The sequence below is a fragment of the Lagenorhynchus albirostris genome, chromosome 1 (genome assembly GCF_949774975.1).
Source record: "Lagenorhynchus albirostris chromosome 1, mLagAlb1.1, whole genome shotgun sequence".
NCBI classification, from domain to species: domain Eukaryota; kingdom Metazoa; phylum Chordata; class Mammalia; order Artiodactyla; family Delphinidae; genus Lagenorhynchus; species Lagenorhynchus albirostris.
This window is the reverse complement of record NC_083095.1, coordinates 114,217,959-114,350,730: the sequence shown is the minus strand read 5'-3', so window position 1 is coordinate 114,350,730 and position 132,772 is coordinate 114,217,959. Positions and strand designations below refer to the sequence as shown.

The 132,772-nt window shown below is 37.6% G+C and overlaps 2 protein-coding genes across 4 annotated transcripts; both read left to right on the top strand.

Annotated features, from left to right (window-relative positions):
- Nucleotides 1-19,948: 19,948 nt before the first annotated feature.
- On the top strand, nt 19,949-40,221 carry PYGO1 (pygopus family PHD finger 1). 2 transcript variants are annotated; one of them, XM_060150412.1, is made up of 4 exons: nt 20,008-20,132; nt 20,413-20,503; nt 36,411-36,496; nt 37,545-40,221. In XM_060150412.1, exons 2-4 carry the CDS (start codon nt 20,476-20,478, stop codon nt 38,667-38,669), a joined length of 1,239 nt encoding a protein of 412 aa, XP_060006395.1. In that variant the 5' UTR covers nt 20,008-20,132; nt 20,413-20,475; the 3' UTR covers nt 38,670-40,221. The 2 variants fall into 2 exon arrangements, with proteins under 2 accessions (XP_060006387.1, XP_060006395.1); XM_060150404.1 differs by lacking the exon at nt 20,413-20,503 and having other exon boundaries at nt 19,949-20,132.
- Nucleotides 40,222-53,771: 13,550 nt separating this feature from the next.
- DNAAF4 (dynein axonemal assembly factor 4) lies at nt 53,772-128,285 on the top strand. Of its 2 annotated transcripts, XM_060150338.1 has the most exons (10): nt 53,772-53,864; nt 54,401-54,572; nt 54,968-55,115; nt 62,436-62,569; nt 93,083-93,314; nt 111,181-111,326; nt 112,624-112,733; nt 124,681-124,834; nt 126,251-126,356; nt 127,909-128,285. In XM_060150338.1, the coding sequence occupies exons 2-10, from the start codon at nt 54,450-54,452 to the stop codon at nt 128,016-128,018; spliced, it is 1,263 nt and encodes a 420-aa protein (XP_060006321.1). In that variant the 5' UTR covers nt 53,772-53,864; nt 54,401-54,449; the 3' UTR covers nt 128,019-128,285. The 2 variants fall into 2 exon arrangements, with proteins under 2 accessions (XP_060006321.1, XP_060006329.1); XM_060150346.1 differs by lacking the exons at nt 53,772-53,864; nt 126,251-126,356 and having other exon boundaries at nt 54,119-54,572; nt 127,909-127,992.
- Nucleotides 128,286-132,772: the final 4,487 nt, after the last annotated feature.

The window sequence follows — 132,772 nt, the reverse complement described above, 5'->3', positions numbered from 1 at the left end:
AGTGTGAGATGTCAACAGAAATATCAGCAGGCTTTTCCACTGCAGAGCATTCTGGCAACCCCTGAATCAGTCTGTGCTGTCTTCCTTCTGCCTAAAGTATTAGGTGGTTAACTCTGAAGGCTTGAGGCAGTCCCTTAATAATAGGGATGTTCTCATCTCTGGGGAGCAACGGGATATAACAGGGAAAAGAATCATATCACTGTTTTAAGTGGCTGTTCCTTGCTCTTTAAAGTTGTCCATAAATTGAAATATTTTAATTGCATCAAGGGAACAAAAATCTTTTTCATGAAATCTGGAGTTTTATATTTTGATTAGCCTAAAAGTAAGGACACAGCTTTATCCACTAAGTGGCTTTAAAAAATCAGTTTTGGCACCCCAGGGAAATTAGATCCTCAGTGAAATGCTTTTCATTTGCTTTTGTTTCAAACAAGCGCAGTGCCAACGCTGGGAACAATGACAGTGATTTGCATTGGTGTGTCTTGGCTTCATTAAGGACATATGCCAGAAACTTGCTCATGTTGACAACTCAGGGTCATTGTTCAAGTCGATGAAGACACCTTTGGAAACAATTGAGTGTCACAAAAAAAGATGATTTGAAAGGTTTTTTTTTAAACGCTAGAATATCCAGATGTGGTTCCATCTCAGCAGTGGCTGTAGTGATTCACACATACTCTTCTGTTTCATTGAATATAAATGTTTAATACTGAATGTAAAAAAAGAAAAAAGTGCCAATACATCGAAAGAGGCATGATTTAAGACTAAACATGTATTTTGTAGACTTTGTTCCTGACAATTTGGCACATGGGTCTCTGGTAAAATTGCTTTGGTTTAATAGTCATAATTTCTGTGGGCTGTGAGCACAGAGCACAGGGTTCTGGAGATCACCACACACAACCAGTTGTCTAATTGTAAATTTTATTGATGTTTAGAAGAACACATACCTAGAATTCTGTGTGAAGTTGATTTATGCTCAGGACATAAGATCACAGGCTAATGCAATGTGTATGTTTGCAGGCTTTAATCTCCTCAGGCGGTTTCCCTTGGTAAGCCTTTGAAGGTGTTTAAGATTAACATGACAGCCTTGCATTTTTACCAGGCAGATACTGTATTATTTTCTTATTGCTGCTGAAATGAGTTACCACGAAGTTGGCCTTGAAGCAACACAAATTTATTATCTTACAGTTCTGTAGGTCAGAAGTCTGACACAGGTCTCAATGGGATAAAATCAAGGTTTGTTTCCTTATCTTTTCTGGATTTTAGAAACTGTAGACCCCACCCCCTATTCTCTCTGACCCCACTTGCATTATCATATCTCTTTTTCTGACCCCAACGGGGAAACATTCTCCAGTGTTAAGGACTCACGTGATTAGTTGGGGCCCATCTGGATGATCCAGGGTACTCTCCCCATCTGAAAATTCTTAACTTAATCACCTCTGCAAAGTCCCTTTAGCCCTATATGGTAACATATTCAGAGTCCAGGGATTTGGGCGTGGACTTCTGTAGATGGCCGTTCTCTTACATACAACAGATATATTATTTCTGTAGAATTCTGATCTCCATAAAATGTCTATAGCATTACAGAGATTGGAAGTGTGAAGCCATGTGCCCTTTAGTGATCTTCAGAATGTCAAAGTATGAAAACCTTGGCTTATCGCCTATTGAATGTTTACATTAAACTTTCTCTCTAAATCACTTGCAAAAACAGTTCGGCTTTAAACTTTTTGAATATGTGCTTTGTAAGTTAACATCTCAGCTCTGTGTGTTTAACAGAAAGTTTCCTAATATTTGACTCTAACTTTATGGAATTTCATCAGATATTTTTGAAAACTGTTCATATTATAGTTGAGCTTTCTCCTTTTCTCTTAAGTGATTACGTCGGTGGGGTAGGGTTGGGGGAAAGACCTCAAACGTAGGAACTCAGATTAGATGAGCAGGACCATGCTCAAGTTCATTCTTCATTTTCTTTTAAAAGCATTTTGCAACATTCACCCTTTCTGACTTTTAAATTGGGTTTATTTCTTCAGCTTCACCAGCCACTGTTTGGTTTTCAGTTTGATAGCCTCTTGATTTTCCATCAGCCTTAGCAAGAACCTCCACTTATACTTAGCAGCATGTACAACTCCTAGGAAATTTTGTCTTTGTTTTCTTTGATTTCAATTGTCCCTTTTCCTAGAAAGCTTCAGATCCCACAGCTCTAGTTTGTTCTGATTCCTGGATCATGTCAAGTCAAGCCTTCTTTCAGATTTGAAGGATAATTTATAATTATACCCTAAGTTTCAGCATTTCTTCAATGAATGAAACAAAGCTATCTCCATCGTGGGGTAGAGACCGTGATGATATTCTGAGTAAGGTTAAGAGTGCTGGTCATTTTTCAGCCACTTCTGACTCTACTCCTTAGGAAGGGATAAGGCCATTTACTGAGCGTATGCGATGTGCCAAGCACATCTTCATCCCTGCACACTGCTACATTCTGCAAGGCAAGTATTATTCCCATTTTAGAGATCAGGAAACAGGTTTAAAATGTCTAACTTGCCAAAGATCACAGCTAGTAAGTGGCTTAGCCAAGATACAAACCCAAGTTGGTCCAACTTCAGGGTTTATAGGATTTCTACTATGATAACATCATCTCAGCTAAGACATGATATTTAATTACCTAGGCTCATACTGCCTTCCACTGTGTCAACACAACCTGTCCACACAGTCATAGCCAGTCAACAGAGAGAAGTCTGTCTTAGTTACGTTCATTTATTCAAGGAGGAATTTAGGAGGCTGGGCTATAACTCACTCTTTGTCATCTCGTAAACTCCCTTCTTTCCTCGTTTAAAACCTTCTATTTCTCTTAGCCGAAACTGTGTCTGAAAGCTGATGCTTGTGCCTGGAGTTGCAGTAAACAAGGTAGGCATGGTTTCTGTAGTCCTTATCTGTTCAAGCATTTCCTTATTAGACTAGGTGTTCAGAATTTAATTTTATCTTTCGTAATTTTTCTGTAGTCCCCATATCTAAATAGAAATTTATTAACTAGAAAAAGCCAGGTGTGTAAGCAGTCATTCTTTCTTGCTAGATCTGAAGAGCATATTTGTTATTTGAATTCAACCTAATTAATTTAGGAGAGAGCAAAGTTGAGGAGAATCATATAGTAGGACAAGTATAAGGTTAGTCTTTGGCACACCTAAATTCTAGTTTTTGACCATTTTGCGAATTGTTTGGTAGGAAAGTTCTTAACCTATTTTTGTTCCTTTTCTTAACATGAAGTAAGGATACTTTGTTGTGCAGAATGAAGCAGTAGTACTTTGAAAACTTAAAAGTGTAGATAATTATAATCAAAAAGTCATTTCTATAAGGCTGTGAAACATATCTTAACAGATTTTTTTGTTTTACAGGGCAGCCTTTCCAATTACAATTTTGCCTGTGCTAAAATGAAAAATGTTTGCTTTCCTGTATACGCACCAAAAAAACAGAAGAAAGTGGTGGATAAAAGATGTAGACTGGGATTTAAACACTCATCTTTAATGTAGGTAAATCTGTAAGATGAATAGGGGAATTTACAGTGCTTTTGAGAGTACTAAACATGAAATCATCTTACCCTAATTTAAATCTTTCATTTTTTGATATCTTGGCTTTTAAAGATCTCTCTCTTAAGGAGAGAGTCAAATATCCCCAGAGGGGTAGATGGGTAAGACAGAAGTGCATTTTTAGGATTCTTCTCTAACAGATCTACTTTTTCAAGATTATGGAGCATTTCTAAATTTATTTAAACTATTTGGAATAAATTTTAGGGTAACACCTACTGGCACCTAATTCTAGTTTACTCAAGTCAACCTTTAAGGCTATTGACAAGAAATATACGATTATCATCTTTTTTTAGAGAAAGGAAATACTTTACCTAACTTTTTCTTGAACCAGCCAATATCACTCTTAGTATAATCCATGAGATTCTGAACACCTTTCTTGATTTACTCAGGTTTATATCTTGTAAGTAGTTCATGGTATGTAGACACAGTCCTAACGTACAAACTTCATCTTTAAAAATGTATGTTACAGAAGTTTCTTTTTCTACAGAACTGTCTTTTAAAATAACAAAAATACTTAAAATTTTTACCTAAAACATTTTTCTCCCTATTACCACATTCTTCATTCTGTTTGCAAATGAAAATGATTACCGATGATTAGCAACATGAGCCTGTTACAGAAATTTGCAAAGCCTGAATACACACACATTGCCTTAGCCTATCAGTAGACTGGAGGACATATATTAAGTAAGTTTGTCTGTCTGTTGCTGTTGTTGGACAAAATTTTATGTCTGTGTATGTGCGATTTTTTTTTTCTATTTTCTTTGAAGATGTGAATTAAATGAAAGTGTGGGAGCCAGTTACATTGTTTCATATTATGGGTGTTCTGGATCCTTTCACTCTGTATACAATTTTCTTGTAAGGGCAGCATTTGCAGACTAGCTAATGGACTCTAGAGCTGAGCTATTTTAATTTTATACTTGACTCAGGGGATCAGCTCTGTGAACTCCATTGCATGAAGAAAGCAAATGTTTACCTTGATTTTGAATGTACCTTTTTAATGTCTTCTTAAAACATATTTTGCTTAATAATGTGGGTTTGTTTTCCTTTTCTAGCATCATAGTAAGCATTGCCTAGTACTTTCCCCCTCCCCAGGATAGTTTATGTACTATCCTACAGGTCATGCCAAAAATGAATAAAAGTTTAAATGCCAAAATGTTTATAAAACTGCTGTCTAAATACTGATTGATTGCACAGTTTAAATAAAAGTTTTCCTTAGTTAAAAAAAGAAATAAAAATGTTTTCTTTTACTCTTCACTTTTGGGTGATAGAAAATGAAAACTTTGAGTTTATAGAATGATGGCTTTCATATCCTGGGATGGGATGATCATAGAGTCTACTCCAAGCAGTAGGAATAGAGCCTATTTAACGCATCTAAGAATTGTTTTCATCTGGCATTTACTGAATAGCAACAAGGAAATAACAATTTTCCCATTCCAGTAGATGATTGCTCACCTCAGGAACTAAATAGCCTAAAAGCTATGGGTCATCCAGAAAGACACATTTCTAATTCAGGTTAAATTTTTGGTTTTTTAATATTATAAAAAATGGTTAAGAAATATTGAAAACACTTCCACTTAAAAAATCTAGAAATAGCAGGTAAAATATGACCCAAACAAGCTTTGTAAGATAGCTGAATTCTTATTTTTTAAAAACTCCCAATTTGGGAGGGAAACTGAAAAACAGAACAGGAACTTCTTGAAAGGATATTGTGCTGACTGTGGAGGACATGAAAGAAAGAATTGAAACATTAGAGAACAATAAACTATATATTTAAAAAAAAGAACAAGTACATTAAAAAAAAGAAATGAATGGAATTCCCAGAAATTAAAAAAAAAGTCACTGAATTTTTGAAAATCTGTTAAATAGCATATCAAATACACTGAAAGAATATTCTAATACTGGAAGGTAGATGTGAGGAAATTATCCAGGATGCAGCACAATAGATAAACAGAAAATATAAAAGAGATAAACAGAAGATTCAACATACATCTGACAGTCATTCTAAAATGAAGGGGAATGAAGGCTACACAATTTTCAAAAATAATATGACTAATTTATGAAATCCTCAGATTCAGGAAGTATAAACCTCAGTCTAAAAATATAAAAATAAATCCAGGGCTTCCCTGGTGGCGCAGAGGTTGAGAGTCCGCCTGCCGATGCAGCAGACATGGGTTCATGCCCTGGTCTGAGACGATCCCACATGCCGCGGAGCGGCTGAGCCCGTGAGCCATGGCCGCTGAGCCTGTGCGTCCGAAGCCTCTGCTCCGCAACGGGAGAGGCCACAGCAGTGAGAGGCCCACGTACCGCAAAAAAAAAAAAAAAAAAAAAAAACAGAAGAAATCCAAACCAAGATGTCTTAGTGAACTTCAGAACATCAAGGCCAAAGATAAGAACTTAAAGGCAGTTATGGGGAAAAAATGATAAATAGATTGCACTAAGAAGATTTCTCAATAAAAGAAGCAAGAAGATGGTGGGATAATATCTTCAAAACATCACAAAGAAAAATAACTGCAGTGTGGAGTTCTGTAACCAGATAAATTATAATTTAAATGTTAAGGTTAAGTAAACACAATTCTAGATACAGGTATGAGTGAATTTACCACACACACACTCTTGCTAAATAAACAATAAGGATATACTTTAGGAAGAAGGAAATATAATACACAAGGAAGATATTAGAAGAAGCAACAATGAGCGGGAAATACAAATCAAAAAGACAGTGAGATACCACTCCATATCCACTAGGATGACTATAATCAAAAAGACAGATCATAAGTGTTGACAAGAATGTGGAGAAATTAGAACCCTCATAGATTGCTGGTGGGAATGTAAAATGCTGTAGCCACTGTGGAAAATAGTTTAGCAGTTCCTCAAAAAGTAACATAGTGTTACCATTTGACCCAGCAATCTCATTCCTTAGATATATACCCAAGAGAAATAAAACATGTTCATATAAAAACTTGTACAGGCATATTTATAGCAGCATTATTTATAATAGCCCTAAAGTGGAAACAACCCAAATATCCACCAACTGATGATTGGATAAATGGAATGTGGTATATTAACTTAATGGAATGTTATTCAGCAATATAAAGGAATTAAGTACTGATATATGCTACAACAAGGGTGAATTTTTTTTTAATGCTAAGTGAATGTAAGCAGTCAAAAACCCCAACATACTGTATAATTCTATTTGTATGAAATGTTCAGAACAGGCAAATCTATAGAGACAGAAAGTAGATCAGTGGTTGCATAGGACTGGAAGGTTGTAGTGAATGGGAAATGACCACTGGTGGATATGAGATTTCTTTTGGAGAGATGAAAATGTTCTGAAATTGATTGTGATAATGGTTGGACAATTCTGTGGATATACTAAAAAAAAGAGCCTGTGCTCTGCAACGGGAGAGGCCACAACAGTGAGAGGCCCACGTACCGCAAAAAAAAAAAAAAAAAAAAAAATCCATGATGAGCAAAGAGAGAAATGTGGGTAAATCAACAATGACTATATAAAACAAAAATACTACTAACTAGTTTTATATTAAAACAAGGTAAAACTAAAATACTAGACAACAATGAGCCATAAAACTAGAAGAAAAATGAGCAGAGCCAAAGTATTCTATCATTCATTTTAAAAATAACTATGTTAAAATTTAAGATTAAGTGTTAAAATAATGGAAATAGAATGTATCATTTCTAAGTCTGCTAATTTAGGTGGAAAAGGAAATGAAGAATACACGATCAGTTTAAGAGAAGGCAGTGAAGCAGATGGGAAAAAAGCAAAAGATAATGCTGAGAAAAAGAACAGAGTAATATGGTAGGAAAAATACAATTATACCTGTAGTTACAAAAAAAAAAGTAAACTACTCCTACTTTAAAAATTGGATAAAAAAAAATCTTCCTATATGTTGTTGCCGCTTAAAACTTAATGACCCCAGTCTCCCAGGGCAATAGAAATAAAAGCAAAAATAAACAAATGGAACCTAATTAAACTTAAAAGCTTTTGCACAGCAAAGAAGACCATAAACAAAACGAAAAGACAACCTATGGACTGGGAGAAAATATTTGCAAATGATAACAACCTGTTAAGGCTTAATTTCCAAAATATACAAACAGCTCAGCATTACTCGAAAGACGTATACAAATGGCTAACAAGCACATGAAAAGATGCTCAACATCCTTAGTCATTGGAGAAATGCAAATCAAACCACCATGAAATACCACTTCACATCTACTAGGATGGCTATAATAAAAACAACAAAATTGTAAAGGAAAATAAATATTGGCAAGGATGTGGAGAAACTGGAACCTCACACATTGCCAGTCGGAATACAAAATGGTGCAGCCATTGTGGAAAACAGTTTGGATTCCTCAAAAAGCTAAATGTAGAATTACCATATGGGCCAACATTCCACTTCTAGGTACATAGCCAAAAACATGAAAACAAAGACTGAAACAGATACTTGTACACCAGTGTTATTTGCAGCTTTATTCACAATAACCTAAAGTTAGAAACAACCCATGTGTCCATCAACAGATGAATGGGTAAACAAAATGTAGTGTGTCCATAAAATGGAATATTATTCAGCCATAAAAAAGAAATGAAGTTCTGATACATATTACAACATTGATGAACCTTGAAAGCATTACTGCTCCCCCATGAGCTAGTTTAGTAGGTAGAACTGCAAAAGAAGAAACAAAACTATCATTACATGCATATGGTGTGATTGTCTGCATAGGAAATCCAAGAAAAATCTATAGACAAACTATTGGTCCAAACAGAAGATTTAAGCAAGCTTGTTGGGTATAGGATCAAAATACAAAGTACAATAGAGTTCCTATTTATTGGTAACAAACGCCTACAATGTGTAATTTTTTTTTTTTTTTTTTTTTGCGGTACGTGGGCCTCTCACCGCTGCGGCCTCTCCCGTTGTGGAGCACAGGCTCTGGACGCGCAGGCCCAGCGGCCACGGCCCACGGGCCCAGCCGCTCCGCGGCACGTGGGATCCTCCCGGACCGGGACACGAACCCGCGCCCCCTGCATCGGCAGGCGGACTCCCAACCGCTGCGCCACCAGGGAAGCCCTACAATGTGTAATTTTAAAGAAAGGTATAATTTACCAAATCAACAATAACTAACGATTAAAAATATATCATACCAAACGTGTAAGACTTTTACAGAGAAAATTATAAAGCTCTATTGAAGGACATATTTGAAGAACTATTTAAAGAAGGAGAGAGCCCATGTTTATGGATAGGAACATTCACTATCTTGAAAATGTCAAAACCCCCAAATCTATGTATTTAAGGCAATTCAAATGAAAATCCTAATAGGATTTCTCACAGAAATTTCCATATGAAAAAGATAATTTTGGATGCCTACCTAATCTAAATGAACAAAACACAAATAAATGAACAAAACATTAAAGACCTGATTGCAAAAAGCCCAGTAGAATTCTATATAGCACTTACTACTATTCTAAGCACTTTATGTACATTAACTCATTTAATCTTCACAACAACCCCATAAAGTAGATGCTATTATTGTACCTATTTTGCAGATGAGGGCACTGAGGCACAGACAGGTCAAGGAACTTTCCCAAGATTATACAACTAATAAATGTAGAAGCAGGATTTGAAGTCAGGCAGCCTGGATCCAGGTGTCTGAGTACTTAACCAGTATACGTACTGATTCTCTTTTACATGTATTTACACATATATTCAGATCAATATAAACTAAAGAAAATTGATAATTAGGAAAATAGCCTTTTGTTCTATTAGATCCTCCCTGACTTCCTCCAATCCTCACCATTCTCTTTCTCACCCTTCTTCACTTCCAGTTCCCTCCAGCTCAGCCTTATAAGAGCTATCTACTAATCTCTGTGTAAGGTATAAACCAATTGTAAAGCCTTTAGAGCTAGGTAATATACATTTTAATAGATAACTCTTTAAAACCAGAGCAATTTTACAATCCAAAAGCATGGTGAAGAGACATCAAAATAATAGTGGAGCAACAAGTGGTGGTGAGGTTGACATTTGAGGGAAAGAGAGCCTGACTAAAATTCATTCAAATGAATGACCGTGTACTCTCAAACTGTGCATGTATACATGAGTGCACATGCTTATAATGTGTATGCATTGTTAATATAATTTTGAATTTAGAAATGAAAGCTGTGCTTCCACATTTTGCTTATTTTGTAACAAAAGCTATAATAAAAATGGGAACTGTGGGAACCAGGGTTCTCATTTTAGGAAGAGAAGGATACAAGAAGGGAAACAGTAAAGGCAAAGAAGAACCATGTGAAATTGGTTTGGAATTATAGGTATTCATATGTATTGATATGAATTCATGGTTTAATATATTTAGATGCACCATATGAAACTGCATTTTTCCCCAAAAAAGAGTCTAGAAGCAGTGACAGTTTAGTGGCAAAGAGCACACCAAGCACTCAGAGTTTGTTTTCTAAATACCATTTCCCACTAGAAGGAATGAGGGCTCCTTGTGGGAAATTGCGTATCCTAGGGCTGGAGCAGAGACGGTATTCGATCCTGGAACACCTTGTTGCATCAGAAAGTAAGTAATAGCTCAAGAAATTATGGGGTATGTTCAAAAGTTACAGGAGTCACCCAAAGGGGCTCCTACTAGCCAAATCTGGAACAAATTGAGTATTAAGATGAATAATGAATTACTATTATAACCCTTTGAATAAATATTCTGATAGGAAAGAAGAAAGAAAGGAGGTGAGGGAAGGAGGGAAAAAAGGAGAAAGGCAAGCTCTTTCTTACACTAGAATGCCAAGTAAGAAATGTAGCGGAATGGCAGAGTTAGAAATGACCATTTTGCAGCTATGATAGTAATAACTGATTCAGATAGGAATCACCAACTAATGCAAAAACTAGTAGATGAAAGTTTAATGAGGAAAGGGATATTTATATAGTCTCAAATTATTTTCCCAGAGAGTACTCACTAACTTTACAGTGATGATATCTTTATAGTATAGAAATCTATTGGACACCATTTTAACCAAGTGATCAAAGTTAACATCACCAATAATAAAACAAATTGATATCATGTGCCTCCTGGTGTGATACACTGAGTAGGACACAGACTCACTTATCCATTATTCCTGCCAGGAATGCAATAATCAGTCTAATCCTGAAAAAAAAAATCAGACAAGTCCAAACTGAGCATCATTACACAAAAACAACTGTCCTGTACTCTAAAAACATCAACATCATGAAAGACAAGGGAAGACTGAGGAACTATTCCACACTGAGGAAGACCAAAAGGACATGATAGTTATATGCAATCTGGATCTTTGATCAGAGGGAAAAACTGATATAAAGGATATTATTGGGAATATTGGTGAAATTTAAATATGGACAGTAGGACTTCCCTAGTGGTGCAGGGTTAAGAAATTGCCTGCCAATGCCAGGGACACTGGTTCAAGCCCTGGTCTGGGAAGATTCCACATGCCGTGGAGCAACTAAGCCCGTGCACCACAACTACTGAGCCTGCACTCTAGAGCCTGCGAGCCACAACTACTGAAGCCCGTACTTAGAGCCCGTGCTCCGCAGCAAGAGAAGCCACCGCAGTGAGAAGCCCATGCACTGCAACATAGAAGCCCACATGCAGCAACAAAGATCTAATGCAGCCAAAAATAATAAATGAATAAAGTTAAATAAATATGGATGGTATGTTAGATAATAGTATTTTATCAGTGATAAATTTCCTTAATTTGATCATAATTTTCTGATTATGTAAGAGACTACCTCATTATTAGGGAATATATTCTGAAGTATGGGGTAGAGGGATATGATGGTTCAGAAGATGATTCAGAAAGTAATAATAGCAACAATAATAATGTGTGAGGGTAGAGATAGAAAAAAGAAAGAAAGCAAATAAGCAAGTGAGGCAAAATGTTACTTTATTTGGGTAAAGGATATATATGAGAGTTCTTTTTATTATTCTTGTACCTCTTCTGTAATTTTGAAAATAATTTAAAATTTAAAGATTTCAGAAGTGAATGTTCTGATATATTCATACAATGGAATATTATTCAGCTATAAAAAGAATTGAAACACTGATACATATACAGGATGATGGACCTTGAAAACATTATGGAAAGTGAAAGAAGCCAGTCACAAAAGGCCATATATTGTATGATTACATTTACATGAAATGTCCAGAGTAGGTAAATTCATAGAGACAGAGAGTAGATTAGGGGACTTCCCTGATGGTCCAGTGGTTAAGAATCTGCCTTCCAGGGCTTCCCTGGTGGTGCAGTGGTTAAGAATCCGCCTGCCAATGCAAGGGACATGGGTTTGAGCCCTGGTCTGGGAAGATCCCACATGCCGTAGAGCAGTTAAGCCCGTGCGCCACAACTACTGAGCCTGCGCTCTAGAGCCCGTGAGCCACAACTACTGAAGCCCACGGGCCTAGAACCCATGCTCACAACAAGAGAAGCCACCGCAATGAGAAGCCCGCACACCACGAGGAAGACCCAACGCAGCCAAAAATAAATAAATAAATTTATAAGAAAAGAAAGAATCCGCCTTCCAATGCAGGGGACGCGGGTTCGATCCCTGGTTGGGGAACTAAGATCCCATGTGCCGCGGGGCAACTAAGCCTGTGTGCCACAGCTACAGAGCCAGAGTGCTCTGGAGCCCACACACCACAACTAGAGAGAAGCCTGTGCACCGCAACCAAGAGTCAAAGCACCGCCACGAAAGATCCTGCATGCCTCAACTAAGACCTGATGCAGCCAAAAATAAATAAATATTAAAAAAAAATTACTAGTGGCCAGGGGCTAAGAGGGGTCAGGTGGGTGGAGGGGTGCAATAGGGACCAGCACAAGGTTTCTTTTTGGGGTGATGAAAATGGTCAGATTTAGATAGTGGTGATGGCTGCACAACTCTGTGAATATGCTAATACATACTAAAAAGTGAATATACGATACACCGAATTGCACGTATTTAAGTGGTGAGTTTTATATATAAATTATATCTTCTTTAGAAATTCTGGTTACAAAAAAATGGGGGGACTCAAATGTTACTGTGCAAAATTGTCATTATCTTGCCTCCCCTTTTCCAATCTTTCCCTCCCAACACACATACAAACTAAAAAGGCTTAAAATTGGCACATTTTCTGTCTTTTAAAAGAGATTTCATAAAATTGTTTTATATTTACAGTTTGTTGTTTTAACACCCAGATTTGTCATGTTTCTTAGGTAGTCCTGCCTTGCTGTGTTTCATTCAGAAATAAGCACATATCTTGCTCATTCCCACATGCTCTTAAAAAATTTCTCAAGCACCCACAGTGTTGCAGTCTGCCTATATTGGCAGTATTTATATCCTGAAAAAAAAAATCTGCCTCTTTTCCCATTGCTGTAAGAAACAGAGCAAAACAAGGCAAAACTCCCACATTACTTTGCCATATTGGTTTATCAGCTGTCACATAAGAAGTATGTGACTCACTATGTCTTTAGAGTCGAAGATCAAACACAGGTGCCCCACTGGAGGCACCTCACTTAACCATGTTTTAACCACGCTGCCCCAGGAAAGATTGAAGACCTTCCTTGATGATTATGTTAAACTCAAGTCTTGTGCTTATTTGCAAAGGGTATGTCAAGTTCATATGACAAACAATAATCATGATGAAGAGCTACATAGACACTTGTCCCCTTTCTTGTCTTGCAAGCCTCCTTAATATTTTGTAAGAATTACAAATGCTCTATCAATCATTTCCTTTGTTATTTTTCAATAACAATTATCAAGTAGGAATACTTCGAAATATGTCTTAGTCTGAAATAATATACTTCAGAATGTATTAGTCTAAACTTCGTATGACTGAAATTTTTTTCGGCTGTAAGAATCTATTACTTAGTTGACCACCTTGAACATGAGTAGTTAATATATCTTTTTTCCCCCCAGCTTTAGAGTAGTTACTATATCTTAAATAATCGATAGACAAAATTATAGAATGTTAAGACTTTGACACTGAATTCTTAGCAAGTATATAATTCACTCATTCATTCCAAAAAATGTTTATTGAGCACCTAATATGTGCCAGCAAAAATCAACACAACGCTTGCTCTCATGAATTTTAAAGTCTGGAGGTAAAGACAAAATGTAATCAGATAGTCACAGAAATTAATATGTAGTTTCAAACTGAGAGAAGTGATGAAGCAAACAACATGAAAAAAGAGAATCTGACGTAGACTAGAGAGAGCCTTCCCTGATGAGAGAAATACTTGAGTTGAGAATGAAAGATTAGAGTTTGAGTTAATTAGAGTAAGAGTAGGGAAAAGAGCATTCCTGCAAGAGGAAACAGCATTTGCAAAACCCTTGTGGCAGGCGAATGTTGGAGGAAACATTTTTTCCCATTTATTAAAGTCTTTATTGCATTTGTTACAATATTGCTTCTGTTTTATGTTTTGGTTTTTTGGCCACGAGGAATGTGGGATCTTAGCTCCGACCAGGGATCAAACCCACACCCCTTGCATTGGAAGGCGAAGTCTTAACCACTGGTCCGCCAGGGAAGTCCCTGGAGGAAACTTTTAAAAGGCCCGTGAGCATAAAGAGCAAGGGCAGTGGCACAGGATGAGGTTGGAGAAATCAGTGGAAATCATTGTATAAGCCTTATAGTCTGTGTTTAGGAAAAAAAAAATTTAGCCTTAATTATAATAGTGGGAAGCCATTGAGGAGTTTTATGTAAAGTGATGACAGGATGAGATTTGTGTTTTAAAAAGAGCACTCTACATTCTGGAAAATAGTTTGGCATTTCCTTCAAACTAAAAATGGACTTACCATATAACCCAGCAATTGCATTCTTGGGCATTTTTCCCAGAAAAAAAATGAAGAGTTACTTTCACACAGCAACTTGTACATGAATGTTCATAATGGCTTTATTCATAATAGCCAAAAAGTAGAAACTACCCATGTAGTACTTCAGCGGGTGAATGGTTTAACAAACTGTGGTACATCCATACCATGAAACACTACTAAGTAGTTAAAAAGGAGCAAAATATTGACACACACCATAACTTGGATGAAATTCAAGGAAATTATATTACATGAAAAAAATCTCAAAGGGATATATACTGCGTGATTTCATTTGTGTAACCTTCATGAAATAACATAATTATAAAAATGCAGAATAGATTAGTGGCAGCCACTGATAGGTTAGGGATAGGGGATGGGTGGATGTAAAGAGATGACACCAGGGAGTCTTGTTATCAAGGAGTCTTGTGCTGATAGTAAAGTATCTTGATTGTGGTGGTGGTTATACGAGGCTATACCTGTGATAAAATTGCATAGCCTTAAACACACACACACATATACACAAACCCATGCATATATAACTGGTAAAATCTGAATAAGTTCTATGGATTGTACCAATGTCAATTTCTTTAAAATTTAAATTTTTGCTTTTTAATATTGTACTACAGTTGTATATGATGTTAACATTGCTGGAGGATGAGGGAAGAATGCACAGGACTCCCTGTTAAACTATATCTCAAAATAAAAATTAAAAAACAAAGAGCATTCTAGCTACAGAGCAGGAAATGGATTGAATAGAAGTTAAGGCTGATATGGAGGAAACTACTGAGTGATTATTATATTAGTCTAGGAAAAAGACAAATGATCATGGCTAGACTTGGGTGGTGGCAGGAGAGAGAGAGAGAGAAGAATGGACACATCTGAGAAATATTTAGGAGGTAAAAATTGTGGAATCTGGTGATGGATGGGATATAAGAGGCTAGAGAGAATGAGCTCAAGGGTATTTTGAAGTGTAACTTTGCCCCATATTTCATAGCCTAGAAAATAAATATACATTTAGGGCAAGACAGCAAAAAATTGGAAGTCATCATCTCACGACAGAGCATATTCCACAACCAAAGGTGCTGTTGCTATGAGGTCACTTGGGGAGCTTTGCTAGCCTAAAGTACACAGTATTATTGTGTCAAAACTCAGTTTATTGTCTCTCAACCCCAATTTACCCTTCATTGCCTGTTCTCCATAAATGAAGCTGAACACTTTAACTATTTTTCCTTTGCCAACTAGCATGATGTTATACTTTCTCAGCAGAGGGTGCTGGAGAGAGATTACAGGAGGAAGGGGCTTTTCTTCCTGTCCCAGTTGCTCCTTTGTAGACTCCTTTCAGCATGCATGCCTCCTCCAGCGTCTGGCTGCTGCAGCACTGGCAACTTATCCAGTGCCAGGATCCCGTAATACAGGCAGCACCCAGGAACCAGCAGCTTCCACGGGGACTCCCCTCAGTGCACGGCTGCACTCTCTCCAATAAGTTCAGGATCTTAGCCTGGAGAGGGAGGGGCCTCTTCTCTGGGGGCTCTATCGCAGTTTTAAGGGTAGTAGCTCCTCCTTATATCTGCTTTTCTCATTCTCTTTACTCCTTACTATCCAATCCCTCCCTACTTCAACCTCCTGCTGTACTTAGGAATTCTTTGATTAAACTTACCCTGTTCAAATTACTGTATGACTTTTGTGTTTTGATTGAATGCTGACTCAAACAATCCCCCAAAGAGTGCTGTTTTGATTCCCTCAACATTGAGCTTTTAATAGCCCATCTATATTTGTCAACGAAGGGCTCCTGGATGTGGCTAACCAATGTATAGAGGTTGCTAAACTGACCATGGTTTCAATTATATCATGAAAGCATTCAAACCAATGTTGCAAATTTTCCAAATATCTAGAATTGGGTTTTACTTTTATTCAACTTGAAACAAATCTATGATTTTAAGTTTGAAAATAGAGTTTATAGCAATATTTTTTTTTCTGAAAAAACGTTTGCATGTTAATCTAAACCAATTTATATTAGCATCTTTATGTTTAAAAGCTCCACTATGCTACCTTGCACAATATAAACAGGTAAAATTTGAGATGTAAAATATTAAAAGCAAAGACTATAAAATACTTCAAAATATAAGCAAACAAGGTTGAGTAGACTCCAGGCCAAGGATGGTGATGATAGAAATGAGTATTTCTTTCTGCAGCATGTGAAAATGTTGATCTTTTCTCCCTTTTCTTGATTGCCCTAACACTCCTGGTTTTTGTTTTTGTTTTGTTTTGTTTTTTTCATTCCTTCTCATTTTCCTTTACAAGCTCCTCTATTTCAGTCCACCCTTTAAAATGTCAGTGTTTCCCTGGATTCTGTTCTTGGCTCTCATTTCTCATTGGTGTTGGGTGAGTTTATCCAGACTTAGGTAATGTCTCCTTTATTTGTATCTGCAGCCTAGGCCTGCCTCCTGAGCTCCAAAGTCCTTTACATGATCCAGTTTCTAGTCTGGGGTCAGCAGATGACAGCCTATGGGTCAAATTCAACACAGTTTTTGTAAATGAAGTCTCGTTGTAACGCAGCCACACCCACTTGTTCACATAAGGTTCTTTCCTACTATAATGGCAGAGTTAAGTAGTTGTGACAAAGAATGCATGGCCTACCAAATCCATATTTATTATCTAGCCCTCCACAGAAAAAGTTTACTGACCCCTGCTCTAGACTAAGCTGTGCATTCTACTGTGGTTTAGGCATGACTGAGCATGTACTTCTTTTTTCTTTTTTTTTTGGCTGTGTTGGGTCTTTGTTGCTGCGCGCGGGCTTTCTCTAGTTGCGGCGAGTGAGGACTACTCTTTGTTGTGGTGTGTGGGCTTCTCGTTGCGGTGGCTTCTCTTGTTGCAGAGCACGGGCTCTAGGTGCACGGGCTTCAGTAGTTGTGTCAGGCAGGCTCAGTAGTTGTGGCACACGGGCTTATTGCTCTGCAGCATGTGGGATCTTCCCCGACCAGGGATCGAACCCGTGTCCCCTGCATTGGCAGGTGGATTCTTAACCACTGCACCACCAGGGAAGTCCGAGCATGTACTTTTAAGTAGAGGGGTAGGCCCTTTACTTGCATCTCTCCGTATGAGAGAACCATACTCATAACTGGAACTCATATCCAAGACCCACGGATAAAGAGTACAACAGCAAAGTGAAGGGATATTTTTGTTAGGAATTGTCATACTGGGAACATAACGCACGATGCTCTTTGCTGTAGAATCACCTAGAGAGCATTTAAAGACAGGTTGCTAGACCTTATTCCCAGAGATTCTGATTCAGTACAACCGGGGAGGGCCTTGGGAATCTGAAATTTTAGAATGCTTTCCAGGTAATGCTGATATGTAGCAAATAGTCAGGATTTGGAAGTCCAAATGATCTAAAAATCCATGGCCAAGTAAGATGGTCTTTTTATTCTTGATGAATCATTAAAAAGAGGCCAATTCATTTCTCTTCAATTTATATATTATTTATGAGTCTCTAGCTTTAGGGAATACAATAAAGAATTCAAAATCTCTTAGCAATGATTTTTCTCAACGACTTTTCTTGCACTAAGGATCATGTAATAAAACTCTATGCTTCCATACTGCCTGATATTTTCAAAGTGGTTTCACATCTTCTCTCAGTGACCCTGTGAGGTAAAGTGAGGATCCAATACTTAGCATTCGCTTGAGTTTATCACACTTACCAAAACCCTGTCAATCCGTTGACCAAGGGCCACTTCCAGTTCTGTTATTCATGCATTCATTCAACAACAAAATTTTTTTTGAACACTTGCCAGTCATTGTTAGGTACAAAGAATTGTGGACTGGATAAAATTCCTGCCCGCATGGAGCTTACATTCTAGTTGTGGGACGGGGAGTGGGGGGAGCTCTCCTTATACCTGCCTTCTGTAAAAATTTCCCTAACCTGTCCTAGTCTGAATCTTCAAATTAGGAATTTCCCCCCAAACTTATTAAATGAGAAAGGATAACACTTGTCCCATGGTCACACCATATCTTGTCATTTAAAGCTGATTCCTCTGCTGTGGTGCTTGTCTGTCATGTAGCCCTTAAGGCTGTAACACTGGCTTCATGTTTACATCTGTTCTGACATTATATGTGCAAGTGAATGAGTTCTATGGGTCTTGTCTCTGAAAGGAAGAGACTCCTATTTGTAGTTAGTTCTAAGCCCTCATATGATTAATGAGTGCTTCTCAGTGATTCTGGATCAAAATAATCAGTCTCACCTGATTGAAGATTAGAGTCTGCACCTACAGATTCTCTTTAGTAGGATAACTGGAAACCTAACAAACAGGGAGAACAGTTTCGTGAAAGTAAGCCAAAGAATGTCAGAGATAGTAGAGACCTCAGGGATGTAGCCCCACTGCCTTTTCAAGATCTGAAATCTGAGACTCAGAGAGGTTACCTAAGTTGCCTCAGGTCACACAGCCTAAACGATGGATGTGGAATCAGTAACCAAATACAATCTACAATCACATGGGGCGGGGAGATCCTTCTCCTAAAATTTAACGTCTACATCAGGTCCCGGCGCCTCACCGCTTCCACCCATCCCCCTTTCTTGTATTAATTACGCATCGCTCTTTTTTGAAGAATCGGGTCGTTAAAACTTGCAGTTGGGGCATTCCACAAACAGGTGTCCAGATCACTGACACATAGTCGGGGAATCTGGGTCTCCACCTGCCCGCCTGCCCGCCGAGAACTCTCCAGCTCCCGCGTACAAAGTTTGCTCGGCTCATACATTCCTCTTTCAGATCCCTGGCCGCGAGGCCAAGATGCCTGCTGCGGCCTCCGAAGAAGTTCGGAGATGCAGTTTCCTCGCAGAAGCCGGGCCGGGGTGCGTCGGCCGCCGAGCTGAGCGTCCTCTGGCTCGGTGGCGGCGGGGGAGCGCCGGGCGCCTGTAGGCGTGGGGCTGGGCGGGGCGGCCCCTCGGCGCGCGCTGCCCGCCCCGGCTCCCAGGGCCGCGGGCCCGCTAGCCCCGCGTGGAGCGAGAGGCGCGCGCGGGCCGTGGGGGCTGGGCCGAGGCGGAGCGCGAGGCGGCGGCGGCGGCAGGAGGCGCCGCGGGACGAGGCAGCGGCCCCCGCCCCCCAAAGTCCGTCCCCGCGCGGGGCTGGGGAGCTCGGGGCGGGGAAGCCGCGGGGCCGCGCCACGTCCCTCGCCCGCCCCAGAGCGGGTTTTGCAGGCGGCTCTAAGCTGGGGGCTTTTGTGTCTGCGACTCGGGAGCGGCGAGAGCGCAGACCTCATCCTCAGAGGGCGCTGTGAGTGCGCCGCCAGGGCCGGGCCGCCCGCCTCCCGCCTCCCCTGTCAGCGGCTCCTGAGGCGGCGGTGGTGGCGGCGGCGGCGAAGAAGAAGGAGTGGGAGGAGGCGGCGGCGGCGGCGGCGGCGGCGCACTCGTCCTCCGCACACGCCGGCCCCGGGCGGGGGGCCGCCCCCAGGCCGCTCTCCCGCCGCCGCCGCTGAGCCCGGGTGGCCCCAGCACGCCGCCCGGCCGCCCCGAGGCCTCGTCCTCCTCCCAAACTTTGCAAAGTCGGCCCGCGTCCCCACCGCCCTCGGCCGCGCCTCACCTCGGAGGCTCGCCTCGCAGCCGCAGCGGCCCCGCGAGGAGGAGGAGGAGCCGCCGCCGCAGCATCAAAGAGACCGAATTCCCGCGGCCTGGGGGGGAGTCATGCTTTGCGGTCTGTAATGTCAGCAGAACAGGAGAAGGATCCCATTTCGCTGAAGAGAGTTCGAGGTAACCGAGAAGGGCGCCGGGTTGAGGGGAGCGGGGGGAGCGGGGCGCGCGGGGGCCGTGTGCCCGCCGGCCGGGAGGCAACGGGGCTCTGTCCGGGCCTAACTCCGCGCAGCCCGCGTCCCGCCTGCGCCCCGTGGCCCGGGCTGCGGTCGGAGGCGCGCGGCCGCCGCGTCCCCTGTGCCGAGCCCTGGCCGCCCCGACTTTGTGTTAGGAGGCAGTTGAAGCCGCACTCAGCATCCCTTCATACCCCGCTCCTCGCCCACCTTACCTCGTTGGCCAGACACAGCACAATAGGCAGCTCAGAGGGTGAGAAAGAAACACCCCCTGGCAGAGACCACGAACGATGCCCTCCACCCCCCCCACCCAAAAAAGTAAGTTGGACCGCACTGGAGTTGACGCTCTTGCAGAAGGTGTGCCGGGCCTTCGTGTCTCTCCCAGCCCCCCTTCCCATTCTCCAAAAGGCAACAAACATACAGCTTTATTTTCCTTAGGCTTAAGAGGAGAACCTATATTCATTCAAAAGGCTTTTCTCTATTGGCTTATGGATAAGAATCAAATCGCCCCAAATCAGTTTTATACACGGCTGGCTTGCTTCTTCTTTGCACACTAGTTAGGAATTTTCCTGCTGCCTTACTATCTAAGAAGTATCAGAGGGAACGATGTGCCAGACAAAAGATAACGCATGTAAGTTCACAGACACCAAGTGCCGTCTGGGAATTTGGGGAGTATCCTCCAGCTCTTATTTCCAGCTTTCAATAGGGTTCAGGCCGAAAGTCACAAAGTTGAAGTAATACTGTTTGTTCAGTAAGCAAATATTTATTGAACATCTACTGTGTGCCTGGCACTGTTTTTGGCACTGGGATACCGCGGTGAACAAAGCAAAAAGACCATCTGCACCCAGGAGGAAGGCACACTCTTGTAGGGTAAACAAATGATGAACAAATAAAAGGTATAGGATGTCAAATGGTAAGTGGTATGGAGAAAATCAAAGCAGGGAGAGTGGTTAGAAAATATGTATGGAGGTGGAGAGGTAGCAATTATGTATAAGAGGGCTCAGCTGGAAGATGATGTTTGCGCAAAGACCCAAAGGAAGTGACAGAGCAGAGCCATATGGATATGTGTGGGAATAGAAGTACTGGCAAAAGGAACAGCAAGTGCAAAGGCCCTGGGTCTGGAATTTGCCTAGTGTGTTCAAGCAACTGCAAAGAAGCTATTGTGAGTGAGCAAAGGGAGAGTAGTGTGAACTGAGCTGAAGTATGGGTTGAATGTGTATTGGCCTTGTGAGCCATTTAAAAGATTTGGGCTTGTACTCTGAGATAGCGCCTGGATGATTTTGTGCAGAAGAGTGAGTGATCTGCCTTATGTTTTTTTTTTTTGTTTTTTTTTTGCGGTACGCTGGCCTCTCACTGCTGTGGCCTCTCCCGTTGCGGAGCACAGGCTCCGGACGCGCAGGCTCAGCGGCCATGGCTCACGGGCCCAGCCGCTCCGTGGCATGTGGGATCTTCCCAGACCGGGGCACGAACCCGTGTCCCCTGCATCGGCAGGCAGACTCTCAACCACTGCGCCACTGGGGAAGCCCTGCCTTATGTTTTTAACTGGCTGTTCTGCGGAGAATAGACTGTAGAGAACAAGGGCTAAAGCAGGGAGGCTAGTTAGGAAGTTATTGAAATAATCCTTTCATCCAAACAAGATAAAGTGCTTTATAAATCAGTAAGTAGTAAGGTAAATTTCCAATTGACTTAAGTGATGTAGAGATCAAGGACCACAGCCATTCATCTATGTTTTTGTTCCTTGTGACTAGAGATTAAACCTATAAAACTGGCTTGTGACACAGTGACAATGTGATAACCAAATAACATCACTTGAGTATTTAGTTAGAGATTGATTTTCTTAGCCATTTAAGCAAAAACATAATTTAGAGCAGAATATTGTTTTTACAGGCTTAATAGCACAATCTTTCATTTGGTGAAGGTTTTCTATTTCAACTTTCTTTTCTCTTTGTTGTTATGAATTGCCAAAGCCTTTAAGGAATAGACCTTTCTGAGATAGTTATTTCTTTGATATGTTTGCCATGTTATTTTGCCTACTATTAAAAATTACTTTGGGGTTGAAGGAAAAGAAAGCTTTATCAAGTTTATACCTTTGAACTCAATTATCAGTCTTAATCAAATGTAATTTTAAATAAAATTGATGGGTATTTTATTGTGCATAAAGACTACAGATCTGTCTTTGTTTTATTACAACTGCTGGTTTTAAGTTTGATGCCCTAGTTGTTGGAAGTTGACTTAGGTGTCAGCTCAAGAATATTCTGAGAGTCAAGTACCAAAATAAAAGACAAAGCACTTTTTAAAATAAAAAGGCAATATGAAGAGGGGTTTTTATGATGTCATTTTGTACTAATTAGAACATTAATTTTTAAAACATTTTAAAATTATTTTATAATCCATAAAAGGTACCAGATTATCTACATGAGCTCTTCCGAAGCACAATTCTGCTGAACTTCACTGCCCTGGAGCTTCTAGTTATAATTTATATCATCAGACTGCACGTAGAATGTGGTGTTTGCAGAGCATAATCTCTTGAACAGTGCTTCTCAAACTGTTTCTTATCCAATGATATATATATAATCAGACTTTTTAATGGTTATGTATTTATTTCATGGGTATTATCAAAAATATAAGTTATCAAACCTTTTGCTTAGGATAAGACTAAGATATAGATAAATAGACATATCTTTCTCTATATATAGAGAAAGACCTATATATTTTTTTAAATTTTAAATTTAAAGGAATTACTAGAAAATAATATTATAGACATAACTCAGATATGGCAAAATTATGGCAATGTGAATGACTAAGGACTTCGTAGACCAAAAGCATCGTAATCCCCTAGGATGCTTATTCAAAATGTAGCTTCCTGGACACACAGAATCAGAATTTCTGAGAGATTTCTCTGCATCTTTAACAAGCTCCCCTGGTGTTCCTTATGTACACTGAAGTTTGAGAACTGCTGCTGGTAGACCTAGATTGTGAAGGTAAGTGGACCAGAGGAAGCTGATCGGTGGTTTTCCAAACTTGTCGTGATAGTTTATTTATTTTAATTTTACTTTTTAAAATATTTATTTATTTGGTTGTGCTGGGTCTTAGTTGCGGCAGGCAGGCTCCTAAGTTGTGGCTCGCCAGCTCCTCAGCTGTGGCATGCGAACTCTTAGTTGCGGCATGCATGTGGGATCTAGTTCCCTGACCAGGGATCGAACCCGAGCCTCCTGCATTGGGAGCCTGGAGTCTTACCACTGCACCACCAGGGAAGTCCCTGTCCTGATATTTTAATATTAGATTCACAATTGCTATTTAATGGCAAAGTATCTTACTCCTGTTTCCTACCAGTTCTTACCACTCCCCAAACCCTCAGCCCTGGGTTGTAAGACACATCCATGAGGATAGGTGCAATATCTTGATTATCCTTCTGTTTCTTTCCTAATTGCCTTGCTCACAGTAAATACCAAATGAACGAATGAGTGAATACATGAAGGAACTGATTTGTATCGTTATGCTGCTTTCGGATTGTCTGTAGCCCCTCCCACCACTTTTACTTGCCCTTTTTCCTTATTTTAACCAACACTCCCATTATCCAGTATTTTTAGAACTCTTAGGTGTTGATCTGATGACGCTATTCATTCGTTTATTCAACAAATATTTGTTGGGCAGTTATAGTGCCAGACAGTGAGAATACATTGATTAAGAAGACATAATACCTGTCTTCAAGAACTTTTAGTGTAGTCTGGGATACTGACAAATAAGTAATCAATTACAAACAGCATGATAAATGCTGTGATAATCTACAGGAAATAAAGGAACGTATATAACCTATCTTTAAGGGAGTCAAGGAAGGCCTCCTGGAGGAGAGTTCTACGAAGTGGTGGGTGTTCCTTTGTTTTAAATGTTGTAGAAAGAGCAGCAAGGAGGATGAGGGATGAGAAAAAGGTCTAGGAAGTTAGTGGTGATTTTGAGAAGGCATTTTTGGGAGAAAACTACATTTCAAAGTAGTGAATATTAAGTGGTGACGATATAATTTAAAAGAAGCTTGGTGATAGAAGGAAAGACATAGCCAATAACTTGGAAAGAGAGTCAAGAGGAAGTTTGTATGGGTTCTCTTTATTTTTTCTCCCTTGAAAAATGACAGACATATTAGTAGACAAACAAAAGAACCTGATTTAGAAGGAGAGGGGAGAAACTGAAAAAGCAACAGAAAGAGAGGATAATTCATTAATAGAGCATTCAGTACGTGTTTTTTAATATCTGCCATGTGCTAGGTATTCGCTGTTGTGGAAGCTGGGCATTAGACAGACAAGACTCCTCATAAATCAGGTTTCTGCATATGAGAGAAGGAATAGCAACAAGGATGCAAATGAAGAGTTAGTCTTGGGGAAAAAAAAGAGAAAATGAAGGAAGAAAAACAAATTTAGAGATGAAGAAGGAAGCTGAAGCATTCATTTCAGATGAAATGCTTTTTTTTTAAAACATACATGCCACATTTATTGTTTCAAATACAGTTATGTCTGATTTATTACTGATTTTGCCTGAAGAAGTTAAGACAGCAGACTTAATGACTCATATCAGAACTATGGTGAACACTATATAGTATCAAGATAACTCCATCTAGACTATGAACAAATGATAGTTCTTTAGTAAAAGTAGAAATTTCTCTAGTCATGAGGCAAAAGTGATTAAGTAGCTATCTGCTTTTAAAAGACTGTGCACCCTCAGATGAAACACTTTTAACCAGAGTTAGAAATGACATTGGAGAGGTAAGCATGTATTTTAGAATGGCATAGTAACACAAAAATGTCACAGAAGTGCTAAAAGTAGACTGTACTAAAAAATATAGACCATCTTGATCAGAGAAGTGTATGGAAGATTTGGATTAAGATTGAAGAGGAAGCATGATTTACAGTCACAGAATTGAGGGGAAGAACTGATGAGAGAAAGTCTGCAGGAAAGGATTGGGGGTTTTTGTTGTTTTGTTTTTTAATTGGCATATGTAAGGGCTAGGCAGAGTGTCAGGGAAACGAGTTTGGTTTTCAACACATTGAATGAATATCCCCCTGGGATGTTGCAGTGTATGCAACAGATACACGTGGTTTGGACTGAGGCCGGTGGTCTGAGCCAGAAATAGAGATCTGGAAGTTATCAGTAAACATGTGAATACTAATTGATGCCTTGGGAATAGATGAGCTCACCCAAGAGAGTGAAGAGTGAGAAGAGAAAAGCATTGAGAAACGCAACTTTAGGAACACTAACATTTAGGAGATAAAAGGGGAAAGAGGACCCTGAAAAACAGAATGCGAAGGAGTAGCCAGAGAGGTAGAGGAGAAAACTGTAAGAGAATGGTGTCAGATATATAACAGGAAGAATAAATTTATGAGGGGGAGATAAATGGATTTTGTTGTTAAGAAGTAGAATGAAAGGTGTCTATCTGTGAGACCTCCAGCATGTTCTTTCTCCCATATTCCCTGACCTGATGAAGATCATTTATCTAGTGATCCAAACCCATGCCCCACTGCAACTCAGCACTGTCCCAGAGTCCTAGATTATCTGTCTCCTTAGTATGTTTTGAACCCATCATCTCCTCAGTCTTTCCACAACCACTTCTTTAGTTCAGGTTTTGATTATCTCTTTGCTTATTATAATAACCCTATCACTGGTTTCAGTGGCCTCCCGTTTTGTCTTTCTTAACCCATTTTGCACATTGTTACTTACTGCTGGTGGTAAGTAACTACCATCTATTGAGTACTTACCAAGCAGTTTGCTAAGTAATTTAAATGGATCATCTTGCTTAATCCTCTCAATAACCCTATAAGCTGGCTGATATCATCATTCTAGGTTTATAATTGAGGAATTGATATTCAGAGAGGTTAAGTAATATGTGGTTAAGTAACATATTCAAGTTTACCCAGCTAGTAAGTGGCAAAGCTAGAACTTAAATTCTAGGGCCCCAAATCTTAGCCGGTATGTTCCATTGCTATAATGCTTCCCAAACACAATTTAGTCATGTTATTCTTTTTTGTAAAATTCTTCATTGGTTCCCCATTGCATTTAGGATAAAAATCCAACCTTCTTATATTAGCCCAATTCAACCTTCTTATATTTTTATTTGGCCCAGGCCTACCACTTAGTCCTCCATCCTTCCTATTCCATGAAATGCTTACCCTTGTCTCCCATGCTCCAGTTCTGAAATAGTCACATTTCCTCTCTAGATGTTGTCATGATCTCTCATGTCTTTAAATTTTTCTTTGCACGTTCTGTTCCTTCTGCTAGGCATGCCCTCTTTTTTCCCGACTTTGGTAAGATACTCATCCTCAAAGCTTCAGCTCCACCAATACCGCCCATTATTCGAGGTATTGACATTATTGTGTAGAGTCAGCTTCACACTTGGATGCCATCCACCCACCCTTCTAAGCTTTACCTTTGTGAGCAGCCTTAAACCTCAGGTACCTCAGGAATGCAAAGATCATTAGTTTGGGGCGAACAGCTGGCACAAGAACCACAAATATATGAAACTTTAAATCACTGATGTTGAGGGCTTTCTGAATTTAATATTTATTACATACCCAGATTGATCTAGGTTTGGGGCATCACATAGCAGACACTTTCTGCCTTGCATTCTAAAAGGAAATAATGTCTTTTTCACTTCAATCGTATAAGACCATTTTGCCAAATGCTTAATGGAATTCATACAATACTATATTCACTTTTTTTTTTTTTTTTTTTTTTTTTTGCGGTACGCGGGCCTCTCACTGCTATGGCCTCTCCCGCCGCGGAGCACAGGCTCTGGACGCGCAGGCCCAGCGGCCATGGCTCACGGGCCCAGCCGCTCCGCGGCATGTGGGATCTTTCCGGACCGGGGCACGAACCCACGTCCCCTTCGTCGGCAGGCGGACTCTCAACCACTGCGCCACCAGGGAAGCCCTATATTCACATATTAATTCACAATATTTCCATTCCATGGTAGAGACCAGTATTACAGAAGTATGTGTTTCAGGTGAAGATAAAGCTGTTAGCTAAGATGTTCACATCCATAGTAAATGGTAGAGTAAACTGACATTATATCCCAGACTTCTCTGCTGTTGTGAAAAACCGATACTTGAGTGTCCACTGATTGTGCTGACACTGCTGGCTATTAGATATTCTGATAGGATGATAAATACTATAGAAGCTGAAATGAAGTGCACTAGTGGTATAGTTTAGTCTAAAGGAAAGCAAAATGCAAACTAATAATTGAGTACCCATTGTGTGCCAGGCAATGTGTTAGGCACTGTCTTAGTCCGTTTGGGCTGCTGTAACAATACCATAGACTGGGTGGCTTGTAAACAACAAACATTTTATTTCTTACAATTCTGGAGGCTAGAAAGTCCAAGATCAAGGTGCCAGCAGATTTGGTGTCTGATGAAGACCCACTTCGTGGTTCATAGACAACAATCCTTCTCACTCTGTCCTAACGTGCGGAAGGGGCTAGGGAACTCTCCCAGGTCTGTTATATAAGGGCACTAAATCTCCCAGATCTGTTTTATAAGGGCAGAGCCCGCATGACCTAATCTCCTATCAAAGGCCCCATCTCCTAATACCATCATAATGAGGATTAGGATTTCAACATACGAATTTTGGGGGAAAACAAACCTGGGTTGAGTCATTTAATGAGCCTAGAATACATCCTTATACCACATACACATATTAAAATAAACACTTATTTGGAATAATGATGAAGAAAGTCTCTTTAAAGGAAAATGTTGATTATAAACTATTTTAAAATAATGTAGTCACATTACTTATGAGAACAGTCACTGTCACAAACCAAACCATTATTGTGAGTAAAGTGAGTTTAACAAAGGAAAAATTTAAATATATTAAAGGCACACTGCTATCTAGTGTACAGAATAATGCCTTCACTCCCTTTTAAGGACATGGGGCCAAAATAGATTGAGTCTTTAATAGGAAGAATAAAGAAGTTGTAACTAGACCTAAAAAAAATGCATAAAAGGCCTAAAGTAAATAATCCGCTCTTTACAAAATAAAAAGTACTTACAAATAAAAGAATGATTTTATACTTACAAACAGATTTCATATGAAAAGATCATTGATTTGTAGCGTCTTTAGATGGGGAAGAAATTGTATCATTTAGTAGGTTGGACTCTCCTCTAAGACTACAAGTAGAGAAACAACTTAAGCTTCCAGCTCTAAATAAAGGTTAAAGGGTGAAAGGAGAGGTAAAAGTATTTTTGTGCTTAATTGAGATTGATTGGCATGATGAAAAGTGATAATATATAGATAAAATTCCTTAACTTAAGATGAGAGAGGTTTCTTTTTCTATTGTTGGTATCACCCTTTCCCACTTCTCTTCCGCCTTGTGCATTCGGAGGGCTCTGGGAAGGTAGGAGTGAAGAGATGAGTTGAAGAAATTCAATTATTAACAGAAGGATCAGAGTAGCCACCGTTACGACAAGATTTGGAAGTTCCCGTTTTCTTGGTTCTGTGCTCCACAACTCTCAACTTCTGGCTGAATGTTCATGGTTTACCTTGCAGAGTCAGCTGCAGCAGATATGTAGAGCAGATAGAGAGACGCTTTGGTACCAAAAGTTATTAAGGTAACCTAAATAACTAGCTTTATGACCACTACTTTCCCCTCCCCTTGCACTTCGTTTTTAAAGAGTAATAATTACAGAAATTCTTGGTAGCTTATATTCTGATTAGCCCCAATGACCATGAATCTGATCTAACATTACTTATTAACATCATGGAGATGACAGAACCACCAGTATTACATATAGCAGTGGGAGGGACCTAGGTAAGGCCAAGAGTCAGAGCCATTGGAAATGTTACATAGTTAACTTTTTAGATGAACAATAAGTGAGGCAACTGAGACCAGTGGGAACTTGAAGATTGTTTTATGGAGGGAAATATTAGACTCTTAAATAAAAAACTAATACTATAAAACTCAATTTTCAAAAAAGAATTTTAGGTGGTTTTGCTTACAGATTACTTGAAAATAATGGATTTATTTAACTGATTCCAAATGTCAGAGTTTTGCCTTACAGTAAATACAGGAATTATCATTAAAGTTTTAGAAAATGAACAGAGATGGTAGATACTAACCATTAAGAGTACGTTTTGTCCATCTTTAACTTACAGCATTTTAATAGTAAAATTATAATTATTCAGTAGTCTTAATAATGCTGTGAATGGTAATTTATATATTCTAGATTAGAGACTAATTTGTTAATAACTTTTTATTTTTTAAGAATTACCTTTTTCTGTTGATACTTTTGTTATAATGAAATACCCATAAAAAATGTTAGGAAGGACAGGACTTTGACGTTTGGACCTTTTGTTTATTTATATAGCCACTTTATTATTTGACCTCAAGCCCATTACTAATTCTTTTCCACAGAATTTCTAGGTATTCAGATTCAAGAACAACACATTTCTCTGTTCAGTATGTTAGTATATACTGTTATGGAAAACTGCATACAAATTGTTAATATGAACTCATTAGTTCAGTGTATATAGGCTACTGAAAGTTATACATTCGTTAAGTAGTTTAGCCATTCCTGAACCATATGATTTTGAATGAATGACCTTGAGGAGTGCACTGGATCTCTCTCTTAGTTCTTTACTTACCATCTATTCAAATGGGATTACCACGTCAAATTAAAATTAAAAGATAGGAGTCCCTTTATCATTTTTTTATTAAAGATTTTTTAATGGTCATAACTATAATTTAATGAATGTTTATATTTTTCCCTGTTTATAGTTTTTTTTAAAAATTAAAGTTTAGTTTATTTACAATATTATATTAGTTTCAGGTGTACAACATAGTGATTCAGTGTTTTTTATTGATTATATTAAGATAGGAGTTCCTTTAGTTTGAACCAGAAGTTTCCATTTTTGCCTTTTGTGGGCCACTGAGGAAGACAGTATATGTATAAGATCTTAGGGAGGCAAACTACTATATTAGAAGCAGATAAACCTAGTTTTATCCAAGCAACAAAACAAAAATAAATAATTCGAACTTCATCAAAATTAAAAACTTACGTGTTTTACATCTGATGATTCTAGTATCCTTAATATATACATAAAGAATTCTTAAAATTCAACAGAAAAGACAAACACTCTAACTAAAAAACAGGCAGAGAACTTGAATAGGCATTTCTTCAAAGAAGATAAAGAAATGGTCAATAAATACATGTAAAGATGCTCAACATCATTAGTAATTTTGGAAATGCAAATTAAAAGCACAAGGAGATACCACTTCATACTCAACTAGAGTCACTATATTAAAAAAAAACCTATAAATCTTAGGGAGAATGTGAAGAAATTAGAACTGTCAGACTTTAGAGGTGGGAACATAAAATGGTGCAGCCACTGTGGAAAACAGTTGGGCAGTTCCTCAAAATGTTAATCATAGGGATACTATGTGACCCAGCAATTCCACTCCTAGGTGTATACCCAAGAGAATTGAAAACATACATTCATTTAAAAACATGTGCGTAAATGCATTATTCATAGTCCCTCCAAAATAGAAACAACCCAAATGTTCACCAGCTGATGACTGGATAAACATAATGTGGAATATTGTTCAGCCATAAAAAAGAATGAAATACTAATATATAAAATTACATGGTTGAACGTCAGAAATGTTATGCTAGGTGAAAGAAGCCAAACTCAAAGCCACACATTAGGTGCTTCCCTGGTGGCACAGTGGTTGAGAGTCCGCCTGCCGATTCAGGGGACACGGGTTCGTGCCCTGGTCTAGGAAGATCCCACATGTCCGGGAAGATCCCACATGCTGCGGAGCGGCTGGGCCCGTGAGCCATGGCCACTGAGCCTGCGGGTCCGGAGCCTGTGCTCCTTAACGGGAGAGACCACAACAGTGAGAGGCCCGCGTACCGCAAAAAAAAAAAAAAAAAAAAAAAGCCACACATTATATGGCTAACAGGTATGGGGTTTCTTTTTGGGGTGCTGATAATGTTCTGGAATTAAATAGTGGTGATGGTTACATAGCCTGGTGAATATGCCCAAAACCCACTGAATTGTACACCTAAAAGCAAAAGAAAAACAAATACTAGTTTTAGATTTCAGAGCTGCTTTTTTACCAGGGGTATGATCCGTACCTTTACAATTCCATTTCTTTTTCTTTCTTTTTTTAAAATGGGGATGATTTTCCTCATAGGTTTGTTATGAAGATTAAGTGAAAGAACATAGATACAGATATAAACTTCTAAGATGGTAGAACAAAGCTACCGTACAGATTCTCTTCTAAATTTCAAGTGAAATGAACCAAAACAGTTTTAAAAAACAGCAAAAATGTCAGCGATAGCAGCAAACAAGGGAAGTGGCATTGCCCGGTAACATAAATCTGGATCAGGGTGAAATCTGGATCACTGTTTTAGGCTTCTAAAACAATCCCTGCCCCTTGGAAGCTGCTGGTGATTTACAAAATTTTAAGAATTACTAATAACCTCAAGTCTGGAGAAAAGCAAATTAAATGAGTAGTCTTATCTTCTCACTCCTTTGAGTAAGAAAAAAAATGAGTGAAACGGGAAGTTTTTGTTGTTGTTTTTAAAGGACTCTCTGACAGAAAAGAAGCCTTCAGAGATACAAATTGAATCAGAGGACTCAAGGGAATCCTCCCATGTGAATGGGTTACTGCACCTCCCTACTAGGTAGATGTGCATTTAACAAAATCTTAGAATTAAGAGCCTGGATGTTTCAAGGAAGCACAACAGGTTAATCTTACTAACATAGGCAAGCATTATAAAGAGAATATTAGCATATCCAGTCACATAAATATAACATTCATATAAAAATTAGTAAGTTGGGTTTACTAACATAGGAATGTCAGGCTGGGTTCAACATTAAAATAAGGTAAAGGGGACTTCCCTGGTGGCACAGTCGTTAGGAATCCACCTGCCAATGCAAGGGATATGGGTTCGAGCCCTAGTCCAGGAAGATCCCACACGTCGCGGAGCAACTAGGACTGAGTGCCACAATTACTGAAGCCTGCATGCTCTAGGGCCCACGAACTACAACTACTGAGTCCACGTGCCACAACTACTGAAGCCCGTGTGCCTACAGCTGGTGCTCCACGAGAGAAGCCACTGCAATGAGAAGCCCACGCACCACAACAGAGTAGCCCCCACTCGCCACAACTAGAGAAGACCCAACACAGCCAAAAATAAATAAATAAATTTATAAATAAATTTATAAAAATAAATAATGTAAAGGAAAAACATCATATGATTATCTCAATAGATGCAAGCCATCTAAGCCAGGCAAACAATCTTAGATAAGAATAAAAGGGAGTCAAAGTTATGCACATTAAATCAGAGCTTAAAAGGTCTGGGCAAAGTTACAAGATAAAAATAAAAGCATGATAATTATGTAAACATACTGTAGCAAACTAGTGAACTGACACAAAGAATAAGAAGAGAAAGAGCATGCAGAAGATGAAGAACCCATGACCTACAGGACAGAAGGAAATAACTCACATGTACTTCAAGTTGTAGAACTTAAATAAAATAAGAGCTCAAAGACAAGATAATATTAAAACACAGAAGAAGGGTAAATTGGCAGACCTAAGGAAATAAATTGACTAAAACAACATATATAGAGAACAAATTAGAAACAGAATAAAGATAGTTAACAATTAAGTTACATAATAGAAAAACTTCAGATAATCAGATTAAGTGCAGATGAAAAAGACTAGTCAGATGAGCTAATAGGTATGGAGCTAAAAAATCTCCCCAGCATAATGATAATTAGTACCCCTGAAATAGAGCACTGAACAAATAGAGTGGAAAAAAAGTATTCAAAGATATGAGAAAAGAAAATTTACCTGAAATGAAGAATCTAGAGATAGAAAATACCCTGCTAAATTTAGGGAGGGAAAAAGAAGAATAAGATGTGATACTATACTATCCTCAACTTTCAAAGCAGGAAGTCACTTGACACCATCTAAAGATTGAAAAAAGAAAAACCATAATTTCTCCAACTTAATGTTTTTCTTGTTGTCTTTTCTTAGCCTTAGAGAATTATTTTCAAAAATTTCTCTTTTGGTGAAGAAGCATTTAGCGTATTCTTCAGTTTAATTTATTTCTTTTTCCTTTATTAAATTCTAATAAAGTTAAAATTTAATGCTTTTATTTAAAAAATAATAGCCCATTTTTGTAAAGGTATTACTATCACAAATTTATACACAGGAGGAAAAGTAGGTAGGTAGATAGTAAGCTAAATCTCTGGAATGATGTTAACGTAGGAGTAATACTATTTTCAGCCTGGGAGGTGTTAGAAATATGTATCAGTCAGGGTCCAGCCAGGAGACAGAAACCAGACTAGCTATTTTTAAATTTATTTATTTATTTGTCCTTGGCTGTGTTGGGTCCTCGTTGCGGTGCACGGGCCTCTCACTGCGGTGGCCTCTCCCGTTGTGGAGCACGGGCTCCAGGCGGGTGTGCTTCAGTAGTTACGGCAGGCAGGCTCAGCATTTGTGGCTCATGGGCTCTAGAGCGCAGGCTCAGTAGTTGTGGTGCACGGGCTCAGCTGCTCTGCGGCATGCGGGATCCTCCCGGACCAGGGCTTGAATCTGTGTCCCCCGTGCCGGCAGGCGGACTCCCAACCACCGCGCCACCAGGGAAGCCCCAGACTAGTTATTTTTAATGGAAAGAATTTGATATAAAGTATTGTTAACAGATATTAAACTGGCAAAATAGAATACTAAAGTTTTTACAGAGGTGACAACTGTGGGAAGCAGCTACCATTCTTAAGGCTGAAGGACATAGGAAAGAGGTTGGAATTATTAAAGTATATAAACTCACAAGAGGGTCCCTGTGGAGTTTAAACTCAGGTCTCTGAGAAGGGGGTGCTGCTTAGGCAGGTATGAATGCCTGTGGGGTTAGAGGATGGGCCCTATGGGCCTGGGACTCAGACACCAGGTGCTGATGTCTCTGAGGAGGGCACAACCAGGCTATCTGGGATAATATGTGAGCTAAATAAAAACAGTGTTATTTTGTTCTAGATGGCTAGCCAGAACAGGGAGTACCTTTCCACTTATTAGAAGTCTTCCTCTTTGTCCCTCAATAGGGCTTTTAAAAAGTTTTTGTTCATACTGATCTTGTGCACTTCTTAAATTTATTGCTAGCTATTTTAATTTAGTTTTGTTCCTGTTAATGAAAGCTTATCTTCTACTTTATCTTTTAACTGGTTATAGTTTGTAATATGAAAGCTTTTGATGTTTAGATATTAATTTAACATCCAGAATCCTTACTAAAATTTTGTTATTGTTGTCATAGTTTTTTACCTCCACAATATTTAAACCTCTTCTAAATAGCTCTTACAGAAATCTGCTTTGCATTTTTATGTGTGGAACTATCGCCAGCATGCTGATTTCTCTTTATTGCCAAGTACCATTACTTTTCCTGAACTACTATTGTAAAGATATCATTACTGGTCTCCCTGCTTCTACCCCATTCCCATCACCAATTTATTCTCAGCACAATTGCTAATGTAATCTTTTAAAAACATAAATCGTGTTACTTTCCTGCCCAAAATCCTTAAATGATCATCCACTGTTCTTAAAATAAAATCCAAATTCCTTACCGTAAACTATAAGGCTCTATGTCTCAGTTGGCTCGCTCTGCCATAACGAAATGCCATAGACTGGGTGGCTTAAACAACAGAAATTTATTTTCTCTCAGTCTGGCGCTAGGAAGTCCAAGATCAAGGTGCCAGCTAGTTTGTCAGCTCCTGGTGAGGGCTGTCTTCCTGGCTTGTAGATAGACGCCCATCTTCTTACTTTGTCCTCATATGGCCTTTCCCACTGTTTGCATGTGGGAGGAAGGAGGGTGGAAGGGAGGAAGGGGGTGTGGAGAGAGAGAGTTCACTTTCTCTTCTTAGAAGGCCACTAATCCCATTACCCTCATGACCTAATGTAACCCTAATTACCTCCAACAGCCCCCACCTCCAAATACTATCACATTAGGGGGCAGAGTTTCAACATATGAATTGTGCGGGGACACGAGCATTTAGTTCATGACACTCTAAAATGATCTGGTCCCTGCCTGTCTCTTCAGCCTCTTCTAAAGGTGCTCTCCAGAGTTCCATAACACACTGGCCTCTTTTAAATGTCTCAGACAGGATGACACATTCAAGCTCCTTTCTATTTATTCTCTCTGCCTAGAGGCTTTACGTTCTGCTCTTCATATGAGAGATTTCTTATCATCTTTTAGGACTCAGTTTAAATATCTCTTTCTCGGAATCCACATGTATGAGCAAGTCTCCTATAATTCTCTGTCAACTCATTGGATTTATTTATTTATTAATCTATTACAAATATGTATTATGGTTTACTACAAATGTGTATCTACATATATGTGTACATAATTTTATTCTGTCTGCTTTTGTGTATGTTCAGAATTCTCTGTAATAAAAAGTGTGTTTTTTTAATGGACGAAAATCCCATGTTTTTTTGAACTTCTTAGATTCACAGTCAAGCTTTTGCTTTTGCTTGATCATATTGAGAAAATCATACTCACATACATTGTTGTATTTTGACAATACCTTTCAGAATTAAGAGACACATACCTCTGATGCCATAATTCCAGTCCTAGGAATCACTTTTACATGAGTGTAAAGACATTGATACATGGATTTTCATTGCAGAACAGCAAAGGTTTGAAAACAATCAAAATATCCATCAATAGGGAGGGGACTAGTTTAATGAATTATGGTATAATCATACTGTGAACTACTCAGTTATTAGAGAATGGAGCAGTTCTATATGTAATGACATGGAATGATTTCCAAGTAAGAAAGCAAGGTACAGACCATTGTTCCATACTAAGCATGCCATTGTTTGTGTACTCCCCAGAGATATACTGGAATTTATCTAGATTATCTTTGGAAAGATAGATCAGAAACTAGCAACAGTGTTTGCTTCAGGGATAGGAAACCAGATGACTGAAGGTTTGAGGGTGGGATGGAGAATTACTTTTTCACTGAAAGAATAATAAAAAATGCTATGGGGTAGAGGTGAATGACTGATTCTGGCTGAGATTATGGGGAAGACTTTTTGGAGAACAAAGATAATAAGAGCTTAGTATTGCTTTTATCTAATAAAAATAGAAAACATATTAACAGGTAGCTATAATACATATTGCTATGAGAGATATAAATTTCACTTATAAGTAGAAATACTATCTGGATTTATTTATTTATTTATTTTTAGGTGGTGATAGTGGACTGGATGGGTTAGGAGGACCAGGTGTACAACTAGGAAGCCCAGATAAGAAAAAGCGCAAGACAAATACCCAGGTAAATTGGCATTTTCTTTAATCACTGTTTTTCTTCACTGATATGATCAGGCTATGAGGTAAATTTAACTTTCGTCGTGGGTTTTGTTTCCTATCCTAATTCAGAACCTAGTAGTGACTTTTGCAGTGATTTGTTTTTTGGGTTTTTTTTTGCTTTGCAGCTAGCGGCTATTATTGGACTGTAAGCCTAGAGTGAATATTGCAGGAAGGAAGTGTAGGCAGATAAATTAAAATGCTTACTCTTAAAGCTAATTTAAAAGGAATAGATGCCTGTACTTTTATGAAAAGATTTAAAAATATATGGACACAAGTTTAACTTGGAGTAATGTTCAACTATTATAATAAATCAGTAGTATGTACATATCATGAAGCAATCATGATGGAAGCATCTTTTGTCTGAAACCTTTGGTTGTAATAAACAGTTATAAATACAGACTTTCTTGGTTTTATCCTTTGTAAATTTGAAGCACTGTTTTTATTATAAAGACTGCAAGTAACTGTGAAATGTGTACAGATTACCTGTTTCCATTTTGGCCACACTGTTAAAGCTTGCAGTTGTGACTAAAACTGGCAGTTTATTTTTCCAGTCTGAGGCCTAGGCCTTAGTGCTTTGGGACTACTTTAATAGCTAACTCTCTGAAGTTAAGCTAGGGAAAGAAATTTAGATCCTGTTTACTGTTATTTCATTTTATAGCTGTTTGGAGGTATAAAGGTATTTTCAGTTAAAATTTTAAGTGAAAGATTCTAGAGTTACAGGCAAGCATATTCAATGAAAATTACGGTAATGAAGCTTCTTTTGAAGGCTGAGTACTTCTAGAGTTTGTAACATTGATTTGAGCTCAAAAAGTATACCTTATTTCCTTTCCTAAATGAAAGAAACCTACCCAGTTTTATCATTAAATATAAATAGAAACATTATTTGGAATTGAAAGGTCAGGTGAAGAATTAAATTTTTGTAACACTTGAAAAGAAATTTAAAACTAAGTTCATAAATGTTAACATTTATGACTTCTTTGATCAAAAACATGTATTTTACATTCTCATTTCAGGGGCCTTCTTTTCCTCCATTGTCTGAGTATGCTCCACCACCAAATCCAAACTCTGACCATCTAGTGGCTGCTAATCCATTTGATGACAACTACAATACTATTTCCTATAAACCACTACCTTCGTCAAATCCATATCTTGGCCCTGGCTATCCTGGCTTTGGAGGCTACAGCACATTCAGAATGCCACCTCACGTTCCTCCAAGAATGTCTTCCCCATACTGTGGTCCTTACTCACTCAGGAATCAGCCACACCCATTTCCTCAGAATCCTTTGGGCATGGGTTTTAATCGACCTCATGCTTTTAATTTTGGGCCACATGATAATTCGAGTTTTGGAAACCCATCTTATAATAATGCACTAAGTCAGAATGTTAACATGCCTAATCAACATTTTAGACAAAATCCTGCTGAAAACTTCAATCAGATTCCTCCACAGAATGCTAGCCAAATATCTAACCCTGACTTGGCATCTAACTTTGTCCCTGGAAATAATTCAAATTTTAGTTCTCCATTAGAATCTAATCATTCTTTTATTCCTCCCCCAAACACTTTTGGTCAAGCAAAAGCACCACCCCCAAAACAAGACTTTAGTCAAGGAGCAACCAAAAACACTAATCAAAATTCCTCTGCTCATCCACCTCACTTAAATATGGATGACACAGTGAATCAGAGTAATATTGAATTAAAAAATGTTAATCGAAACAATGTCGTAAATCAGGAGAATAGCCGTTCGAGTAGCACTGAAGCTACAAACAACAGCCATGCAAACGGGACACAGAATAATCCACGACAACCTAGAGGTGCCGCAGATACATGCACCACTGAGAAAAGCAATAAATCCTCTCTCCACCCAAGCCGTCATGGGCATTCTTCTTCTGACCCAGTGTATCCTTGTGGAATTTGTACAAATGAAGTGAATGATGATCAGGATGCCATCTTATGTGAAGCCTCTTGTCAGAAATGGTTTCATCGGATCTGCACTGGAATGACTGAAACAGCTTATGGCCTCCTAACAGCAGAAGCATCAGCAGTATGGGGCTGTGATACCTGTATGGCTGACAAAGATGTCCAGTTAATGCGCACTAGAGAAACTTTTGGTCCCCCTGCAGTGGGCAGTGATGCTTAATTACAGGCATTAACTACAGTGGTTTTTTTCTCCTGTGTATTACAGAGGTTCAGTGACACAGGATTTTAATGTTTTACATTATTTTTTTAAATGCACACACAAAAAAGTTATTTACCTTTTAGTTTTTATTAATAACCACTTCATTGCTAGTGCAAACTTTGTATTGTTTTTGTTTGCTATCTTAAATAAGAATAATGTATATGGGGGTGCATTAGAAAGTAATATACAAGTAAATTTTAGTTTGTAATCATGAACATAAAAGCCTCTTGAAGCTTCAAGATAATATATAGCAAATGTAGGCAAGTTTTGACTTTTAAAAGTTAGAATCATTGAAAAATGTATCAGTTGACCCTTGAACAACAGAGGTTTGAACTGCCTGGGCCCACTGATTTTCAATAAACACATACTATAGTACTACATGATCCACGGTTGATTAAATTCCAGGATGCGGAACCACAGTTTTGGGGGGCTGACTATAAAGTTGTATTCAGATTTTTGACTGTTAGGGGGTCGGCACCCCTAGCCCCCGCGTTGTTCAAGGGTCAAGTGTATTCCAGTGCTGAACTTTGGCAATATCAAATTAAATATTTAGTTCAAAAAAATATTTGAGGATCCATTTAACATGTTTTCAGAAAGAATATATGTAGTTAAAACATGGAAGAAAGCATACATTCCAATGAGTTTTTTAAAAAATAATAGAGTATGACACCAGATTCGTCCCATATTAGGGTCCTTGAAATTAGTGACCTTCATATTATCAACTCAGTCTTTCCAGGATGTCTGTTTGTATAGATATGAGACAGATGTTAGCATATAGTAGATGTTCAGTAAGTATTTGTTGATTAACTTGTGGATTGTACCACATGAAATTGCTAACATTAGATCAGTTGAAAATTGACTACAATTAGTAGAGTTGTCATAAAGGATTTTTTAGTTGTGCTATTTAGAAATATAACAGTACTATGCTCTTCACTCTTCAAGTTGATTATTGAGTTGTTTTGTTATTGTTTTCCAGAGAAATAAATAATACAGTATCCTCAGAAGAATTGTGAATACTTTTCTTAATATCATTTCAAACCAGGGACATATTGCAAATGAGATAGGTAGAAACATCAATTTGGCCTTAGAGGGCTCTACTGGCCAAAGAGTGGTGGGTTGAAAAATCTTGTTCTGGGGATCTGAAAATTAAAAATGAGCCTCAGGGGAGTTCAAAATCCATTTCAAGCAAAGATCAATTAAGAGCCAAGATGAGCGCTTACTCACAGTTCGAGGCCCTGCAGCAGACAGGAGTTTCCGCTGTGACTGGGGAAAGAGTAAAAATGGACCTGAGAGTATTCTCTTGAGAGATGATTAAGAATGGAGACAGTTGGAGGTGCACTAATTAAGATTTGAAACAACAGAAGCCTGTTTTTGGAGTGGATCGTAACCTGTGACCCAAAAAAAGGATTCTATATGACAATTGATAATAATTTATACAATGGTTGGATGTTGGTAAATCTCACAAACTTGAACCATCTTTGTGACCAAAAAAGTTCTGAAGACTACGTGGTGACCTGCAAAAGTGATACTTTATGACCTGCAAAAGGGATACTTTAAACCTTGGTGAAATGACAGCAGCAGCAATATTGCCAAGAAATTTAAATTATGCATGAAAATTTTGATTATAGTCCTTCGGTTAATAAACATGAACCCACACTTTTACATGACAGCACTGGTGTCACATGTCACAAGCCAGTAAAGCAAAGTTAATTGAATTATTCAATTCTGTTGTTTACAGTGTAGTCACCAGAACTTTATCCAGTGAACTGGTATAGTTTTCATCATTTGGAGATTTTTCTAAGAAACTTCATATTCTCCAATTGAAAAACAGTAATTGGAGGGTTTGAACAGTTTATACAGCCTAGCAAATGATGAATTTTATAAAAATGAAATATTTAATGTCCTATTAGAAGAAAACTATTAATGCTTGTGATGTGTATTTTGTTTGAATAAAACTTATTTTTTTAAGTAGTGTTTTAATTTTGACCTACAGAAAACAGCAATTTCATATGGTACAAGGCAATATAAGGTTTTCTCCATTTACCTGTGACTAGTTAGAGATGAGTACAAGATATTTTAAATATAGTTGTAATATAAATGTCTTTATAGTTTTAGGAAATGAAATGATATAAACTCTAATACTAGGTACTCCTTTGTGTGAAAACTTTACCAGTTGAAGCAGGTAAAAATGCAGTAGTTTGGGCTGACTCTCGACATTTGGTATGTTCAGTAGCATACTCGAAGATCACATTTTGCTTACATTGTAGTTTTTGTTAAAGATACATAATTTTCTAAATGTTTAAGGACTTGATTATGTTGTTTTTGAAATCCTAGTGACTGCAGATTTTTAAGATATGATGCACTGTATGCTATATGCCTAGTTCTAGCATCAGATCATGGTTGTTTTTTTTAATGACTGAATACAGTTAGGTAGATGCTGAGTAGAACCTTCCAATGTCTTCAGGAGTTAACACTTTACACGGTAGTACTCAAATTTTGCTCATTGCTAAAACTGATTATGCAGTTTCTAAAGCCCTCTATTGCTTACACTTTTATTAGTTTTGTGAAAATGAAATAACCTCTCCCAAGTTAGTCTAAAAATACTTGATTTATAATGTGATTCTTTTATTTTCCATTTCCAAGTAGTTGTTTTTAAAAACTTACAAACAAGTGAATTTTTATTCTTGTATTTAGGTCTTAAGAGCACCTTACTTAAATACGAATCTGTTAAATTTACAGAAGAAAAACCCGTGGTTGATTTTAACAGTGAATCATAGGCAAACTACACTCATAGCTGTTGAATGTTTTCATGTATTTGAATTAATTTTCTTACTAGTTCCACATTTGTCTCTATATAACACTGTCAGAAGTTATCTAGAGGCTTTTTGGTAGGGCAAGTGATGAACTATAAGAATGGCCAGATATTAATTTGCCTAATGTGACTCAAAGAAGGCTATGATACAAATCAATATGGCTTTCTTAAGACAAGTGATGAGCTGTCCTAAACATTTAAAAAATACTCAGTGAGGGAAATAACTGCACACAGGTGGCATAATCTTCCAGTAGCATCGCACCTTTTTTGGTGTAATCCTTTTCACTGAAAGGCCTCATCTCACATGCACACATACACGCAAAGACACACGTACATGCAATTGAGCAGGAAATCTTGGGGTTTCTCCTACATTCTCAAGTTTTGCCAGAGTTCAACCTGGCTATCAGCAGCTAGGCTCTCTCACCAAGGCTAGGTTACTAGAAAGTTTTAAAGTGTCAGTTCCTTTCTCAGAACTTGCTTTGTTCATTTCACTAGAGAATTCCTGATCCACTTGCTTCTAGATGCTACTGGACTCCCTAATGCAGGACAGCTTAGCTTGCTATAGAAAAATAAATTATTTTTCAGATAGAGTGCTTGGAATTAGATTTGTGATCCATGTTTTCCTTTTGTGTGAAATACTTTAGCATACTGCTATTATGATTCTTGTTATCCAGACTAGAAGATTATGTACATAAAACTGAAGATTTTCTTGTACTAGTGCTTATTCTTCATAGATGAACACAATATAAAGAAATCCAATTTGTGTGTGTGTGTGTGTATTTGTGTGTGTGTGTGTTTAGACTCCCAACTCTGCCTAGTGGTAGGAAAAAAACTTCAATAATAGGTTACCCTGGAATCTGCTGACTTTAATCATCCAGATAAAATATCAGGAGTTTTCTTCTAATATTCTTTTACATTTGTTTGTCTTGAACAAACTGAGTGCTAGTACTTATTGTCCAACATACTATGGTAATTGTAATAGTAAAATATATATATAAGCAATGATTTTTAAAGGGAGCTCGAGAGTTTTTGGATTTCTTTTTTGCAGTGTATAAAGGTTTCATATGCATGAACATTTGTGCTATTTAAGATTTTTTTAATTAAAAAAAAAAGTTTAAAAGCATCTAGATTCCCAAAGTTCATTTGTAAATAGTGGTTTAGAACTCTGTATAAGATGATTAGATTCTTAGGGAAGCTCATAAAGGCTTATTTACACCATCATGTAGTTAACAATGTTGTATCATACTGAGTGCTCAGTCCTCTTTAGGGAATCAATCAATGTAGGAAGGAGAAAGAGGCAGAGGTCTTTCCTTTTTTCTGGTTTGGTTCAGGAAGGTTGAGTTGTTTGGTGTGTTTCCCAGTTGCCCTCTTCCCATCCTAAACTCTCAAGTGGAATGCTATATAAACCAACTTGCCTTGTGCCTTCCTGGATGCTCTGTACTTCAAAATTTCATATCTTTCCTCTAATCAGAATTCTCATTTCTTTGTTGGCTGTGGTTGGCTAGATTTTAAGGGGACAGTCTTTTGCAGCAAGATTTGAACAAAGATAATGAAGTGGGATTAAATTTCTCTTTTTTTAAAGACTTTATTCAGAATGAATCTTTAATATCTTTGATTTCATACAATATGACCACATTTAGGCACCATGGAAAGCAGTATTTTTATCAAATTGATACGTTCTTGAGAGTACTTCCCAATCTCCTTTAGGTTGTGGAGACTTTTCACAATTTCTTTTCCTCTACTTCTGAACTCAGAGGTTTTCTTCTCATTTCCAAATTTTATCAGCTTCCCCCTTTTCTCTATTCCATTTATCTGATAAAGCAGTATAGAAGTTATATCTGTAATTTTCCAACTCTTGGTACAGTGATGGGCTTAGAGGCATCCCTGGAGTAAAGGGACTAGGGATGGGATTAGTATCTCCCAAGACAAGGGGTCTAGGGCAAATAAAGGGAAGAAAGTTTTCATTGAAGACTTTTAATGAAACCCAATGGATAAGCTTCGTCTTTGTCATATTTTGTCGAAACACATTACTTGTAATTATATTAAAACTTATTCTAAATACCTGTACTTCTCTTGTTCTGTAGGTGATGTAGATGATGTTGCTTGTTAGTTAAAATATCTTTTATAAAAGAAAGTCCTGCTTCTTATCATGATGTATGTGACTTAAATGACTGTTTCATATTAAAACTATTTCTTCCTTATGTACTGCTTACATATACCTCTTTTTGGGATATTAGTTCAGTACTTTTATACAAATCTGAGTGTGTTCCACATTGGTGACATGTATTTTTGCAGTAAATTTTTGTTTTGTTCTTAGAGCATGTTTAAAGTAGTACATGCGCTAGTGCTGTGATCTGTGGCAAAATTACTGTAATTCAAATTGGAAAATAAAATGTTTCCAGACTTTGTCCAACATTTATTCCTATGACAAAGGAAATTACTATGTAATACTAATTATTTCATATGCTGGTATGTTTAAGCTACTCTATGAAGTATGTGAGACATCAATATTTATGGGTTAGTAGATGGCCTGATGTCTTTGAAATGGGAGAGAGGGGTAAAATTTGGTGCTGGCAATTCATAGCACTCATAATACAATAAATACTTCTTAAAAATTTGATCTTCCTCTTACAGTTATAATTTACTAAGGAATTATCTTAATTTGACAGTGCATATTCAATTTTTTTAGCCCATACCATTAAAATTATATATTAGACTTTGAACTTATTCTGATGTCTTCCAATCAAAAAAGATATCATTCACTCCACCGTAACCAAAATAAGTAGTAATATTAATCTTCATTTATTAATAAACTATTAAAATACCATAAAACTCCTCTAATTTACTTACAATTTATAACCATTGATACAAGACTTGAATGTTTACTTTCTACTATCTGATGAAAAGATTTGTTAATAAAAGTCATAAATCAAGATTTTAAAGAAAAATGTTTAACCTTGGGAAAATTTTAAGCTTTTTAGAGACACTTATTTCAGAATACTAGTTTAAAAGCATTCTTTTGTCATTAAACCTTAAGTACCCAAAAGAATCGTAATAGATTATACTTGGAAATTTGTATATTTGAAATTATGTGCTTAACAGAAAAAAAAAAGAATGCTTGTGAGTGCTTAAACTGCATATCTTTTAAAATATTCAAATTTTTAGACTTTTATCAATTTAACCTGAATTAACAAAGTTTTACTATATCAGTGATGTATATTACAAGATTAATGTCTACCAATGTTATTCTAATGATCTCTCTATACAGCATCATTTTTGGCATGGTTGTTGTGGTATATTTTGTACATTTGATTGTTAGCTGTTGATAGAATTGACATAGCAATAAATCTGATTCAGTTCTTAAATTTTAAAAAAATGCCAGATACAATACTGTGTCGTAATCCCATTATACTTTATTTGAATGCCCAATGTTTTCATGGGTTTCTTTTTTTGTATTAAAAATTTAGTTTTACATGTTAGGGATTTTTTTTTCTGCTATTTTCATATACAATCTTTTAGAACTGGGTCTGTTTCTATTTAAATCATAGAAGTTGAAAGAAGTATTCGTATTAAATGATTCGTGAATTGCTTTGTGGAAAAATCTGAATAAAGTATGAAATGACTAGGTTACCCCCAAATTGTTTATTTTCTTTATGTGGTTAATGTACAGGTTACAGTTTTCGGGGAAATAAAATTGGCTTGGTAACTGATTGGATATAGTAGATAATGGATAGTTTAACTGTCTAAGGGCTTCCAAATATTAAACCAAATAATTCTCAATTCTGAATACTTTTTAATAATTACTATAAATAATGGTAAGCCAATTCTCATTTTTCTTTTTAAGATATTTAACTCTTATAATTTCTTCCTTCTTATCCATTTTCTTTCTTCCTTAAACACCGTGCTAGAATTTAAAATTGGATGAGTTTAACTTATCTCCACATTTTAGTTTTTTATTCTGTAGGTAAATAGTAAGACGGGTAGAGGTTCTATCAAACAGTCCATGTTATTGTTGGCCATTCTTTTCAGGGATCATGCTAAATGTCATTTGTGCATTGTATAAAGAATGTTATCAGTATATAGACCTACTATTAGTAGAAATTATGTATGGCAGGCTTTCTTGAATAATATGTATTGTAAGTTTGTTTCCTATTAGTGTTATGCTTCAGATTCTTTTAAATAAAGCTAGTTTTTAAAGAGAAAAATAACTGTTTTTTAAATGCTTGACTTTTATCAAGACAAGTAGGCGTTGAACAGTCTTGGCTTTGGGTAGGAGATGTCCTAGGAAACATTAAGCAGGGCAGTAGCGTACAATTTACCAGGAATTTACTTTTGTTGTTGTTGTTTATTTATTTATTTTTGGCTGTGTTGGGTCTTCATTTCTGGGCAAGGGCTTTCTCTAGTTGTGGCAAGCGGAGGCCACTCTTCATCGCGGTGCGCGGGCCTCTCACTGTCGCGGCCTCTCTTGCTGCAGAGCACAGGCTCCAGACGCGCAGGCTCAGTAGTTGTGGCTCACGGGCCCAGCCGCTCCGCGGCATGTGGGATCTTCCCAGACCAGGGCTCGAACCCGTGTCCCCTGCATCGGCAGGCGGACTCTCAACCACTGCGCCACCAGGGAAGCCCAAACCAATATTTTTGGACAGGCTTTGCTATATACAACTTGTTTTTCCTGTGAAGTTTATACATAACACTGAGTCCTAAGTTTCCTTAAGAAAATGTGAACATATCTCTATTTTGATTTTTACAAATTAGGACTCCAGTTTTGTTAATAGAAAATTAATTGGAGAGGAGTGCTACAATCTCAGCAGCTTAGTGATCCCTGAAGTAGAGACACCGCTGTAGCAATATTAAGAACAAACTTGCCTGAATGATAAAATTAGTTTTACAAAAGACATCCAAAGTTTGCTTGAAGCAACCATCAGGTGCCTTGAGTAAAAAGAGAATGCATAAAATGTGAATGTATCAGTTGATGCAACTTGGTATTAGAGGTAATAAAAGTGACAAAAATACAAGATAAAATTTGAATGCACAAAAGATTTATTTAAATGTGTGGAAGGAAAAAGAAACAGGAAAAGTGTATCTTACCTGTTGTAGGAAAGAGAAAAGATGTACAGAAACTTCTGATCAAATAACATGAATTGATGCTCTAAGGTATCCCTTTGTTTCAAACATATAGCAATAATAAATATAAAAAGATACAATTGGGTTCAAAACCAACATAAATACATCCCAGAACAAAAAATAAAGAAAAAAGCATAAATGATGCTGAAGCAGCATCCTGCCTGACTCTGAGTCCAAAGCAGAAATTTGCAGTCAAAAATTCTAACCTGGCAGGGTAATGAGGTCTAAAGTGCTACTACATTTCAAAACTTAAGAGATGCAATAACACAATACTTAATGGGAAATGTATAGCTTTAGATAATTTTTAAGCCCAAAATATAATGCTAAGTGTTGATCTCAAGAGGATAAGAGAAGAATAAAAAATCCTAAGGAAAGTAGAAGGAAGGAAACAATAAAGAAAATAATAGGAAATAAAATAGAAAACAAACACTAGAGAGGAATAATAGGGCCACAAATAGGCGTTTTTTATCTTTAAAAGATAAAAGATTTTATTTTATTGGGTTGGCCATAAAGTTCGTTCAGGTTTTCCCATAAGATGTTATGGAAAAACCCAAATGAACTTTTTAGCCAACCCATATTTTAAAAGATTAATAATATTGATGAGCCTCTGGTGAAACTGATTTAAAAAGAAATGGCTGACAGAAATAACAGGAATGTAAAAAGGGCAAAAAACATAGCACTGCTTTAAGCCTGGAGGGAGCTGGGATTCCTCTGCACTGCTGCCCCACATGTGAAAAAGGTTAAAAAGCAAACCTAGCTCCAGCCGATACCTGGGACTCCAGCTTATAGGCCTAACGTGGCAGAAGTGCACAGTTTTGTAATTTGCTCAGTTGATAACTGGTGAACAGTATCACCAAAGAATTCGAAACTAAATTAGCATATAACACTTGGCTGAATTGGAGTCCCTAGGACACAAGTTAGAGGCAACTTAAAACCGCTAGAAAGGAAAGGATGAACCTAGAGGAAAGAAACAAAAATAAAGAAAAAAAAAACCCACTCTAAATCAAAATTTCAAAACATATGAAGAAAACTAATGATAAAAACAGCCAACCAACATCTTTTAAAATTTTGATCCACTCGAGATGAAAATGAGAGCATAGCCTGAAAAAGGCTTTAAAGAGAAGTACCATTCAGGATCCTGAAAGGTAAACTAAAGAATTAAAATTACAAAACCCAGTATGTAGATATTCATTCATTCAACATTTACTGAGTGTTATTTATATGTCAGGCACTGTTATAAATGCTAAGAATATAGTGGTAAATCAAACAGACAAAAATCACTACACTCATGAAGTTTTTATTCTGTAGAGACAGAAAATAAGTAAACTAAAAGTGTATTAGAGAATAAGTGCTAAGAAGAATAAGAAAGGGAATGGGATAGGAAATGCTGAGCCTGGTAGCGTGAAAGGTGCTAGATCAAATAGTAAGAGTATGTTTCATTTTGTAAGAAACTGCCAAACTGTCCTTCAAGTGGCTGTACCATTTTGCATTCCCACCAGCAATGAATGAGTTCCTCCACATCCTCACCAGCATTTGGCGTTGTCACTGTTCTGGATTTTGGCCAATCTAATATGTGTGTAGTAGTGGTATCTCATTGTTTTAGTTTGTATTTCCCTGATGACATATGATGTGGAGCATCTTATCATATGCTTATTTATATCAACTGTGTATCTTCTTTGGTGAGCTGTCTGTCAAGGTTTGGCTCATTTTTTAATCAGGTTGTTTGTTTTCTAACTGTTTCCATTTTAAGAGTTTATGTATTTTGGATAACAGTCCTTTATCATATGTATCTTTTGCAAATATTTTCTCCCATTCTGTGTCTTGTCTTTTCATTCTCTTGATAGTGTCACCCACAGAGCAGAAAATTTTTATTTTAATTAAGTCCAGCTTATCAATTATTTCTTTCATGAACCATGCCTTTGGTGTTGTACCTAAAAATTTATCACCAAAGTCAAGGTCATCTAGATTTTCTCCCATGTTATCTTCTAGGAGTTTTATAATTTTGCATTTCACATTTAGGTCTGTGATCCATTTTGAAATCCCTTTGTGAAGGTTATAACCGCTATGCCTAGATTCACTTTTTTGTATGCGGATGTCCAGTTGTTCCATTTGTTGAAAAGACTGTCCTTTCTCCATCACATTGCTTTTGCTTCTTTGTCAAAGATCAGTTGACTGTATTCCTGTGGGTGTATTTCTGGGTTTTCTATTCTGTTCCACTGATGTATTTGTCTATCCTTGCACCAATACCACACTGCCTTGATTATTGTTCTTCAAACTTGATCTATAAATTTAATGCAATCGCAATCAAAATCCTAGCAAGTTATTTTGTGGATATTGACAAATTGATTTTACAGTTTATATGGAGAGGCAAAATACCCAGAATAGTCAACACATTACTGAACAAGAACAAAGTTAGAGGACTGACACTACCCAACCTCAAGACTTGGCACAAGGTTGGCTAAGTCTTCTTGGAGATTTCTAGGGTGGTAGTATGTCTGGCTTTATAGAATGAGTTAGGAAATATAGTCTCTGCCTCTATCTTCTGAAAGAACTGTAGAGAATTGGTATAATTTCTTCCTTAATGTTTGGTAGAATTCACTAGTGACCCCCATCTGGGCCTGGAGCGATCTGTTCTGGAAAGTTATGGATCATCGACTCAATTTCTTTAATAGATATAGGCCTATTCAGATTGTCTATTTCTTCTTGTGTGAGTTTTGGCAGATCATGTCCTTCAGGGAATTGGCCCATTTCTTGTAGATCATCAAATTTTGTAGGCATAGAGTTGTTCATAGTATTCCTTTATTATCCTTTCTATATCCATGTTGTCTGCAGTGATATCCCTTCTTTCATTTCTCATATTAGTTATCTGTGTCCTCTCCCTTTTCTTCCTTAGGTAACCTGGCTAAGGGCTTGTTGATTTTATTTTCAAAGATTTTATTTTCAAAGGTTTGTTTTATTGATTTTTTTAAAATTTCATTGATTTATGCTCTAATTTTTAATTATTTCATTTTTTAATGCTACTTTGGATTTAATTTGCTTTTCTTTTTCTAGCTGCCTAAGGTAGAAGCTTATTTAGTTGATTGATTTTTAAATCTTTCTCTAATATATGCATTTAATGCTGTAAATTTCTCTCTAGTCAGTTAAACTCTGATAAAACCCTAGCAGGTTAGGCTCTGGTTAAATAGTTTCTCCCGAGGTCAGATCTTGCTGAGAACAAATGCTCTGGCATATTTCAAAATGGTTCCTTTTCCCTTCCCCCTGCCAGGAGCATGAGAATATTTTTGTGCAGTATTCACTGTGAGAACCTGGTAGAACTTCAGGAAGTAAAACTCACAAAGGGGTTGGGGGCTCCCTGATGACTGGGGTCCCTCTGGAGTTTTTATCTCTCAGACTTGCCCACAGTGGGCCTCCAGCAATTTGTCAACTACATTCAGGTTTTCCTACCTCGGCACTAGTTCCCACGGGGGTTTCTGCTCTGATTGGTTGTGATTCTCTATAGATACCATCTTTCCCATCAGGGGCGCAGGGCTTTGCCCTGTGACCTCACTTTTCTTGTGGAGCTAAGAAGAGTTGTTGATTTTTAATTTTGTTCAGCTTTTTACTTGTTGGGATGGAGTGGTGACTTCCAACCTCTGTACATGCCAGATCAGAAACTAGAAGCACTTAAAAAATTTTTTAAAAACTGATACGCTAAAACAAGTCTAATAGGAAAAATCATTGAGATCTATACTTTGTAAATGTCAATCTAAGATATTTGGGCCAAAATAAAAGGAAAAGTATAAATGGATAGTTCACACTGTCCACATGAGCTCTACCTATATATTCTTGTCTAGCCGTAAATCACATTGTGTTTTTCTAAAGCACAAATTTAAAATAGTAAAATAGCGAATGCATTTAAAACCTAGTACCTAGATTTTGCTTTTGAAAGCTATCCCCCGTTAAAAAGAACTAATGGTTCTTGGAGAACGACTGATTCCGTTTCCCAGAGGAGAAAAAAAAAAGGAAAAGAATTCAAACTGGGTCTAAATCATTTTTGTTCCAAGAATAAAGGATTTTGAAAAGGCTTAAAAAAGTTCTGGGGTGGTGTTAAAAAAGTCATAAATCAGCCTTTCCCAATGGCCAAATTTGGCAGTTTGACCATCAAAAAATAAACAAATTTTAGTTAATTCATTTTAGGTGAAGAATAATAAATCAGATTTAATTTTTGCTTCATAATGTACATTTTCACTCCCTAAGAGCCTCACAATACATAAGGAGAAAATAAGGACCCTTCTCTATTATAGAGCTTGTTTTTAAAAATTTTACTTTAATTTTGTAATATTTGTTACATAAAAAATGATACAGATATTTGTATATGTACGTTATGAATCAAAAGATGAATAAGGCAAATCCATCACCAAAATTAGAGAGAGAAAAAAAAGGCAATTTCTTTGATGGTCTCTGGTGGCATGCTTTGTTGTAATGAACAAAATCAAACAAAAAATAATTTGGGGTGTTCTCTCGATTTTCCTAGGGAACCAGCCAATAGGACCTGGACCTCCTGTCTTCCAGTGGGAGGGGCTGCATCTGACACAGCTTGCAGGGTACTAGTAATTTTTTTCTTCCAACTAAATCTTTCCATGTGAATCAAGGTCTCCAGATATTGGGTAGCTGGCTTTCACAGATAAGTCTTATAGTTTGCACCTAAACCAAGATTGCCTGGGTCCCAATAACTTCCCTCCCGAAAAGGTTCCTTTCATGTTTGCCCTATAAGAAGGGAGAACAGCAAGGGAATGGAATTCCTCTCCTGTAATGCAGAGCTACACTGCAGATGGAGCATAGTGCTCTGGCCCCAGTGTGTTTCTCCTTGGGATGATGGGAGAATGGGGAAACCTGTGGTTTTTCTTGGCTTTGTTTCTCCTTTCCTCCATTAAAACCTATCTCTTAACCTAGTGGGTCACAGACTTTGGTATGTATCAGCATTACCTGGTGGGCTTGTTAAAACACAGATTGCTGGGCCACAGTTCCAGATTATCTGGTCCAGCAGGTCTGGAGTGGGGTCTGGGAATTTGCATTTCTAGCAAGTCCCCAGATGATGCTGATATTGTTGTCAGGGGACCATACTTTGAGAAACTTTGTCTTAATTCATGCAGTGTGTCTATGAAGAAATCAGCTTTTCTGGCTACCACAAAGGGTGTCATTTGCAAGACTTTCACCTAGGAGTTAACCATTATCCTTTCTTACACCTTAACTTTCCTTTATAGTTGTACCACATATGTATAGATAGGAATCCTTAACCAACAGATTTGGTTTTCATTATTTTCAAGTTTTATACAAATGGCATTGTTCCTTAAGGGTCTTATAAGACTTGCTTTTTCCCACTCATCCATCCAGTGTAAAGTAAAATTAATTCATTTTTACTGTTGTATGATATTCTTTTGTATGAATATACCTATTGATAGATATTTGGCTTGTTTTTAGGTTTTTGCTAGAAGCTGCTATGAACAGTTACTTCTTTACCCAATCATAGAGTTACGCTCTCTTTAAGAAAGGACCCAATCTAGAGGAAACCCTCCCTCCCTTAGATCTTCCCTCCAGTTCTGGCACCCCCTTACTGAGAATCAATGTGATGTGCGCTCAATGACTAAATAAACTCAACTTGTTCAACTACAGGTGCCCCTGTGGTCTTTGACTGAAGGGCATTGAAAAAATATATATCTTGCCATTCTTTATTGTGCCTTTTGGTGAGCACCAGTTCTTAATTTTAGTTTGTTTTTAATCTTTTTCCTTTAAGGTAAGTGCTTTTGATGTCATACTTAAGAAATGCTTTCTTACTCCAAGATCATACAAACAAACACACGTATTTGTGTATGTGTATATATAAAATACATATATGTTTTAAGCTTGTATGTCTTTAGTTCATCTGAAATTCATTTTTGTGTGTGACACCATATGCATGTAGAGAGCCAATCCCATTTTTTCCCATATGGTGACCATTTCTCCTAGCACCCAATGTATTCAGTAGTCATTCCTTTCTTTGCTTTTCCCCACTTATGTGCACAGTCACTTTTGCCATATATCAAATTTCCATCTACACTCGAGTTAGATTAAGATTTTTTGTTTTTTAAATCTAATAGGAAACACAGATTAAGACTTTTAAGACTGAATTAGTTTCAAGGCTTGTTAAACACTTTTTAGATAAGTACCTGTCTTGAAACAATGTATAAAGATTAATGGTGTTTTAAATTGGTATCAGCTGATGTAATGATTCAGCAATAAAACTGATCAAGTTTTTTTTTAAAAAAAGACAAAACTCACTCAGAGTGTAAAAAGTTTCATAAGACTGGTAGTCAGGGGAACAATTTCACTACAGAGGTTTGTATGTGCTTAACAAAGTGATTGCTAACGAATTTTCCTGAAACTCCCAAACAGAACAAAGTATCCTTTTTATTTTCTATACGTATATTATATCACTTGTGTTTTTATACAGTGGCAGAATCTACACTTTAACATTTTATATAATAGGAATGCATAAACTCTGTCTTTTGAAGACACAGGAGAGTTTGAAACAAAATGGTAAAAGTAGGAATTGAACACAAGGGGGAAAAATGCCAAAAGCAACATAAAAAAGAATCTATAGGATTGTTAGGTTTCTCCGATTAGGAGGACAAGGGAAAAGAAGTCTAACATGGCCCCAGTATTCAAAGTTACGGATCCTTGAGATGATGAACAGCTGACAAAATTAGGTAAGATAGTGAGGGGTGCTCTGTTTGGGGGGTAAAAGATGATTTTTTTTCCTCCCAAGTCTGCTGCTCCTTAGCTTTCCTCAAGGACTTTTTCAGGAGCTTTTAAATTTGTATTAATGACTTCCAAAAGTAAAATGTTAAAAATCCCCATTCCTAGGTGGCAAATAGTTTGTAGATGCTTAATTTTCATGTCCTTTTTTTTTTAAACATCAAATTCCAGTAATTTATAAACTGTGTCTCCAGAAAGCATCCCAAGGAAAGAACATTGGAATGGGAGTTAGGGGGTCAGGATCTTAATCACAGTTCAGCCGCTAATCCATGTGGCAATGGGGTTGGGTATATGGATCTCAGATTCCTTAAATACTGCATGTGGGAATACTACATGATCTTTAAGTTTCCTCTCAGCGCTAAAGTTACAAATCTCCTTAAACAACTGTAAAACATATCCGTGTCAATTCAACTTATCCTACAGTTGAGTTGCAGCCAAGCATTCGCCAGGTGAGTCATACGGTCGTTTCTCCCCAGTTCTCAAACCAAGGAAAGAACCCTACCTACATGCTTGTGACGGGCTTACGGCTGATAGGATTTTAAGGACTACACTAGTACAGGCAAGCTCCTAGGCCAGAAGGTCAGTATGAGCTGGAAATTTCCAAAACAGGAGCACCAAATGGTGCTAACTTCTACAGCCCCGTCAGAACAAACAAAAGGCCAGGGCTGCAATGGCGCGTGAACGTCGCACCTGCTTCTCGCGGGTTACGCTTTCCCACATCCTTTTCTACATTTTCAAGCGTGAAGCTCTTTTCTTGCTTAAGCGGAAGTGGGTCTGCTACTTCGCAGATTCGCTTGGACTGCGGGTGAGAGATAAGACCTCAGGTAACGGTAACGATCCCGCCAGCGGCGCCCAGGCAGTGGCGACGGGAGTCCGCAGGTCGACCGCAGTGGCGCGCCCGGGGCACGCTGGGAACGGGGGAGGGTGGTGCCGCGGCCCGGCCTGACCCGGAAGGGCTGGCCTGTGGTAACCCCGGCTTCCCTAGCAACCGAGCGGGCGCGCGTCCTCCCCAGCCTCTCCGGACGCCTCCCGGGATGCCCCTGCAGGTTAGCGACTACAGCTGGCAGCAGACGAGGACTGCGGTCTTCATCTCTGTGCCCCTCAGAGGCGTCACCGTCAGGGACGCGGACGTGTTCTGCACGGAAAACTATCTGAAGGTAGGAAAGCGAGTCGTGCCTGCCGGCAGGGTGGGGAAGCCGGGGGTGTGGTCCGAAGCGGCTGCAAGGGCGCGGCTGTGGACCTGCAACAGGCGCGTCCTTGCAGATAAGCATCCTAAAATTTTAGTCCTATTAAAAATAAAACAAAGCAAAACAAACAAAACAAAATACGAATCCCACACAGGTGACACCTCGTCTGTAGACAGATGTCACCAGGTCAGAGATTATTTTATCCAGGATTTCCTCATATGCCGTGCTTTTATCGTGACCTGGAATATATTTATAGAAGGAATTTAAGAAAATGATTTAAGCTTATTTCTTATCCCTTATTTCTTAACGGGTGTGTCTTTCATTTGTGTAACTAAATGGACTTCCGTTTTCCCCCTTTTGAATAGGTGAACTGTCCTCCATTTTTATTTGAGGTGTTTCTCTATGCTCCCATAGACGATGAGAGCAGCAAAGCCAAGATTGGAAATGACACTATTGTTTTCACTTTACACAAAAAAGAAGCGGCCATGTGGGAGACCCTTTCTCTGTCAAGTGGTAAGTTCTTTACTAAAAGACGTTCAGCTGGTTGTGCTTTTTATACTTTATACCATTTAAAATTTTCTCTTTTGAAATTTATGTTGCTATTCTAGGAAAACGAAATAGACACATAGCATGATTTAAAAGAGTTAGTGCTTCAGCTGCCTCTTAAAATAAATCACCTAATTCCTGAGTAATCGAATTACTCAAAAATTAGAGTCCGTTAATACTAGCTTTTAAAGGATGTGAGTTCCTATCTTCAGGGGATAAGGCCTCCCAATATGGCCTTTATTTAGCACTCATTTTGTATTAGGCATGAGTTCATCTGTTAATCCTCACAACAATCTATCACTTAGGTACCCCCCCTTTTTTTTAAGGTGAGGCTACTGAGACACAGAAGGGTTGAGTAATTGCCAAAGGTCACACAACTAGTAAGTGACAGACAAGAAGTGGAGTCTTAGGGCTTCTCTGGTGGCGCAGTGGTTGAGAGTCCGCCTGCTGATGCAGGGGACACGGGTTTGTGCCCTGGTCCAGGAAGATCCCACATGCTGCGGAGTGGCTAGGCCCGTGAGCCATGGCCGCTGAGCCTGCGCGTCCAGAGCCTGTGCTCCGCAACAGGAGAGCCCACAACAGTGAGAGGCCAGCATACCACAAAAAAAAAAAAAAGTGGAGTCTTAGCAGTTTGACTCTAGAGCAGTGTTTCAGCTACGGAACTTTTACAGAATACAGATGTCTGAATCTCACCCTAGACCAATCAAATCAGTTTCTGGGAGTGAGACTGAGACCTAGGTACTGGTAGTTTTTAAAACGCTTTTTGGGAATTATAATGTACAGTCCAAGTTGAGATCCCCCATTCTCTGTACTCTTAATCAGTATTCTTCTGCCAAGATCAGGTTTGTGGGTCAGTAATTGCCCTATACTGCTTTAGCTCTGTTATCTTCCTCCCTGATCTAGTTGTCATGTTTTCTTGTGTTTTCTATCTACTGCCTGAAATTTCTCTTAGGTCTTTGGCATTAAGTCTTGAGTTAGGACTATTGAGAAATGGGGAAATGGCAGCCATTCTTTATGTTAATGTTTTCTTGGTATCTTGCTGTGGAATTTAATTTTTTAATCCCTAGGACCAGGTGGAATTTTTCTCTAAAATGTGGTATTCAGCTCAGAAAATACTGGTTAAGGTAGGTTACCATAGCCAGCTTACTTTAGTTCTTTATTGAGCCCCAGAATAACTGAGGAGTTTTTAAAAACCAGATACCTGCTCTCCTACCCCTGCCTTCCTTTTTGATTCAAGTCTGAGATAGGGCCTGGGAATATGTCATGAAACACACCCAGGGTGTTCTGACTTTGTACCTAAGATTAAATGTAAATACTTTGATTTATTTCAGCTGTTGTTGATAATCTTAATTTTGAAGTTAGATGGGACCAGAACCATCATCTATTATAATGGCTTCTTTTAAAATAAACAGATTGGGGGTTGAGAACTCCCCAGGTGATTATGATGCCTGGCCAGGTTTGAGAACCACTGACTTAAGAGAGAGAGAGAGAGAGAGAGAGAGAGAGAGAGAGAGAGAGAGTGTGTGTGTGTGTGTGTGTGTGTGTGTGTGTGTGTGTGTGTCTTGATTTCCCCAGGTAACGTTTTGTCCACCAACTTTTTAGGCTATAAAGAAGAGTCATATCCATAAACCTGTTACTTCTGACATGAAACACTTTCTTCTATGTCAAATTCCCTTCTTAAACTGGTTGGCCACTTTATTCAGGAGTGGGAAGGGAATTTTCTAATCATAACCTTCCTCTCTAATTTAGATAGCTGCTTTCATTGCACAGGTGCTTGAGTCTTCTCTTTCATGGTTATATGGTCAACTATTCCAAATTTTGACCATTTAAACTAAGGGTTGGCAAACTTTTTCTGTAAAGGACCAGATAATATTTTGGATTTTGTGGGTTATGTAGTCTGTGTCACAATTACTCAACTCTGTTATTGCAGAACAAAAGAAGCCATAGACAATATGTATTTATTGATGCTGAAATTTCAATTTATTCTAATTTGTGTATGTCATAAAGTATTACTATTCTTTTGATTTTTTTCAACTATTTAAAACTGTAAAAATTATTCTTAGCTTATGTGCTGAAAGAAATCAGGGAGCAGGTTGGGTTTGACCGTAATTTGCCAGTTAGACTAATCAAAACAGTCTTAAAACTGACTTATATAACAAGTAATGAACATCGATTTTACTTCAGAAACCAGGTTTGAGATACTTTTAGAAGTCAAACTCAGTTTCAGATGCAATTCAGTGAAATTGTTTAACAATCTGTTTTTCACATGCAGTATTGTGGAGCTCCAGTCTATGCTCCAAGCCTGCCTCCCTGATTATTCAAAACATACTTGCTCCATTTTTTTCTGAAGTTCCTTCTTGATCCATTTTTCGTTTCTTTTAGATATGGAGCATTTCACTTGGAAACTTGATTTTCTTTTAATTACTTCTGCCCCTGAAACTGGTCCAACTGTCTGCCACTCTGTTACTAAACAGGTGGTTTGGGGAGAGACTTCTGAAGTAATTTCAGTCCTAATTCCCAGCCAAGATCTTGGATGGGTAAAAATTCCATACTCTTTACTTACTTTTAACTGAAATTAATATTCCCTTCAACTATGAATGTAGATGACAAACAACAGTAGTGTCAATAAAAATCACAAATATGTTCATATCACAGGTACCTCTATCTTTTATATACACTACTTTGAAATTATAGTATTTATTAGACATTTTGCTATGTATTATTTAATGCATTAACAAAGAAGCACATACTTGTATATCACAAATTTATTTTTTAATATTTTGTGTTTTAATGTAACTAGTTTTCTTTGTGTATTTTTTCATATATTTTAAAACGCTATGAAGCTGTGTATAAAACTTTACTAGTTATCCCTCCACTCCTGCCATTCTTTTTTTTTAATCAGAAACAGTGAATATATATATATATATTTTAACATCTTTATTGGAGTATAATTGCTTTACAATGGTGTGTTAGTTTCTACTGTATAACAAAGTGAATCAGCTATACACATACACATGTTCCCATATCTCTTCCCTCTTGCGTCTCCCTCCCTCCCACCCTCTCTATCCCACCCCTCTAGGTGGTCACAAAGCACTGAGCTGATCTCCCCGTGCTATGCGGCTGCTTCCCACTAGCTATCTATTTTACGTTTGGTAGTGTATATATGTCCATGCCACTATCTCACTTTGTCACAGCTTACCCTTCCCCCTCCCCATATCTAGTAGGTTTGTGTCTTTATTCCCATCTTGCCCCTAGGTTCTTCATGACCTTTTTTTTTTTCCTTAAATTCCATATATATGTGTTAGCATACGGTATTTGTTTTTCTCTTTCTGACTTGCTTCACTCTGTATGACAGAGTCTGGGTCCATCCACCTCACTACAAATAACTCAATTTCGTTTCTTTTTATGGCTGAGTAATATTCCATTGTATATATGTGCCACATCTTCTTTATCCATTCATCTGTTGATGAACACTTAGGTTGCTTCCATGTCCTGGGTACTGTAAATAGAGCTGCAGTGAACATTTTGCTACATGTCTCTTTTTTTTTTTAACATCTTTATTGAGGTATAATTGCTTTACAATGGTGTGTTAGTTTCTGCTTTATAACAAAGTGAATCAGTTATACATATACATATGTTCCCATATCTCTTCCCTCTTGCATCTCCCTCCCTCCAACCCTCCCTATCCCACCCCTCCAGGCGGTCACAAAGCACCGAGCTGATATCCCTGTGCTATGCGGCTGCTTCCCACTAGCTATCTATCTTACGTTTGTTAGTGTATATATGTCCATACCTCTCTCTCGCTTTGTCACAGCTCACCCTTCCCCCTCCCCATATCCTCAAGTCCGTGCTCCAGTAGGTCTGTGTCTTTATTCCTGTCTTACCCCTAGGTTCTTCAAGACATTTTTTTTCTTAAATTCCATATATATGTGTTAGCATACAGTATTTATCTTTCTCTTTCTGACTTACTTCATTCTGTGTGACAGACTCTAGGTCTATCCACCTCATAACAAATTGGTACATGTCTCTTTTTGAATTAAGGTTTTCTCAGGGTATATGCCCAGTAGTGGGATTGCTGGGTCATATGGTAGTTCTATTTGTAGTTTTTTAAGGAACCTCCATAGTGGCTGTATCAATTTGCATTCCCACCAACAGTGCAAGAGTGTTCCCTTTTCTCCACACCCTCTCCAGCGTTTATTGTTTATAGAGTTTTTGATGATGGCCATTCTGACCAGTGTGAGGGGCTACCTCATTGTAGTTTTGATTTGCATTTCTCTAATGATTAATGATGTTGAGCATTCTTTCATGTGTTCGTTGGCAATCTGTATGTCTTCTTTGGAGAAATGTCTATTTACGTCTCCTGCACATTTTTGGATTGGGTTATTTATTTTTTTGATATTGAGCTGCATGACCTGCTTGTAAATTTTGGAGATTAATCCTTTGTCAGTTGCTTCATTTGCAAATATTTTCTCCCATTCTGAGGGTTGTCTTTTGGTCTTGTTTATTGTATTCCTTTGCTGTGCAAAAGCTTTGAAGTTTCATTAGTTCCCATTTGTTTATTTTTGTTTTTATTTCCATTTCTCTAGGAGGTGGGTCAAAAAGGATCTTGCTGTGATTTATGTCATAGAGTGTTCTGCCTATGTTTTCCTCTAAGAGTTTGATAGTGTCTGGCCTTACATTTAGGTCTTTAATCCGTTTTGAGCTTATTTTTGTGTATGGTGTTAGGGAGTGTTCTAATTTCATACTTTTACATGTACCTGTCCAGTTTTCCCAGCACCACTTATTGAAGAGGCTGCCTTTTCTCCACTGTATATTCTTGCCTCCTTTATCAAAGATAAGGTGACCATATGTGCGTGGGTTTATCTCTGGGCTTTCTATCCTGTTCCACTGATCTATATTTCTGTTTTTTTTGCCAGTACCATACTGTCTTGATTACTGTAGCTTTGTAGTATAGTCTGAAGTCAGGGAACCTGATTCCTCCAGCTCCATTTTTCGTTCTCAAGATTGCTTTGGCTATTAGGCATCTTTTGTGTTTCCATACAAATTGTGAAATTTTTTGTTCTAGTTCTGTGAAAAATGCCAGTGGTAGTTTGATAGGGATTGCATTAAATCTGTAGATTGCTTTGGGTAGTAGAGTCATTTTCCCAATGTTGATTCTTCCAATCCAAGAACATGGTATATCTCTCCATCTATTTGTATCATCTTTAATTTCTTTCATCAGTGTCTTATAATTTTCTGCATGCAGGTCTTTTGTCTCCTTAGGTAGGTTTATTCCTAGATATTTTATTCTTTTTGTTGCAATGGTAAATGGGAGTGTTTTCTTGATTTCACTTTCAGATTTTTCATCATTAGTGTATAGGAATGCCATAGATTTCTGTGCATTAATTTTGTATCCTGCTGCTTTACCAAATTCATTGATTAGCTCTAGTAGTTTTCTGGTAGCATCTTTAGGATTCTCTATTTATAGTATCATGTCATCTGCAAACAGTGACAGCACTACTTCTTCTTTTCCAGTTTGGATTCCTTTTATTTCTTTTTCTTCTCTGATTGCTGTGGCTAAAACTTCCAAAACTATGTTGAATAAGAGTGGTGAGAGTGGGTAACCTTGTCTTGTTCCTTATCTTAGTGGAAATGCTTTCAGTTTTTCACTATTGAGGATGTTGTTGGCTGTGGGTTTGTTATAGATGGCCTTTATTATGTTGAGGAAAGTTCCCTCTATGCCTACTTTCTGCAGGGTTTTTATCATAAATGGGTGTTGAATTTTGTTGAAAGCTTTCTCTGCATCTATTGAGATGATCATATGGTTTTTCTCCTTCAGTTTGTTAATATGGGGTATCACATTGATTGATTTGTGTATTTTGAAGAATCCTTGCATTCCTGGAATAAACCCCACTTGATCATGGTGTATGATCCTTTTAATGTGCTGTTGGATTCTCTTTGCTAGTATTTTGTTGAGGATTTTTACATCTATGTTCATTAGTGATATTGGCCTGTAGTTTTCTTTTTTTGTGACATCTTTGTCTGGTTTTGGTATCACACTCCTGCCCTTCTTATCACTCCCCTACTTCACACTCTCCTACCAAGTTTCCTCTCCCCTCCTGTTTTTTTCTTCTTCAAAGTCTAGATCCCTTCCTTATCCTTCTTCCCCTAAGATAATTTACCCCCTAATGGATCACAGCCTGCAGTTCCTAAAATACTGAGTGACTGAATAAAAAATAATTGTGAATGGTAAAGTCTGTATGTAACATGTCATGTTACTTTGCAATTTTTACTAAGGCTGGCTCTGTACTCTTCATATGTATCACTATAAATCACCATTTGTATTTTTGAAGGTGATTGATTACATCAGATGGTCTCAACCCATCTTCTCTTCTAGGAGACCCCCCAGAGATGATTTATTGTGATCAGGTTTATGAGCAAATAGCTCTAGTTTCTCAACAGAGAGAAAGGAGAATAAATGTGTTCTCTTTCCTCCCATCTTGTCCCCTCCGGCTCCCTTTCCCTCTCCCCCTCATTCCACAGTCCTCTCTCTCCCTCTTGTAACCCTCTCCTCCTCTCCCTCCCCTCTCTCCATCCTCATTCCCTCTGTTATTTCCCCTCTCCATTGTTCCTCTTCTCTCTTATTCATATCCTCCCTCTCTGTCTCTCTCTCTCTCTCTCTCTCTCTCTCTCTCTCGCTCTGTTTGTCTATCTCTCTCAGTGCACAAAGGCATGCATTCTTTTTCTAAATTTTATTTGTGTATTTATTTTTGGCTGCATTGGGTCTTCATCACTGTACGTGGGCTTTCTCTAGTTGTGGGGAGCGGGGGCTGCTCTTTGTTGTTGTGCACAGGCTTCTCATTGTGGTGGCTTCTCTTGTTGCTCTTGGAGCACGGGCTCTAGGTGCGGGCTTCAGTAGTTGTGGCACATGGGCTCAGTAGTTCTGGCTCTTAGGCTCTAGAGCACAGGCTCAGTAGTTGTGGTGCACGGGCTTAGTTGCTCCCCGGCATGTGGGATCTTCCCAGACCAGGGCTCACACACATGTCCCCTGCATTGGCAGGCGGATTAACCACTGCGCCACCAGGGAAGTCCCAAGGCATGCATTCTTTACTAATGCATTACTATTACAGTTACTTGCTTACCTTTTAGTATTAGCTTCTTGACCAGTTTAATATTGGGATATGTTTTCACTTCTCCATGTGAGGTTGGGTCCCAAAACATCTTATCCCAGATCAGTATGTAAGCAGTTTCTCCTAAGTAAAACAAATTCATCATGATCCTAATTTATTGATATTCCTTATGTTTTAGTTGACAAAGAGATGATGCAAAGAATAAGGGAGAAATCTATCTTACAAGCACAAGAAAGCGCAAAAGAAGCTATGGAAGCAAAAGCTTCGGCAAGGCGGGAAGATCAAAAATATACACTAAATGTCATGATGAAGGTAAGTTGAAGATTCATTGGAAAGTCCTTTAATTAAAGATATAGTAATTGCAATGATAATTTGTTGCAACCACTGTATTTCCTCACCATTTTGTTCATACTTTGGTTACAGGCCTTGCTGTGTTATGTAGGCTATCTACTATTGATGTGTATTTCTGAAAATCTGTATGAAAGTTGAGAGTATAAGGTTGAACAATAGGTTTACTTGTTTGAGGGAAAATGCTCTATTTCCAAGGGAATAAAACAGTTATAAGGTTTTATGCTGTAAGTGTTTTACTTCTTTTTTAATCTTGGAATTATTGGACATGATTATTTAAAACAAGAAAAGCATAGATTTAACACTAAATATTGACCAATTAATATTTTTTAACTGTTGAGCCTTTCAAGTTAAATCTTTAATCAGCAATATATTTTTTGAGATATAATTCACATACCATACAGTTCACCCATTACAGGCTTACAATTCAATGGTTTTTAGTATATTTAGAGTTGTAAAACCATCACCACAATCAATTTTAGAACATTTTCATCACCCCAAAAAGAAACCCTGCACCCATTAGCAGTCACTCCCCATTCCTCTGAACCCCTAGCCCTAGACAACCAACAATCTACTTTCTACCTCTATAGGTTTACCTATTCTGACTAATTTTTACAAATAATTTCCCATCTCAAATTCTCATTTTTGACATTTTGAAATGATTAAGGAATCTATAATAAGCATTATCTCATCAAGAGTCCTATGGACTCATGACTGTTCTTTTGCATTTGGATCACTAGTATTGGTTTTATAATCAACAGTTCATAATTCCAAAGATTTCTCTGCTTCTTTTATCATTTTTACTTGACATTTAAATGTCACCAATGGTTAATATACTTTTTTGTTTGTTTGTTTGTTTTTTGTTTTTTTTTTGTTTTTTGCGGTACGAAGGCCTTTCATTGTTGTGGCCTCTCCCGTTGTGGAGCACAGGCTCCGGACGCACGGGCTCAGCGGCCATGGCTCACGAGCCCAGCCGCTCCGCGGCATGTGGGATCTTCCCAGACCGGGACACGAACCTGTGTCCCTTGCATTGGCAGGAGGATTCTCAACCACTGCGCCACCAGGGAAGCCCCAATATACTTTTTTTTTTACTTAATAATTGAACACGTGGTCATCCGTCCAAAGATTCCTGCTTTCTGTATACTTGATGAGTTCCACCTTTTCTTGATCATGTTATCAATACTGTCAAACTTTGGATCTTACAATTTTCCTGAATTTTAAAAAATAAAAGCAAAATACTATAAAATTTGTGGCAACAAATAAGTATTTACTGAACTAATAAAATAGTTAAACAATGGCACACACACTGCTGCATTGGTAAACATAACAAAGCTGAACAATTGATTGGCAGGCAGTACCACAATGCTATACCTTGAAGTTATTCGTCTACTGACATATGAAAGCCTGACTTTGGTAGTATTGGAAAGGTGCTTTAGGGGCATTAGTGTATAAAGAATGAAGCTATAGATCACATTGAAGTGATAGAACCTATGAAAGTCTATACCGTATACTACCAACTATTCATTTTGTCTGTCTCTTTCCCTGAGCAGTGTTGAGAGTTGACACTACATTTTCTTTCATCCTTATCATAGCAGTTGCCAAGTAAATAGTAGGTGCTCAAACAGTTGAATGAATTAATGTGAATATATTGTTTGAGTACCCTGTAACCATAGTACAGTTCTATTCTGGTAGATAGATGTAGCTATTTTTACTCTGTCCAATATTAGACACCATTCAGAAAAGAGCAAAAAAGAACTTTGATGTTCCATTAAGAGCAAATGAAGAGATATGATGACAAAAGGCAACTCCTTATTAGCTTAAACCATAAATTAGCTTAAAACTTCAATTACATATACCACAAAATAATGGGAGTTTTTTAGTAGTAACCTTTTCTTTTAAAAATTAATTAATTAATTTATTTATTTTTGGCTGTGTTGGGTCTTCATTGCTGTGCGCGGGCTTCTCCCTAGTTGCAGCGAGTGGGGGCTACCCTTTGTTGCAGTGTGCAGGCTTCTCACTGTGGTGGCTTCTCTTGTTGCGGAGCACAGGCTCCAGGTGCATGGGCTCAGTAGTTGTGGCTCATGGGCTCTAGAGCACAGGCTCAGTAGTTGTGGCTCATGGGCTTAGTTGCTCTGCGGCATGTGGGATCTTTCTGGACCAGGGCTCGAACCCGTGTCCCCTACATTGGCGGGCGGATTCTTAACCACTGCGCCACCAGGGAAGCCCTAATAGTAACCTTTTAAAAATAATTAGCAGGGCTAGTGCTAAGACTCACTGTGTCAGTTTGCTATGCTGTATAGTATAAGTCTGCTTGGGCTACCATAACAAAATACCAAAAAGTGGTTGACTTGAACAACACACATTTATTTTCTCACAGGTCTAGAGCCTAGAAGTCTCAGATCAAGGTCCATTGGGGTTGGTTTCTGGCTTGCAGATAGCTGAGAGAGAGAAAAAAATCTCTCGTGTCTCTTCTTATTAAGAAACTAATCCTATTGTATCAGGGCCCCACCCTTATGACCTCATTTAACCTTAATTACTCCTCAGCAGCCCATTTCCAAATGGGAGTTAAAGCTTCAACATATCTGGGGGAACACAAACATCTAGTCAATAACACTGTATAAAAACTATCCAGAATTTAGTAGCTTAAAACATTTGTTTTCTCACGATTCTATATGTTGGTCAGGCTGTTCCTGTGGTCTGAGGTTGGCTTGATTGTGGCTGGAAGTTCTAGGATGGCCTCACTCACATGTTTAGAGCCTTGCCAGGGAAAGCTGAGCCCCTCTCCATGTGGTATGTCATTCTCCAAGAGGCTAGCACAGGCTTCTTTACTTCATAGTTAGTGTTCCTGGTGGCAAGAACGGGAAAGCCCTAATGCACAAGTGCTTTTAAAACCTCTGAAGTGGGAAAGCCCTAATGCACAAGCCCTTTTAAAGGCTCTGCTTTGTCACTTTTGCCAATGTCCCATTAGCCAAATGTCCCATATATCCAAGCCCAGATTAAGGGTTAGAGAAATAGACTGCACCTTTTCTAGGAAAGAAAGATTAAGTCACATCGCAAAGGGGCATGCATATAGTTATGGGAGGAACTTGTGGTCATTTTACAACTTAGTTGGAATTGAAAATGTTAGGATTTAAACAATAAAGATAATTTGATTGATCCAGCAGGAAAAGTTCCGCGATAGAGCAGTAAATCCAAGCTCTGACTCCATCTCTCTGCAGCATCCTTAGCACTGCTTTTTCTTTGTGTCTGCTTCATCCTTAGGCTGACAGGGAGATGATCCACATCTTCACATAAGCAGGGGCCAGCAGGAGACAGGCTGTCTATTCTGTTGGCTCCCTTTCAAGCCCCATAAAACAATTGCTTTAGGTATTGTAGAATGATATTTCAAATGGTAATCACTTTTACACATGTTCAAATAAATCTTTACTTCAAGTCTGTTGCTTCAAACTTGGTTTGCTGCATCCACTTCTCATTATCTTTGCTGCTGATCTATCATTCATTTAGCAGACATTTATTGAATACTGTGAAAGGTACTGAGACAGAGTTGAACAAATCAGTCTTCACTTTCTGTTTACTCATAGTATAGAGAGGGTGACAGACAAGAACAAACAAAGATTACACCATAGTATGCATAAGAAGTCATGGGCAGATAAAGAGAAAACACTGGCAAAAGGTTGGTGTTTCAGTCTGAGAGGCTGGTCAGGAAATACGAAGCAATGTTGTTTGTGCTGAATACTGGAGAATAAGCCACAGTTACCTGGGGATAAATGGGAAAATGACGTTACAGTTAGTTTGGATAAGTGCCTGACAGAGTTTGGCACAACAAGGAACATTTGTTGATCAGAAGTAAAATCTTGATATTTAGAAAAATCTCCTGAAGGGAACTCTTTAGGAATTTTCAGCAAGAAACCCAAAATAATTGGGTTTGTGTTTTGGAAAGCTCATTCTGGGGAGTGAGTTTGAGAGGTTGCAGGGTGGAGGCAGAGCTTTTGTATTCTTAAGACGGAAGGATTTTGAACATATTTATACGTTGAAGAAAGAAGCCAGTAAAGAGTGAGAGATTGATAATACAACTAAGAGAGAGGATTGATGATGAAGCAGTTTTTTTTTTTTGTGGTGGGATGAAGGTTGGAACAGGTGAAAAAATTAAATCTTAGGTAATAGGGGATATTTTATCTTTTGACCCTAAAGGGCAGGAGTAAAGAATAACTAAGCATTTGGAAAATTCTTAGAGACACAGATAGTTAAAGTAACCCTTTTTTTCCTTGGTGAAGGTAGCAAGGTCATCTACCCAGACTGTGAAGAATTGAGGTGGGGTAGGAGTGATTAATGAAAGGTTGGAATATTCATGGCAGACCAATCTGAAACATGCTTTTTTCCCCCTCTTTATTTTGGACTGCTATTGCCTACTTTTCCTGTTTTCTTCACTCTTTTGTTTTATAGGTTGCCTTCTTCTATTTTGAATTTTTTGGTTTTATTTTGTTTTATTTTCTACTTTAGGGGACCCCATTTCCCACTAATTTTTAAACTAAACAGGTCAGATTTGAAGTGCTTTCTTCTGATATTGTTTTCTTAAAGTTGAAACTCGGAAACTTTAACTGTAAAACAACTTTGCCTGATCATGCAGATGAGGTATGAGTTGCTTTCTAGAGTTGTCTAGATTATACTATAGGGCCTTTAAAAAGCCCTTATCAGTGAAACCACATGCCCTGTTTATTAGAAGCATGTATAACTAAGGGATAGAAAGGCCACAAGTAACTACTTGCTCATTTTTTATTCTATGCAATTGTAAATGTGATTGTTTTGTTTATTTATTTATTTATTTGGCCACATGGCTTATGGGATCTTAGCTCCCTGGCCAGGGATTGACCAGGGTCACAGGAGTGAAAGTCCGGAATCCTAACCACTAGGCCCCCAGGGAACTCCTGTAAATGTGATTGTTTTTTAAATTTCTCTTTCTGATAGTTCATTGTTAATGTGTACAAATGCAACAGATTTCTGTATGTTAAATTTATATTATCAAACTTTACTGAATTCATGTATTCTAATAGTTTTTTGCTGGCATCTTTAGGATCTTCAATAGATAGTATCATGCCATCTGCAAACACTTAACGGTTTTACTTCTTCCTTTCCAGTGTGGCTTCATTTTATTTCTTTTTCTTGTCTGGTTGCTATGGCTAGGAATTTCCATACTATGCTGTATAAAAGTGGCAAGAGTGGGCATCCTTGTATTGTCCTGATCTTAGAGGAAATGGTTTCAGCTTTTTACCATTGAGAATGATGTCTCTAGGTTTGTCATATATGGCCTTTATTATGTTAAGGTATGTTTGCTCCATACCCACTTTGTGGACAGTTTTTTATTTTTTTACATCTTTATTGGAGTATAATTGCTTTACAATGTTGTGTAGTTTCTGCTGTATAGCAAAGTGAATCAGCTATACATATACATATAGCCCCATATCCCCTCCCTCTTGCGTCTCCCTCCCACCCTCCCATAAAGCACTGAGCTGATCTCCCTGTGCTATGAGGCTGCTTCCCACTAGCTATCTGTTTTAGCAGATGTGTAAATGCCACTCTCTCACTTCCTCCTAGCTTACCCTTCCCCCTCCCATGTCCTCAAGTCCATTCTCTACGTCTGCATCTTTATTCCTGCCTGCCCCTAGGTTCTTCAGAACCTTCTATTTTTTTTTTTTTAGATTCCATATATATGTGTTAGCATATGGTATTTGTTTTTCTCTTTCTGACTTACTTCACTCTATAGAACAGACTCTAGGTCCATCCATCTCATTACACATAACTAAATTTCATTTCTTTTTGGGGCTGAATAATATTCCATTGCGTATATGTGCCACATCTTCTTTATCCATTCATCTGTTGACGGACACTTAGGCTGCCTCCATGTCCTAGCTATTGTAAATAGTGCTGCAATGAACATTGTGGTACGTGACTCTCTTTTTTTTTTTTTTATTGCGGTACGTGAGCCTCTCACTGAAGTGGGTCAAAAAAGATCTTGCTGTGATTTATGTCTTAGAGTGTTCTTCCTGTGTTTTCCTGTAAGAGTTTTACAGTGTCTGGCCTTACATTTAGGTCTTTAATCCATTTTGAGTTTACTTTTGTGTATGGTATTAGGGAGTGTTCTAATTTCACTCTTTTACATGTAGCTGTCCAGTTTTCTCACCACCACTTATTTAAGAGGCTGTCTTTTCTGCACTGTATATTCTTACCTCTTTATCAAAGATAGGGTGACCATATGTTCGTGGGTTTATCTCTGGGTTTTCTATCCTCTTCCATTGATCTATATATCTGTTTTTGTGCCAGTACCATACTGTCTTGATTACTGTAGCTTTGTAGTATAGTCTGAAGTCAGGGAGCCTGATTCCTCCAGCTCCGTTTTTCTTTCTCAAAATTGCTTTGGCTATTCGGAGTCTTTTGTGTTTCCAAACAAATTGTGAAATTTTTTGTTCTACTTCTGTGAAAAATGCCATTGCTACTTTGATCGGGATTGTATTGAATATGTAGATTGCTTTGGGTAGTAGAGTCATTTTCCCAACGTTGATTCTTCCAATCCAAGGACATGGTATATCTCTCCATCTATTTGTATCATCTTTAATTTATTTCATTAGTGTCTTACAATATTCTGCATACAGGTCTTTTGTCTCCTTAGGTAGGTTTATTCCTAGGTATTTTATCCTTTTTGTTGCAGTGGTAAATGGGAGTGTTTCCTTAATTTCTCTTTCAGATTTTTCATCATTAGTGTATAGGAATACAAGAGATTTCTGTGTGTTAATTTTGTATCCTGCTACTTTACCAAATTCATTGATGAGCTCTAGTAGTTTTCTGGTAGCATCTTTAGGATTCTTTATATATAGTATCATGTCATCTGCAAACAGTGACAGTTTTACTTCTTCTTTTCCGATTTGTATTTCTTTTCCTTCTCTGATTGCTGTGGCTAAAACGTCCAAAACTGTGTTGAATAATAGTGGTGAGAATGGGCAACCTTGTCTTGTTCCTGATCTTAGAGGAAATGGTTTCAGTTTTTCACCATTGAGAATGATGTTGGCTCTGGGTTTGTCATACATGACCTTTATTATGATGAGGTAAGTTCCCTCTATGCCTACTTTCTGGAGGGTTTTTATCATAACTGGGTGTTGAATTTTGTTGAAAGCTTTTTCTGCATCTATTGAGGTGATCATATGGTTTTTATCCAATTTGTTAATATGGTGTATCACATTGATTGATTTTCGTATATTGAAGAATCCTTGCATTCCTGGGATAAACACCACTTGATCATGGTTTATGATCCTTTTCATGTGCTGTTGGATTCTGTCTGCTAGTATTTTGTTGAGGATTTTTGCATCTATGCTCATCAGTGATGTTGGCCTGTAGTTTTTGTTTTTTGTGACATCTTTGGTTTTGGTATCAGGGTAATGGTGGCATTGTAGAATGAGCTTGGGAGTGTTCCTCCCTCTGCTATATTTTGGAAGAGTTTGAGGATAGGTGTTAGCTCTTCTCTAAATGTTTGATAGAATTCACCTGTGAAGCCATCTGGTCCTGGGCTTTTGTTTGTTGGAAGATTTTTAATCACAGTTTCAATTTCAGTGCTTGTGATTGGTCTGTTTTTATTTTCTATTTCTTCCTGGTTCAGTCTCAGAAGGTTGTGCTTTTCTAAGAATTTGTCCATTTCTTCCAGGTTGTCCATTTTATTGGCATATAGTTGCTTGTAGTAATCTTTTATGATCCTTTGTCTTTCTGGAGTGTCAGTTGTTAATTCTCCTTTTTCATTTCTAATTCTATTGATTTGAGTCTTCTCCCTTTTTTTCTTGATGAGTCTGGCTAATGGTTTATCAGTTTTGTTTATCTTCTCAAAGAACCAGCTTTTAGTTTTATTGATCTTTACTGTTGTTTGCTTCATTTCTTTTTCATTTATTTCTGATCTGATCTTTATGATTTCTTAACTTCTGCTAACTTTCGTTTTGTTTTTTGTTCTTCTTTCTCTAATTGCTTTAGGTGTAAGGTTAGCTTGTTTATGTGAGATTTTTCTTGTTTCTTGACGTAGGATTGTACTGGTATAAACTTTCCTCTTAGAACTAACTACTTTTGCTGCATCCCATAGGTTTTGGGTCATTGTGTTTTCACTGTCATTTGTTTCTAGGTATTTTTTGATTTCCTCTGCGATTTCTTCAGTGATCTCATGGTTATTTAGTAGTGTATTTTTAGCCTCCATGTGTTTGTAATTTTTACAGTTTTTTTTTTACTGTAATTGGTATCTAGTATCATAGCGTTGTGGTCAGAAAAGATACTTCATACAATTTCAATTTTCTTAAATTCACCAAGGCTTGTTTTGTGACCCAAGATATGTTCTATCCTGGAGAATGTTCCATAAGCACTTGAGAAGAAAGTGTATTCTGTTGTTTTTGGATGGAATGTCTTATACCTATCAGTTAAGTCCATCTTGTTTAATGTGTTATTTTAAGCTTGTGTTTCCTTATTTATTTTCATTTTGGATCATCTGTCCATTGCTGAAAGTGGGGTTTTAAAGTCCCCTACTATGATTGTGTTACTATCGATTTCCCCTTTTATGGCTGTTATCATTTGCCTTACGTTTTGAGGTGCTTCTATGTTGGGTGCATAAATATTTACAATTGTTATATCTTCTTCTTGGATTGATCCCTTGATCGTTATGTAGTGTCCTTCTTTGTCTCTTGTAATAGGTTTTATTTTAAAGTCTCTTTTGTCTGATATGAGAATTGCGACTCCAGCTTTCTTTTGATTTCCATTTGCATGGAATATCTTTTTCTATTCCCTCACTTTCAGTCTGTATGTGTCCCTAGGTCTGAAGTGGGTCTCTTGTAGATAGCATATGTACGGGTCTTGTTTTTGTATCCATTCAGCCAGTCTGTGTCTTTTGGTTGGAGCATTTAATCCATTTACATTTAAGGTAATTATCGATATATATGTTCCTGTTACCAGTTTCTTAATTGTTTTGGGTTTGTTATTGTAGGTATTTTCCTTCTCTTGTGTTTCTTGCCTAGAGGAGTTCCTTTAGCATTTTTTTTTTTTTTTTTTTTTGTGGTACGCGGGCCTCTCACTGCTGTGGCCTCTCCCGCTGCGGAGCACAGGCTTCAGACGCGCAGGCTCAGTGGCCATGGCTCACGGGCCCAGCCACTCCGTGGCATGTGGGATCTTCCCGGACCGGGGCACGAACCCGTGTCCCCTGCATTGGCAGGTGGACTCTCAACCACTGCGCCACCAGGGAAGCCCTAGCATTTTTTTTTTTTTTTAAAACTGGTTTGGTGGTGCTGAATTCTCTTAGCTTTTGCTTGTCAGTAAAGGTTTTAATTTTTCCGTTGATTCTGAATGAGATCCTTGCTGGGTAGAGTAATCTTGGTTACAGGTTTTTCCCTTTCATCACTTAAATATGTTCTGTCACTCCCTTCCGGCTTGCAGAGTTTCTGCTGAAAGATCAGCCGTTAACCTTATGGGGATTCCCTTGTATGTTACTTGTTGCTTTTCCCTTGCTGCTTTTAGTATTTTTTCTTTGTATTTAGTTTTTGATAGTTTGATTAATATGTCTTGGTTTGTTTCTCTTTGGATTTATCCTGTAGTGGACTCTCCGTGCTTCCCGGACTTGATTATTTCCTTTCCCATATTAGGGAAGTTTTCCACTATAATCTCTTCAGATATTTTCTCAGAGTCTTTCTTTCTCTCTTCTTCTTCTGGGACCTGTATAATTCGAATATTGGTGTGTTTAATATTGTCCCAGAGGTCTCTGAGAACGTCCTCAATTCTTTTCATTCTTTTTTCTTTATTCTGCTCTGCAGCAGTTATTTCCACTATTTTATCTTCCACGTCACTTATTCGTTCTTCTGCCTCTGTTATTCTGCTATTGATCCCTTCTAGAGAATTTTTAATTTCATTTATTTTGTTGTTCATCATTGTTTGTTTGCTGTTTAGTTCTTCTGGGTCCTTGTTAAACGTTTCTTGTATTTTCTCCATTCTATTTCCAAGATTTGGGATCATCTTTACTTTCATTACTCTGAATTCTTTTTCAGGTAGACTGCCTGTTTCCTCTTCATTTGTTTGGTCTGGTGGGTTTTTGTTTTGCTCCTTCATCTGCTGTATATTTCTCTGTCTTCTCATTTTGTTTAATGTACTGTGTTTGGGGTCTCCTTTTCGCAGGCTGCATGTTCGTAGTTCCTGTTGTTTTTGGTGTCTGCCCCCAGTGGATAAGGTTGGTTCAGTGGGTTGTGTAGGCTTCCTGGTGGAGGGGACTGTTGCCTGTGTTCTGGTGGATGTAGCTGGATCGTGTCTTTCTGGTGGGCAGGACCGTGTCTGGTGGGCAGGACCGCGTCTGGTGGTGTTTTGGGGTGTCTGTAAACTTACTATGATCTTAGGCAGCCTCTCTGCTAATGGGTGGGGTTGTGTTCCTGTCTTGCTAGTTGTTTGGCATGGGGTGTCCAGCACTGGAGCTTGCTTGCTTGGCGTTGAGAAGGAGATCTTTGAGAGAGCTCTCGCCGATTGATATTACCTGGGGCCGGGAGGTCTCTGGTGGTCCAGTGTCCTGAACGCGGCTCTCCCACCTCAGAGACTCAGGCCTGACACCTGGCTGGAGCACCAAGTCCCTGTCAGCCACAGAGCTGAGAAGAAAAGGGAGAAAATAAAAGAAAGAAACAAAAAATAAGTTATTAAAATAAAAAAATTAAAAAATTATTAAAATACAAAAATTTAAAAAGTAATAAAAAAAGTGAGCAACCAAACCAGTAAACAAATCCAGCAATGATAACAAGCCCTAAAAAACTATACCAAGATAAACATAACAGTCAGAAACTAGTCAGTTGCATACAGCAAACCCCAAGTCTACAGTTGCTCCCAAAGTCCACAGCCTCAATTTTGGAATGATTTGTTGTCTATTCAGGTATTCCACAGAAGCAGGGTACATCAAGTTGATTGTGAAGATTTAATTCGCTGCTCCTGAGGCTGCTGGGAGAGATTTCCCTCTCTCTTCTTTGTTCGCACAGCTCCCAGGGTTCAGCTTTGGATTTGGACCCGCCTCTGCATGTAGGTCACCCTCTGGCATCTGTTCTTTGCCTAGACAGGAGGGGGTTAAAGGAGCACCTGATTAGGGGGCTCTGGCTCACTCAGGCCAGGGGGAGGGAGGGGTATGGAATGCGGGGCGAGCCTGCAGTGGCAGAGGCCGGCGTGACGTTGCAGCAGCCTGAGGTGCGCCGTGTGTTCTCCCGGGGAAGTTGTCCCTGGATCACGGGACCCTGACAGTGGTGGGCTGCACAGCCTCCTGGGAGCGGAAGTGTGGATAGTGACCTGTGCTTGCACACAGGCTTCTTGGTGGCTGCAGCAGCAGCCTTAGTGTTTCATGCCCATCTCTGGGGTCCATGCTGATAGCTGCAGCTTGCGCCCATCTCTGAAGCTCATTTAGGCGGTATTCTGAATTTCCTCTCCTCATGCACCCCGAAATAACAGTCTCTTGACTCTTAGGCAGTTCCAGACTTTTTCCCAGACTCCCTCCTGGCTAGCTGTGGCGCACTAGCCCTCTTCAGGCTGTTTTCACTCAGCCAACCCCAGTCGTCTCCCTGGGGTCTGACCTCTGAAGCCCAAGCCTCAGCTCCCACCCCCCACCCCCACCCTGACGGGTGAGCAGACAACGTTCTCAGGCTGGTGAGTGCTGTTTGGCCTGATCCTCTGTGCGGGAATCTCTCTGCTTTGCCCTGCGCACCCCGTTGCTGTGCTCTCCTCCGTGGCTCTGAAGGTTCCCCCCTCTGCCACTCACAGTCTCTGCCCGTGAAGGGGCTTCTGGTGTGTGGGAACCTTTCCTTCTTCACAGCTCCCTCCCACTGGTGCAGGTCCCATCCCTATTCTTTAGTCTCTGTTTATTCTTTTTTCTTTTGCCCTACCCAGGCACGTGGGGAGTTTCTTGCGTTTGGGGAAGTCTGAGGTCTTTTGCCAGCGTTCAGTAAGTGTTCTGTAGGAGTTGTTCCACATGTAGATGTATTTTTGGGGAAGAAGGTGATCTCCATGTCTTATTCCTCTGCCATCTTGAAGGTCCTCCCCTGTGGATAAACGGATGTTGAATTTTGTTGAAAGCTGTCTGTGCATCTGTTGAGATGATCTTATAATTTTTATTATTCAGTTTGTTAATATGGTGTGTCACATTGATTGATTTGTGGATATCCTGGCATCCCTGGGATGAATCCCACTTGATCATGGTGTTTGATCCCTTTAATGTATTGTTGGATTCAGCTAGCTAATATTTTGTTGAGGATTTTTCCATTTGTGTTCATCAGTGATACTGGCCTATAATTTTCTTTTTTTGTGGTGTCTTTGTCTGGTTTTGGTATCAGGGTGATGCTGGCCTCATATAATGACTTCAGATGCATTCCTCCCTCTTCAGTTTTTTGGATTAGTTTGAGAAGGGTAGATGTTAACTTTTCTTTAAATGTTTGGTAAAATTCACCTGTGATACTGTCTGGTCCTGTACTTTTGTTTATTGGGAGTTTTTAAAATTAATAATCAATTTCAATATGAACCGAATTGGTCTGTTCATATTTGTATTCCTTCTTGATTCAGTCTTGGGAGATTTTACGTTTCTAAGAATTTATCCATTTCCTTTAGGTTGCCCATTTTATTGACGCATAACTGTAGTAGTCTCTTATGATGCTTTGTATTTCTGTGGTGTCAGTTTTAACTTATCTGTTTTCATTTGTGAGTTTATTTATTTGGACCCTCGCTTTTCTTGATCTGTCTGGCTAAATGTTTATCAATTTTATCTTTTGAAAGATTCAGCTCTTAGTGTCATGGATCTTTTCTGTTGTTGTCTGTCTCTTTCATTTATTTCTGCTCTGATCTTTATTATTTCTTTCTTTCTACTTTGGATTTTATTTGTTCTTCTTTTTCTAGTTCTTCAGTTGTAAGATAAGGTTGTTTACTTCAGATTTTTCTTGTTTTGTGACGTAGGCTTGTATCGCTGTAAACTTCCCTGTTTGAACTGCTTTTGCTGCATGCCGTAGATTTCGGATCATTGTGTTTCTGTTTTCATTTCTCTAGGTATTTTTTGATTTCCGCTTTGATTTCTTCAGTGACCCATTGTTTGTTCAGTAGCATATTGTTAGCCTCCATATGTTTGTGTTTCTTGCAGTTTATTTTTTATAGTTGACTGCTAGCTTCATAGTGTTGTCAGAAAACATGATTGATATGATTTCAGTCTTCTTAAATTTATTCAGACCTGTTTTGTAGTCTAGCATATGATGTTTCCTGGAAAATGTTCCATGTGTACTTGAAATGTTTATTCTGCTCTTTTTAGATGAAATGTTCTATGTATAAATATATATCTATTAAGTTCATCTGATCTAATGTGTTATTTAAGGCCAGTGTTTCCTTATTGATTTTTTTTTTTGTCTGAATGATCTATTGATTTAAGTGGGGTGTTGAAATATGCTACTTTTACTGTGTTAATGTCAGTTTTTCCCTTTATGTTTGTTCATATTTGCTTTATGTATTTAGGTGCTCCTATGTTGAGTGAACATATATTTACAATGGTTATATCTTCTTGTTGGATTGATTCCTTTATCATTATGTAAAGTTCTTCTTCATCTCTTGTTACAGTCTTTGTTTTAAAGTCTATTTTGTCTAAGTATTGGTACCCCAGCTTTCTTTCCATTTCTCTTTGCATGAAATACCCTTTTCCATTCCCTCACTTTCAGTCTGTTTTTAGATATGAAGTGAATCTCTTGTTGGCACCATATAGATGGGTCTTGTTTTTGTACATATTCAGCCACTCTGTGTCCTTTGATTGGTGCATTTAGTTCATATACATCTAAAGTTATTATTGATAGGTATGTACTTACTGCCATTTTGTTAATATTTTTGGGGCTGTTTTTGTAGTTCTTTTTTAAAATTTATTTATTTTTGGCTGCGTTAGGTGTTCATTGCTGTGTGGACTTTCTCTAGTTTCAGCGAGTGGGGACTACTCTTCATTGCGGTGCACGGACTTCTCATTGTGGTGGCTTCTCTTGTTGTGGAGCATGGGCTCTAGGCGCACAGGCTTCAGTAGTTGTGGCAGGCGGGCTCAGTAATTGTGGCTCGTGGGCTCTAGAGCGCAGGCTCAGTAGTTGTGGCACACGGGCTTAATTACTCTGCAGCATGTGGGATCTTCCCAGACCAGGAGTCAAACACGTCCCCTGCATTGGCAGGCGGATTCTTAACCACTGTGCCTCCAGGGAAGTCCCTGTAGTTATTTTTTGTTCCTTTCTTATTCATTTGCTCTCTTCCCTTGTGATTTGATGTCTTTCTTTAGTGTTATGTTTGGATTCCTTTCCCTTTTCTGTGTTTCTATTATAGATTTTTGGTTTGTGGTTATGATGAGATTATATATAGTAACCTGTATATGTATGTGATTGTTTTTAGCTCTCCCTCCCCCCACGTTTAATGCTTTTGACATTATCTTTTACATCTTTTTGTTCTGTGTATCCTGTAACTGTCTATTGTGGATATAGGTGATTTTACTACTTTTGTCTTTTAACCTTCCTACCGGCTTTATAAGTGGTTGATCTACTACCTTTACTGTATATTTGCCTTTACCAGGGAGGTTTTTTTTCTTTCATAAATTTCATATTTCTAGTTCTGGTCTTTTCTTTTTTGCTTAGAGAAGTCCCTTTAACATTTCTTATAAAGCCAGATTAGTGGTGCTGAACTCTTTGCTTTTGCTTGTGTGTAAAACTCTGTATCTCTGTTTCAAATCTGAATGATAGCCTTACCATGTATTCTTGGTTGAAGGTTTTTCCCTTTCATCACTTTAAATATATCGTGCCACTCCCTTCTGGCCTGCAAAGTTTCTGCTGAAAAGTCATCTAACAGTCTTATGGGAGCTCCCTTGTATGTAGCTAGTTGCTTTTCCCTTGATGCTTTTAAGATTCTCTCTTTATCTTTATTTTTTGCCATTTAATTACAGTGTGGCTTGGCGTGGACCTCGTCAGATTGATGTTATTTAGGACTCTGTGCTCCATAGACCTGGATGTCTGTTTCCTTTCCCAGGATAGGGAAATTTTCAACTCTTATCACTTCAGATAAGTACTCTGCCCCCTTCTCTCTCTCTTCTCCATCTGGGACCTCTATAAGGCGATTGTTTGTATGCTTGTTGTTCTAGAGGTGTTTAAGACTGTCCTCATTTTATTTTTAATTCTTTTTTCTGTTCAGCTTCGGTGATTTCTACTACTTTGTCTTCCAGTTCGGTGATCCATTCCTCTGTATCATATAATCTACTGTTGATTCCTTCTAGTGTATTTTTTATTTCAGTTATTGTACGCATCAGCTCTGTTTGGTTCTTCTTTATATTTTCTAGCTCTTTGTTAAACTTCTCACTATGGTCATTCATTCTTCTCCTAAGTTCATTAAGCATCTTTATGATCATTACCTTAAATCCTTTATTGGGTAGATTGTTTGTCTTCACTTTGTATAGTTCTACTTCTGGAGTTTTATCTTGTTCCTTTGTTTGGAACATGTCCTTTGTTGCCGCATTTTGCCTAATTCTTTGTGTTTACAGTAGGTTCCCTACACACAAACAAGTTCCATTCCAAGAGCGTGTTCATAAGTCCAATTTTTTCGTAAGACCAACAAAGTTAGCCTAGGTACCCAACTAACATCAGCTATATAGTACTGTAATGTAATAGGTTTATAATACTTTTCACACACATAATACATAAAAAACAAAAAAGAAAAATAAAGAAAACATTTTTAATCTCACAATACAGTACCTTGAAAAGTACAGTAGTACAGTACAACAGCTGGCATACAGGGGCTGGCATCAAGTGAACAGGCAAGAAGAGTTACTGACTGGAGGAGGGAGAGGAGGTGGGAGATGATGGAGCTAAAGGATCGTCAGCAATAGGAGACAGAGGGCAAGCTGCAATTTCACTCATGCCTGACATTGATGGCACAGGTTCTGGTTCTTTGCTGGATTCAGTTCTATCTACCCTCTTGAAAAAACGATCCAGTGATGTCTGGGTAGTAGCTCTTTTTTTTCTCGTCATAGATGACATGGTGGCACTGGATTGCATTCTGAATGGCTGCTGCAACCTTTGTGTACTGTTCTACATTTGGGTCCTGTGCCTCAAAAACTAACAGTGCCTCCTCAAATAAAGAAAATCCCCTTGCCATTTCTTGCATCATGAATCTCTTCAGTTCTTCAGTTACTTCTTCTTCCTCTTGTCTCTCTTTGTACTTTCTCTGGGCCACTGCTTTCTTGTCATCACCGCTGCTTTTACGCTTGCTTTTGGACATCCTGGGCTTGAAATAAAGATACTGTACAGTAAAGTACACAAAAACACAGCCACTGTAGCAGATGCATGTGCGTGGCAACGTACGCCCGGCATGTGAACTAACTCACGTGATTGTATGTGCGAATGCACATTCACATCTTTTTTTTGTTTTGTTTTGTTTTTTTGTTTTCACATCTTTGAAAGTTCTCAACTTGAAGGTTCGTATGTAGGGGACTTATTAAGTAGGTCATTTATATTTCCCAATCATGAAGAAGTCGGCTTGTGTAAAAGATGTCCTGGGACTTCCCTGGTGGTCCAGTGGTTAAGACTCTGTGTTCCCAATGCACAGGGCCTGGGTTTGATCCCTGGTCAGGTAACTAAATCCCACATGCTGCAAGTAAAGATCCTGCACGCTGCAACAAATATCCAACACACGGCAATGAAGATTCCCACCTGTCACAACTAAGACCTGATGCAGCCAAATTAATTAATTAATTAATTAATATTAAAGATAAAATAAAAGACATCCTATGGGGCTCAGCAACATACTCCCCTTGTGTCACCGTAGCTATATGATCTAGGGGTGCCCCCTATGTGCCTTCTGTTGTGGCAGGGCCAATTACTGTGGGCATGCTGGTAGAGAGCGCTGGCCCCTGTGCCTGTTGGCTGCCAGGCCCTTCCTCAAGAGGCGGCAATCAGCTGATTATGGGCAGAGCTGGGTCTTGGCATGGTTGGATGCATGGCTTGGGCTGTCCCGGGATTTGTGCCAACCTGAGTGGGGCCAGGTCCCAGCAAGGCTGTCTGTGAGCAGGGCGTCCTGGAGCAGCTGGCTGCAGAGCCTGGGTGTCTCAGGATTGGTGCTGCCTGCTGGAAGGTGGGGGTGAATCCTGGGGGATCCTGGGTCTTGTGTCAGCCCACTGGTGGGTGGGGCCAGATCCTAAGGTGGATGGCTGGGAGGCTATGGAGCCAAGGCTGGTGCCCGCCCACTAGTGGGGAAAGCTAGGTCTCCTCTGCAGTTGGCTGCTTGACCTTAGGTGTCCTGGTACTGGTACTGATAGACTGGTGGACAGGTAAGCCTCCTGCAATAATAAACTAGAGGGAGGACTCCAAAATGTTACCAGCACCAGTGTTCTCATGGTAGAACAAGCTCCCCAGAGTGGCTGCTGCCCATGTCTTTATCTCCAGGAGGAGTCCAAGTTGCTTCCTGGCTCTCTGGAAGGCTTTCCAATATCAGCAAGTGGGTCTGACCTAAGCTCTTTTCACATTATTGCCTCTGCTAGGTCTTGGAGTGTGTGAAATTTTGCATACTCCCTTTAAGAGTAGAGTCTGTTTCCTACAGCTCTCCAGCTCTCCTGCACAAAATCCTCACTGGCCTTCAAAGCATCATGTTCTGGGGGCTTATCTTTGTGGTACAGGACCTTTGGGCTAGGGAACCCGATGTGAATTCAGACCCTTCTCTCTTTGGGAAGAACATTTGCAACTGTGTTTATCCTCGTGTTTGTGGGTTGCCTGCTGGAAGTGTGGGTCTTGACCATAGGTCTCTACCCCTTCTACCTGTCTCATGGTTCCTTCTATATATTTTTAGTTGTAGAAAATCTTTTCTGTTAGTCTTTAGGTCCTTTCTCATCAATTGCTCTGTAAATAGTTGTAATTTTGGTATGTTTATTGAAGGAGGTGAACTCAGGGTCTTCTTCAAACTGCTGCCATGGTAACTTTTTATTTTTAAGCTATTTTTTTCCAGTTTTTGAGGTATAATTGACAAATAAAATTGTAATATATTTAAAGTGTACAATGTGAAGATTTCATACACGTTTATATAGTGGAAGGAATCCCATAGTCAAGTTCATTAACACATCTGTCACGTAACATAGCTACCCTTTTTTAATCTTTTTTTTTTAATGTGAATCTTTAAGATCTACCCTCTTAGCAACTTTCAATTATGTAGTACAGTTTATCAACTATAGTTACCATGCTATACATTAGATCCTCAGCACTTGTTCATCTTATAGCTGAAAGTTTGTACCCTTTTACCAATATGTTCCCATTTCCCCCACTCCCCCAGCCCCTGGTACCACCATTCAACTTTCTGTGATTCTGACTTTTTCTTTTAAGATTCCACATATGTATGATTCAGCATTTCCTTCTTTTTTAAGGCTGAATAATATTCCATTGTGTGTGTTTGTGTACATATATATACACATACACATAAAAAAGAAGTGTACAATTCTTTGGCTTTTAGTTTATTCACAGGTTATACAACCATCATGACTATCTAATTCTGGAATATTTTCATCACCTCCAAAAGGTACCCCATACCTATTTGCAGTCACTCCCCACTCTTCCCTCCCCTTAGTCCCTTAAAATTCGTAATCTACTTTCTGTCTCTATGAATTTGCCTATTCTGGACATTTCACATACAATATACGGCCTTTGGTGTCTGCTGTCTTTCACTTAGTATAATGTTTGTAGGATTTATCCATGTTGTAACATATCTGAGACCTTCATTCGTTTTTGTGGCCGAACAATATTCTATTGCATGTGTATACCACAATTTGTTTATCCATTCATCATTTGGTGGCAATTTAGGTTCTTTTCATCTTTTGGCTATTGTGAATAGTGCTACTGTTAACATTCACTTGCAAGTATTTGTTTGAGTACCTGTTTTCAATTCTTTTGTGAATAAACCTAGGAATAGAATTGCTGGGTCATTTGTAATTGTATGTTTAATTTTTGGAGGAACCACCAAATAATTTTTCATAATGGGTGCACCTTTTACATTCCTTCCAGCAATATATGATGATTCCAATTTCTTAAACCCTTGTCAACACTTGTTATTTTCCATTTTGTTGATTATAGTCATCCTATTGGGTGTGAATTGGTATCTCAATGTGGTTTTGATTTGCATTTCCCTGACACTAGTGATGTTGAGCATCTTTTCATGTGTGTCTTGGCCATTTGTTTATCTTATTTGGAGAAATGTCTATTCAAGTCCTTTGCCCATTTTTAAATTGGGATATTTGTCTTTTTGTTGTTGAGTTGTAAGAGTTCTTTATATATTCCAGATACTAGACCCTTATTAGGTAAATGACTTTCAAATATTTTCTCCTACTTTGTAGATTATATGTTCACTTTGATAGTGTCCATTGGTACACAAAAGTTTTAAATTTGCACAGAGTCCAATTTGTTTATTTTTTTCTTTTGTTGCTGGTGCTTTTGGTGTCAGTCATATCTAAAAATCTGTTGACAAATCCAAGGTCATGAAGATTTACCCTATGTGTTCTTCTAAGAGTTTTATGGTTTTACTTATATTTAGGTTGTTGATCCATTTTTAGCTAACTTTTGTATATGATGTGCAGTATGGGTCCTGCCTCATTCTTTGGCATGTGGATATTCATTTGTTCCAGCACCATTTATTAAAAAGCCTTATCAAAAATCAGTCAGCTTGGGCTTCCCTGGTGGCACAGTGGTTGAGAGTCCGCCTGCCGATGCAGGGGACGCGGGTTCGTGCCCCAGTCCGGGAGGATCCCACGTGCCGCGGAGCAGCTGGGCCCGTGAGCCATGGCCGCTGAGCCTGCGTGTCTGGAGCCTGTGCTCCGCAATGGGAGAGGCCGCAACAGTGAGAGGCCTGCGTGCCACCAAAAAAAAAAAAAAAACATCAGTCAGCTCATAGATGTATGAGTTTATTTCTGGACTGTCAATTTTATTGCATTGGTCTATATGTCTGTCCTTATGTCAGTACCACACTTTCTTGATTACTGTAGCTTTGTAATGTTTTTTTTTTTCGGTACCTGGGCCTCTCACTGTTGTGGCCTCTCCCATTGCGGAGCACAGGCTCCGGACGCACAGGCTCAGTGGCCATGGCTCATGGGCCCAGCCACTCCGCGGCATGTGGGATCTTCCCAGACTGGGGCACGAACCCGCGTCCCCTGCATCGGCAGGTGGACTCTCAACCACTGCACCACCAGGGAAGCCCCTGTAATGTATTTTGAAATTAGGAAGTATGATCCTTCCAACATTGTTTTTTTCAAGATTATTTTGGTTATTCTGGGTCCCTTGTAGTTACATTTGAATTTAAAGATTGGCTTTTCCATTTCAGTTAATATGGTAGTATATCCATGTGTTTTCTGGTGATTTGAAAAAGGTCATTACATAAAATCTTATTTTTATAATTAAAAAAGTATAGAAAATGAATGGGGGTTAAGATCACTAGTATTTTTTTCTTTTGGTTTTTTTTAAAATTTTTTATGTTTTCCCAACAATAAACATGTTTTCCTCAATAACAAAACATTTATTTTTGTAAAAGGAACAGTGCTTATCTTCCTATGATTATTTTTTAGACTTTTAATTTCTTTTTGTTCTAACAGGAATTACTAAAATCCTATGTACATCTACCAAATTTCCAAACATATGAGAAATTAACTTTAGCCATTAGCATGGTGTCATGAGAAAAGGCAGTATCTTTGACACTTTCTTATATTTACACTTTGTCAAGTCTACTGACCTACTTACGTTTTGTGTAAATATAACCCAAATTCACAGCATCTGTGCAGAAATAAACTTTCAACAATCATATATATCCACTTTTTTGTTGACTATAAGCTCTTTCATCTTTTCCAGAGGTGTGGTTAAAATCTTTTTTTTATTTCCTATGTCCCTGGCCTCACAGAGCTCAGAGAAAGTCTATGGGCAGTTTCTCAGAGCTCTTACAACTTGAGTGCAAGACAGTCAGTCTTCTTCCACTACTTTCCCTAGGTCCCTGAATCTAGACCCTAATCAGCTTCTTGGGAAGTCACTGAAGGTTTATAAGTAGATAATTTTAGGGCAATATATATATTTTTAATTCTCTGTATATGGAAGTAAGTGGCCCACACTTCATGGAGTTAAGCTTGAGTACCAGTTGAGTTGTTCAAGTGGCTAGTATATGTATTATGGAAATAGTGTTATGGAAAAGAGATGGATAGTATAGGGTCACACATTTATAATACTGATTAGGTTTTTGTTAGCCTTGGAAAGAACAGAGTGTGGGAGAAGAAATACTTTTTTTTCAGAGAGAAGTTGAGAGATTTAAGTTGTTGATGGTTCCTTGTCATCTCAACAGCAAGGTCTTTTGAGATGGAAGTAGCTGAGTTCAATTGGACACCTCCAAAAAGGAAATTGTTTGCAAAAGTCTGTTATCAGAGGTGAATAAGATTACTATTGAACAACAAGGATAAGGTGAAGAGTAGGGTACAAGAGTATGATATTAATTCATTTCCATTAGTCAAAATCTGGTTTAAAAAACTAACAGTTTTTCTTCTGTTCCTCAGTTCTGTCAGATTTGTTCCTTGAATTTGAAGACTAGTTTAATAGAAGCATTTTAACATATATGACATTAAATATGTCAGTACTATGTCTCTGTGTAGTAAACCCAGGTACTGACTTAAGAAAGATTTCTTCATCAATAAGCCAAAGCTGAATCTTTGAAAGATACCAACAAATCATGACAGGATTGTGAAATCATATAGTGTAAGACCAAAGGATTTTCTATCAAGTAATAACTTTTGTTCAAGGACAGGTAGAGCTAACTACTATAGTAAGAGTTTGCTCTTATCCTTGTCTACACCTGGAGTTTCCAAGACACTTACAAATTCTTATGCTTTATATGAAAGTCCAGATTTCAATTTAGTTAGGTTATTCTGCCTTTCAGTTTACTTATGTCCAAATTTGCTGGAGAGTTTAACAAGTTCCTCTCAGTTATTCATAAGTTTGATTTTTTACTTTGTGAATTAATTAGCCACTGGCTCTCCTTATAACTTTCAACGATATCTTTGGGCCACCTTTCACCTATTTGAAAATCTGCCAAAGGGAAAAGAAAATCTCCTAGTCTGCTTGGGCTGACATAACAAACAAGCAAAAAACACGGACTGTGTGGCTTAAGTAACAGAAATTTATTTTCTCACAGTTCTGGAAGCTGGGAAGTCCAGTATCTAGGTTCAGGCCAATTCATTTTCTGGTGAGGCCTCTCTTTCTGGCTTGCAGCTGGCTGCGTCCTTGCTGTGTCTTCACATGGTGGACAGAGAGAGAGAGAAAGCACTCTGGTGTCACTTCTTATAAGGACAATAATCCTATTGTATCAGGGCCCCACCCTTATGACCTCATTTGACATTAATTACCTCCATGTAAGCCTTATCTCCAATATTGTCACATTGAGTGTTAGGGCTTCAACATTACAAATTTTGGGGGACATGATTCAGTTCGTAGGGAGAAGAGAAGGGAACTGAAATGAAAATCAATTTTGTTACATTTTAGCTTTGAACACATACCTATATTATTTTAACTGGATTATCATTTCCACAGAATATAAACAAACAACTAAATAATTAAATTTCAGAAGTTAACAGCTTTCCAAGAGAAATTTTAACACTGTATTTATTAAACTTCAGACTGAATTAATACTTGAATTTTCTTAGCTTGAGGGAGCTCTTTGTTAGAATGATATATAGCTCCATGTGGAAGATGTTGACTGAAAAGATAAAACATAACTCTCAATTTTTAGGCTGTGTGTTATCAAGGGACCTCACTGAGGACTGTAGCCCTGGAAACAGCCTCTCAGATAGCTCTGAGGTACTGTCCCAGAGAGGTAAAGAAAGAGCCAGGATATATAGGGGTTTTTGCTGAAAAAACGAACAAACAAAAAAAATGTAGTTGAACATCAAAAGATTTCTGCTAGGCACAAGAAACAGACATCTCAAGTTAATGGTTTTAGTGCTTTTCTATGTATGGGAAGATGTTAGAGTCTGGGCTCATGGAAATTATTCCTTTGAAATGCTTCTTAACTGTCTAGGCCCAGTATCCTGTTTTTCTCCATCCTAATTTCCCCTCAGGGTGCACCATTGGGGCATCTAAGTGGCTGATGGCTTGATGGTGGACAACATTGTTTACCAGAATGACAGGCAACTGTTCTTTGTTTACAGAAATAAAACTTTTTTGCACCCCACCCCCACCCCCCACCCCCCACCCCCACCCCCCACTCTGCACAGCATGTGGGATCCTAGTTCCCCACCCAGGGATTGAACCTGCACCCCCTGCATTAGAAGCCTGGAGTCTTAAACACTGGACTGCCAAGGAAGTCCCCACAGAGATAAAACTTTAAGATATTCTTAGGGGGCATTTTGCACAGTGTCTTCTTTTCCCATTAGAGCCCTTCACATATTAAACAGTTATTTAAAATTCCATGCCTAATAATTCTTACATCTGTGTTGTGTCTGAGTCTGGTTCTGATGATTGCTTTGTCTCTTTACAATGTGTTTTATCTTGCCTTTGGCATGCCTTGCAATTTTTTGTTGAACACTAGGCATATTGTATCAGGTAATAGAAACTAGGGTTAATATGCTTTTAGTGAGTAGATTTATTTACTCTGACTGGGTTTTGGGTTGTGTTTAATGTTAGCAATGTTAGCTGTACATAACAGGTACCAGAGGCTTCAGATTCCTCTAGTGTTTTTTTGGTTTTTTGGGTTTTTTTTTTTTTCCCCTTCTCTTTTGAAGTTGGGATTTTTGGCTTCTCTGTCTACTCATCCTCAGAGAGAGCCTTTGTCATAAGCTCTTTCTTCTGTAATCCACTGTCATTACCCTGGAACCCTGTTGGTGTGGTAATAAATTGTAAGGGAGTGGAAACAATCCATAATCTTGCCATTAAGTCTCAGTCTTTTCATGGGCCTGTATTTTGGGCCTGTGATCTTCACAAGTGTTCCTCCAGTGATACAGCTTTTCTCCCTTGGCTCTTATTCCCTTCTCCAGCTGCAGTGTTCCCCGTGTATTTTCCTGAAACCCTGACAGTTCCCCAGTGGGAAGGGAATTCCTTTAGCTCTGACAAGGTCCTTTCTCCTGGAGAGTAGATCTTTGTTATGGAGAATACTCTGAGTATTTCTGTATTTCACAATGATTATTTTTCCCCCCTTCCTGCCAGAGTTCTTATTCATGGTGACCTAGTGGGGTTTCTGATGGTAAAGCTCACAAAAATACGGGTTCACCCTCCAAGATTGTGGCTCCCGAGAGTTTCTCACTGTCATGCTGGGCCACACTCAGACTCCAACATTTTGTCAAAATTACTGTTTAAGTGTTCCTACCAGTTTGCAGCTCTAGTTGCTTCTGCAATAGGCAAGCAGATCTTTTTGTCTTTCTGGATACACTTATCTCTGTGTTTCAGGGTAGCAGTTTGCCCTGTGACTCACTTCTCTGATGGGTCCAAGAAAATTTGGTTTTCAGTGTGTCTATCTTTTTTTTTTATAAGGATAGGAATGACAACTTCTTAACATGTCAGAGCTGAAACTGGAGCTCCCTTGTTGACCTTTTAGCTACTTACATGTGTATGTGTATGTATGTGTGTGTATATATATAATCTAATATAAATAAACGTAATTTTTATAATATGTATATATTTTTTAGGTTGTGAAAGTTTTTAATTGTTGCCACATGCACCTTTAACTTATCACAGTCTATAATCTACTTTAGGTTAACACTGGCTCAATTCCAGTAAAATATAGCAACTTTGCTTTTTACAATTCCATTTTTCTCTCCTTACTTTTGGGCTATTGCCATTCATGAATAGGTATATGTACATGGATATTATAAACTAAACAATATGTGTTGGGACTTCCCTGGTAGTGCAGTGGTTAAGAATCGCCTGCCAATGCAGGGGACACGGGTTTGATCCCTAGTCCAGCAAGATCCCACATGCCACGGAGTAACTAAGCTCGTGTACCACAACTACTGAGCCTGCATGCTGCAACTACCAAAGCCCATGTGCCTAGAGCCCATGCTCCACAACAAGAGAAGCCACCACAATGAGAAGCCCACGCACTGCCCCCGCTTGCTGCAACTGGAGAAAGCCCGTGTGCAGCAACGAAGACCCAACACGGCTAAAAATAAATAAATAAATTTATTTTTTAAAAAAAAAGTACTGCTTTTTTCAAAACCTCAAGTTTTTAAATAAAGAGAAGAAAAACAATAAAATATTTATTGTCTTTTTAAATTTATTTTTAATTGGATAAAACATAACATAAAATTTACCATTTTAACCATTTAGAAGTGTATAGTTCAGTGGTATTAAGTACATTCACATTACTGTGCAACCATCATCACCATCCATTTCCAGAACTTTTTCATCTTCTCAGACTGAAACTCTGTATCTGTTAAATAATAACGTCCCATTCCACATTTCCCTAAGCCCCTAGCAACCAGCATTTTACTGTTTCTATGAATTTGACTCCTCTAGGTATCTCATGTAAGTGGAATCATACCATATTTGTCCATTTGTGCCTGGCTTATTTCACTTAGCATAATGTCTTCAAGGTTCATCCACTTTTTAGTATGTGTCAGAATTTTCTTCCTTTTTAAGGCTGAATAATGTTCTATTATTATGTATATACCACATTTTGTTTATCCATTTGTACTGTCTTTTTTTTTAAGATTTTTTGATATGGACCATTTTTTTTTAAGTCTTTATTGAATTTGTTACAATATTGCTTCTGTTTTATGTTTTGGTTTTTTGACTCCAAGGCATGTGAGATCTTAGCTCTCCAACCAGGGATCGAACCCACACGCCCTGCATTGGAAGGCGAAGTCTTAACCACTGGACCCCCAGGGAAGTCCCTGTGTTGTCTTTTATACTTACCTATATATTTACCATTTCCCATATTCTTCATTCCCACTTACAGATCAGAGATAGTGTTTAGTGCCATTTCCTTTCTGCCTGAAGATTTTCTTTGGTATATCTTGTTGGACAGGTCTGTGGGCAATAGTTTGTCTCAGTTTTCATTTATCTTGGAATGTGCTTATTTCATCTTCATTTATGAAGAATGTTTTTGCTGGATCTAGAACTGGTAGTTTTAGTTTCTTTCTGTCAGTGCTTTGAACGTGTCATTTCACTGCCTTCTGTCCTATGTTGTTTCTAATGATGAATCAGCCTTTAATTGTATTATTGTTCCCCTGTCCATGATGAGTCCCTTTTTTCTTGCTGCTTTCAAGATTTCCCTGTTTTTGTTTGGCTTTTGTATTTACTTAGCAGTTTGACTAAGTTGTATCTAGGTGTATCTCTTTGTATTTATTTTACTTTGGTTTGAAATTCTCTGAGGTATGTAATGTTTTCATCAAATTTGAGAAGTCTTTAGTAATTATTTCTTGATATATTTTTGGTTGAAAACTAGACATTTTAGTTAGTAGATTATAGTAATTCTGAGTTCTGTTTTAATTAATTGTTTATTTTTTAGTAACTTGCCTGGACTTTAACTGTGGGATCAGTGTAGACTCCCTTGTGGTATACAACTGCTGATGTCTCTGCTGAGTTTTTTAATTCTTGTTTTTTGGACTGGCTTCCTTAAGGGTCTTCCCTGTGTCTGCGTAACTCACTTGTTAGCTAATGATTTGGGCAGAGGTAGTAAATACCTTTAGCCTGAAAGGCTTCCACCCCGTTGCTGATTGGTCTGTGTGTGGGTTTGGAAGTACATTCACAGTTAGAGCAAGTTCTCAAGTATCCCTTGGCTTTGTTTTTATGCCAGGCTTCCTTAGGTCTCCCCCAGAAATGCATAGCTTGCTGTTTAACCAGGGGTGTATGGTGAGCTTATTACAGACCTTCTATGGCTCTCTAATTTACATGATCTTTCTCTTAATTTTCTGACTACTCAGGCACTTACCCTGACTAGGACCTCAACCTCAGACCTCAACTGTAAATTTTCCCTCTTCATTCCCACCAAGTTTACCACTTTTCTCCACCAAAGCCACAGATTTTCACTGCCCCACCCTGAAATGAGTCCACCGTTTTTGCTAACAAAGCTGCTGGGTTCTTTTTCCTAGTTCCATGTTGGTAAAAATGTCAGTCTTGTCATCCTGGCTGGAGGTGGGTGGTTGGGAGTAACCTTAAGCAGGTCAGAGCCTCCCACTGTTCTTACCTATAACTTTAGCAGTTCTTCTAGAATAAACACTTATCAATTTGCAGGCTGCCTTTGGTTAATTCCCACTGCCCTGAATTGGTTGGTTTTGATAAATTTGTCTAGATTTATACTTGATCTTTATGGATGAGAATTGCCAACCTCTTCACAGCTCCATAAAACCTGCACATTTTCTTCTGTGGATGAATTTCACAGTTACTTATCAAGCTCCCTAAGAGTTCTTCTGGTATTTTGATTAGATTTACACTGACTTATAAATTAATTTGCAGAATATCAAAATATTGAGATTTTCTTCCAGGAATGTGGCATTTATCTCCATTTAGTCAGACTTACATTTTATATCCCTCAGCAAAATTATTTAGCTTACATATAGGGCTGGCTCATATTTTGTGAAGCTTACTTGTAGCATTTTAAAAGCTTTTCTGGCAGTTACTAATGAAATGACTTTTTCCATTGTATTTTCTAATTGTTTATTGCCAGATTATAGGAAAGTTAGTTTTAAGAGTTTGTATAAGTTGACCTTGTATGTGACTGCCTCGCTGAACTCTCCTTTTCATTCTAATAGTTTGTGAGTTTATATATTTGTGTTCTTTTAGGTAGTCTACCATATTATTTGCAAATAATGATGGTTCTATCTTTGCATAATCTATATTTGTATTTCTTAAAGTTTTTTCATTTAAAAAAATTATTTATTTAAAAAATTCTGTTGTGTAGGTTATGCCCGCTAGGAAAATAGTAAAGCAGTAGGCATATTGGCCTTAGGGACTTTACTAGAAATATTTTTAATGCTTCACCATGAAGCATAATATTGTGTAGGTCCTTTTATTGATCTAAAAATTTTTTTCTTAGTATCAAGGGTATTTTGACATGTAGTGAGATCATATTATTTTTCTCTTTTTTGATTTCCTAATATCATAGATAAGAAATACATCATTGATCAAGATGTATTATAATTTTAATATTTTCCTTGATTGAGTTTCCTAGTATTTTATTTATTATTTTTACATGTAATAAATGAGATTGGCTTAAAAAGAACAATGCCTGATAAACCAGAGATTCATTCCAAATTAAAATAATTATAGATTTCCCTTTCTTCAGGAATTTCGTTTAGGAGCTGCTCATTATTCTCCCATTACTTATATTTGCTGTCTGTATTAAACTAATATCCCATACTATATGGCGTCCTTTTTTGAGCAGTACAAAGCACTTAAAATCCAGTTCCTTCAGTGTGGTGATTGTTTTTCTAGCTTTCTGAGTTACTACACATTCCTCCTTTAAGTAGTATATTCCCCTTATTATGTTTTTTAAAAAATAAGACCTTCAAGGATTGTTTAACATTTGTCTGTCTCTGTTTCTCTTTGCTGTACATAGTCTGCCTTTATCATAATCATAAGGTATTACCTTCTTCATGTTTTTCTGTTCATTCTAGTTCCTTCTGTCACCTGCTCTTTGAAGCCTTTTTAAATCCTTCTTCTTCCTCATTAATCCCTGAGGACTATTTTTGTGTTTCTAATATAGTCTATTATAAATTGCATATACATATATCTTTATATGCACACACGCGTGCGTGCGTGCACACACACGTATTTCCCTTAACTACATCTTGGCATAATAGAAGAACTTTCTTGTTACTTTTGGTTATAAGAACAGTCTTGTTTTTGGTAAGTAAGACTCAGTCTTATGCATTTTTAAAAACTTTTCAGAATTCATTCTGCATAACAGGGATCATGAGGGGTGAAGGTGTTCTGACTCTTCACATACTTTTTCCTCCTTCCGTGTGTTGGGGAACAGAGGAAGGAGGGAAAAAAGGCAAACATATTACTAAACTGGGGGAAGTTGTCATCTTCTTTTAGGTTGTGGCTGCCTCTAGCTAACACTGACTGTTCATCATGGCCTATTATCAGGCATTTAAATGCTGGTTCATTGCCGCGTACAGATTCTTTCTGGCCCAACCTGTTGGCAGCTCAATGCGGCTCTCTGAATTTAGGACATATAGTAATTAGCATCTTTTGTGCTTAGTTTAGGCCTTAGGTGCAATTCTGGGATTATAAGAAACTCCTGTTAGTAATCTGTGAAATTTATTTTAAAATAAATGTTTCATGGTATAATAGGAAAATAAACAGTCTCCAGAAGAGGGTATTAACTCATGCAAATATTACAGAGTACCTCTTCAGTGCACGGTTTTCATACCTATAATGTTAATTCTATATCCTAAAATAATTCAGCCTCTAGGAAACTTTTTCCCAGCATGTCATTCTAGAGCTGTGTCAGATGTCCTATTTAAAAATAAATTAATTTAAATTTACATTAATGAAACGTAAATAAAATTACCAATTCAGTTCCTCAGTCACACTAGCCCCATTTTAAGTGCTTCATTAGCCATGTGTGACTAGTGGCTAATGTATTGGGTAGTACAGAACATTACTACCATTCAAAAAAGTTCTGTTAGACACTGCTTCTCTAGAGGATAGAGGTGAGAAATTTTTGTTACCATAGGAAGGTTAGGTACATGGAGTCGACCATATATACTAACCAGTTACTCTGTTTCACAGGGACTTTTTTTTCTTGCCCTTGTGAGGGAAGTTTGTGAAAGGGAGAAAAATTGGCGCACGACTGAGCAATGTATTGCTTTCAGATTCATCTGATATTTAGCTTTTCGTGTGGAAATGTCAAATAACTGCTATTGCAAACATAGTTGACAGCAGGATTCAAAGTTCAAACATTTCCACCCACCAGAGACGAACTCCCTAGTTCCTCCTTCCTATTCCCTTCTTATTATTCCCTCATTCCTCAGGTGAAGGTCGGCACAACTTCAGTCCTAAGACAAGGTAAGACTGGCATTGGTAGAAAGGCGAATGTTTGCATATGTGTATTTGTGTGTGTGTAAAGATTTGGGGACAAGTGACTTAACTTTCAGAGTAATAAATTCTTCCTTTTTTTTTTTTTTTATTAACCAAGCCCTTAGATATCATTTAATTGAATGCCTGTCCACATTTTACATGCAGGTAGACTGAGGCTAGAGAAAGTGACTGCCCAAGAACATATCAATAGTTAATGGTAAATCTGGAACTAAGACCTTTGTTCAGTGACACCATATCATTGAGCATTCTGCTAAATCATTTACCGTTCCCATTTTAATTCTTTATTCACTGCTAACTATTGCTGCAGATTTAATGACAAGTGTTTAAAGGTAAAAATAACTAATTATTATAATGAATTTCTTATTTTTAAAATATTGCTTTTTGTATGTTTTAAAGGATTTGGTAATTTTAATTTTTTCAGATTGAAGAAGAAGAGAGGAAAAGAATAGAAGATATGAAAGAAAATGAACGGATAAAAGCAACTAAAGAATTGGAAACCTGGAAAGAACATCAAAGAAAAGCTGAAGAACATAAAATAATTCAGAGAGAAGAAAAATTATATCAACAAGAAAAGCAAATTGAAGAAGAGAGAAAAAAATTAAAACATAAAGGTCTTACTAGGAATTCAGTATCTAGAAATCTTGCCACAAAAGGTACAATGATTACTTAATATTTTCTGGGAAAGTGAGTCCTGTTAGTGAAGTATATATGTCAGAGTGTGTGTGTGTGTGTGTGTGTGTGTGTGTGTGTGTGTGTGTGTGTGTGTGAATCTATCCACAGTATTAGGTCATTATTTTGGTATATGAATTACTACAATACAAAGACTAAGGTGAAAGATTTATTCCTTCTTCTACGAAGTAGTGAAGTTTTCATAATAAAATGAGCAAAGATTCAATATTGCTTTTACTCATGTGCTTCCTTTAGAAATTTATGCAGGTGTTGTTAAATATGTGTTTAACTCAGGTGCAGGAAGACTTGGAGTGAATTAGCAGTACCAGGAGCATTCATTTATTTCTTTAGAGATAAGAAAATAGGAATTTCATTAAAAGACCTTTTCGTCACATAACTCAGGAAAATAAGTACTGTTAAGCAAACTTCACTGTAAGCAGACAAGAACTCTTCTGGCCTTTGATTCTAGTGTATTCAAAAATAGGTGAGAGGGCAATTTTCTTTATTGAAAGCTAAGAGTTTGTTTTTATCTGATTTTAGAATATTAAACTTTGTTTTGGGTTTATTTATGTTTAGTAAATGGAACGTTTTGTAGTTAAATCACTTACATAATAGTGACAATTAACATTTCTTGGGTGATTACTATATTCCAGGTAATTTTATTGATTGTATCACTCAATCCTCACAATAGCACTTTGGGGTAAGTGCTGTTATTCTTATTTTAAAGGAAATAGGTGTTTTGAAAGGATAAACAACTACCCAGTAAGCAAACCTATAGGATTTGAACCCAGATCTGATTCTGAAACCTATGTTCTTTTCAAAGGCTACATGTCTTTACTACTTTAACAGTGAGGTTTAGCATGTTAAGTCATTTAGAGTAAATATTAAGCAGTAGCTTTATTAAATTTATATATTTTGTGGTTTAATATTGACATGCAAGTTAACTACTACACTATCTCCTTCTTTAATGCCATTTCAACAAAATATTGATACAACTGGAGTATTTGAAAGCATTTCCTTCCTAATTTCAATTACTTCTAAACAAATAGGATGTTTTAAAACACTGGTGGAACTCAAACAAACTTTTGTATATAAGAGATATCCTGAAGATGTTTTAAAAAAATTCATCCAAGGATACAAGGGAAATTAAACATGGTGGAGGAAAAAAATGTATAAATCAGCTTTTTTTGGATTTTTTACTCTAGAAGTCCTTTTTTTCCTTATTTCAGTAGTATCATTATGGATGACTGGTAGCATCCTTTAGTAGGCTTTGGTTACTTTCTTCCATCTCGTCCATGCATTTAACAAATATTCATTTACTCAGTGTCTCCTCTGTACTAGGAGTTATAGAATATACAAATATGACTTAACGTGTGGCCAGTGCCTAAGGAACATAAAATGTTGTAGATACAAATAACTTCAGTTAGCTGGGATTTGTGAGTAATGGCTTAAAAAATTGACAAATGTCTCATTGGCCAGTAAAGTTAGACCTCTTAAAGAGGAAAACTTGGCTGCTCCTAAAAAGTCTAATGCTACTGTTTTAATGCCACCTTTAACTAAAAACGCTCATTTGATAACATTTTTAACTATAGAAAGAATATTGTATTATTTGCCCCAGAAACGTTCTTGAGACAAGCTACTTTTATAGTATACTGAATACAAATGGTGTGGCAGGTGCTGTAGATTGCCTACTCAATATATACTCTCCTTTTCCTTTTTTACCAATAGAATCATGATTTGGGGGTGGGGGACAGAAGAAATGTGTCCAGCTTAAAAACTTACCTCTTGGAAGTTTGAGTATTGATTGGATATTTGAAGAAATTAAGGAATAATTACATTTTTTTTCTTTAGATGTGATAATGGTATTTTCTTTAGATGTGATAATTTTATAAAGTCCTCATCTTGTAGAGATGCCTACTGAAATATTTATAGGTAAATATAATGTCTGAGATTTGCTTCAAAATAATATGGTATGTGAAAGTGGATAGAGGTAAAGATGAAATGGTGTTGGCCATGAGTTGATAATTGAAGTCACGTCATGAATGCATGATTGTGATTATTCTATCCTGTCTACTTTTGTACATATTTGAAATTTTTTATTATAAAATGAAAAAATAAGGAACAAAGCACAGTGATTCATTTTTACAAACAAAGTAATTTTAAATTAGTTTTAAAAAAAAAGGGAAAACAAAATTTACTTCCTCAGACTCTCTTGTAACTGTATGTAGCCAAGTGGCACAGTTCTGGCTCTTGAAATGCAAGAAGAAATCTACTAAGGATTTATAAAAAAGTATTACTTTTCTGAGATAAGTGTCCCCAGTTCCTTTCTGCTTGCTCCCCCTTTCCTTTTTCTACCTAAGATGAAGATCTTTGCCAAGAAGTACATTAACACTTCTTGAGATCATGAAGAGGCATGCCATACATTAAGAATGATAGAACAGGGAAGAAGAAAGAGCCTGGGACATTAATGACATTGGAAAGCTGATAAATCGTGCTGAACTATCTTTCTTCAAGCTTGTTAAGTGAGAAAAATAAACCCATGTTTGGTTAAACCACTGTAGTCATGGTTTTTTTTCACACAGCCTAGAGAATTTTTGACTTCTGGAAATGGGTAATGGAAGGGAAGGTTGATTTAGCATTTGAAAATCATTCAGTATAATTATACTAACAGAACAAAGGACAAATGTGATTATTTCAATATTGCAAAGAGACATTTGACAAAATCCAACACCCATTTATAATAAAAAATTGGACTAGAAAGAAACTTTCTCAACCTGATAAGAGCCTTCTACACAAAAATCTATAGCAAACATCATATTTACTGATGAATTAATGTGTACTTTGTGGCTTAGGTTGAAGAGCAAGACAAGCATGTCTGTTTTCACTACCTCATTCAACATTATACTAGAGGTCCTAACTGCTACATTAAGACAAGAAGAAGAAATAAAAGCCATGAAGATTAGACAGGAAGAAGTAAAACTGTCTATTTGTAGATGACATGATTGTCTATGTAGAAATCCCTAAGGAATCTACAGATAACTGCTAGACCTAATAAGTGAATTTAGCAACGTCTCAAGATATAAGATAGCAAAAATCACTTATGATTTTATTTATCAACAGCAAATAATTGGAAAATTAAACTTTAAACAATTTATAATAACACTAAGACACAAAATGTTTAGGAATAAATTTAATAAAAGAAGTGTAAGATCTCATCACTAAAAACTATAAAAAATTACTGAGAGATATTTTTAAAGGCCTAAACAAATGGAGAGATATAGCATGTTCATGAATAGGAAAACTCAATATTGTTAAGATGTCACTTCTCCTTAAATTGATGTATAGATTTAATGCAATTCCAACAGAAATACCAGTAAGCTTTTTATAGAAATCGACAAGCTGATTCTAAAATTTATATCAGAATGCAAATGACCTAGACTATCTAAAGAAATTTTTAAAAATAAGAACAAAGATGTTGGACTTATACTACCTTTATACTACCTGATTTGAGGACTTAACATCAAGCTACAGTAATCAAGATAGTGTGGAACTGGTGAAAGGATGAACAGAAAGGTCAAAAGAATGGAGTACAGTGAGCAGAAATAGATCCTTACCTGTGTGGTCCGATGCTTTTCATCAAAAGCAGAACAGTTCAATGGGGAAAGGAAAGTCTGGAACAATTGGGTATCTATGGAAACAAATGAACATTGATTCTTGCCTCACCGTGTACATAATATATACACAGAAGACAAACTACCCAATAAACAATTAGACAAAAGATTTGAATGAACTTTTCACAAAAGAAGACATATGAATGGTCAATATGCACATGAAATTATGTTCAACACCATTAGTAAAGAAATGCAAATTAAACCACAGTGAAATATAGTACATATCCACTAAGATAGCTAATATTAAATATTAGAGAGTCCATCAGTACAAAGTGTTATTGAGGATGTGCTACAATTGGACCTTGTACAATGATGGTCAAAATATAAAATGGTACAACCACTTTGGAAGTGTCAACTGTCATATAACCTGTCATATAACTCAACCAGTTTAGCCCTAGGTATTTACACAAGAGAAATGTGTCTACCTAAAAACTTGTATTCAAATGTTTACAGCAGCTTTATTTACAATAGTGAACAACTGGAAACAATGTCCATCAACAGGTGAATGGATAAACAAATTATGAAATACATTCATAAAATGGGATATTACTCTTCAATAAAAAGGAGACAACTGGGACTTCCTGGTGGCCCAGTGGTTAAAAATCTGCCTGCCAATGCAGGGGACACGGGTTCGATCCCTGGGAAGATCCCACATGCTGCAGAGCAACTCAGCCTGTGCACCACAACTACTGAGCCTGCGCACCTAGAGCCTGTGCTCTGCAACAAAAGCCACTGCAATGAGAAGCCCACGCACCACAATGAAGAGTAACCCCTGCTTGCCACAACTAGAGAAAGCCCATGCACAGCAATGAAGACCCAATGCAGTCAAAAATAAACAAATAAATTTATTTTTTAAAAAAGAGACAACTACTGATACACATGACATGAATGAATCACAACATTATTCTGAAAAAAGCAAGACACTAGTCCATAGTGTGTGAAATTCTAGAAAATACTAACTAATTTATAATGACTGAGAGCACATCAGTGGTTGCCTGGGGCCAGGAGTGAAGGGAAAGGATGAACTTCAAGGGTTATAGGGGACTCTTAGAGGTGATAGAAATTTTCTGTGTTGATTGTGATTTCAGGAGCATGTACATCTGTCAGAACTCATTTAATATACTTTAAAATGAGTATAGTTATTGTACGTGAATTATTTCTCAATAAAATTGAAAAAATAATGTTTATTGATTTTAGGCAGGAAAGCATCAAAGTGTGCACGATTTCCTCAAGTTCTTACTATTCCACAGAGTTATGCTTAGGGCCAGGCATAGTGAGGCCATTCCCCCAAAAGGCTCCAATTGAGGGTCCCTGCTCTTGTACTGTTGTCTATATTTATAAGGTACGAGGAAAGGGGAATCAATGAGCATTAATTAGTTACATGACTATGGGGGCTTTCTTGTCTTGTTAGAAACAGCTTTGTTCAAAAGGGGAAGCCGGAACTTCCCTGGCGGTCCAGTGGTTAAGACTTTGCCTTCCAATGCAGGGCATGCAGGTTCGATCCTTGGTCGGGGAGCTAAGATCCCACATGCCTCGAGGCCAAAAAATCAAAACATAAAACAGAAGCAATGTTGTAACAAACTCAGTAAAGACTTTAAAAATGTTCCACATAAAAATAAAAAAATCCAAAAGGGAAACCTCTTGAGGTCAGTTACTGGTATCTGTTGAACTAGTTTTGATTTGCTGAGCTATCTATTTGCTAAGCTACTAAAAGCATTGTAGTGGGAGAGATGAGGCTTCAGGGCAGGTGGATTTGTCCCTTTTCAACTTGGTAGAACTAGGTACGTCTAAAGGTAGGGGCAAATGTAGGTCTGGAAAAAAATAGGATTGGTTGAAAGTGCATAGGACTTTGATTACCAGCTCTCCTCCCGTACTACAGCAGATAACTGGAGGTTTACTTTCTGCACAATTGAGGACTGAGTGAGATTCTGCTCTGAAAATACAGAGATTGAGTGAAAGTCTGCATTGTAAAAATCTAAATACTGATTCAAGAGATCCCCTCCAGCTCTATTCTCTTCCCCATATGCATGCAGGAGCCCAGTGCACCTGTTATGTAGACTGGAGAATTCTTCTACAGGGAAGCTAACTAGTATAGGATGAAAAAACCCTGGCATTTATAATGGCCCCACTAGTTCACCATGCTGAAGCTCACTAGTCAACAATCTTTAGATTCATGTACACAAAACTTCCAGTCAGAATATTTGTACTTCATCTTTAATATGAACAGACAGCCAAGAACCAAACAGAAAAATGCAAATTGGAACAACCAAGTAATGCAGGGAATAGAAGAAAACTTAAAAAGAAGTATAATTAGGTGGGGCTAATGGCAGGTTCTGGGAGGGCTCCCGCTGAGTACTTACCAGAAATTCTGCCAGTGTCCTTGTCCCCACGGTGAGCCACAGCCACCCCCTGCCTCTGCAGAAGACCCTCCAACACTAGCAGGATGGACACCAACCTCCAAACTTCATTCATATGTTGAACCTGAAGACAGTTGACACACCAAGAGAATCTGACAGAACGTCCTCACATGAGGGACTCCTGGTGAAATCAGTTTGTGGAAACAGTCACAGTGCATCAAGAAACCTTTACTATTCACAGAAAGATACATGAGATGAAAAGGCAGAGGGATATGTACCAGATGAAGGAACAAGATAAAACTCCAGAAAAACAACTAAATGAAGTGGAGACAGGCAACCTTCCAGAAAAATAATTCAGAATAATGATAGTGAAGATGATCCAGGACCTCGGAAAAAGAATGGAGGCAAAGATCGAGAAAATGCAAGAAATGTTTAACAAAGACCTAGAAGAACTAAAGAACAAACAAACAGAGATGAACAATACAATAACTGAAATGAAAAATACACTAGAAGGAATCAATAGCAGAATAACTGAGGCAGAAGAATGGATAAGTGACCTGGAAGACAGAATGGTGGAATTCAGTGCTGCAGAGCAGAATAAAGAAAAAAGAACGAAAAGAAATGAAGACAGCCTAAGAGACCTCTGGGAAAACATTAAACGCAAAAACATTCGCATTATAGGGGTCCCAGAAGGAGAAGATAGAGAGAAAGGACCCGAGAAAATATTTGAAGAGATTATAGTCGAAAACTTCCCTAACATGGGAAAGGAAATAGCCACCCAAGTCCAGGAAGCACAGCGAGTCCCATACAGGATAAACCCAAGGAGAAACACGCTGAGACACATAATAATCAAATTGGCAAAAGTTAAAGACAAAGAAAAATTATTGAAATCAGCAAGGGAAAAACGACAAATAACATACAAGGGAACTCCCATAAGGTTAACAGCTGATTTCTCAGCAGAAACTCTACAAGCCAGAAGGGAGTGGCATGATATACTTAAAGTGATGAAAGGGAAGAACCTACAACCAAGATTACTCTACCTGGCAAGGTTCTCATTCAGATTCAATGGAGAAATCAAAAGCTTAACAGACAAGCAAAAGCTAAGAGAATTCAGCACCACAAAACCAGCTCTACAACAAATGCTAAAGGAACTTCTCTCTAACTGGGAAGCACAAGAGAAGAAAAGAACCTACAGAAACAAACCCAAAACAATTAAGAAAACAATTAAGAAAATGGCCATAAGAACATACATATCGATAATTACCTTAAACCTGAATGGAATAAATGCTCCAACCAATAGAACACAGGCTTGCTGAATGGATACAAAAACAAGACCTATATATATGCTGTCTACAAGAGACCCACTTCAGACCTAGGGACACATACAGACTGAAAGTGAAGGAATGGAAAAAGATATTCCATGCAAATGGAAATCAAAAGAAAGCTAGAGTAGCAATACCCATATCCAATAAAGTAGACTTTAAACTAAAGACTGTTACAAGAGACAAGGAAGGACACTACATAATGATTAACAGATCAATCCAAGAAGAAGATACAACAATTATAAATATATATGCACCCAACATAGGAGCACCTCAATACATAAGGCAACTGCTAACAGCTGTAAAAGAAGAAATTGACAGTAACACAATAATAGTGGGGGACTTTAACACCTCACTTACACCAATGGACAGATCATCCAAAATGAAAATAAATAAGGAAAGAGAAGCTTTAAATGACACAATAGACCAGATAGATTTAATTGGTATTTATAGGACATTCCATCCAAAAACAGCAGATTACACTTTTCTTCTCAAGTGCTCACGGAACATTCTCCAGGATAGATCACATCTTGGGTCACAAATCTAGCCTCAGTAAATTTAAGAAAATTGAAATCATATCAAACATCTTTTCTGACCACAATACTATGAGATTAGAATTGAATTACAGGGGAAAAACGTAAAACACACAAACACATGAGGGCTAAACACTATGTTACTAAATAACCAAGAGATCACTGAAGAAATCAAAGAGGAAATCAAAAAATACCTAGAGACAAATGACAATGAAAACACGACGATCCAAAACCTATGGGATGCAGCAAAAGCAGTTCTAAGAGGGAAGTTTATAGCTATGCAAGCCTACCTCAAGAAACAAGAAAAATCTCAAATAAAGCGTCTAACTTTACACCTAAAGGAACTAGAGAAAGAAGAACAAACAAACCCCAAAGTTGGCAGAAGGAAAGAAATCATAAAGATCAGAGCAGAAATAAATGAAATAGAAACAAAGAAAACAATAGCAAAGATCAATAAAACTAAAAGCTGGTTCTTTGAGAAGATAAACAAAATTGATAAACCATTAGCTAGACTCATCAAGAAAAAGAGGGAGAGAACTCAAATCAATAAAATTAGAAATGAAAAAGAAGTTACAACAGACACTGCATGCAGAAATACAAAACATACTAAGAGACTACAACAAGCAACTCTATGCCAATAAAATGGACAACCTGGAAGAAATGGACAAATTCTTAGAAAGGTATAACCTTCCAAGACTGAACCAGGAAGAAACAGAAAATATGAACAGACCAATCACAAGTAATGAAATTGAAAATGTGATGAAAAATCTTCCAACAAACAAAAGTCCAGAACCAGATGGTTTCACAGGTGAATTCTATCAAACATTTAGAGACGAGCTGACACCCATCCTTCTCAAACGCTTCCAAAAAATTGCAGAGGAAGGAACACTCCCAAACTCATTCTATGAGGCCACCATCACCCTGATACCAAAACCAGACAAAGATACTACAGAAAAAGAAAATTACAGGCCAATATCACTGATGAATATAGATGCAAAGATCCTCAACAAAATACTAGCAAACAGAATCCAAAAACACATTAAAACGATCATATACCATGATCAAGTGGGATTTATCCCAGGGATGCAAGGATTCTTCAATATACATCAATCAGTGTGATAAACCATATTGACAAATTGAAGAATAAAAACCATATGATCATCTCAATAGACGCAGAAAAAGCTTTTGACAAAATTCAACACCCATTTATGATAAAAACTCTCCAGAAAGTGGGCATAGAGGGAACCTACCTCAATATAATAAAGGCAATATATGAGAAACCCACAGCAAACGTCATTCTCAATGGTGAAAAACTGAAAGCATTTCCTCTAAGTTCAGGAACAAGAAAAGGATGTCCACTCCCACCACTGTTATTCAACACAGTTTTGGAAGTCCTAGCCACGGCAATCAGAGAAGAAAAAGACATAAAAGGAATACAAATTGGAAAAGAAAAAGTAAAACTGTCACTGTTTGCAGATGACATGATACTATAAATAGAGAATCCTAAAGATGCTACCAGAAAACTACTAGCGCTAATCAATGAATTTGGTAAAGTTGCAGGATACAAAATTAATGCACAGAAATCTCTTGCATTCCTATACACTAATGATGAAAGATCTGAAAGGGAAACTAAGGAAACACTCCCATTTACCACTGCTACAAGAAGAATAAAATACCTAGGAATAAACCTACCTAGGGAGACAAAAGACCTGTATGCAGAAAACTATAAGACACAGATGAAAGAAATTAAAGATGATACCAACAGATGGAGAGATATACCATGTTCTTGGATTGGAAGAATCAATATTGTGAAAATGACTCTACTACACAAAGCAATCTACAGATTCAATGCAATCCCTGTCAAATTACCAATGGCATTTTTTACAGAACTAGAACAAAGTAATCTTTAAGTTTGTATGGAGCCATAAAAGACCCCGAATAGCCAAAGCAGTCTTGAGGGAAAAAAATGGAGCTGGAGGAATCAGACTCCTTGACTTAAGGCTATACTACAAAGCTACAGTAATCAAGACAATATGATACTGGCACAAAAACAGAAACATAGATCAGTGTAACAATATAGAAAGTCCAGAGATAAACCCATGCATCTGTAGTCAACTAATGTATGACAAAGGAGGCAAGGATATACAATGGAGAAAAGACAGTCTCTTCAATAAGTGGTGCTGGGAAAACTGAACAGCTACATGTAAAAGAATGAAATTAGAACACTCCCTAACACCATAATGAAAAATAAACTCAAAATGGGCTTGAGACCTAAATGTAAGACCGGACACTATAAAACTCTTAGAGGAAAACATAAGAAGAACACTCTTAGACATAAATCACAGCAAGATCTTTTTTGATCCATCTCCTAGAGTAATGGAAATAAAAACAAAAATAAACAAATAGGACCTAATGAAACTTAAAAGCTTTTGCACAACAAAGGAACCCATAAACAAGACCAAAAGACAACATGCAGAATGGGAGAAAATATTTGCAAACGAATCAACGGACAAAGGATTAATCTCCAAAATATATAAACAGCTCATGCAGCTCAATATTAAAGAAACAAACAACCCAATCCAAAAATGGGCAGAAGACCTAAATAGACATTTCTCCAAAGAAGACATATTGATGTACAAGAAGCACATGAAAAGCTGCTGAACATAACTAATTATTAGAGAAATGCAAATCAAAACTACAATGTGGTATCATCTCACACCAGTTAGAATGGGCATCATCAGAAAATCTACAAACAACAAATGCTGGAAAGGGTGTGGAGAAAAGGGAACCCTCTTGCACTGTTGGTGGGAATGTAAATTGATACAGCCACTATGGAGAACAGTATGGAGGTTCCTTAAAAAACTAAAAATAGAATTACCATATGATCCAGCAATCCCACTACTGGGCATATACCCAGAGAAATCCATAATTCAAAAAGACACATGCACCCGAATGTTCATTGCAGCACTGTTTACAATAGCCAGGTCATGGAAGCAACCTAAATGCCCATCGACAGATGAATGGATAAAGAAGTTGTGGTCCATATATACAATATATTACTCAGCCATAAAAAGGAATGAAATTGGGTCATTTGTTGAGGCATGGATGGATCTAGAGACTGTCATACAGAGTGAAGTAAGTCAGAAAGAGAAAAATATTGTATATTAATGCATGTATGTTGAACCTAGAAAAATGGTTCAGATGAACCAGTTTGCAGGGCAGAAGTTGAGACACAGATGTAGAGACCAAGCTTATGGACACCAAGGGGGGAAAGCTATGGGGGCATGGCGATGGTGGTGTGATGAATTGGGCGATTAGAATTGACATGTATACACTGATGTGTATAAAATTGATGACTAATATGAACCTGCTGTATAAAAAAATAAAATTCAAAAGTTAAAAGAAAATAAAGAACTATAATTAATGTCCTCAGAGAGATGAGAACATATTTTAATCCTTGAACAACAACAAGTGGCTGTAATAAAGAATTTTTCCTAACAACAGTTTGGAAATTAAAATGTAATTTAAAAAATTAAAAATTAAATCAAATAGTTGTAATATTGTTAATTTTTTTCCAGAAAATAGAATAAGATGACAAAGAGATTTTATTATTTTATTTTATTTTATTTATTTTTGGCTGTGTTGGGTCTTTGTTGCTGCCCGCCAGCTTTCTCTAGTTGCGGCAAGCAGGGGCTACTCTTCCTTGCGGTGCACAGGCTTCTCATTGCGGTGGCTTTTCTTGTTGCGGAGCATGGGCTCTAGGCACATGGGCTTCACTAGTTGCAGCACGTGGTCTCAGTAGTTGTGGCCACAGGCTCTAGAGCACAGGCTCAGTAGTTGTGGTGCACGGGCTTCGTTGCTTCGTGGCATGTGGGATCTTCCTGGACCAGGGATCGAACCCATGTGCCTTGCATTGGCAGGCGGATTCTTAACCACTGCGCCACCAGAGAAGCCCCAACAAAGAGATTTTAAAATAGAAAAGATAAAACAACTAGAGTATCCATTCAGGTTGTACAACATTCCCATAATAGGAGTATTAGGAAGAGGGAAGGGAGAAACAGAGGAAAAGTAATAATTTATTAAAAATTCTTTTTTTATTGAGATTTAATTGACATTATGTTTCATGTGTACAATATAATGATTTGATATGTGTGTATATTATGAAGTGATCATCACAGTAAATCTAGCAAATATGTCCAGCACCATACATAGTTACAATTTTTTTTCTTAAGATGAGAACTTTTAAGATTTACTCTCTTAACAACTTTCAAATACGCTATACAGCATTATTAGCGATAGTCACCAGGCTGTACATTTCATTCACAGGGCTTATGTATTGTATGAGTAGAAGTCCATACCTTTTGACCATCATCACCCACGTCCCACCCCCCACCTCTGACAACCACCAATCTGTTCTCTGTATCTATGAGTCTGTTTTTTTGTTTTAGGTTCCACATATAAGAAATAATTTTTAAAAACTTTTTTTTTTTAGTGAGGGGTGGTAGGAGAGATAAATCAGGAGTTTGGGATTAACATATACACACTACTGTATGTAAAATAGATAAACAAGGACCTGCTGTATAGCGCAGGGAACTATATTCAATGTCTTGTAGTAATCTATAATGGAAAAGAATCTGAGAAAGAAATGTATATATATATATATATATATATATATATATATATATATATATATTTGTTGTTGTTGTTCCTAATACTATTTTATTTTTCCTTGATCAACTATTGCAGCATTTTGCAAATTTTGTTTGTCTATTCAGAAAAGCAATTTTTGGTTTTGTTGATCTTTTATTGTTTCTTTGTTTTCTATTCCATTAATTCCTGTGTTTATTTTTATTTGGCTTCTTTTAGTTTCTTTGGGTTTTCTCTGTTCTTTATACAATTTGTCTGCATTAATTTTTGAATCTTTTAACACATGCATATGAAGTTATAATTTTTTCTCTTAAATGCTGCATTAATACATTCACCAAGTCTTGAAATCTTGTGTTTTCATTGCCATTTAGTTGCAAATATTTTGTAACCCATCATGATTTTTTTTGTCCTTGAATTATTAAGGAGATTTTAAAAAAAATTTCCAAATGTATAAAAGAGGAATGACAGTTGTTCTCATATTTTATATTATGTGGGTCATTGTGTTATATACAAATGTGTTTATAAATCATTTGTAGTTTGCTAGTGTGTATTTTTGTTTATTGTGAGTCCTTCTTTTGATATGGGCTACTTAGGTTTATTATTATAAATAAAATATATCCTGGGACCTTCCTGGTGGCACAGTGGTTAAGAATCCACCTGCCAATTCAGGGAACCCAGGTTTGAGTCCTGGTCTGGGAAGAAGCCACATGCCGTGGAGCTACTAAGCTCACGCACCACAACTACTGAGCCTGCGTGCCACAATTACTGAAGCCCATGCACCTAGAGCCCATGCTCCTCAACAAGAGAAGCCACCGCAGTGAGAAGCCTGTGCACTGCAATGAAGAGCAGCCCCCGCTTTCCGCAACTAGAGAAAGCCTGCACACAGCAATGAAGACCCAATGCAGCCAAAAATAAATAAATTAACTAATTAAAAAATAAAATAAAATATATCCAAACATCTTAGAATTTCCTTTTGCCCTCTTACTTTGTGATTTATATTTACCAGACTTCCTTTTTTGTTCTTTTTTCTATTTTTCTGCCTTGGATTAAATAATTTTTCTTAATTACGTCCTTTCCTTTGTACTAATTTGAAAGGTATACATTCTATTTTTGTTCTCTGAATGATCAATATTAAATTTTTTATAACTGTTTTGATACATAGATATAATTACAATTCTATTTTTAATGTGCATACTAAACAAAATTTAATCTCTACCATTACTTGTAAATATTAGAAGGAAATTTAATACATGAACTTCAGTCGTACCCATCCTCTATGTTACTGTCTAAAGATTTCATTCCACTTTTTTGGCGGGAGGGACTCAACTGATCTCACCTTATTTTTAAACCTCTATATTTAGTCGTTAGTGTGGCTTTACCACATATACTCATTACTATTTCTGTTGACCCATATTTACTGCTTTTTAATTATCTTTGCTTCTTGCGTCTAAGTTCTTTCTGGATCCAATTACCTTTCCTTTAAGTAAATCCTTTAGTAGTTTTTAAATTTTTTTTAACATCTTTACTGGCGTATAATTGCTTTACAGTGGTGTGTTAGTTTCTGCTTTATAACAAAGTGAATCAGTTATACATATACATATATCCCCATATCTCCTCCCTCTTGCATCTCCCTCCCACCCTCCCTATCCCACCCCTCTAGGTGGTCACTTAGCTGAGCTGATCTCCCTGTGCTATGCGGCTGCTTCCCACTAGCTGTCTATTTTACATTTGGTAGTATAAGTCCATGCCACTCTCTCACTTCGTCCCAGCTTACCCTTCCCCCTCTCCGTGTCCTCAAGTCCATTCTCTACGTCTGTGTCTTTATACCTGTCTAGTAGTTCTTTAATAAAGATCTGAACGTTAAGTTCAGTTATTTTTATTTTGTTATTGTTATTCAGTGATGTTTTAGATGGTTGTAGAATTCAAGATTGACAGTTATTTTCCATCAGTAACTTGAAGATATGTCTATTGTCTTCTGACTTTTAATATTGCTGCTGGGAAGTCTGCTCTTGATTTAATATTGATCCTTTATAAGGTAAATCCATCCTTTGTCTCTGGTTGCTTTAAAATTCTTCACTTTGGTATATGTTGATTTTATTGCTCTAAGTGCAGTTTTATATTTATTCATCTCATAATATCAGAAGTTGGAGTATAATTTCACTCAAGGAACGTATGTCTTACCTCAGTTCTGGGAAGTTATAAGCTATTGTTTTCAAATAGCAAATTGTTTTCAAATTGCCTTTATCTTCCTTGGCTGCGTTCTGTATAATATCCTCAGATCTGTCTTCTAGTTTGCAAATTTTCTTCAAATATGCCTAATGTGCTGTTAAACTTGTCCTAGAAGTTTTCAATTTCAGGGATAATATTTTTCATTTTGCAAGTTCTGTTTGCTTCTTTCATACCTGTTTGTTCTTTTTTCATTACCTTAGTTTTTCATTATGTATTTTAGCCTATCTTAGCTCTTTAAGTAAGCATGTTTTAAATTATTATAGTCTCTTTCAGATTGTTCTGGTATTTCAGATTCTTAATAGGCCAGTCCTCCTGTTTGTTGTGTCTGCTGACTGTTCTCCGTACTCTAAGGAAGAAACATACATTGTATCCACATGTGATTTGTAGTTTTTGTTTGTGTGCTCATCTTCAGCACGGATTATTTTTATGTGTGCATATGAGGAAATTTCATGTGTACTGGTTTGCAGAAGTAGAATTACTCAGAAGGGATACCTGAAGTTTAGGTTTCTCACGAGAGACGTTTTTTCTTCTCTTATCCAGAGCCCCAGGAGGAGACATGCTTCACTTTCTTGGAGTTGTGGACAGAGATTTTATGTGTCCATTTCACTGAGAGTGTAGCCCTTCTCAGGCTGTAATTGCATTCTCAGCTTTCACCTCTGTACCTATATGAGCATTAAATTTCCAGTCTTTATCCTTTATATATAGTCTCTAATATATATATGTATAATATATAATATATTCATATATATAAAATTTCAGATACAGATATGGATATCTAGATAGATATATAGATATATACCTTCATAGGTATACCTATATAGATATCTATATCTATATCTGAAATCTTTTCAAATAACTTTTTGTCAGCTTTTGAGATTACCCTGGCTATAAATTGCTGATAAGGCTTTTCTTTTGCATAGGTTTTGAACTGAACTATGTACTTGAAACTTTTGTTTATTTGTTATATTTTTATCAAGCATTTTATGTGTTCATAGCATTTTGTCTGCTTGTAAAATTTCTTGTTAAAGTTTGTAAAAACTTTAACCTATGCTGCTGAAAACAGAAAGCTAATTTCTTTTTATGTTTTTCTGTTTGTCTTATTTTACTGTAAGAGTTTGAAAGCTAGATATCCTATTTTTAATGTAACTCATGGTCACCAAAATGATTTCCATAAGCATTTTCAAATGTTTATTCATTTACTTTTGTTTAACAAAATTAATAGCAAAGTAATTTTTAAATTTCTCATTATGGAAGAATAGTGCTTATTCCCTCCATGTTGTGTATCCTAGTAATCATTAGTATAAAATGCGAACTTATATACTCCATTTTTACTTTTTATTCTGTTTTCCTTCTGTTGTAGTAACATTAAAAAATCTTACAACATTTTTTCGTGTGTTTTAGAAAACCCATCCTTTTTCATTTTTACCCTCAGGTTTCCCACTCCTGAGTTCTTAATTTTATTTGTCCATGTTCTGGAACATTTCTTTGAGTAATTCAGAAAACATGACTAGATGGTATATTTACTTAGTTCTTACATATCTAGGAATGTCTCTTGGCTTCACAAGTGAACAACAGTTTACCAGGCTATAAAATTCTTAGGACATTGTGTTAGGTAGGTTCAAGCCAACTGCTGAAATAAAGAGGTCCAAAGTTACAGATCAAATAAGATAGAAATTGAATTCTCTGTAATCTAAGACTTATTATGTAACAGCAATCAATCTAGGCCTGATAGATGGCTTTGTTCCACGGGGCCATCTAAGCTGATGGGGCCACATATATCATCACATCATTTGGCTTCCATTTCTGTGTCCAAGGTGGATGCTGCAGTTGGCATTGTTTTTTAGCCAGTGGAAGGGGAAAGAGGACGTCCATTGCAAGTAGATTTACATGTAAGATAATGATCCATAAGTTTTATACAGCACTTATATTCATATTCTGTTGTCTCAGGTTTGGCACATAACTACACCACTCTTAAGGGAGGCTGAACTTTGTTGAAGTTACTTTCTTTGTTTGAGTCCTTATTCTTTCTTTCTTGCTCCCCTCCTCCCTCCCTTTGAAATGTTAATTCATGCCATTTTCAATTTTTCTTTAAAATGGAAGTTTTATTTTTTTTTAATTTTCTCTCTTTTTTTCAGACATTTTAAAAAATATATAAATTTATTTATTTTTGACTGAGTTGGGTCTTTGTTGCTGTGTGCAGGCTTTCTCTAGTTGCGGCAAGTGGGGCTTACTCTTCGTTGTGGCTCACAGGCTCTAGGTGCATGGGCTTCAGTAGTTGTGGCACACGGGCTTAGTTGCTCTGCAGCATGTGGGATCTTCCCAGACCAGGGCTTGAACTCGTGTCTCCTGCATTGGCAGGCAGATTCTTAACCACTGCATCACTTCCAGTTCCCTAAATTGGAAGTTTTATATCTTAATTTTATGTATTCATTTTATATCAAGGATATTAACTCTCTGTCATGTTTCTGGAAAATCTTTTTTTAAACAATTTTGATATTTGCCTTTTAAATCTGTATATCATGTTTTTAGTACTTTTCCTTTTTAGTACCTTTCCTTCCCTTTATTCATATAGTTTATATTCTAACATATAGATTAATTTCTTCTCTTATATTGACTTAATAATTATTACATCTAACTACCTTTATACAAATGTATGGCCTTTCATTACAACTCTTTGCCTGTTCCCATTAGCTGTCTTTAATAGCTGAAAAACTTTTATATCATCACCAGGGAGCTTATAGAAGATACTGATATCAGAGCTTAAGGAAAATGATGGCTTTGCCTAGGTGCCCTCCTCTAGAGTTGATGTAGTTTAAGTTGCCTAGAGTGGCTTCCTCTATAGTGAATGTAAGTCAGACACTGTGTGGTTTAACAAAGAGAACCCCAGAAAAGTAGCTGAGGTCATTGAAAGAACAGATAATTAGCTGCCATAATTTCAATGAGGGATTTTACATGCCTTATTGTAGAAAATATGTTTGGATTATTTGTATAGGATTTTAGAAGTAGCTTTAATGTGTAATTACCTTAAAAGTCAGTTTGTTAACTAGGAAATGAGAGATAAATAACTTAGTTGCTAATATTGTTTTTGAAGGGAGAAATTCAGAAATTATATTTTTTGAGAAGTTAAAGGAAGACAGTATTCCTGCTCCTCGCTCTGTCGGCAATATTAAAATCAACTTTACCCCTCGAGTATTCCCAACTGCTCTCCGGGAATCACAGGTAGCAGCAGAAGAGGAGGTTGGTATACTTGCTGTTAGTTACAGTGACCACAATGAAAATATTTTTTATTCCATATATTGAAACTGTTACTGGGTCTGAATTTTTAAAGTATTCATTAGGCTAAAGATATTACTTCATGAAAAAATTTAATATTTCCTTTTGAGAAAAATATATTTTGCAGGATTTTTATTTCTTTTTTGGCTCCAGAATGCTGATGAGAAAACACTGGTTTAATATCCAGTGTTGTTGCTTATCCCAGGAGATAAAATGTTGCATGTGCATTTATTTTATCAAATACATCATTTTCCATAATAGATTTGTAAACTTTGGGTCAGTGTATGTCGCGGTAAGAAAAGATTTGTAAATTTATTATTTTATTACAATTAATTATTAATATCAAGTATTTCTAATGTGACATTTGGCATTAATATCTTTCATTCATTTATAAATTCCTGAGCTCTGGGATTTTGAATATTGTATATTTAGTTGTGTAAGCACTAAGAACTGTTTTTTTTTTTTTTTTACTGTAAGGTGTGAACTGATACCTCAATTGAAAAGTTGTGGAAATAATTGAATCTCCTTAAGATATAATGACACTTAATAAATATTAATTTTTTTCTTATTATTAACAGCATATTTCTATATTTTATTATTTATAAAAGTATCTCTGTAACTGTAAAATTATAATTTTAAAAATCATTTATATATTTTTATAATGTAAAAAATATATATATATACATTATAAACAAGAAAAATAAAACAATATTCACATGAACTCCCAGAAATTTGGATGAAATTTGGACTAGAAATTTTTATACATTTGATCTTAATCAGCTAGTGAAGTTTAAAAAAAAGCTTAAAGATGTATAAAAACTAGAAGTTTAAAATCACCACCATCAATTATTTTATCAGTCTGCTCAGACTGCTATAACAAAGTACATAGACTGGGTGGCTTAAAGAACAGGCAATTACTTCTCACAGTTCTGGAGGCTGGGAAGTCCAAGGTCAGGACGCTGGGGTGGGGTGGGGTGCCAGCATGCCCTCTGGTCTCTTCCTCTTCTTATAAGGACACTAATCTTACGATGGGAGTCTCATCCTCATAACCTCATCCAAGCTTAATTATCGCCCAAAGGCCCCATCTCCAAATACCATCACATTGGTGATTAGGGCTTCAACATATGAATTTTGGAGGACACAAACATTCAGTCCATAACAAATAGTATTTCCATCTTGTATAGGAAGATGGAAAATCTAAAAGTAACTTTTAATAAAACAAGACTTTTGTGTCCTTCATTAAACTTCATTCTCATTTCAGTGGCTACATAAACAAGCAGAGGCGCGAAGAGCAACGAATACTGACATTCCTGAACTTTGTGATTTAAAAGAAGAGGAAAAGAACCCAGAATGGTTGAAGGACAAAGGAAAGTAAGTTGTTTGAACTCTGCCCCTGAGATTTATAATAAATGTATGTAGATATTAATACATATTTCCTAGTTATCTTGACATATGTGTGTGTGTGAGTTTGGGGGAGAAATAATGCAAATATGCCAATTCTGTAGGTAGTGCTTCCATATTTAAAAAGTCAGATCTTATAACAAATAAGGCTCTTATTTTTATTGCTTTTGTATTTATATGTCATGGAAATGAAAAATATCACGTCTTTTGGATTGCTTATCAAAATCCCTTTTTAAATCACTTAATGTTTAACATAAGTCCTTCATACTGCTTCCCTTAAAATCATGGTTCTTTGGGGACTTCCCTGATGGCACAGTGGTTGGGAGTCCACCTGCCAGTGCAGGGGACATGGGTTCGAGCCCTGGTCCAGGGGGATCCCACATGCTGCGGAGCAACTAAGCTCGTGCGCCACGGCTGCTGAGCCTGTGCTCTAGGGCCCATGAGCCACGGCTGCTGAAGCCCGTGTGCCACAACTGCTGAGGCCCCAGTGCCTGGAGCCCGTGCTTCGCAACAAGAGAAGCCACAGCAATGAGGAGTCTGCACAACGCAACGAAGAGTGGCCCCCGCTCGCCGCAACTAGGGAGGGGCCTGTGTGCAGAAACAAAGACCCAACACAGCCAAAAATAAATAAATTTATTAGAAAAAAAATCATGGTTCTTTAAAACTAGAGCTACTTTGGTTAGTCATATCCATCTTTAAAAGATTATCAAATTATCCTATAAATTTTCATTTTATATCCAGACAGTCCTTTTATTTATTTGTATGTGGCTCTATGTGTAAACTTTTAGACAGTTAACAACAATGAATTCTGCTATATTCTGTGGTAATTCGAGTTCATATTTTGAGGCAATTTTGTAGATACTATTTATCTCATTTTATACACTTTTGTATTATTTTCCTATTGCTGCCATAGCAAACTACCACAAACTTAGTGGCTTAAAACAATACAAATTTATTATCTTATAGTTCTGGAGGTCAGAAGTCTAAAATGGGTTTTTCTGGGCTAAAATCAAGATATCAGTTGCAATCCTTCTGGAGGCTGTAAGGGAGAATCTATTTTCTTGGGTTTTCCAGCTTTGAGACTGCCCACATTCCTTGGCTTATGGCCCCCAACCAGCAGTTGCGTCACTCTGAACTTTGCTTCCATAGTCACCTCTCCTTGTCTGACTCTGGCTCTCCTGCCTCCCTCTTTCTTTTATAAGTGCCATTGTAATTACATTAGTCCCACTTGTATAATCCAGGATAATCTCCTACTGCAAGATCCTTAACTTAATCACATCTGGAGGGTTCTTTCTAACTAACCATTTTAGTTAATATATTCACAGGTTTTGGGGATTAGGATGTGGACATCTTTGGTGGGGAGATTTATCTGTCTAACCACAAAATCTGTGTTTTTCTTTTCTCCTCTTCTCTCTGTTCATCCTTGGTCTTTTCTCGTATCTGATAACAACACCAGAGATTGATTTGTGGAGTTGAGCTGGAGTTAACAATTTTTCTGAAGTTCAGAAGCCTGGGGCTGACAGGTTTGTTCCTCTTACTCCCAACAAAAATCCCCTCTGCTTCTTCTCCATCTATTAAACCATTAAATAAATATCTGTTGATTACTTGCGGTTTGTCAGACTGTAGGCTAGGCTCTGAGCTACAGAGATCAGTAGAGAAGAGGGACATATACAAGTACTTATAACACTGTGTGGGAAGTACAATACATAGAAAATACAAATACTTATAACACTGTGTGGGGAGTACAATACATAGAAAGAACAAGGTAAATGAGAGTACAGAAGAGGGGCACCTAATCTTAAAGGAAGAAAGGTAGTTTCAGGAAGAGCTTCCTGAAGAATATAGCACCTGAGCTCCTCTTAATGATAAGTAGGAGTTTCAGGAGGAAGGACAGAAAGGCAATAGCAGAGGAGACAGTATGAGCAAAAGCTCAGAGACAAGAATACTGTGATATATAGGTCAGGAACTGGGTAGTTTATTGCTTGCTAAAACATAAATTTGGTGCTAGGAATAATGCCAAATGAACCTAGAAAAATAGGCAGTGGCCTTGTGTTATTCTTACATTTTATTCTGTAAGGTGGGGAAAAATGTGTTGCAGAAACTATGGCAGAGGTCTTGAACCATTATGACATTGTTATAGGGTGAAGAAGAGAGCAGTGTGAGAAATATTCAGGAGGTAAAATAGGGAGGACTTCTTGAGTGATTGTTGGGGAGTGAGAGAAGAGTAGTTGTGGGCGACTTTGGGTTTCTAGTTTCAATGATTGATTATATGATGCCACCAACTGAATTAGAGCACTCTAGAAGAGGGCCATTTAGGAGGGAATGTAGGTAAGTTCAGTTCTGAATATGTTGAGTTTGAGCTGCCTCTTGGTCAGTCTGGCTGACAGTGTCCAGCAAGTTTGAAACTCAGGGGAGAAACCAACAGTGTATTATGGATTTGGAGGTTATCAGCATTTACGTAGCAGTTGATTTACAAGAGTAGGTGAGATATCTGAAAAGAGCACGTAGACCAGAGGAGTAGTGGCCTAAGGATAAAACCCTGTGACCTACCAACATTTGAAGACCTGGTAAAATAAAGGAGTACACAAAAATACTCCCAGAAGCCAATGGAATAGAAACTTTCAGAGTTTTTGTTTTGTTTTGTTCTTCTTTAAGAATAGAAAAGGTTTGAATAGATGTGCAGATGAGACAGAAGAGGTGGCTGAACTGTCCTCGAGAAGAGTGGAGAAAATTGGGTCAAGGCCAAAGGTAGATGGTTTATCCCGATTTTGTTTTTGTTTTTCCTCTTGTTAAAAGTTGCATTCATTTTTACACTTTATGATAAAGATATATCTTTTGAAAAAAATTTACACTGCACATCAATTCAAAGTCCCCCTTGGTTTTTTTGTTTTTTGTTTTTTTTTTAACATCTTTATTATAAGTGCTTTACAATGGTGTGTTAGTGTCTGGTTTATAACAGAGTGAATCAGTTATACATATACATATGTTCCCATATCTCTTCCCTCTGGCATCCCCCTCACTCCCACCATCCTATCCCACCCCTCTAGGTGGTAACAAAGCACCGAGCTAACCTCCCCGTGCTATGCGGCTGCTTCCCACTAGGTATCTATTTTATGTTTGGAAGTGTATATATGTCCATGCCACTCTTTCACTTTGTCACAGCTTACCCTTCCTCCTCCCTATATCATCAAGTCCATTCTCTAGTAGGTCTGTATCTTTATTCCTGTCTTGCTACTAGGTTCTTCGTGACCTTTTTTTTTTTTTCTTAGATTCCATATATATGTGTTAGCATACAGTATTTGTTTTTCTCTTTCTGACTTACTTCACTCTGTATGACAGACTCTGGGTTTATCCACCTCACTACAAATAACTCAATTTCGTTTCTTTTTATGGCTGAGTAATATTCCATTGTATATATGTGCCACATCTTTATCCATTCATCTGTTGAATGGACACTTAGGTTGCTTCCATGTCCTGGCTATTGTAAATAGAGCTGCAATGAACATTTTGGTACTTGACTCTTTTTGAATTATGGTTTTCTCAGAGTATATGCCCAGTAGTGGGAGTGCTGGGTTGTATGGTAGTTCTATTTTTAGTTTTTTAAGGAACCTCCATACAGTTCTCCATAGTGGCTGTATCAATTTACATTCCAATCAACAGTGCAAGAGGGTTCCCTTTTCTCCACACCCTCTCCAGCATTTATTGTTTCTAGATTTTTTGATGATGGCCATTCTGACTGGTGTGAGATGATATCTCATTGTAGTTGTTTTTTTTTTTTTTTTTGCGGTACGCGGGCCTCTCATTGCTGTGGCCTCTCCCGTTGTGGAGCACAGGCTCCGGACGTGCAGGCTCAGCGGCCATGGCTCACGGGCCCAGCCGCTCCACAGCATGTGGGATCTTCCTGGACCGGGGCACGAACCCCGGAAGGATTGGGGTGGGAGTTGGAGTCAGTTATGGCAGAACAGGAATAAGAAAGTGCAAAGGAATAGAGGGGGATGAGAGTAGGAAAGACCAGCAAATACGAACTTTCATGTGAGGACAAAGAAGAAGCATGCTTTTAGATCAGCCCAAAGATAGCAGGTTGATGGAGATGGTTAGAGAGTCCTTTGGCATAAGATGTTTTTGGTGCTGGGACTGGCTAAACATCTTAGACAGTGTTTGGTCTGGTCTTATTTTTGATATACTAATGCTGTGATTTCGATTTAAGTGTGGAAAGAGCAGATAAGATCATTGAGCTGAGGTTGGCATTTGACAAGTACAGCAAAAGACGTGTGTGTGTGTGTGTGTGTGTGTGTGTGTGTGTGTGTGTGTGTGTGTGTGTGTGTGTGTGTGTGTGTGTGTGTGTGTGTGTGTGTGTGTGTGTGTGTGTGACTGCTGGCAAAAGCAATGAATTCCCAGCAACCTCGTGCAAAAGTATACTTGGTTGCAGTCAGGTGTGACTGGTAGATTGTAATCACTTCAGTCTGTTGTTTTTTGTACCTTTTTGCCTCACTGCCTCCAATTAGGTAGAATAAGAAAGAGAAGCAAAATAGGAGAAGAAAAGAGTTAAAAATGAGGAGAGATGGAAGAAAACTTAGTAACTAGTGACACCCAGGGAAACAAAGTACAGTTAATCATAGTGCCAAGTACAAACAGATAAAAGGAAAGGTACTAATTATTAGAGAGAAATGTATCCTCTCTGGCAATGTAATGCAGTACAAAAGACAGAAACAGACATAATAGAACCCATTCAGAAGCAGTGTTGAATTTAAGCCAAAAGATAAAATACTTTCATCTCCAGAGGCTTTGTTTCATGCTAGCCTTCTATATTTACACAGGCAAAAACAATCCAACTGTCCTTTATTGTTTTTAAACCCGTGGGTAGAAGTGGACAAGACTTCCAAAAGCAGTAGTTTGAGAAAATTGTTTATGGGATTGTATCTACTCAAAAGAGACTCTTAGAAAAAGCCATAGAATGTTTCATTTTTTTAACCTAGCATTCTATTGCCAAGTCTTAGTTTTAAATGCCAAATCTACCTTTCAGGAAAATTTATAAGCTTAGGTAATTTTATTTGCTCATGAGAACATTTTACCGTTGGCAATTAGTATTGTACCAGATAGCTTTTTACTGAGAATGTCTCACATAAAACAGAGTTTCTGTGCTCTAATTTATATATTCGCATGGTGTGTTGTTATTTAACAGCCTTACATGACTCAGAATCTGTAAATAATAGCTACCCTTCCAGTCACTTATAATCATATAAGGTTAGATGAATTGTTGTTCTGTCCCACTGATGTTACTTTGTGCTTGAGTTTTAGCATGCGTTTTTTTGGATACTCTCTTAACCCCAGTCTGAAAGTTCCTTCTTCCCCCACATTAGGACCACTTGAATGCCATCTGCATACCTCACTCTCTACAGCAAATTGTAATGTTAGATAGGAGGAAATTAAGGATATATAATTCTACAATCTAGCACCCAGCATCATATTACTGTTGTTACGTAAAATTACCTACATTAGTTCTAGTGTCTGAATTTTCTTTTTTTTTTTCTTGGTCTAAGTGTCAGATTTTATCGCCTGCCCAATACTCCAGTCCTTTTAAGACTGAGGCTCTGCTTTGCTTTTACTTATTCTCTTTCCACCCAAGTTAATTCTCTTCTGAACGCCAGCTTTGTGTGTGGGAGCCTGCTGTTTGATGACCGACTAACCTAGTACCAACTTGTGCCAGTCTGAATTTCTGTTTGCTTGCTGTTTGTGAATTTTCTGTAGCTGGATTCTATCTGCCTGTCTGGATGTCCTTTTACTTCACGTTGGACTTTTTATTACTGATTGTTAACCACCTGTTACCATCTTCTCCCAACACAGCATACAGTTCTACTTGCCAGATTGAATTTCTTTCTAGCACTTTGGTTTGGATCCATGCCCTGGCAAGGACTGTGAAGAGTTAGCCTACCACAGTTTCATAGGTGCTGACAGAAGTCAGGAGACTCATGAGTCAAAGAGAAAGGACTTTACTATTCAAGTCACATCAAACAGCATGACCTTCATGTTGGTTCCCTCTGCCCCTAAAGTCCCATGGGGCCAATGCAGAGGGGGACCCAGGTGGATGCTGTACACACAGTAGGTTTGGTACCATAGCTGAGAAGACCAAGCTTAAGGAACACAGTTTTTTATAGAGGATTATTAGCAAACCTGTCCAATTTTTGCCTCACAAGGTGATGATATCTTTATTATACTGAGCAGTGAACAAATCTATTCTTTGCCCCAGAGACACTATCTCTATCTTCCAAGGCTGTGCACTATACAAACATCTTTGAAAAGATAGTCCCAAACAGAAGCTGTCAGTGCATCTGACATATGACACGCAGGGTAAAAGACCCATGGAGAATTGTCTCCCAGTATCCTCTTGTACTTGCCTACTTTCAGAACAGACCTGCCAAATCTGCCTTGCTCTGCTGCATTTTTTACAACTTTATTTGTTTATGGAGATAAGACAGTTTTCTTATGCTGCTACCTTTTGCCTGACTTAAAGAAGTTTAGAAGCCATATTCTAAGATGACTTCTTTGACATAATTATAATTTTGTTTGTTGATTGTATGTATTTTACAGCCCATAATATTCTGTTGCAGTACAGTCCCTATTATGGCCTAACTTGTCATTTTATTTTGTATGCAGTATCCTTTTCCTCCTTCCATCCTGAGTGCTAAATTGTACTGGTTGATGTTCCTTCACTAAGGTGCACTAATACTCAGTTTTAGAAGCTCTTGAGATACCAAGAATGTTTTCTACCCACATAAGATGCTGAAAGAAACCAGGACCTTAAAAGTCTTTTGAGGGGTAGGTGGCTGTTAGAGTCCTTATTACCCACAAAACAGAGCTGTTGTGTCTTGTATTGGAATATGTGTTACTCTCTGCCTCCATTGCTGTTTCTAAGCCCCACTGCTTTTTTTTTTTAAAATAAGCAAACATTGTTATAGTTTATTGTTATAGTTTAACTGGCAGATTTTTTCTTACTATATATAAAATGACGGTGTGACATATAATCTGTAACATCTCAGTATAAAAAGAACAGTACTACCAACGTACAAATTCTACATCTTGCTTCCTTTAGTCATTTCTTTTTTTTTAAATTAATTTTTATTGGAGTATAGTTGTTTTACAATGTTGTGTTAGTTTCTACTGTACAGCAAAGTGAATCAGCCATACATATACATATATCCCCTCTTTTTTGGATTTCCTTCCCATTTAGGTCACCACAGTGCATTAAGTAGAGTTCCCTGTGCTATACAGTATGTTCTCATTTGTTATCTATTTTATACCTAGTATCAATGTAAGCCCCACTGCTTTTGACTTCCCTTAACTCTTTTCTGCCCCTTTCTTTACTTCCCTCCACATTGCTTCTTTCTTATCACTCCTGCTTCTTGTAGCTTCTCCTGTGCTGAACTGTTGCTCAAAATGTTTGGCCCTTTTGGCCATTGCCAATCAGAATGTTTCTTTCTTTACAAAGTCAAGCCAATCAATCGTCATAAAAATGACAGGAGTGTTTGCAATTGTCCACGTCTCTTTTGTTCTTTCTGTACAGTCAGTACCATAAGGACTCAATATGTTTTGAATGAGTACTTTTGCATAATTCTTTTCATTGGCATTGCTTTATTTGGAGCCATCAGGCGAGACTTACTGGTTATTAGCTTCTCTGTTTAAATTTGGTGTTCAAAGGCTACTGCCCTTAAGACAGGTTTAATTTTTTTTCCCTTTCCTTTTGAAATTCAGCTATTTCTGAGTTCAGAACCATTCTGAAAGCCATAAAGCAAATTATGCTTTATTGGATGTTTGTACTGGTATTGAACTTTAAAGAATATAATGTTCATTTGGATTTATATTTTAATATATATGTAAACATTAAAAATGTTTAATACTTCATATTTCTTGCTATTATGCCTCCTACAGTGGCTCTTATTTTTTTAAATTTTTATTGGCGTATAGTTGATTTATAATGTTGTGTTAGTTTCAGGTGTACAGCAAAGTGAATCTGTTATACATATATATATATATGCACTCTTTTTTAGATTCTTTTCCCATATAGATCATTACAGAGTGTTGAGTAGAGTTCCCTGTGTTATACAGTAGGACCTTATTAGTTATCTGTTTTATATATAGTAGTGTGTATATGTCAATCCCTCTCCCCACTTTTCCCTCCTACATGCTACACTGGTTTGTTTCCTACATGCTACACTGGTTCTTTTAATACTGCTCATTGTAAGCTGTTCTTCCCTTAGAATCTGGGAGAATTTTTCTGTTAAAACTGTTACATTATAAAACTGTAAACTTATATTAAAGATGAAAAATGGAGCTCCAAATAAATGTATTAATATAAGGTTTATATAGATATAGACCAATGGAATAGATAGCCCAGAAACAACCTTCACATATGAAAATCATATGGTCAAATGATTTTCAACAAGGGTGCTAAGAATATTTAATGGAGAAAGGATGTTGTTTTTCAACAAATGGTGTTGGGAAAACTGGATATCCAGTTTTCATTTCATTTTCAGCCTTTATTCCAAAGAATGAATTTGAACCCTTACCTAACACCATATACAAAAATTAACTCAAAATGGATCAAACACCTAAACATAAGAGCTAAAACTATAAAACTCTTAGGGGAAAACATAGGATTCTTCATGACATTAGATTTGGCCATATTTCTTGGATGTAACATCAAAAGCACAGGCAACAAAAGAAAAAATGGTTATTTTGGAATGCGTCAAAATTAAAACCTTTTGTGCATCAAAGACACTGTCAAAAGAGTGAAAAGACAACCCATGGAATAGAGAAAATATTTGCAAATCATATATCTGAAAAGGGCTAATATCAGAATACATATAAAGAACTTCTACAACTCAACAGCAAAAAATAAACAGCCTGATTAAAAAATGTGCAAAGGACTTAAATAGACCTTTCTTCAAAGATATGCACATGGCTAATAAGCACGTGGAAAGATGTCGAACATCACTAATCATTCAGAAAATGCAAATGAAAAGCACAATGAGATAATACTTCACACACAGAAGGATGGCTATTATTAAAAAAACAAACAAACAACAACAAAAAAACAGAAAATAACAAGTGTTGGTGAGGTTGTAGAAAAATTGGAACCCTTGAACAGTGTTGGTGGGAATGTAAAATGGTGGTGCACAGTAGAGAAAACAGTATGGAGGCTCCTCAAAAAGTTAAAAATAGGCTTACCATATGAGGGAATTCCCTGGCAGTCCAGTGGTTAGGATTCCATGCTTCCATTGCAGGGGGCACGGGTTCGAACCCTGGTTAGGGAACTAAGATCCTGCATGCTGTGCAGCATGACCAAAATAAAAAGAATTCCCATATGATCCAGCAGTTCTGTCTAGATATACACACAAAAGTATTGAAAGCAGGGACACAAACAGATATTTGTATACCATGTTTATAGCAGCATTATTCACAATAGCCAAAAGGTGAAAGCAACCCAAGGGTCTATTGATGGATAAATGAATAAACAAATGTGATATATCCATACAGGAGACTATTACTCAACCTTAGAAAGGAAGAAAATATTGTCACGTGCTACAACATGATGAACCTTGAAGACATTATGCTAAGTAAAATAAGCTAGGCACAAAAGGACAAATATTGTCCTTATATGACTCCACTTATATGAGGTACCTAGAGTAGTCAAACTCACAGAGACAGAAAAAGAGTGGTGGTTGTCGAAGGTAGGAGGGAATGGGGAGTTATTGTTCAATAGGTGTAGAGTTTCATTTTGGGAAGATGAAAAAGTTCTAGATATGGATGGTGCTGATGGTTGTACAAAAGTGTGTAAAGTGTGTATGCATTTAATGCCACTAAGCTGTACACTTAAAAATGGTTAAAGTGGTAAATTTTAAAATTAAATTAATTTAAAAAGAAGGTTTGAAAAAAAAAAAAGAAGGTTTGTAGTAGACACAATAGGTTATCTAGCCAACATTTATCATCTCCTTTTATCCTTGTTGGCGGAGTCCCTATTTTGTTTAGGTGTGTAGACCTTGCCTATGTGACTTAGGGTGAGGACCCTGTCCCAAGTTCAGCTATAAATTCTGATTGACTGCAACAAATCAGGATTACTTTCATTACACTGCTGGTGTGTGTGTGTGTTTTATGTATATGTGCAGTAATGTGTATTATAATATTGTTTATAAAAGCTAAGTATCGGGAAACAAAACACCTAAGTGTCTCTCAGTAGGAGGAGACTGGTTTTAGAAATCCTTGCACAAATGAGAGAGTGGTCTGTAAAAATCTCTGTAAAAATAGTATATCTCTATATTTATTAACATGGACAGATGGTCATATTGTTGAATTTTTTTAAACGTTCCCAAACAGCAGTATATAGCACTGAGGAGTGAAACTGGAGAGAGAGAGAGAGAGAGAGAGAGAGAATGGGTAGAAGGATTGAGAACAGGAGAAACTGGTGTTTTTTTTTAAGGCAAAATATTTTTTAAGGGTAGATATTTTTGGTCAGTGAGATGGGAAAGGAAGTGAACTGGGAGATTTCTGGGCAAGGTTTCCTTGCTCTCAAGGAGCATATACCAGAAAATACCGTCCCATTTTCTTCTAATGAATATTGTGCCTGAATGTGGCACCTTGAACTATGCATGAGGAAAACCAGCTCCAGGATGAAGTAGCTGCTGAGTCCAGTAGGGTGGAGAAATGGAAGGAACCTGAGGCCTTGATAAGATCCTTGTTCTGCTGATCATATTGGGCATGGAGCCTTTCCCTCTGAACTTGTTTAATGTGAGGTGATCTATTTCCTTCCTTGTTTAAACCAGTTTGAGTTGAGCTTCTGTTCCTTGCAGTCAGAAACATCCTAGCTGAAATGAGACATTTCAGAAAGGTAAACTGTTCCCACAGAATTAGCTTTTCTAGTTTGAGGAAGTTATTTTAAACTTGAGTCAGGCTTAGGTTAAATGTCACAGTGGTGTCATTTTACCTTTTATTCATGATTTGCTGTCTCCTTTTATGGGTCTACTTTTGAAGTCATCGTGTTTATTATTCTAGAATTGTAAAGTGTAGAGTACAATCGACTGGAAATGAATACAAAGTACAAAGTGTTGTTTTTATGGCACTTTTATATTTGGCAAAGTATTTTCTATTTTCCTTGGTTTATGCATTTTTCGAAATACCAGGAACTGTACATGAAAAGCAAACAAGACGCTTTATGTTTTAAATACATCCTTTAATTATGTACATCTCTTTATTTGAAGAGAATTTTGGAAGGGTTGAACTGAAAGAGTGTATTTATTAGGATGCTTTTGTTTTGCAAGTAACTGAGAAACCCAATTTAAACTGACTTAATGTTTAAAGGAATTTATTGGCTTATATAACTGAAAAGCTAAAGGTGTGTTACATTTCGGGTAAAGCTTGATCCAACAGCTTAACTGCCTTTTTATCCTTTTCATAATTCAATAGTATCAACTTTATTCTAGTGCTAGCTCCTCCCACAGTATGAAAGATGGTCAGCAACAATTTGGGCTTATATGCTTTCTTCATTTGTGTCCAGCAGGGGGAGTTTTCCCAATTTTTCGTTCTCCCACTTTGGTAATAAAATCACAGGCTTCATTCTCAATAGACCAGTTTAGGTCATAAATCCATCCCTTTGTCAATCATTGTAGCAGGGTGGATGGAAATATGCCTGTTGGCTTAAGCTGTTGATTGGCTACCCTTGGAGGTGGAGGTGAGGTCAGTCCCGTTCAGATTACATGCTGATGTATGGAGGATAGGTGGGCTTAGTGCCACCCGCAATGTCCATTTTACAAGGAATGGAAAGAAAGGAGGCCATCCATCCCCTGTGCCAAATATCATTAGATATTATTTCTGTGTTTCTCTTTTAGTGTTACATTGTTTTTCTTTTATGTTTTCGTCTCATTAGCAAATTGTTTGCAACAGAAAACTATTTGGCAGCTATTAATGCATACAACTTAGCCATAAGACTAAATAGTAAGATTCCACTACTGTATTTGAATCGGGCTGCTTGCCATCTAAAACTGAAAAACTTACACAAGGCCATAGAAGATTCTTCTAAGGTATGTGTATCTATTTATTTATATATGGTGCTTTAAAATTGTTATGCTCCTATTTATTGGTTTAAATGATGCCCTTATCTTTTGTCAGTTAAATTTGAATAAGTGAGTTGCAAGGATTTTAAGAATCTTGCTTTTTACATCTTTTTACTGAAAAAAAAAATTCTTTTTTTTATTTTGTCCATGCCACGTGGCTTGCAGGATCTTAGTTCGCCAACTAGGGATCGAACCTGTGTCCCCTGCATTGGAAGCACAGAGTCCTAACCAATGGACCCCCAGGGAATTCCCCCCCAAAAGAATTTTTTTTTTTTTAATGGACAAGGAACTAGTGTTTCTTGAGACTTCAAATTAGATTAGAGATCCCCTATCAATTGCCCTGGTGTATCAGTTGAAGTTCAGAAGGAAATTAGTAAATGGTTGTCAGTTTGTGCTCACCTTTTTTCTTATTAAAGTTTTGCAGACTTGATGAGAGATAGAAGAACACTTGGTGTCACTACCGCTTGCACAGTAAAAGGATATCTCCATGATTATTTTTCCATTTTCAGAGTAACTTAGTATATTCTAATTTCCATTATGAATATCATGTCATTATCTTAAACTTCTAGTTTTTTCTGTTCCCCCCCCCATATCAAAGTAACTTGTTTTAAGGGAAATCACATGCAAAATCTCTTATGTGTCTCCTTGAGATTGAGGATATGGAGGAAACAATCAAGTCCTCGTATTTTTTTTTTTTTTTTGCGGTACGCAGCGGGCCTCTCACTGTTGTGGCCTCTCCTGCTGCAGAGCACAGGCTCTGGACGGGCAGGCCCAGCGGCCATGGCTCACAGGCCCAGCCGCTCCGCGGCATGTGGGATCTTCCCAGACCAGGACACGAACCCGTGTCACCTGCATCGGCAGGCGGACTCTCAACCACTGTGCCACCAGGGAAGCCCTAGTCCTCATATTTTGATCTCATTAAGCTATTGAAGATGTGACAATATTTTTGTGATCCAGTTTTCCTTTTAGTAGCATAATTTCGGGCACAAACAAATATTTATTGAATGAATGAATAAACGGAATCACCAAATTTAAATATAAAAGCATTATATATAGTATATATAATACTATAATTAATAGCATTAATTAAATTAATGCTATTTAATCATCCCTGCTAGTAAAGGTAAAGCTGTAGAGGTTTCAAATGATAAACTAAATCATAAGTTTGGGGGCAAGGGTATGAATCTCATATAGGAACAATTGAACAAGTCCTAAAATTGTTCAACATAAATGTATGTATTTGATAAATTCCTGTCCTAGTTAAGCCAAAAATTTAGGTGGGTGAGGGCTTGAGGCTTGTTTTAAAGTTGAGTTTTATCATGTTTTTGCTCAAGTTTAAATTAGGAAATTATATTTTTCCCTATTTTTTTTTCTTTTTGTAAGGCACTAGAATTATTGACACCACCTGTTGCAGACAATGCTAACGCAAGAATGAAGGCACACGTACGACGTGGAACAGCATTCTGTCAACTAGAATTGTATGTAGAAGGTAAGAAATGACAGAAATGTTTTAAGTTCCAAGTTATACTCTAAAAAAAATGTCATTGCCATTATTCAAGATGACCCCATTATTTTATACGTTTAGCATTTAATTTATTCTTTGCAATTTCTGAGAAAACAAAAGATGATTTGAAATATTTTAAAAAATCATTGTTGTAGAAGGGAATTAACACAAGATATAAACATCTCCCTAGGTCTAGGGAGATGCTGTAGTATCAGACAAGTTTTTTTGTGGAAAGATGTGTGATAAATGAGTCACTTAAGATATAATGGAAATTTTAAAATGAGCTTCTTTGGTCAGACACACAGACACTACATACATACATACATACATACATTCATAAGCTCAGAAATAACTGATCTACCACAATGTATGATCAATTGCTTATTTTTGTGAGACCGTACTAAGGTTTGTAATTCAGTCTCATGTGTATGGAAGCCATATTTATTTAATTTTTATTGTTTTAATTTTTATTGTTTTTCATTTTTAATGTAATTAAGGACTATTTGCAGTTACTCATATTGCCCCCGAGTTTTATCTTCAGTGCTCTTCTTCCCATACTTCCCTACCCAGATTCCCGTTCAGTTTCCCTTTATTCAAGGCCTAAAGGCCTATTCCTGATGATGTCTTGCCAGGGAATTGGCTTTAACTTATAAAGTTTTATTATTTCTGACTTGTTTGTAAGCTTGTTTCTGCCATTTTTAGGTTTTTCCAACCAAAGCATCCAAATTAGGTTTATATGCCTATCCTTTTTTTTAAGAGTCTTATTCAGCTTCATGAGGATAAAAATGATCAAGACAGGAATGAAACACTGTAAGCATTCTTTAGGAATTGCAGCATCCTAGACTTTTTTGAGCTAAAAGGACCCTCCCTTCATTTTAAAGATGAGAACATGGAGACTTAGAGACATTAAGTGATTTGCCTGAAGTGGCATGGCAAATCAATAGCACCTGGAAGTCAAGTTTCCTTAGAAATTCTTCTCACTGATATTTTTGTTAAAGATTTAGATCCAGTTATATATTTTTAACAACCAGTCCACAATGCTTTCCTTTTTAACCAATTTTCCTCAAAGAAATTTTGTAGATAGGATAATTAGAAAAAAAAAGAGAGCACAAACTATAGTCTATAAATTATATAAAGTATGGATTGAGTCTACCAAAATTATTTTTTAAAATCTAGAATTTTGAAAGAAGATGACATTTATTACTTTTTCATGGAGGTGATAAAAATGTCCTTTTGATATATGAGTTTTGAGTCTATTCATGCTTTAATGAATTTAAGCTGTTAGCTTATTTGTATTTCAGTTTAAAAAAACTGCTTCTTACTGAATCTTGAATGAAATCATAATTATTTCTGAAATTACTGAAAAATTTCTTCAGTCTCTTAGAGACCATGTATGTGAAAATGGGAATCTGACTAAAACCCGTTGCTTGTGCTGAACCATGGATTTAATGATTCTTTTTATTTTTTAAAAATATTGTTTAGATAACACAAGTATTTATAAAGTATTTTATTCATCATCATTGCTATATAAATATAGGCCTACAGGATTATGAAGCTGCCCTTAAGATTGATCCATCCAACAAAATTGTGCAAAATGATGCTGAGAAGATTCGGAATATAATTCAAGGAACAGAACTAAAATCTTAATGACTACTAGAAGCAACTAGGTATTGTACTAGGTATTGTTCTAAGTTTTACAAAAATAACTGGAGGCATTAGGAATCTGCATATTATGGCTGATTATACAGAATCACTTTCTCTTTAGTTCTGTACAGGGCAGAATATTATAAATCTGTAGAAAATGAAATGTTTGATTTCAGTGGTTTTTGAATAAGTAAGTCAAAGTAAGAATAATCTCTTTTAATTATTTGTTTCATATTACAACATAATTGTATTTTTTTGTTACTGAATTCAGCTTGCCCTTATAACTAACAAAATATTTGTTGGTGTGATTACTAGGACGCTTACTGATTCATTTTTAACAAGGAGAAGTTTAAAATAAACGATTGTATTTATAAAGTATTTTTGTTTGTATTATATACTACTCTATTTAATTGTCTGAATGATTGGGCTTGGTATAATCCATACTGATGTTTTGACTTAGTCTCCAAATGCACAGGACCTTCTTTTAAAAAAATACTGCTCCGCTACCTGTTGTTTGAGGTTAGACCAGTTTACCCTAGTAAAACAACTGTTTGGGAAACCTTATCTTCAACTTTAGTTGTGGGAAGTGTTTGCCAAAGTGTCGATCATATTTCATAACACTATCTGGTGATGATAAATTTTCTAGTGAGATTTTTTTCTAGTACCTTCAAGTACATCAGGAAAAAAACAAAAGAAGGCAGCAGGGACTTCCTTAGTGGCCCAATGGTTAAGAATCCGCCTGCCAATGCAGGGGACATGGGTTTGAGCCCTGGTCCGGGAAGATCCCACATGTCGCAGAGCACCTAAGCCCACGCACCACAACCACTGAGCTTGTACTCTAGAGCCCGAGAGCCACAACTACTGAGCCTGCATGCCACACCTACTGAAGCCTGTGCGCCTAGAGTCTGTGCTCCGCAACAAGAGAAGCCACCACAATGAGAAGCCCACACACCGCAACGAAGAGTAGCCCTTGCTCGCTGCAGCTAGAGAAAGCCCGTTCGCAGCAACAGAGTCCTAACACAGCCAAAAATAAATAAATAAATTTATTTAAAATAAAAAAGGAAGCAAAGGTGAAAATGTTAACTTAGAGTGTTATGATACTGACACTGGATTGCACCACCACTTGTGTTGTATCTGTGATGATGCAAGCATTAAGCAAAACCAGTACAGCTTCCCTTTTGCATCCAATAGTTGTCACATTTCTCTGTGATTATATGTAGAGGATTTTTAGGAAAACAAAACAAAATTTTTCGGAGTAAGTTTTATAGTATTTGTTCATCAGGTGTCATTCAAGTAGATCATAAAACAGCCTCTTTCTTAAAGAAAAAACGCAGTACTTTTTTGAATATGTAAGAGTATCCTAGTTCAGCAACCTTGAAATTTTTTTTTTTTTTTTTTTTTTTTTTTTCCGGTACGCGGGCCTCTCACTGTTGTGGCCTCTCCCGTTGCGGAGCACAGGCTCCGGACGCGCAGGCTCAGCGGCCATGTCTCACGGGCCCAGCCGCTCTGCGGCATGTGGGATCCTTCCGGACCGGGGCACGAACCCATGTCCCCTGCACGAGCAGGCGGACTCTCAACCACTGCGCCACCAGGGAAGCCCCAACCTTGAAATTTTTACTTCTATAAAGCAACTCTTGATAAATTCTATAGCAGATCTGCCCAGTTATCAGACCTTCTGGTGAGACAGGATTGCTTTTTTCTTATAATCAACCCTTGTTTGGTTTTTTTGTTTTAATTAATTAATTTATTGGCTGTGTTGGGTCTTTGTTGCTGCAGTGAGCAGGGGCTACTCTTTGTTGTGGTGCATGGGCTTTTCATCGCGGTAGCCTCTCCTTTGCCAAGCACGGGCTCTAGGCACACGGGCTTCAGTAGTTGTGGCACTCGGGCTTAGTACTTGTGGCTCACAGGCTCTAGAACACAGGCTCAGTATTTGTGGTGCACGGGCTTAGTTGCTCCGCGGCATGTGGGATCTTCCCGGACCAGGGCTCAAACGTGTGTGCCCTGCGTTGGCAGGCGGACTCTCAACCACTGTGCCACCAGAGGAGTTCCCCTGGTTTGCTTTTATTTTTAAAAATAAATGTAACCAAAATAGAGGTGGTTCTTCTGTTTGACACATACCAGTTTGACATTCAAAATACTTTAACCAAACTAGTCTTTCCTCATGTTCTTCCTGTTGCAGGAAAAATGGGGCACGCGAGTATGGTCATGTCCCAGGTCTTGGGTGAGTCCCTGGGATAGGCCGCCAAGTGAGGGTCCTTGGCTTCGCATAGGAAAGAATTCAAGAGCGAGTCATAGTAAAGCGAGAGCAGGTTTGTTTAGAGAGATACACATTCCATAGTCAGAATGTGGTCCGTCTCAAAAGGCAAGAGTGGTGCTGAGGTGTGGGGGGGGATCGTTTTTACGGCTGGGTAATTTCATAGGTGGGAGGATTATTCCTACTATCTTGGACAAGGGGCAGGGATTTCCACAGCCCACTTTTTGGCCTTTTGTGGTCAGCCTTGGAGCTGTCATGGTGCCTGTGGATGTATCATTTAGCTAATGTATTGATATTACAATGAGCGTGTACTGAGGCGCAAGGGCTACTGGAAGTTGAATCTTCTGCCATCTTGGACCTAGTTGGTTCTAACTAGTTTTTTTTCTGCATCCTCAATGGCTGTGTCATTCTTTTAAAGGTTGTGCCCTGCCCCCTTCCCTCCTGTCTCATTCCTATTACTATCTCAGTCAGAAAACAAAAACTGGCCCCAATAGCTACCATAAGAGCAAAAGAATCTATTTTTGGAGGAGGTAGAAGAAGGGAGTCTTAAGTAGTTATTTATTCTTTTTGACCCTATCCTCTAAGTCTTGGTTTAAAAACAACAGACACTCATTTGTATTCACTTGACCTTTTTTTTGAGCAATCTTCTATTAAGGGACTTCTGTCTTAGACTGAAGTAGTGATAGAGTTAAAATATAGATATAGACATTCCCATTTCATTTATGATAAAAACATGTTTCCCAAATAATAGTGTGATCATTAAAGCCTATGAATAAAATTATTAAAAGAAAAAATTGTCATGGTAGTCCTTTGACATGACCAAGCCAAAGAAGGAAGGATTTATTACTTGCAGCAAGTAAGGAGAACACTGGGGATCTTTCCTGAGGCAGTGTCTCCCAGAACAGCAAACTTGGGGAAGTTTTAAGCTAAGGGTCCATGCATATTCATGAAAGAGCTTGAGCAGAGAATTCTGCATGGAATTGGGCAAAGGTCAACAGAGTTCCAAGCTTTAGTTGATTGAAGTCATGAAGGTCAGAAAAGGTCAACATCATCATCCCTTAGCTTCCAGTAGATAATGGTGGTTGAGCCCTAGAGGGGGGTTAAATTCTTCAGAACAGCTCAAGAAAGTGCTTCAGGCTAATCTTTACCATTGAAACAGATCTGGGAAGTCTTTCTTATCTGATTTGTTGTCTTTGTTGTTGTTCCTTCTCTTGCCTGATAAGAGTACTTTGTTCTTTTGTTCCCTTAAGATTATTATTACTGAGGGCAAGCATTGTGGCCAGGCTTAGATCACAAAATGGCTTAGGCCTAAAATGGCTTCTCTTATGTCAAGAAAACCATGCCTGGATCTCTTTCTCTGAGGACCCCCTACCATAACTGCTTATTACATAAATACACAGTGTACACATTAATTAAAGAAAACTTTTCCGCTAAGTTGGTAATAAATATCAAAGCTATATCACAATTTTGCATGCAAAGGAAAAACTGCTAGTTAGTCCATTTTGCAATTGATCCTTTATAGAAATAGGAAATGTTAAAAAACAGAGTTCAAAGTCTGAAGACCTAATTGGCCTTATTCAGTGATTCATAATTTAAGCAGTATCATATCTAGGAACTAGAAGCGCCCTCTGAAGGGTTGTACAAAAGGGAAGGTTTTTATAGAAAGAAGGGTGGGGCACAAGGGAGCTATTGATGAAAAAAAATAATGGATTATTTTTAGGCTAAGACATCTTTTTGCTGGGAAAGGTTTTGTCAGGCAGATTGCTTCTTCTTCCTTTAGGGGGTTGGCGGGAGTTGGAGAGGGCCCAAGTGACAGATTACCTCTTGGTGCTGACCAGCAAATTCCAAACTGATTGATTAAGATTACATTTCTGGGAAAGGTCAAAACTGCAGTTAGGTTAGGTATTAAATCATGGGCTTTTAACACAAGTGCTGCCATTTTGGGCCTGTGATTTTTCTCTTTAACAGAAATAATAGGAAATAGGAATAGGAAATAATTAGATTATTGTTAGACTAGATTTTTATTTTAGTTATTTATTATTTAAAATATTTATTTATTTATTTATGGCTGCATTGGGTCTTTGTTGCTGCGCGTGGGCTTTTCTCTAGTTGCGGTGAGCAGGGGCTACTCTTCGTTGCAGTGCGCAGTTTTCTCATTGCGGTGGCTTCTCTTGTTGTGGAGCATGGGCTCTAGGCGCACAGGCTTCAGTAGTTGTGGTGTGCAGGCTCAGTAGTTGTGGTGCTCAGGCTTAGTTGCTCCACAGCATGTGGAGTCTTCCCAGACCAGGGCTCGAACCCACGTCCCCTGCATTGGCAGGCGGATTCTTAACCACTGCACCACCAGGGAAGTCCTAGACTAGATTTTTAAAAAGAGTATTTCCTTACATGCCACTTGCCTCTTGACTGACAATTGCGTGAGAGTCAGCTAGGGTGGGTAAGTAACTAGTTTCACAAAATGTGTCTCTATCTCATTAAACGTGCTTAAGCATTTTGTCAGGGATGC

Bases quoted from the DNA above. Each gene is read 5' to 3' on its own strand.
- PYGO1 (XM_060150404.1), top strand. From the start codon at position 20,084: ATGTCAGCAGAACAGGAGAAGGATCCCATTTCGCTGAAGAGAGTTCGA. The intron at 20,133-36,410 runs GTAACCGAGAAG...ATTTATTTTTAG, and splicing joins TTCGCTGAAGAGAGTTCGAG to GTGGTGATAGTGGACTGGAT. The intron at 36,497-37,544 runs GTAAATTGGCAT...TTCTCATTTCAG, and splicing joins AGCGCAAGACAAATACCCAG to GGGCCTTCTTTTCCTCCATT.
- DNAAF4 (XM_060150338.1), top strand. From the start codon at position 54,450: ATGCCCCTGCAGGTTAGCGACTACAGCTGGCAGCAGACGAGGACTGCG. The intron at 93,315-111,180 runs GTACAATGATTA...TTGTTTTTGAAG, and splicing joins TAGAAATCTTGCCACAAAAG to GGAGAAATTCAGAAATTATA. The intron at 126,357-127,908 runs GTAAGAAATGAC...ATATAAATATAG, and splicing joins ACTAGAATTGTATGTAGAAG to GCCTACAGGATTATGAAGCT.